Here is a 144,179-nt window from a genome sequence, read left to right as displayed (position 1 = left end):
AAAATCAGCCATTTTGGACTCTCCAGAGTAATTATGTTAACTTTGAAATATAGTGTACACATATGTTACCGCCAGGACCGAAAGGGTTAAAAACAACTGTGGATCTTTTGAATCTTTTGACAAATTTGAATCAACTGATGATAAATGCAACGAAAACAAAGATACTGAATTTTCATTACTCATATAAACCTTGAATAGTACCTTCTATTGTGATAAATTCAACTTTTGTAGACTATTCAAAATCCACTACATTTTTAGGTGTTACAATAAGCAATAGACTTACATGAGATGCGCAAATTACTGATCTAAATAACGAATTAAGCCTTATTTGTTTTGTAATTTATAGCCTACGTAGTTGTGTCAAAATAAACCTTGCTGTTGATGTACTATGGTAAGTTTCAATCTTTGTTAAGTTATGGAACAATTTTCTGGGGAGCTTCCTATTTCAGTGTTACTATTTTATGTCTACAGAAAAAGGCAATAAGATCCATTTTTAATCTATCACCAAGAGCATCATGCAAAAAGATCTAGGGTCTTTTAGTCAAATAAAATTTTAACTATGCCTTGCCTGTACACATAGGCGCAAATCTGTCTTCAACATTGGGGGGGACGGGTAAGACGTTTCCATATTATATATATATATATATATATATATATATATATATATATATATATATATATACAGTAGAGCGTCGATTATCCGGACGTCGGTCAACCGAACGACCGCTTAACCGAACTGTGTACTCGCTCGCACCTATTTCAACAATCAGCACACTTCTGTCGGTTTGGCACTGGCTGGCGAAGTAGCGGCAGTATCAAAGCTGTTCACAGCAACAGCTGCGCCAGCTTAGAGTTGAGGCGTGCCGCTCCGCGCAGTTTGAAGGATTGCGCGCCCCCAAGAAGAGCTTCTCACGGTGCATGCAAACAGTACAGTACTTCTTTTTGGCAAATAAACATGTACAGTTCGATTATCCGAACAAACCAGTTTTCCGAACACCCATATATATATATATATATAAGCGATGTTTAAAATATTTATGAAGTTGAAAAACAATGCTGTGAAGGATCAGGGGAGCAGAATTGTCTTCAGTGACGTATTTAGGAGGCTATCGGGCTCATTCTCCCCTCGAAATAATTTGTTAGTTTTACGCATTCCACGTACAACAATAATCCTTCTTACCATTTCTAAGAATGTCATTGACTTTCCATTTTCTTATGCTTTTTGTTCAGAAATAATACTGTATTTATCAAATTTCATTCCATGTAAGAACTGCGTCCTTAATGGTTCTTTCTGTCATCCTTTCTATTTTTCTGTTTCTTTTTCTTGACGTTACTACTTTCATTTTGCCTATCATAATTTATCGACCGTTGTCAGTTGTGATTCAAGTTGGCCGTCATCAGAAACACCAAAACTAAGAGGAGTTGATAAGCGAAACTAGTGTTCCACACCAACATGCTCGGATATCAACATGACAGGACTTTAGTTATTATAACAAAGGAACAATTATATCGTTTAGTTATTTTTAAAAGAAGGAAATGTTAGAATTAAAGAAAATCAAAACGGGGGAATAATTAGCCCGGGAAATTAGGACGGCCAAGAGGATGCTTTCTTTTTCTTGTATGAATAGAATAAAGGGTTAGATTCACTTCTAAATTTTTGCATCATATCATATAGGATTTATCGATCTGTAATTCTTGCCATTATAACTTCAATTTATGCATAATTAAAATATATTTAATTCTCAAACTCAGGTGGGCAATTGCCCACTTCCTTCCTTGTGTTGGGTATAGCCCTCGAAAGAAAATCCTAAATACGCCATTGGTTGTTTTCAACATTGGAAGGTGGGCAGATTTGAGGTTTATTCTAGATAAGGGAGATGAAACTCATATTACGGTAGATGAATCTGATCAACTATTGTAGAGTATATTATATATTAGGTGATGTAGATGAAGTAGTAGTACATATCAGTATTACAAATCACTGCCGTGAAAGCATTCTGAAATCTGAATACATGCATATTTATAATTGGTATGTTTCTAATTAGGCATCCACAAAGATCCACGTTAAAATTGTTTTATAGTAATATAATAATATAAATGACGACTTCCCCAAAACTATGAAGAAAGAATATCAATTATGTATGACGCAACAATACTCTTTGAGCAAAATGATTATAATCTCAATAACATTACAGGAATCGTTTCAGAAATCTGACGCATGTCATACTCTTTACTTAGCAGATGTAATCTTAAGATTATAGAGAAAAATATTCCAGCAATTGAATTCTTTTCTTTGCTTACGAAACATCCTCTCTCAAAAGAAAAATTGGGACACGTGGAAATACCCCCCTTAAGGAACAAACCATGGTTCGAACTAGCAGAGAAGAGAAAACAGGCAAAATTACGTTGGCTACAAAACCCGAATGAAATAACTACACAAAATTTCGTAGACATCAGGCGAGGAACTTCCAAAACTTTTAGAACAAAGAAACGTGATATTTTGAAAGCTAAAATTTAGGAACTTGAAGATAATAGTAAAAATAAAAACATTCGGGACATGTATAAAGGGATCAACGAATTTAAAAAAGGCTATTAACCTCGTTCTTATATATGAAAGAAAGCTGATGGAACAGTTCTCACTGATACAGATAGCATTTTAAATCGATGGAAAGATTTCTTTGACGATTTGCTGAACACGCAGCCAAAAATTAATGTGCGTGGAGAAAGGAACATACACACCGCAGAACCATATGTTCCAGAACCCAATCGAATAGAAGTAAAAATCGCTATAAAGAAATTAAAGAAACACAAATCTCCGGGTGTAAACGAAATTCCGGCTGAGTTAATTTTAGCTGGAGGCGAAAAATTGTGGAACAAGGTACACAAACTCATTCTCCTTATCTACAACAAGGAAGAATTGCCACAAGAGTGGAAAGAATCAATCATTGTTCGAATCCACAAGAAAGGCAACAAAACCGACTTATCGAGGCATCTCTCTTCTGTCAACATCCTATAAAATCCTTTCAAACATTCTATTAGCAAGATTGACCCCATACGCAGATGAAATTTTTGGAGATTATTAGTGTGGGTTTAGACGAAATCGATCAACTATCGACCAAATATTTACCATTCGCCAAATACTCGAAAACAAGCGGGAATACAGTAGTCCGGTACATCAACTATTTATTGATTTTAGAAAGGCTTATAACTCGGTTAGGAGAGAAACATTGTATAACGTTCTTTCAGCATTTGGAATACCGAAAAAGCTAACTAGATCAATTAAGGCATGTTTAAATGAATCTCAAAGTAAAGTCCGGGTAGGAAAATTTTTGGCCACGAGCTTTCACGTTAAGAATGGCCTGAAACAAGAAGATGCGTTGTCGCCATTATTATTCAACTTTGTCCTGGAATACGCTATAAGGAAAATCAAAGATAGCAACCAGGGCCTAGAGCTGAACGGTGTTCACCAGGTTATGCGTACGCTGATTATGTAAATTTAGTAGGGGATGATAGGAGAAAAATAGAAAGAAATGCAGAGGTCTTATTAGATGCGCTTGCATGGACATGGGTTTAGAAGTAAATGCAGAGAAAACTAAATACATGGAAGTGCGTCGGGACCACAATACGGCAAATTATGTATGTGTTAAAATATTAAATAATACTTTTGATAAAGTGGATACTTTCAAATATTAGGATCAATATTAACAGACGAAAATCATATTCACGAAGAAATTAAATGTCGACTAAAAACAGGGAATTCGTGTTATTATTCAGTTCAAAACCTCTTGTTGTCGCGAATTCTGTCGAGGGATTTGAAGCTTAAAATGTATAAAACGATAATCATACCTGTTGTTCTGTATGGTTTCGAAACATGGTCGCTTACTGAGTGCAGAGCATAGACTGAAAGTATTTGAGAACAAGATCCCGAGAGAAATATTTGGACCAAGAGGAACGGGAATGGGGAATGGTGGAAACTTCATAACGACGAACTACGTAAATTATACGGCTTACCAAACCTGTAAGACCAATCGGAAAACGACTATTAAGAAGACCTAGGCGCAGATGGGAAGACAATATTAAGATGGATCTCGCAGAGATAGGAATACAAAGTAGAAACTGGATCCAGTTGGTTAAGAATAGAAGTCAGTGGAGAGCTTTTGTGAACGCGGCATTGAACCTCCGGGTTCCATAGGCTATAGAGTTAGTTAGCTTACGAAGCATGAGTAGATGCCTAGGCTGATACTACAAATAGATTAAATGCGCATTTACTGAAAAGATGGGTTCTATTGACATTGGATAGTCTATATACTCTTCGTGTGCTAGGGCCTAGGGGAAAGGATGAGATAAGATTTCATATCAGGTTACGTCACGCACAGTCGCATGCCTTCATTTTCATTAAAAATGGAAAAGCCAAGAGAAACAAATTTCATCTCACATTCCTTTGTGGCAGTCGGACACAACTCATCACAGTTATCTGCAAAAAGCACTTTTCAAATCGGATTATTGGAAGAGCCTCCAGTTCCAATGTTGGGGGGGACATGTCTCCCCATTTCCCCGGAATTTGTGCCCGTACCTACAGCTGAGACAACTTTCCAGCATGAGGAGAGGGACATATCCTCCTCTGGCATTTATTGCAATTTGTCCCCAAATAGTTGAAGTGGAATTAATACATATTGATGAGACTACTAAACTCACTACAGCACGAAGTTCAGTTTGAAATACTACAGAATACGATTCTTTAAAAAAAAATAATGGAAAAGCCAAGAGAAATCAATTTCATCTTACATTCCTTTGGGGCAGTCGGACACAAATCATGACACTTATCCGAAAAAGCACTTATTAAATCAGATTATTGGGGGGGACAGTCCCCCCCAGGTCCAAGATTGGGGGGACATGTCCCCCTCGTCCCCCCCGGGATTTGCGCCAGTGCCTGTACATATACAATAGTGCCATATATATATTATATGTAAAGAGAAATGAATATAGTTTTCTTCATGTCAACGATGTACATTCATACAACACACGACAAAAGAACAACATAATTACATCATATCAAAACTATACATGCACAAAAGAAGTGTCCTTCTTATGTCCATTAAGTAGTATAATAAGCTTCCAACTTATTTGAAGGATATCAAAACCATACCGAAATTCAAAAATAAACTGTTCAATTTTTTTATGTAACAAAATGTATTATGACATTAATGAATGTGTGGGTAATACTTTCTAAAAATAACGTAATATCAATTATATTGAAATATCTTAATATTACTTGACAAGTCCTGTGTACTGGTCTCTGAATGATAATGTACGAAATGGATGAATACAGAATAAATGAATGTCAGGGCTCATAGTGGTCTGGTCTCTTGTAAATAGCTGAAAAGTTACCAAAAGCACACGAAAAAGTAACCAAAAAGTGACTAAAAGCACACGAAAAAGTGACCAAAATCCCATCATGCTTTTTTTTTTTTTTGTCAATTTCATCATCATCCCTCTCTTTGTTTGTTGTTTTGTTTCATCTTTTCTTCTTTGCTGCTTTTTGAGCTTCCTCCTTCCTTAGGTTTTCTAAGTATGCTTTGTAGTTACAATAAGCAGACTTAGCAGATGTAAGAAGCGTCTGAGTAGTGGAACCAGTCCTGGCCTATTTCTGAATATCTTCATCCCGGATATTATATTTAACTTAGCATTGAGAGTTCTCAAAGTCATGAAAGGGACGTTAAACTCAGAATTAACTCTCAAAGCCATGAAATATTCAAATTCATCACCTACTCTTAAGAACATCATACAAGAAGCATAACACAAGACGAATATGATGAACCACAAAAAAACACACACACAACGTTGAGTGGAGCGTTAACTATTACGAGAGAAAACTAAAAGACTGTTATGATAGAAGAAAGAATAGACACAGAAGAGTTCTCAACCCCACCTTGAGAGCTTAACTATCCACCAACCATCCACTGTGCTTTAGAAAGAATAAAAGCTGAAATGAGAACAAAGCTGACTGTTTCACATGTGGCAGCAAGTACTGAAGCTTTCAGAAGAGTAATGAGTAACAAGTTTCCGCCTTTTTCCATTTACTTTTATAATATTTTTCTTAGAAAATTACATTAATCACGCGACAAACACACTTTACCTTCCAAAATGTAACTTTTAGTTAAAAAAAAAAAAGTGACTCGCTATAAGCCCTGGAATGTACAGTACATAGATAATATTTTTTCCCGAAAACTAGAAATTGTCCAATTATTACTATCATGAACGACATACTTTTCAGATGTTCTTTTTTTCCTATTTTCTCGAAAATTATGCATGAGAATTTATACTGTTAAGCATTTATTTTGTTTAATTCAACGTGGCCTATTGACTGGTATGTATTATATTAGGAGAATATTTTAATTAAACAGAAATTAAGAATTAATGATAGGAATAGTTTTCCATACTAGGTACTTTGTCATCTTGCTAGCGTCATAATGAAAAGCTTAGAAAGGGTAGCTTTCTTGACCAGTCTCACCTCAATGAGTGATACGGCCTTCGTAAAGCACCAATTTTTTGCAAGTCTTCTCGGTGAAGGTATTGACATCCGACGTCTCGAATGCAGACATCGCATTCATCTTGAGAGATTGTAATAAGTCTTCCCAGGCTATCAGCTAGGTGAAGGTATTGACATCCGACGTTTCGAATGCAGACATCGCATTCATCTTCAGAGATTGTAATAAGTCTTCCCAGGCTATCAGCCAGGTGAAGGTATTGACATCCGACGTTTCGAATGCAGACATCGCATTCATCTTCAGGGATTGTAATAAGTCTTCCCAGGCTATCAGCCAGGTGAAGGTATTGACATCCGACGTTTCGAATGCAGACATCGCATTCATCTTCAGAGATTGTAATAAGTCTTCCCAGGCTATCAGCCAGGTGAAGGTATTGACATCCGACGTTTCGAATGCAGACATCGCATTCATCTTCAGGGATTGTAATGAAGGGACCGGAGATGTGAGCCTGCATATATGGTGACTATTAATAGATCCATAGAACAACGATGCAAAGAACACAACAGCTACATAAGACTTCAGCAGCCCGAGAAGTCAGGACTAGCACAGAATAGCCTAAAGCTTGGACACAGAACTGACTTTACAAATACCACCATAGTAGCAAAGTGCAGTAATTTTTGAGACAATAATAAAGGAAGTCATAAGTATCTTACGGGAAAGGAACAGTCTCAATAGAAATAATGGGTTTCAAATTAGTCCTATATGGTCAGCTCTTTTCAGAACAAAAACAGATATTCTACAAAGCCATTACTCGCAGCCACAATAACAGCTAATCATAAGTCAGCATCCCTCAGCCAATCAGAAGCCAGCATTTCCCTCAGCCAATCACAAATCCTCATTCATAGTTCTGCTCCTACATAGTCGTCATATACAGTATATTCATGTTCACATCTCTGGTCTCTTCATTATAATATCTGAAGATGAATGCGATGTTTGCATTTGAAACGTTGGATGTCAATACCTTCACCTGGCTGATAGCCCGAGAACACTTACTAAAATCACGTCGCCAGAAAAAATTAAATTTTCACCAATTCTTAGATTTAAAAAAAAAAAAAAAAAAACACCAAAACTACGAGTGTGTATGAAAACTGATTTGTTATGTTAGCATTACTTCGCTGCGGAAAGCCAGCAAAAGAGATTGCTGCGACATTGAAACCTATTAGTATTAATGAATACTTTCTGTTTGAATCAATAGCAAGGTTCTAACCAAACTGTAAAACTGTTGATCGTATTAGATCGGGCCGTCCACGATGTACATGAAGAACACAAGTTGTGAATACTTTTCGTGCTACAATTCAATGCAATCCTTTGTAGAAGCGAAGAATTTTGTTTCGTGAAGTAAACATTGCTTCCCGGACTATAACACATATTTTGATTTACTGTGTAGTATATAGTATATATTAGAGTAGTAGATGTATAAAAATACACACATTATTCATTACCGGATAAATTAAAGGAAATATGCCGCCGAGTGGTTGGCACGCAATGTCACACAGTTCATCGCAGCTAATGACTGACCTAATGGAAGCCCAGATCTCAATCTGCTCAACTGTTCTCTGTGGCAAAAGCTTGAGGCGATAGGATATCGTAAAAGTTACCGCAACAAGAAAGTCATCATGTTACCTGTCAGTCAAATCTCATTGGACACGGTTTATGCAGCTATTGATGACTGGCCTCAACGTCTTCCTCGCTGTGTTGCCATTAGCATTTTTCTATACTTTTAGATTATATGCATATTACTGGGTTACCGTAGTTGTATTTCATAGTTTTACTCAAATACGAATAACCAGTTAACAAGAGATCTCTTTCCAACTTTAAACCTTTGCACTACAAGCGCAAAATGACTTTATACAGCGATCTGATATTCATGTGAGTGATTAGACCTAGCGAACAAAGCCAAACCGTTCAATAAAATCTTAACACACGTAATGAGTGGAATAAATGTTTCCACTCATCATTTAAATAATTTGATTAAAAATGCGTAAATTTCTGTCTGTATGTAAATATCAGTAGTATATGTTGACTAAAGATCTTGTTTCTATTTCATTTCTGGAAAATTATGATTTTTTAACAATAATTTAATATGGCAATTTAATTTCCTTCCATTTCTTCTTCTTCTATGAAACTTTTGTTATTCTAAATTTATTTGAAATTAACTGAAAATTGAAGACTTCCCCATGTTTATGTCTTTTAGGCTAATCGAGACAGATGATTAAATGAAAGTGAATGCTCAGGAATAATTCGCGAAATGAGAATGTACGAGGAAACGCTAGAACCTCGAGAAGACCTACAGACATTGATGTTAGCTACCACAAGCTTATTAAAGATGTCCAAAATTTTCCGAAATTTGAAATTCCGGAATTAGAATTTTTTTCCAAAATCGGAATTTCTTTAAATTCCGGATTTTTTCCGAAACTAGGAAATTTTACGATTTTACTTACCGGGTTCCGGAAAGTAAAAATTCCGGAATTGGCCATCCCTAAAGCTCGTGTAGCTTCTAATCATGGACCATTCGCACCAGCAGTAAGTGCTCCATTATTAAGCCACCGTGCCCCTTATTTATTTATTTATGAGTCCTAATGCGATATATTTTTTTTCTTTTTTGATAAAAACATTTTCATTATTTTTGCATACTACCAAATTATTTCGTACGTTGGGCCGCAGTGACTCAGTGGTAGAGCATTCACTTCTGATGCTTGGGGTTCTTGGTTCGATCCCAACTCGCGCCAAGTGAGCTTTGTGGTGGACAAACACCGCATCGGCTTCCTCGGGGTTCTCCCGTTTCCTACCACTTCTTTCATTGCACCATTTTCATTCAATTCTCATCATCACTGTCTCCTTTAGCCTGGCCGATATAACCGTGGCACGTAAAACAAAGATTTCAATTTATATCTCGTACGTTTTTAAGTTACCTGGTCACCTCGTACGCTTTTAAGTTAACTGGTCATGAATTATTTTTTTTAAAATGTACTGTTGTCTAAAACTGTATAAATTACTTCATATAAAAATCTAGCTGTAGCACTTAGCTGCGTCACAGACACATAGCTAAAACATTTTAAAGTTGACAGTAAATTACCTAAATATAATTACTGGTTACATTTCTTAAAATAAGGATTTCGAAATATGTGACTAGCCTTAAAAAAAAAAAAAAAAAAAAAAAAACTATTTTTATATTGATTTTCTTAATTTTCATGAAGCAATTTATTCAGGGTTTCCGAATCAACTTGAGCGACACCCAACAATTTAAGTACAATAAACAAACGGACTTCGAATCACCTGACTTCCGATTTAACTGAAAGAATTAGACTAATGTAGTAAATGTAATTGGAGAGAAAACTGTTGGGGTAAAAATTTCGACCAGAATTTTTGAAAGTCGAGGCGACATATACGACTGTAATATGGCAGTGGTTCGTACACAGAACAACAGTTTGGGCAAATGACATCACTCTTTGTAATTCAGAATGTTTTACATTACACTCATCAGAAGACTAAAAGCGTATTATCAAGGTGTTTAAGAAGCAATAAAGAGAGAGGACAGGGTCAGAAGTTGAGAACAGATCATCACGCCAAAACAATCTTCATATGTTTTTAAGTTTAAGGTCTGAAGGTCAAAAGAAGGATACGTTTCCATCAAACTCATATCCAACAATTTACGAAGACGAATTTCAATATTCCTCCTAAAGTGCTTGTTATATTACTTCCTATCACCTTGACCTAGATCACACTAAGTTTACTCAAGAGTAGAAAGTAGTATTAGATCTAATTCGTATTTACCGACTACATCCCTAGTCAGATATACAGGGTGAATCTGAAAAATATGCACAAACTCCGGAAAGTAATTCGTGACATTAAAAGAAGACAAAAAAGTCCTTTTAGCATATTATCGAATTCCGCATCGTGTGCGAGTGACAGGGATGCCAACTTTGAATCGAAACTTGAGTCCTGACAATTGGAACAGAATAGGAATATGTGTACACGACTTTCATGTCACTCGTACACGACGCGGAATTCGTCAACATGCAAGCGGACTTTTTGTCTTCTTTTGATGTTATGAATCGGCTTCGAGAAGTACGTGCACATCTTTCTGTTCCGTTGCAATTGTCATGATTCGATTTTTGATTGCAAGTTGACACTCCTGTCACTCTTACACGACGAGGAATTCGACAACATGCAAGAGGACCTTTTGTCTATTTTGATGGCACGAATCACCTCCAGGAGTTTGTGCACATCTTTCAGGTTCACCCTGTATAGTAATTTCCGTAATTAGTGTGATCTTGAAGGCAGATTTAGGTATATCTAACTTTAAGTATTACCACCTAAGATAATACTCCTATATTCATCTAGAAAGCTGTCCTAGTACTGAGATGGTTAAAAAAAAAAATTGTATTTGTGAAATAAAATAGGACATCCTCAATCAATACACTTGATAGTAGTTCTACGATTAAAAGTATTTGAATAAATAAAATGAAAACAAGCCAAGAACTTTAATCAACATATATTACAGGTATTAGTCTTATGAGTTTATAGCTTTCCCCTATCACAACAAATCTGAAACTCAGCAAATTCTAATCCATTCCTAGTTATTGGCTCGGAAGAAAGTGGGTAGAATAAGAGTTACAGAAAATTCAATAAATTTGACTTGCGTACAGGATATAAAAAATAAATAAATAAATAAATAAATAAATAAATAAAAAGTGTAATTAACCTCTATAACTACAGATATATGCACTAATCTGAGGCAGTAGAGAAATGAAGTTCCAGAGCAAATGAAATAGCGACACAAATTATATAAGGGATAGATTCAATAGGTTTACACTAGCTTTACAAGTTGATGAAATGTGTCTTGAGTGTGAGAAAGATGTCAGAAGATTACAGATGTAAATCTTCAAGAAAGGGAAGGAAAGAAGAAATATTACAGTGGAACAGCGTTAACGAGCCTTTGTTAAGAATGTTACAACAGCGAATCCAGGACAAAATCGAATGTAACATATGCGAACAAATTTCAGGAAAAGAAGATCACGAACAGATTACAAATATAAAACTAGGAAAGCAAGAGATATGTTTACGGTAAAAGTTTCTAGATCTACAGAAAAAACATATAACAACATATTTAGCCAGTACATACGAAAAGAACTACAGCAGACCAGAATTAGAAAAAAAACAAACAACTCTATAAAAACTTCCAGTCCACCAATGGAAAAAACTAATAGTTCGTGCAGAGTTGTAGTCTGAAACATGGCAAGATGCAATTTTGCATCATATAAAGTAAGGTGCGGTATCTTTTGTAATTATGGGAGACCTAGTTTCAGAAGTAGAACAAATACTTTATTACTATTACTAGTTGTTCCTCCCAAGCCTTCGGCTCCCTGTACATTATAAGTTAAAATAGTGCTTAATTGAAAGTTCAAATTGTTTACATATAACTCCCTTTTAGTGTGCCCACCAATTAACTTGCGGTTCAACCAATATTACTGCTCAAATCTAGATATAGTTAAAGCTCTTGACTTATTTTGAAATAATGTAGTTAAGATGTAATCAAATCGTCATACTAGTTTTAAATCTGCAAACTGCCTGCACGCTAGAGATATTTATTGGCGTCGTGGCGGCAGCGCAGGTAGTGACACATTAGAGCGAACGTTAACTATTACGGTAGAACATAGCGTTACACACAGACAGACGTTCCCCCTTTATAAGGATTCTTATTATTATTATTATTCACAGACGTAATTATCTGGAAAGAATCCAGTGAACAGTATAAAGACATCTGTGACAACTATTACAAAGATAACTGCAAATAATTACAAATAAAATCTCTAATGAAATGGAAACCTTTCAGTTTATCGTCCCACGATTATGTCCTTTAGGCTAAGGGAGGGAAAGCAAGTGAATAATGGAATTAGTGGAATGAGAATATGGGAGTATCCCGACGGACACGATATTGTCCACCACAAACTTACTTGGGTAAGGAATCGAATCAGAGACACCACGCACCACAGGTAAGCGCTTTACCATTTGAGCCACCGGTGCCCTCCCTCAAGAAAGAAAAAAGGGAAAAATATACAAGGACAAAATAAATTTCGAAAGAAATATAGTAAAAACTTTAAAAGTACCTGGATTCAGAAAGGAAGAAATTACTAGAAACATATCGTAAAAAATCTGATAACGGATTGGAATACGATCTCATACGAAAGTTTAAACTGCTGCTATACAACATGTACATCAATATTTAGAGTAACTTAGACCAGAAAACATGGAAAGTGCCGAAATAAGAATAAAAAAAATGCAACATACTAAGATTACATTAAGGAACATGCTCGGGAAAAGAAGAAGAAAAGATTGAATAATTTCTCAGAATATGATTAACCAACAATATCCGAGAAAGAGTAAAAAACTTTAGGCTATGTTCTCCGTTGTTACTCGTGTATTCACAAACAAAATAAAGGAAAAGTTTCTAGACGAAAAGAAAATGACAGAAAAATTGTTGTAAGGAATAACAAAGTATAGATGCAATAAATAAAGAACGGAAAAGGGGATTTTTTGGTTTGATTTAGTTTAACGTCCCACGATTCTGTCTGCTAGGCTAAAGGAGACGTGCACTTACTGATTATAGCGGAATCCGAACCACTTTGGTCATTCAACTCGGGACTCGCGAACCGAAGTTAAGCGTGCTAGCCACTAGACCAAGCGGAGCTTCGGAAATAAGATGGGAAAAGGTCCAAAATTAAGACTAGTGAAAGTTATCTCTAGGCTTCGCACACCATAATCCAACAGAATGCTGGAATCAGGAACTTGTAATTATGATAATAAATGTTCAAATATCAAACTTGTGGTTAGCTCATGGGCATGATAAACAAGGAAACCTGGGTCTGGCATATGTAATTCAACCGTCAAATATTTCCATTCAATATACAGACACTATGTTGTCCAAGTATAACATGTAAGATGTAGTACAATCCATGTGGAGCTCCTCCGTTGCTAAGCGGTTAGCGTACGCGCCTTTTCGTGGGAGACCCAGGTTCGATTCCCGGCGGAGCTCATGTGGTTCGGAATCCACGTTAATCAGTAGATCCCATCTTATATAGGCTCGCTGCTGAAAGGGATGTTACACTCAACAATCCATGTAGTTCAATTGACCTCAGCATTAATAATCTGTGAGGACTGGGAAGCATAGTGGTTAATCAGCGGCAGGGTAAAACTAAAAACTGAAAACCGGAGTTTCCATCTCCGGCTCAGCTACATATTTTCACTCATTTCGCATTTCATTATATCGCTTACCTTCAAAGACGTTATCTCCTTCTGCCAACTTTTTTCCGCTATCTTAGGAACAACATGTTGAAATAACATGGTTACTTTCTCTGCATTTTCTTTAAAAGTCTTCAGAACATCTTGAACATTCACATGGACACCACCCTCCCGCCAACAATCATAGTCAGTAGCCATAGCGATAGCAGCGTAACAAAGGCCAGCTTCTTTAGCGAGAACCACCTATAAAATAAAAGTATTCTCATATTAAACTTTAATCATACATAAACACAAAACAATATAGCCATGCAAGCTGATTCATTCCTGCTCGCTAAGTTCATGAATTAAAAGTACGACTACTTTAAACTGTCAAGATTTGTGACAAAAATATACACGAAGCATTTTTATAAAATAAGGTTACAACTCCTATAGGCAGACAAGTAATATTCTTGTGCGTAAGTTGGCTATTACTGGCTTTCACTGTCAGTCTTCCGCTTTCCCTCTTGCGGCTGTTCATCGTTGCTACGTGAAGTCTCGTGCGAGTAATAAGTGTTTTCAATAGCTGCGCAGATTCAGAATCCCGCCAAATGTGAAATGCAGTCAGTCATACGTTTTCTCCAAGCACAAGGTAAGAGCCCACCGAATAACCATACAGTACTTGTCTTTGTTCACCTGAAGAAATATCTTGTTGGACATTCCCATGAAGCTGAAGAGATCAAAAAAGAAGTTTAAATGTGATTCCAACAGCAGGTACTAGAAGTTTAACTGCGGGATATGGAAGCTAGTACTCCGACTTAACAGGTGCTTGGACAATAGTGGCAATTACATCAAAAAATAACCCATGTATTACTAAATACGTTGTAGAGAATATTTTGTTAAATATACATTTTTTGAATGAATACGACCTTTCTTTGAAACCTAATTTTCTGGACTCGCCTCGTATATATACAGGGTGGTAGGTAACTTCACCGACAAACTTTGGGAGGCGATTCCTTATACGAAATGAAAGAAGAAAGTTCCAATAAACATGGACCGAAAAATGTCTTCTTTCAGAGTTATGATCCACTGAAAATTCGAAAAATCATTTTTCAAAACTTACTAACAGTGTAATCATTTTTCAGGAATTACACAGGAACTAGTACATTCTCTATCTAAATATCCATGTTTTACCATCCTCTGTTATCGGTGGAAGGAACTGTAAGAAGGAAGTTGAAGTATAGGAATACTCCTTTAAGTACTAGTGGTGCGTTTGTTTCGCTGGTACTGGTGAATTCTGAAACATCGATATTTAGATAGAACGTATACCAGTTCCTGTGTAATTCCTTAAACCGCTTGGGATAGGTCCTATAGTTTGTAAGTTAGGAAGTTTTGAAAAATGATTTTTCGAATTTTCAATGGATCATAACTCTGAAAGGAGGCATTTTTTGGCCCATGTTTATTAGAACTTTTTTCTTTCATTTCGTATAAGGAATCGCCTCCAAAAGTTTATCGGTGGAGTTATCTACCACCCTGTATATATATATATAATCACTCTTCATGTACAAGAACTACAGTACTTTAAACCAATGCACAGTGAGACCGTATATAGATCACGTGGAATATGGATTTCAGAAATCATCAACATTTCGTGACACATTATTATTTTTCTTGAGAAAGGGGGAATATCAACATTTCGTCGCACATTATTAGTCTCTCTAGCAATGAAAGAATGCGTAGGTTTTTCGGGAGTTCCTTGCACACATTCACTCAGTTCTGTGCTTGAGCCGGCTTCAATTCAGCAGTTCCGGATTCTTTTGTCAAGTCGTGCATATGACAAGCCATTAGACTGAGATACCGAACTTGCCTCACAGCCTGTGACGTCGGATTTGCTTATATGAACTGGCGGACGATCTCGGAATCATTGTTTTCGTAACCCATGCAAAATTTGGTGAATCATCTGACTGCTGCGCTATGATCAGCTGCTCCTTTACCTTTCGCACAAACGTTTGCTTCCGAGATTCGATATGGCCCAGTTCGAATTCGTAAAACAAAAGTTCTCGAATACACTTTATTGCACCTTTATTTTTGTGGATGACAAAATCATACCCGAAATGTAACACTGCACAACCTTTCAGGGCAAAATAGCGAGCATCTTCGACGGCTTGAGGTGTATTAGTCAAGTCTGAACATACCGCAAATGTACATATACCAACACTACAATACTAATGACTCATCTTGTACAAATGTTTTACGTTTCAAGTTCCTGAATAACAGAGTATCTACTGAAGAATTCTTGCTAATATAAGCTAACTAAAACACGTTAATAAACTCAGAATGAAATAAAATAAACTTAGTTAACTTTGTACCTTCAACAGTCTCCATGTGGCGAAACGATTGAATCAAAAGATCTGGATAAAACGAAAGGGGAAAAATTTAATGAGCTATGTAGTTTCTGCAAAGCTGAACATTCCTTCCCATTAGAAGACAGAAGCAGACAAATTCAAATCAGTCAGAACTGCTGCGGTGACTCAGTGTTGATGCTCACCTCTGGTGTGTGAGGTTCATGGTTCAATCCCAGCTCATGCCAAGTGGGCCTTGTAGTGAACACAAACAGTGTGAGTTTCCACGAGGTTCTCCCGTTTACTCCTACTTCCTTAATTCCACAATTGCGATCATTATCATAATTACGTCTCCCTTAGCCTTGGAACAAAACCTGGGATTTTAGACTCTACAAGAAAAAAATTAAAAAATAAACTGTTACCGAAGTTAATTTGGTTGTTTGTTCAGATCGAACTGAAACAAAATTATATCTTCAAAATATTATTAGTTCTTACGTGATTTTATTCTACTTATCTCCTCTGTTTGTGCTGAGTTTGGCAATAAAGTTTTCACTCACTTCTACAGACTAGATATTCTTTCAGTTTCTTCCTTTCTGAAGTCCATCTATTCCTTAATTCTCGTATCTAAAAGAGAACACAACTTAAGTACGCTCATACTGGTTAAGAATTATTTTATTACCTCAGGACAGGTAGTCATATTGATTACATCAGCGCCCCATAAACGGAACATCTTGCTTTCAGCTTTCGACGAAAAGCGTGGTCCCTCAATTGTAACACAAGTTCCTCTAGGATGATATTTAAAACCTAAGTCTTTCAGGCCATCAATGAGAACCTGTCGAGTAGCTTCACAAAACGCTGGTTCCATTGGAAGATGGCATACACCTTGGTAATTAGAATTACTCCCATCATAAAAAGTCTGCAACCTCTTTGTCGTTCTGCAAGAAAAAAAATTGATGATAATACATCCATCTGTCAAGCAGTAATTATATCCTTATACACTCTCCACTTAATACGTGTTGTCGAAAGGATCGATTTGCATATAACTTTCAGTACTGTACGAAGAATTGCGTTTTCTCAAGACTAATAAAAGATAACCGTGCTCAAACATGTCTGATCTGATAAACACGTTCTTTTGCTAGTGACTGTACAGTCAAATTGAATAAAACCTGAGCAATTAGGGTAGAACATTATCAGTTCTAAATTGAATCACTTTTTTGTGAGTTGCAAAGTGTATATATATATATTTTAACTAAACTCAATTATTAATAATAATAATATTAATAATAATAATATAAAAACGGAGGATTTTTCTTAGATATTACGAGATTTTCACTATGGGATTTTACTGAAGGAAAATAATCTATGCTATTATATAAAAGTGTGTCATAAATCAACGCCCTGCCCATACCGCTACAGCGTGAAATTTAAGCAGAAAAGTCCTTTTCATCACAACAACAAGAGATAAGAAGGAAATTTTTGAATACGTATCCTAAAGTGGATAGAAAGGCAGGTTCACTTCTTTTTTTAATTTTTATTTTATTTTTTATCAAAAGTAGATTATCTCACGAATCCGTCGAGTTAGGAAATGGAAATGAAACTTGGCAGGAACTCTACATTAACAGTAAATGAACACGTGTTTCAACATTTTGGATTATCAAGATTTAAAAAAAAAAAAAAAAAAAAGTTTTTCTGTATGTGTGTTTAAACCAGTTACTTTTCAAAGATGAAGTTAAATTGATATTTTGATTACAATCACTCGCTCACATACAATATTTTAATTTCTGCATTCCTATTTACAACTATGGATAATATATATATTTTGAAATAATTTATCGATTAACAGATTTGTCAGTACTTTTCAATATATAGCCTATTTGTTATGAAATTTCAAATTAAACATGTATTATTGAAGAGAGCGTAGCAAAGGTTCCACAATTTCAATTGATCGGCATTTGAGAGTCTGACCATGTGCACGTAAGTTTGTTCGACGATAACTCAAAAAAATTTTAATGATATTTGTTATTTCTTTCTTTAACTTGGTGATATAAAACATGTTTGTGATTGCAATCCATCTAAAATAAGGGGGGTAAAAGGTACTCCATGTTGTAAGTTTCAACTTATCCATGCAAGATAATTTCTCAACACAAATCATGTAAAAATCATTCAATTATGACGAAACAGTTATTTAGGGTATTTTATCGTCCCCACAACTTGGGTTAAAATTGCCAAGAATGAAAGGATAAATTTAACCTTCCTTCCCCCCCCCCCCTCAAACTAACATAGAAATTACCAAGGAGACGATTGATAAAATTGTATTTGGGTTGCGTTATCTGGCCAATTTTAAGCTTCATGGTATTCACAACACAGTACAGCATCTCTGGCCAAAAGATTAACGTATCTAAAGGAAAAAATAGCTAAAGTGTATAAAGTGGAGGAGTGTTTTCCTTCTACCTCACAATCAGAAGATGAAACACTCGAAGTTGATTTGATGCAGAAGGCTCGAGATTTTGACGACTTATGAAGCTGATAAAACAAAAGATTTAAACTGAACCAAGAAGGGAAAAAGTTTAACCATTAACCTCGTTCCTTTAAGATGATCCAAACCAAACGTACGGAAGATATTCCAGGTGTCAGACTATACTGACAGACACTCAAGAAAAGAAAACTTACATAGAAAAAAGGAATACTTTCTCTTCCAAATGTAAAAGAAAAAAGAAAGACACTATCAGATGAAATTGTAAATACGGTTACTGAGTTTTATAATGATTATCAGTTTGTTGGAAAAATGAAATGAAATCTTTAAGTTTTACGTCCCACGATTATGCCGGTTAGGCTAAAGGAGACGGTGATGATGAGAAATGAATGAAATGATGGAATGAAGAAAGTGGGAGGAAACGGGAGAACCCCGAGAAACCCCACGAGCACGGTGTTTGTCCGCCACAAAGTCCACACGGCGCAAGCTAGGATCGTACCAGCGACCCCAAGCACCGGAGGTGAACGCTCTACCACTGAGCCACCGCGCCCCCCAACAGTTTGTTAGAATATTGCCAAGTACCAAGGCCAAAATTAGTATTTCTACAAACAAGTGCGAACAAAAACTATTAATACTTTGCTATCTGCGAGAATTTTTACTCTTCTCATAAATCAAGGTATCCATCTATAAAATTTGTTTTCTTTAACATTCTACACCTTAAGACCAAAACAATGTGTGCTAGCAGGATTACCAGAGAGCATTCAGTATATGTATGTACAATACACCAAAATGTTCAGCTTTTGTTGTCCATCATACAGCTAGACGAGAACTACACACACCGAATTGAAATGATTGTTTGCAACATGAATAACAGAATGTGTATGTTAAGATTGTGAGAAATGTCCTAGTTTCACGGTGCTGAAACAGTTTCTACTTAGTAAATTTGAAGAATATGATCCTTAAGACATAGCTGAATTTAAACAGTGGGTATCAACTGATAGAACTGTTTTAGGAACCCAAACTTTTATAATTTCAGATTTTATTGACATTCTGCTTAATAAAATTGAAGAGCTTGTAGCTCATGCATTTCAAGTAAAATCCCAATCTGCATACGTAAAATCTGCATCTGCATATATATTTTGTATGGTACTTTTAATTGTTATATATATTGTTATATGTTTTTTTTTTATGACATCGTTCCCCCCCCCCCCCCCAAAGTTACAGAGAAATCGGCGCCCTTGCTGCTTGGAGTTGGTCAGTCAAAATAATAAAGACACATTTTCACTCTCTGTGTATTACTGAATTTGCGGATTTGGAGGGTAAAAATAGATTTTAATCGGTTGTTTCCTCCTTTTATTAGTTCAATGACAACACGACCATCAGCACTGTTCTGAACATGGGCACTGGATTGTCCAAGCACAACAGCTAGGTTGTGGAACAAGCCACACCGAAGAGTGAGAAAGTGTTTGGATGTTCTGGGAAGCGGAATAAGTAGCGTAGTGGTTAACACATCGGCACGGTAAGACGAAGATCCGGGTTCGGGTCCCGATCCAGTCACGGACTCCTTGTACTTATTTCCAATTCTTTATTCAGAAAATGCACAATCTGAGGATTAGTTTCTAACAGATGTATAAAGTTCTAATTAAAAGTGAATTTGTGTTCCAGTGTTTTCAAAAATTTTCTCTCCTAAAGGAGGAAACGGGAAGGGAGGAGCATTCTATAATATTAAAATTTCGGAGTACTCAGAATTCGCTTAGTTGGAAGTGTGACTTAAACTTTCTTTAAAAATGTGTGAACATCTGAACACCTGTTTTTCGAAATTACCTTTGATAAAGGGAAAAGTAATGCATTTTCTATTATATCCAAGTCATCGATTTTATATTCATTAACCCTTATTCTTTCCGAGCGAAGAACTTATGCTAATATAATAATAAACAAAATAATGTGTTATTTGATAAAAATACAAAAAAATTATCGTACTCTGAAACTTACCTATCTATGAATGAATCCAACACAACTAGGTCTCCTGGGTGAATCTCTTCTCTTAACGACCCTGTTGCAGTCGATACTATTAAATGGGTGCATCCAGCTTCTTTCAATGCATATATGTTTGCTCTATAGTTTACGTTACTAGGCATAAGAGAATGTTTTCTTCCATGTCTAGACAAGAAAAACAATATAAAATTAAAATAAATGTTACTGGTTTTATTGGGAAAATATTGTCCAACAAACATGTTTACTAAAAACCAGACTCGAGGAATATTAATGTGTAAGGGAAAATAAAACTGTATTATCACTTCCTCATTTTTCTTTTAGGTTACGTAAGTTCTATATGTACATAACGAAGTATATTAATTTGACTTGTGCGTGCAATCTTGCACCTTGAACTTTTCTTGGCAGTGGTCCGAATTTAAACTTATAGTCTACTTCAAACTTGTTCACAATGTCGAAGGCGCGATCTTTTTCAACTATTACAATTAACCAAGATCAGGGTTTGAAAAAACCCGGGCTTTTTTGAAAAAGCCCAACCCACCCGGGCCCATATGAGTTTTTTCGGGTTTAATTGTTTTTTTTCGGGTATTTTCGGGTTTAATTGTTTTTTTTTCGGGTTTAATCGGGTTTTTTCGAAATATTTCAATGTCTTTGGGGTAAAAGTGTTAAAATGTGATTTATATTTCAAGATTGTCATTGTCACAAATTGCAACAATTTTCTACTTACTTTTGTTTTGAAAAAATGGCCACCATTTTGAAATTTTAAGTTGGTATGCCGCCAAAGGCTATACAGGAGATTTAGTGTGTCTCGTGCTTGTATTCTGAAAATTTTAACTTAAAAGGCCGAAAGTTGTACCTTGTAGTATGTGTGGTAGAGGCAGACAAACGAGTTGAGTTGATTTTGTGTTTAACGTTCCTTTCAGCAGCGAGGCTATATGAGACGGGACCTACTGATTAACGTGGAATCCGAACCACATGAGCTCCCTCCGGAAGCAAACCCGGGTCCCACGCCGAAGACGCGTACACTAACCGCATAGCCATGAAGGAGCTCGGCAGACAAACGAACAAATGTAGATCAAGTCATACAGAAGCTTGACTGACGTTCGCCAAATATGAATACCAAAAGGGGTCTATTAATTTAAAACAAAGATACAATTCATGTTGTATGAAATAAATAATTGTTTTAAAATGTCTTATATGAAATTAACATTCCAGCGTAAATAAACCTGCCATATTTTCTCCATGAGAATACGGGACACCTCAGATCCCCCCTTCCTCAAGTTTCCAACACAATGCAATGAACTGTAGTCTGGTTATGAACAAAAGTATAATAGGCCGCGGTGGCTCAGTGGTAGAGCGTTCACCTCTGGTGCATGGGGTTTCTAGTTCGATCCCAGCTCGCGCCAAGTGAGCTTTGTGGTGGACAAACACCTTGTTCGTGGGTTTTCTCGGGATTCTCGCTTCCTTCCACTTTCTTCATTCCGTCATTTCATTCATTTCTCATCATCACCGTCACCTTGAGCATAGTAGGCATAACCGTGAGACTAAAACTAAAAGATTTCATTTCATTTTTTTTTTTTCAATAATATAATAGGCGAAAATTCACTAAGCAGCAGCTGCTTTTCTCTGTTCGTACCCTGCAATTAATTGTATAGACTGAAGATGCCTAAAAACTTACGATGTGCTATAAAATGCTTTACAGGAAAACAATATGCAGATTATTTAAATCAGTGGTACAATCTACTTTCAATATTTTTCACGCGTTGAGAAATATTTATTTACATGGCTGTATCTGCCAAAATTACGTTCGACAGTTTAATCTGTTGAAAAACTTATTTTTCTCCTTGTGTCGTGTGTAATTGTCAGGACCAGATTTACATTTTTCTAAGACGTGGACCAAAACACAATTCTGTGCCCCTAGCCTCTGAAAAAGATTATAATTCTTGTTAACTTATCTAATGTGTTGCTGAAGAAAAGGTTAGTCATCTTTCCTGTGTTTGTAAATATAGAAACACTCAAAGCCATCTTTTTTATGTTCCGAAGAGTATCCGAGTTTCCATCAAGTGCAATGGAAAAAGTAGCATTGCAAATTTCGCTCGCTATCAAGTCGAACAGGGTGGTGTAATAACTTCCTCGAAACTGTTACATGCAACAGCGTACTGTTCATTCACTAATTACAGGATTCCCAGCCAATGTCAGATTTTTTTGTTTTTCACTTTTCGAACAACCTGATATTGATAGCAGAAATGGAACGGAGTTAAAATACGGGACATTTCACTGTCCCGACTAAATTTACGGGGACGCGGGCACATTCCCTTTTTTTACGGGACGTATGGCAGGCTTAAGCGTAAAATAAATAGTTTTATTGTTGAAGTATTAATTTCCGATCCTTCTGCGTTTAATTCGGGAATTTCCCGAGCACTTCTTTTACGACGTGTACATCAAAACTTCCACTAGTACGGAAATTTGAACTCAGCACTTGAAAAAGTAAGCGTTACATAGTCTTCGGAACAGCGAGCATTAAGTTTCTTAAATTTGACAAGAATTTTTACGCTATTGCTGGTGTTGATTCTACAGAGTGCTTATTTGAAGAGTAGTAACTGATGACTAAACTAAACTACTGTTGTTGGAAAATCAAATTTTAGTTGAAGAACCTTGTATTTTACATCAAAGGTAAGAAATTATACTAATAGTTTTACTAATGTACTATTAGTACCGGCACCTATGACCTTAAACTCGTCAAGCGTATGAGTGATAATGTCCCTCGGTGTCGCCAAGTCGACGAGCATACTATTCACGGAAAATATTTTTTAAAGTACAAAATTGCTTATTTTACTTCAAACAGGCTATAAGCATAATCCATACATTAATTTGTTCTATAACTATCTCAAGCTAAGTTTTTTTTTTTTTTTTTTTTTTTTTTTTTTTTTTTTTTTTTAAATTCATTTAGTGCATTCAGAACTTTATGTTGAATGTTGTTGTATACCTTAACGTGAATGCCTCTAATTCGCCCAAGGAAAGTCTCAAATCTGATAAAAATCACTTACAATGTGATCACCTTAGTTGTATCAATAATATACTAACAAATAGGTCAAAAACCCAGATGGGTTTTAAAGTGGGTTTTTGCAGGTGGGTTTAACCCGAAAAAAAACACCGAGTTTTTTCGGGCTGGGTCCACTTGGGCAAACCCTGACCAAGATAGACACAATTTCTTTTTCTTATCAACATACCTGTGTTCGATTTGTTAATTTACCAGTGGGAGATAGGTGGATCACAATGTGCAGTGCATTTGCATATAAATTAGGGGCAATGGGGCTTCAAAGTTGTGAGAGTACATACAGAGTAACTTGAATTTCCTAAATTGCCTTTATTCCTTCTCAACAACCTTTCTACTCTAGTGATAGTGTAGGGTTCCAGTGTTCTCCTGAGATCAAATTTTCCAGTTCTATTCCTTTATTAGCTATTTGGAAGAAAGAAAGAAAAAAAAAAAAAAGACTACTGTAGATGACAACACAGACTTGTATTCATTCTTGCTTTTGGTTGGGGAGGCTGTAGGATCCAAAATTTCAAACATATGTTGACCGCAAGAGCAATAAACATTTCTTCCTTGTGTAATGTGATGCACGGGGAAAGTGGAAAAATTCTGGTCCACTTGCGCTTTTGCTAATACCTCAATTGTTTCTTTTCTTGTCGGCGGAAGAAGAAACGCATTATTGATATATTTATGTCCGGTGCTCCGAGTTTCAATTGTAAGCTTAAACATCAAATCTTCCCCTTCATCTTTGCTGACAAACAGGAAGGGGACCTTGCAAATATGTAGATTTTTAGTTACAAGGGAGGGTCACGAAGTGGCTCCGCTGAAATCCGAACAAGACAATTGTGTTTGCATTTGATATATTATAACTAGACAAATCCCGAAGTTATACGTGCCACCGTACGGAATGTCGTGAATTACAACATATTTTGTAACGTAAAAGCTACAAAGCTGGCAGAATACTTTGAACCGGGTCATTTGTTCGGAAACGGTTGGGTAAATGGAAAGCTCGGCGAACACGTATCCCATCATTTTCAATGACACACTTTTGGGATAAAAAAAAGAAAGAAAAAAAAGGTTTGCCACAGAGTCCCCGACGGGGTCCAACTCAAAATTTTTAAATGGCAAGTGGGGTTAGGTAGCACATCGTTTGAAAATTGTAAAATGAAAGAAAATGGAGCAAGTCTCGACATTTTACGATAACCCTGTGCAAACTGACGGCGGGTCAAAATGTAAACAAAAACTAAATTGAAAAGCCCATAGTCACCCCTATAAATCGGAAACGGTGAGACAAATGTGAAAACAGGAAAGGATGTGTGGCATTATTCTCAAAGTACAACGCTTTAAGTTAAAACATCTTGTCCCAGGGCTCCCACAGGGTCCCAGGTGGGGTCCAACTAAAAAGTTTGAAATGGCACGAGGGGTTAAGTAGCACATCGTTTGAACTGTTGTTAAATGAAAAAAAGACGGAGCAAGTCTCGACTTTCTACGACAATCCTGTACAAAATGGTAGCGGGTTAAAATGTAAACAAAAGCTTAATTGAAAATCTATGGCCACCAGGGTTTGCCCAAGTGGGCCCAGCCCGAAAAAACCCGGTGGGTTTTTTCGGATTGGACCCACCTGAAAAAACCCACCTGGGTTTTTGAGCTTTTTGTTAATATATTATTGCTACAACTAAGTTGATCACATTGAAAGTGATTTTTATCAAATTTTGGACTTTCCTCGGGCGAATTAAATGCTTTCACGTTAAGATATACAACAACATTCTACATAAGACCTTTATAAAGTTCTGAATGCACTGAATAAATGAAAAAAACTTTGCTTAGCTTGAGATAATTACATAACAAATTAATGTATTGATTATGATTATAGCCCATTTGAAAACAATGCAATTTTATATTTTAGAAAATACTTTCCGTAAATAGTTTGCTCACCGACTCGGCTATGCCGAGGGACGTTATCCCTCATAGGGGAGACCGGGGAACATTGTCACAATTTTCACGTTTTATTTTGTTGTGATGCTCGTGTAAGGCCGAAAATTATAATTTTTAGTATACACATACTTTGTTATCTTGTGCATAGCATATATTTCTCTGTCCAATGTAACTCGCTCTGAACTGGACTTATGTACTATGCTTTATGATCAATACAGTTGTGACAATGTATCCCATATGCGGGGTAAGTTGTCACAATATATGGGGCAAATTGTCACATGTTATTCTTGTGTCACTTTCCAGAAATTGGTAGATATTATTAATGCAACTATTACTAATGCAAGAAGACTGTAAATGTTACCAGCATTAAATATTTAGCGTCTGAAAGAGAATCAAAACATAATTATATGAAAGGAGAAACTATATTAGTTAAATATGAAAGAAAGTAGGGGGACCTGTAGCTTATATTTTCTCAACCTAAAAGATTTATTGTTACATCAAGCTTTGTAGGAAAACCAAAACTGCCATAAAAACAGAACTAACTCATAGCTAAGGAATCAAAACTACAAACTAAAAGGTCATAACAAAATGACGAAATTATCAAATCATAGCCTACATCTCCAATAGGCCAGTGCAAAATTAGCCAATTGCATTTAAGTTGTTTCTGATGGTAGTTTATGAACTGCAAAGAATTCCTCTGATAGGACTACTGTATAGCTAGGAGAGGAGTAAATATTATTACGAGTTTAGTTGCGTTTTATTAGTACGCACCGCAAACTAGTTTGAAAATGTTTATCCTTTTGCTTCTACAAAGTACCATACCTGGAGATCATCGTCAGAGTCACAGTTAATACACACGTAAAACAAGTTCTGCTTCCCTCAGTTTTCGTAGGCCGATTCCGTACATCGAGTGCACTGAACCCACTTCTTGCTACATGCACTCACACTGTATGGATCGCCATAAACTAAACAAACATATCGTCGTCCTCTGAAGAAGAATCGTAATCTTCTTTGGACCTTCGTTGACATTGTTTGTAGGTGCAAAACTATTTGCTTGGGGAATTCTTATAGCAAGATCACCATGTCTTTTCAGAAATACCGGATACCAGTCTGGGCCAGCAATGGCCTTTTCATTCCACGACTCTGGGCATTTCAATCCTAGCGCTTTTGCATAGTTGTAAGCCAAATCGCGAACCTCTTTTGTAGCGAGTCCAAATTATATGTGCGAAGCTTGTTTTGGTATGATACTAGTAATTCTTCCTAGTATTACGAAGAGTAACCTAATATAAATGAGCATTGACTGAACAGTAGTTCGTCATCTGTAACACGTGCACAAAATCTTGCCAATGTTCTGTAGTGGACATGAAATTCTTTAGCAGCTTTAGGCCTACGTATTGATATGAGGTTGTTTCTTTTCATAGCTCTTGCTGCAACCAGTAGATCTTCCATTGGTGGTGCTTTCCTCTCTGTCTTTCTTTTGTATATTCTCACTGTTTGCGAAACCGAGATAATCCTATCGTTTGTATTATACAGAACACACAGTGGGGCACATTGCCACTGTGACAACATGCCCCACGCGTCGCCATTACTATTTTTACAAAATATCTATACCAAACGACAAGATTAGATGCATTCAAGGTAGCACATTATGAAGCTCTATTTGTAACCTACATAACACACACAAAAATATTTGTTTCTACCGCTTTCACGAACACACAAAACAGCAATTTCAGAACTCGGAAAATTTACATTCCGGCACTGAAAACAAAGTTCAACTGACGCAGCACAGTTGTTGCCGCGTATCTCCAATCGAATACAGTTAGTAGTGGCATCTAGTAAGTAAACAAGAAAGCAGCACCGGCGCGCTAATGTTTTCGCTTTTTTCAGAATTGCTACTGTGACAACATGCCCCTTGTGACAATGTGCCCCGGTCTCCCCTACGTTTGACGAGTTTAAAGCCTTATGTGCCGGTATTACCAGTAAATATGTAGTGCATTAGTAAAACTATTAGTATTATTTCTTTGACGGTAGCACAAGTATTCTTCAGTAAAATTTAGTTTTCCAACAATAACAGTTTAGTTCAGTTATTTGTTGGTACCCTTCAAATAAGCGTTCTTTAGAATCAACACCAACAATAGCGTAAAAATTCTTGTCAAATTTAAGAACCTTAATGCTCAGAGTTCCGAAAGATACGTAACACTTACTACTTCAAGTGCTGAATTCAAACTTCCGTACTAGTGGAAGTTTCGATATACAGTAAAGAAAGCTGCATTTTCGAGGGGAAAAAAAAAAAGTCGCGAAAGAAATGTTCGGGAAATTCCCGCAAATGAACGCACAAATCATCGGAACTGAATACTTCAACAATAAAACTATTTCATTTTACGCTGGAAGATAAAATATGAATTATATCTTTGTTAATTGTTTTAAATTAATTTTCTGGAAAGAAACGTCTTGCAACAAATGCTCGGGAATTTCACCTAATTGAACGCACAAAATATCGAAAGTGACCTTCAAATAAAACCATTTATTTTACGCTGTTAAATTAATATATTTGGTGTTCATATTTTGGCAAACGTCAGTGAGGCTTCTGGGATGATTCGATTGTCTGCCTGTACCACACATACTACAAGGTACCACCTTCGATGTTTTAAGTTTAAATTTTCAGGGTACAAGCACGAGACACACTAAATTTCCTGTACAGATTTTGGCGGCATACCAACGTACAATTTCAAAATGGTGGCTTTAAAAAAATATAGTGGGTATCCACGCTACAAAGTGCAATTTTCGGTCTTACAAGTTGAAATTTTTAGAATATAAGCACGAGACACTTTAAATTAGCTGTATATATTTTGGCGTCGATCTAACGTAAAATTTCAAAATGGCGGCCATTTTTTCAAAACAGCAGTGAATAGAAAATTGTTGCAAATTGTGACAATGATAATCTTGAAATATAAATCACATTTTAACACTTTTACCCCAAGGACATTGAAATATTTCGAAAAAACCCAATTAAACCCGAAAAAACCCACATGGGCCCAGGTGGGTTGGGCTTTTTCAAAAAAAAAAAACGGGTTTTTTCAAACCCTGATGGCCACTTTGAATCCAAGATGGCCGCTTAAAACCTATGTCATTCATATCAGTACAAATCTAAGTTTCTATTTTTCTCTATTATGTAATTAGAAACAACAGGAAGACTAAAGAACAATTAGATATCGATTCACTTTAACTATTATTTCATTCCGTAAAAACACATATATGTTCTGTTCCTAATGCACGTTCGTCACGGTTCTCTCGATATCATTTACATGAATATAATGAATATGCGATGAACACACAACTCTGACTTCCTATTCATACTGCTAAATGAAGGTTGAATACCTTTGAGTATTTTTCTAATTTTGTCATACGTAGTTCATACATAAAGGACTTGCTACATCAGTCAGGGGCTCTATTGTAACGCATGGTTACATTTGTATGCCATTCGTAGGTTTGCCAATATTTTAAGCAATACCAAATATACAATACCGATGGCTCATTCCAATCGAGCTGAGCCGAGCAGGAACTCGAGCTAAACCGCTGGCTCAGGGCTCGAGCCGAGCCCTTTGACATCACTAGCTAAGAGGACTTTTCCCAACAGTACTCTTTACCAGACTGTAAGTAATATGTGTAGGACATTTGGTTAAAATTGCTTCAAGTGCTCCAGACTCATGTTGGTGAAAAAAAATGAATCTTTGAGTTTTACGTCCCACGGTTATGCCGATTAGGCTAAAGGAAACAGTGTTGATGATTAATGAATGAAATGGTGGAATTAAGTAAGTGGGAGGAAACGGGAGAGCCCCGAGGAAACCCACGCAAACGGTGTTTGTCCACCACAAAGTTCACTTGGCGGGGGCTGGGATCGAACCCGGGACTCCTAACACCAGAGGTGAACGCTCTACCACTGAGTCACTGCACCCCCATCATCATGTTGGTAAAACACACACACATGCATACATTATATATATATATACAGATAAGAAACGACTCGATTCACGGTTCAGTAACCACCAAGCCGAACTGAGAAGTGAACAGAATCAACAGCTCACCACACTGTGCGGCTCGAGCTAATGGCTCATCTGAGCCGAGCCAGTGGCTCATCGCAACCAAGCCGACTCGAGCCAATGGCTTACTTGAGCTGAGCCAAACCGAGCCGGTTGATACCACTAATCCAATACATTTCTTACGTAACTTACCTTGCTAATAGTACGCAATCAACCCCCTTAATTTGGCCTTCAATTAATGCATCTGATGGTTTCCCAAACGGTGTGTCAACAAATTTTTCCTGTCTATTTTCTAAAAGATTTGGATCGTCCAATCCTGAGCCACCAATAATACCAATCTGAAAGGAAAAAAATACTTCACGAAATAAAAACCTGCCAACATAAAATAAGCTCAATTTTCACTCGTAGTAAAATTTAAAACTAATCTTTATATTACTTACTTTACCAGCAACTAGAGTTTTTAATAGAAAATTAAATGTTTATTGATTCTTCTTGTCTTGATTTCCTGTACACGGCTTTGAGTCAAAGATATAAGCAAAATTTTAAAATACACTATTTGTTACGTTTCTGAACCACAACAGTGTCTTCCTCTGGATCTTTTCCCTATTACTTGCTAAATCAGAATAAATTAACAGTGAGAAACTCATGCAAAACTTATTGATAATGCGACTGATAATGAATCAAAGTAAAAAAATAAATAAATAAAAGAAATATTTTCGAAATTCCGGGAATTACTGTATCGGAAAATAATAGTTTATTACTAATATTTCCGTACAAATAAGTCGTATAACGATATTAGCCAACGGAAGCCAGCACAATTAAGTCTTTCTGTGCATTTAGATGTACCTTCTATTAAGTGATAAGTTTCTAATATACGGATGGAACTGTAATTCTTACAAAGCCGTGATTCAATTATTGTGGAAAACAGTGTAAAACATCTGAAATTGTTCAACAATAACAAGAAGTGTTGGGCAAGATTACATAATCTACAGTATGGTTTATCGATTTAAAGCTAATAGATATTCCGAAGATAGCCCTATAGTGAGACGCCCAAACTCAGCGATGTAAACGAAGTTCACGTTACTGCTATTAAGGAATATCTGCACGATGGTTTGTGAGGTTAGTAAACGGGGATTGGTACACGATAGTTACATCAAACCAGGGTGGATTGATTTAAATCACTTGATTTTTTTTAAATAAAAATCGTTGATTTTAATCAAATTCCGAAATAAAATAATTTAAAGTGAAAATAAGTAAAATCCCGTTTCTGTTCTGTTATTTCGGTTACGGAAGTTAATAATCATAATACAATGAGACTCAAATGTACAGTATATACAGCATAGTATGAAAACAAGTGTCATGCACAGGATGATTAGGGAAAATTCCGTTTTGAACGGGTAACGGAGCAATACTGCTTTCTTCTCTTCGTAACAATGGGTTTGGGTTTTAAAATCTTTAACTGTTCCAACGGGGAAATCACCACCGACATTTAAGACGAAAATTCTTTCGCGTGCGCGTCTGCTTGTTTGTTCCCAGATAATAGGGCGTATTTAGAGGGGTCTTATCCCCTCTTCGATTTTTTAAAGATTTATAACTTTAGGCGAAATTTATGTATTTCGTGCCTCAAGCTAGTTCTATTTTATTAAAAACATGCCCCTACCAAATATCAGTAACTTTTGTGAAAAAAGTGACATTTTGATAAACGTTGCTATACTTTTTCCTTAATGCTTAACCTTATAAATTATATTACCTATTTTCATTCTATTAAAAATAGAATCTTCATTATTCGATTAAAAAAGTATCAATATACTTTTTTACTTGTTTTTTTTCCAAGACTGAAGACATTGTAGAACATGTTACATATACTTTCACGCCTTTCTGCGTCGAGACATAGTGTGTGATGACATCATAAATTTAAAAAGATATTTTTTGTTATGCCTATTATTCTTATTTTTTGGCAGGCTTACATTTTGCATTCAAAAGACTGAAATTTTGCACACTCGTTCAGTGCACTCCTTAGTATTTTTCAGATGTTTTCAGATCTCTGCGTGAAAACGGGGGTCCAGAGGGAAAAATGTAAAAATAAATAAATAAATAAATAAATAAAAATAACAAAATAGCTTTTTTCGCGATTCAGATAGAGACATATGAATGGTACCGTTTGAAAGGCTGTTCTATTCTGAAGAGAATGACGTACGAACAATGATCCTAGGATGAATAGGGATGTTTCAGGAAACTGTTACGTGATTTCCTCTTTTATACGGGAATCTGGGGTATTTGGGGGATATTATTTTTCGCGGGCTTACTTTTGCACCTAGAATATTGAAATTTTGCACATTTTTTCAATGTACCCCTTAGTATTTTTCAGTGTTTCAGATCTCTACCTTAAAACAGGGGGTTGGTCCAGAGAGGTAAAAACTAAAAAAGATATTTTTAACAGAAAATCCCTTTTTCGTGATTTTTCCACCCCAGATACACGATGGAGACATTTGAATGGTACAATTGGAAATCTTTTTTTTTTTTTTATTCTGAAGAGAATAATGTACAAATCACGACCCTAGCATAGATAGAGATGTCTGAGGAAATTTTTATATTACATGCGGGTTATCTGGGGCATTGTGGGGATGGTCTTAGCTCATTGTTAAATATTTTCCCCGCCCTCAGTATTCAAGATAGCTTGAAATTTTATACACACATTTAGTACAACCCTTAGTATTTCCTAGTTGATTTTGAGATATGTACGTTAACACAAGGGAGTCCAGAGGGAATCAAAATTTGAAAAAAAAAATCAGAAAAATCCCATTCTATCTCAAAATTTCCCGCTTCAGGGACATGATAGGGAAAAGTGAATGTTATCGATTCAAAGGCTGTTCTATTCTGAAGGGAATGAGGTATGAACCATGATCCTAGATAAATAGGGATAATGATGTAGCTGCTTGACTGAAAGTCCATAATTTTCCTTTTAAAAAAAGCCAAACTTTAAAAGGGTTAAGAAGCATTGTTTGGGATTAACAGAGGTTAACAACTGGGGATAATTCAAAATTCAACCCTAATACTTTCATTTAAATGGCATAATTAGCATTTAATACTAATTCCTAATGCTTTTTCTTCAGTTCGCGACTTGTAATTTACGAGGAGAAAAATTTGATTTAAATCAAAAAAATCGATTTAAATCAAAAAAATCAACAAAAATGATTTTTTTTAAAAAAAAATCATGATTTTTTTCCACCCTGCATCAAACCTTGCACGATCATGTGGAAGTCAGCAAGATTTGACTTCGCAGGGTACTCCGTTTCTTGGGACCGGAAAACTAAAAATATCTAACATTTGTCAGTTACAATGAATGCCAAGGTAAATCCCAAATATTATAAGACTATTGTCCTAATACCAAATTACTGTCATAACAATCCTCGTCTGTATCGGAGAGAGACAATACAGTAAAGCTGTATCAAGGCCAGACATTCTATCATATGTCTCATTCGACAATGCTGTTCGCTCAAGAAATTGTTCTCCATTTGAACTCGAAACCGAGACTAATTGGCCACAAATGCGATACGTCTGCCAACTCACTCACGAAGGACTCCTGATAAAAAATATGTTGTACTGATCTTTACATACTTGTGAATATAATTGTCAAAAGTCATTCCAGAAGGACAAAAAGGTGAACAGTTGCATAAGTGAAACCATTATACAGAATTACACATGGACAATTTTAAAATACTGCAGAGTACAGAAGAACTAATTTAAGTTAGTTAGTTCACTACGATTTTTGTTAGTCCACGTTAAAGAAATACAATGACTTAATTTGCATATCAGTAAGAGAAGTGAATAAAGATACGAATTATTTGAGTCCACTTTGGATCTGACCCATTTACACATAAATAGATACCAAAGACACTTTTGATTTCAATAAATGCCTCTCGTGGGGTTTTTATGACCCCCCAAAAAGTACGGCATTTCTATGTATTTTATCAATAGTAAACGTTATTAAAACAAAACAATATTTAGAATTTTTCTTTGATTGGAATTGCATAACAATAATAAGAAACTATATTATAAGTCAAAAAAAAAAATTCATAAACTTATAAAAAAAAGTTGCTTTTGTAATATATCCTTGAGTAATGAATGGGGAATTTAGGTGTGAATATAATACGAATAATATACGGGAGTGAAACGTGATGACCCACAAATGTCTGTTCATCAAGATTTTACGAACATTTTTCGTTTTTTGGTTTAAACCAGTTAAAAAAAAAAAAAAAAAAACAGCTGATTTAAACCAAGGTTTAAACCACCTTGGTTTAAACCAGCCAACCCTGTATGTGATTAAATTTGGGAAAGTGTCCATCGTCTATAATAGCTTATTAGTGTTACGAAGTTAAACAACGTGTAATTATGCTGTCGAACATTGGGCTAGAGCATATCTATACAGTCGTTAAGACCATTATTCGATAGCAGCATTAAACTGTTACCATTATTATAGGGAAGGCCGGAGTAATAAGAGACAAACGGATTAATAAGAGAAAAAAATATTATAGCACTTCTCTTGGTTTCTTGAGGAACTAGAAAAAAATGTATGTGATTGAACTAAAAAAAATGAGCTGACGTATTAACATATTTTTCCAGTTGCTTTTCCATGTCAGTATATATGAAAAATTTTGTTAAAGACAGTGTCTCGTATTACCCCTAAGGGGTAATAAGAGACAGAGCTCTCACTGTTCAAGCAAATAGAATAGAAAATGAGTAAGAGTTTTAAGAAACATCTTCAGACAATTCTGAACAATTTACTTTTTCAGATCTGAAATATGTACATATGTTCCCGAAATATCAAGATTTAAGAAATGAAATTCAATATCTCGTTCGGAAAATTTAGTTGCCTGAGTATTAAATATCAAAAACCATTAAAACAAAGTATAGTTCAGTTTTACGTAATCTAGATACATCATGGCCAAGCTTCACACAACTAAATAAAAAAGAATGCTGACAAGAAATTTTCTGGAGAATGTCGAAAATGAATTTAAAAAGTGCCTAAATTCGCAATAAACAAAAAACACCGCATTTTAAAAATAGTTTCAGCTAACTTAAATGGATTAAAAAAAGCTAACTAACTAAGTCTATGGCCTATGGAACCCGGAGGTTCAATGCCGTTTTCACAAAAGCTCTCCACTGACTTCTATCCTTAGCTAACTGCATCCAGTTTCTACTTTCTATTCCAATCTCTGCGAGATCCATCTTAATATTGTCCTCCCATCTGCGCCTAGGTCTTCCTAATGGTCGTTTTCCGATTGGTCTTCCAGTCAAGAATTTGAAAGCGTTTCTACTTTCTTCCATTCTAGCTACATGACCCGCCCACCTAAGCCTCCTAGACTTGACGATCCTAACAATGTTGGGTGAACCATATAAATTATGTAGTTCGTCGTTATGAAGTTTCCGCCATTCCCCATTCCCGTTCCTCTTGGGTCCGAATATTCGTCTCAGGATCTTGTTCTCAAATACTTTCAGTCTATGTTCTTTCCTCAGAGTAAATGACCATGTTTCGCAGCCATACAGAAAAACAGAAGGATTAAAAAAGCTATTAAATTATAATCATACAAGACGAGAACACTGAAAAATGTTGTAAACCTATTGTTGATCAAATCTTATGTAAAATGCAGCCCATGTAGAAAACTACATTTTCGTAATATATGTAAGATGAATATTAAAAATTTTACTATGTACAGTCGAACGAACATATGAAAAATGTGCAAAAGAATTTGGAAATGTTATGCTAGCTATGTAAACTCCAAGTTAGCATTTATAAACCTCATAAATGTAATTTAAACTTTAGTGTAACATAATTATAGCAGGTAGGTCTTAATAATTAACTTAGGCTGGACCACTTAAATAAACATGAAAAATGTATAGGCCAGAAAGAACTGTTGGCATATAGGCATGAGTTTAACAATTGTTAAGAATAGTCCTACAAACACCTAGGCCTACGAAAAGAAGATGAGTCATATTTAATCTTTCTGTTTTGGTTTCAAAAGTCCTTTTTTCACTTTACCATAAACATAACGAATTTTTTGGAGCTATCCTCTGGAAATCTGGAATGGCCCATTTCCATTTCCATCCAGTTGGATAGGTCCATAAAACACAAATTTGGATGTCACTGTTTGAATGTCATCATATGCACGCCAATTGAAACCACTTAGTCCTTTTTTCAAAAATTTAACCTTGCACGGGTCCCTCATCTGGGAAAGCAATAGCCCTCCCAATATACCAGTCAATATCATAGTACAGGGCGTAATACATTTCTAAGCAAGATTCTGCTCTGGTTGGATCAATTTCCCCTGGCAAACTTTCAACAGTTGATTATGAAATTAGTTGATCCAAACCGTATTCTCCACTGTCACTATATATGCACGGATCCTTGACTGGATTGCCAAAGTAGAAATGTTCCTACTTACTTTCTATACACAAAAAACTAGCACGTTATACTCGTCACATGCGATAAATAAACAAAAAGTTGAACTGGGGTAATAAGAGACATGGCCTCCATTGACCTGAAATGCATTGTTTCAGAATTTTTCAAAACTTCACATCAATCTTCATAATCTTAGTCACAAAGTTACATACCAGTCATTTCCACATTTGTAACTCACTTTTCACAATAAAATTTTATTTTAAAACAGTCACGAAGTTTCGTGGTAAGTTCAAAGTGAAGGTATTTTTACATCGCATAACAATATAAAAGTTCATATTAGTTCATAAGTACAAGTGGGGTAGGAAAGTAAAGGTATTGACGGTTTCATTATTATGTTTTTAAAAAAATAATTTTGACTTGATATTTAGAGTATTCTTTGGCCGTATCTCTTATAACCCCTGTCTCATTACCCCGATTTTCCGTAAGATAATTTTGGCATTAGAACACAAAGTAATACACAACAATTCACTAATTCCATCGCATCCCAACTACATCCAGGGCCCCTTGCTCTGTAACTACATAATAATAATAATAATAATAATCGGCTTTACTCGAGCAGACCGTTCTACCAAATTTGACACATTTTACATTTTTAGGTTAGGTTAGAGCTTCATGGCATAAAAACTACAGTGCATAAAACACGAATGCTATCTAGCCGAGTCAAGGCAGGAGGGCCTGAGCTGTAGTGAGGGCGTCCGTCCGTAGGGAGCAGGCGCGTCAGCAATGAGGAGTATACGCATAAATGTGGATAGTGGAAGAGCACACTTACACATACAAACTTTCACTATCATTCATTTCAATATTTTGTGCACTGACAGAATTACTTATACTCACACTCTCATTCCTTCACAAAAAATGTTTCACATCGTATTTTACCTATATATTTTCTATTTGGATAACCTCTGCTCGAGGAACCTAAATATTCTAGTTTTTATGCCATATGCTCGCACGCTGTATTTACATTTAGCCCTCCTAAAGTGAATTTGCATCCATCAACGCAACTCCTCCCTTAAGGGTCTTCACTGCAGCGAAATTAAACTACCGCTAATTTTAGAGTTTTTCTGTAATATCTTCAAAACAAATAAAAATATTCGAAAAGCGAAAACGTAGTGAACTAGACAATACGATTTTGCATGTGATACCTTTACCACAATTCACCTATCTGATTTTGGTATGCCGCTATTTTCAGAATCCGCAAAACATCCTAAATCTATCTACAGTTGCAAATCGAAAGCAGATAGATGAGTTGTGATAACGGTATCATATGCAAAATCGTATTGTCTAGTTCACTACGTTTCTGCTTTTCGAATATTTTTATCTGTTATGAAGATATTACAGAAAAACTCAAAAATTAGCGGTAGTTTAATTTCGCTGTAGTGAAGACCCTTAACAAACACTTTCTAAGGCAGTAAGGGTGTATTTCCTGCTAAGAGAAGTTCATGTTTAAGGAATATAAGTATGGCCCCATAACATAGGGAAGTACGGTATCTTTTTAATTTGAGAATTACAATATTTTACGGTCCTGGTCAAGTTTGGACACACATTTTGCAAAATTTACAGGTAAAAGTCAATACTCCTTATGAAAAGATGTGTTTATAAGGAATAAAGTTATGCAGGTGGCACAACCAAATACTAAGCAGCCTAATATAGCTGTATTTTATTTACAGGGGTATGGTTGCTAGTACAAAATCATTACAAGTGCTTTACAATGGCTAAAATAGGTGAGCGCATATGAAAGAGGACAGTAATAGAACTAATTCCACCGGCAGTGTATTTCTGAACAGTGTACAGAAGTTGTATTTTACGTTTACAAGTGGAGCGCTACTAGTATGAAACCATGACAAGTGCTACTGAAACTCATATCATTCCCAAAATCCACTCATTTTCACTACCCTCGATTACGCGTATACCCACCTTCGCTAATGCGCCTCCCTTCGATTTAACGCTCTGGTCCGGTTAGATAGCATTCGTGCTTTTCAGTGGCTACCTAGCACAAGTTGTTTTGTTTTCTGCAGTGTCTTTTATGCATACATCCGGACGCCATATTTATACGCAAATAGTAAAAGAATTGTAATTTTTCAACATCTGCTTATGACGACCCACTTGAGTTTTAACTACCCCATGTAAGATATTTTCATGTCGCTCAGCACAAACCATTTAGGGAACAATAAGCAGGAAATTAAGAAAGATTTTTTTAACATTTCGAGTGGAGCGCCTAAAGTAAACCTGCACGAATTACTTTCTGTTGAGTGAAATAATTATAATTTTTCAACAATTATTTTCAGTTGTGCGCCTAAAGTTTACCTGCACCCATTTTTTTTCATTATCTTGTACTTCATTGCAATACTAAGCAGTGTTGTTACTTACTTTTACTGATTTACTCATTTCCGTAATATTCTTCTGTCGCTTTACTCTGCCACTTAACCTCAACAAGTATATTAAGCAAAGATTACAGGATCAAATAGTAAACTAGATAAGTTTACTATCCGGCTTAATTGCGTCCCGCCCCCTCTTCTAAATGCACGTGTTTCACACATGTCTACAGGGTTGGCAATTGCTGAACGCTGGAAAACGGTACGAGCACTACAAAATTTGCCACTTGCCAAATATTGAAGAAACGTCACATCAATGTGTGACGAAGATTACGTCAAGCGTAATCCTTTGTCTGTGGTACAGACCACTTCCCTTAGCGCTCTAATTCCATAAACTAAATCATGTTATCCTGTAGTTATTATTGAAGCATTTATTAGTGAAATACGGACAATATTATAATTCGTTTTCTGGCATTTTCATCCGAAGAAAACTTATCTGTTTGTGAACTTTTATCATGAGAAATGACATGTTTTTTATTTTATTTTTTTTTGTTTGTTTTTTTTAAACCCTTAAGTACGGTACTATCAGTGGCGTATTTAGGGGGGTGGCTTCCGGGCTTAAGCCCCCCCGAAATCTTACTTAATATAGTAAAATAAATGAAATATCTTGCAGAATTTTCACATTTCCAGGCAAAGCCCCCCCCCCGAAAGTTAGCAAAGTCCCTGCCGAAACAAAATCGTAAATACGCCACTGGGTACTATAGACGAAAATAATCACTTTGGAACGGTCTGTCAGACCGCATTGTTGTTTCACATTTTCTGAAAAGTAGTTTTATTGCATTAAAAAAAAAAATGCTATGCTACATATTATTTATAGAAAAATAAAACATAGTAATTTCAAAATATAAAAAAATGCTTTATATTTTTAAAACAATGAGAAAGAGAACAGTTCAAATTTGCAACAATGCTTCCACTGTCATTCTAAAATGGTAATTGTTGAAATATTCCATTTTTCTGTTTCTATATAGTTAAAATAACATTAATTTAAAATACATTGTTCTAGGTGTACATTGTTATAGATGCACTGAGAATTAAAAATACAGTAAAAACGGAGGAAAAAAAACATGAAATTTTAGTTTTTCTAAACTTACAAACAAGTACTGTTATAGTTGTACTGTTGTTACACTTTTTGTAGTGAAAAGGTCAGGGGCGGATCCAGGACGGACTTCTGGGGGGGGGTTGAAATAACGCTACTTAGAGCTATTTTTAAGAGGTCCAAACTCTGGGATGGGTTTTATTTACATATATAAAATAAGAAAGGTTCCTCTTCTGGGGATCAATCGCCCCACTGAATCCGCCACTGGAAAATGTAATGAATAATACTAATTTTTAGTTCTTATATAATGTCGAAAGTAAAGAAAATGCGTTTTTTAGGTAAAGAAAGTAACGCACTAACTTTTCTGACTTCATGCACTTTCTTCATGTAGGCACTTAAATATACTGTTCTTTTGCCAACGTTTTCATGAAATCAAGTCTTGTCATCACTGGGGACTTAGCGTATGCTTGATGCAAGACATACGCATTGACACCACACGCAACATCCCCACCATAAAGAAAATTGTCAATGGCCATCGACGACTTGATGTGTAATCTGTACATTTTTTTGTCTAGAGTATCCACTCCGCCTTTACTCATGTTATAAAATATGATTATTTCAGGTTATCCAGTCTCTGGGTCATTATTTGATGTGTGGTGCCAGATGTGCCACACGGTAAGAGACAAAACTACTAATTGGTAGATAACGAAAGACAGCTGAACAGCAAATTACTCACATAACTACTATAGTACGTCTGTGAGACCGCTCGACCCCTCCAGTGCCGCGCACAGGGGATCAACAATAACACGAACTTCACCATATGTAACCATTTGCTAGACAGGGAGGTAGACGAAAAGATCCACTTATAGTAGTAAGGCTGTGGAAAATATAATGATACGAAAAGTCGCAGCGGTCTGAGAAACGGTCCATAGTACTTACGGGTTAATGAATGCTTTTGATATTGTCCCTATGGATTCCTGGGCCAGGAACTTAGTCCAGGAACTTTAGTCAAAAAATGGGTGTTTCTTCGGAAAAATTAGAAGCCAAGGTTTTTCTTCACAAAAACTTTCATTAGGTCATTCTAAATGACATATCAAAAGTCCCCGACTTTCTGCTGTACGCTTCCCCTTTTTTCGGGGGTTGGAAGTGGGGGAGGAAAACGCAATTTAAAATACAATCAAATTCAGCTTATTTGCATGTTAACCTAAATATTGCGAATAAATAAACAAAATTTACCGGGAACGCTTAGCACATTCGCTCGTAAATGTTTCACAGCAAGTCCCAAAGGATATTGGGTCGGGTTTCGGAAATATAACGTCATCAAAATGGCCGACACCAAAATTTGTAGTGTTTTGTGGGAATGGTTATAACTTGCCGCAAAATAGTGGTAAAACCGTCGTTTTTGTTTCACAAATGTACGTAATGAAACGTGTTGTCTGCATCGGTAATTTCTTTCGAGATACAATAAAAAAACTAGTTTTTGAGTACTTGCTTTTAAGTGTAAATGCAAATAACTCAGTAATCATAAAATATTTCAAAATATATCTTCAAATAAAGGTTGTAGAGCATTATACAGCCTACTAGGAAAACTATTAGATCCGCAGAAAGAAATGAGAGTTGTGAAAAACCAGCCGAAATCATACGTCAAGATATACGTTCTGCATCATGTGATATAGATGCTTATCCTCTCAGTACTGAATTGTTCTCTAATGTCAACGCCAGTGCGCCTGAGTCATGAATCACTCTGATAGAGGAAATCATCTTAACAAACAGAATGGGTTCTACAGAGCTTTTGAAAAGAAAGTCAACTGCCATATGTCATAGCATTATGTCCGCGGTTCGTCCTCGGTCCTTTATATCCACCTGTACTCCTTGGAGTATCCGTTCATTTACATAAATACTTTGGCTCCAGACGTCTAATAGAGATTTTATCATCCTTAGGATTCTCTTCTTCTTATAAAGAAACAGTCCTGTCTGAATCTTCCAATGTGATACATCATCAGCCTTCAATCTTTTACCCTGAAGAAGGCTGTTTCATTCAGTATGTTGGTGACAACGCAGATCATAATGTTGCAACAATTGATGGCATGGATACATTTCATTCAATGGAATCATCCGAAATGTTTCTCCCCATGATAAGGTTAATGATTCTCTAGATAACGTACCAAGATTGAGAGAGATCCCAAGTGCCTCAGAAATAACTAAAACACAAATACCAATCAAGGTTTACGAAAACCGGGGTGTTCGAGGACTTTAAAACATTATTGTGGAACAGCTTGATTGCAGCCCAACACTTATTTCTAGTCTTCGAAATGCTGAAGTATTGTGGTTTTATGCTAAATATAAGGAAGTACTGCACATTCCTGGATGGAGTGGAAACATGGAGTTGTTCACACAACAGGAAGACCACTACAAATTAGGTGTAATGTTTTTCCCATTTGTAAACAGTCCTGCAAGCGACTACAACACAATATACAGCACTTTACAATATGTTCCCGAAGATAGTCTCAAGTATGGGCACAATACTTGTGCAATAATCTTTGACCAGCCCCTTTATATTAAAGCAAGGGAAGTCGTTGTTTCATCCGGTGAAAATTCTGGGATATCCAAAATAGTGGTCAGATTAGGAGGTTTTCATATGTGCAGGTCCTTTCTTGGATCAATTGGTTTCGTCATGGCTGGCAGTGGACTCAAAGAAGTGTTGAGTACTATTTACGCTTCTCATTCTGTTGACAAAATGTTGATGGGTCATGTTTACTCTCGACCTGTCAAAGGTCATACAATTCTGCTAATAATTCTCTCTAAAATAATTTTCAATGAACTGTCGTTGTCCAGTGAAGAACAACAATTTATGGAAGTCAACCTACAAGACCTATATGAAACAACACCTTCATTTTCAACAGTAGAAGAGCTACGATTCCTCAGTGATATTAAAAGTAAGTATCAAGATAAGTGTTCCCAACTAAAAGAGAGAGGTCCAACTGCACAATTATGGGTCCAGTATTTAGATATGGTGTTAATCTGTAACGCCCCATTGTAAATGATTCTACAATTGTATTATTAGTACAAGTTATTACTTACCTCTTGTAATCCTTTTGTATTTGGCAACCCTGCCGAAGCATCATGTTCGCGGGTTCGCGCAAGGGATTCTGGGTACTGGAAGTCGAACACGAAGGCATCATGGCATGATTAATTTGGTGCGCGTTGATAAACTATGTCTAATCTCTAATCTACAGCCGCCATCGTTAAGGTTGACAGGCTGTGTGCTTCACTTTATGCTTCAAGGAACACTTTCACAGGTTTTGGCAAGTGTGCCACTATTTAGCATAATATGAAATTCCGAATGTAGTTGTGATACACTTATTAGCCCAGGCTGCCACGTGAACCATCTTTGTGAAGGTGTATTGTTTTAAGTTGGCTCTGTTCAGTTACTTCTGCATACTCAAATATCTAGTGAATAACATTCTCAGAGCGAACTGCTCATCATGTTTTCCAGTGAGCCATATTTTTACTTGCAGTCAGAAATGATATATCTAATGTTCACTTAAATTTTTAGCAGCGGGCCCCCCCCCCAACTCATTCGCAATGTCCGTGAAGCGTATCAGAAGTAAGTACTTTCATCATCTGTCCTATTCAGAGATATCCGTGCCTTTATGTAATATGGAAGCATCAGGAGTTTATGGTAAATTTGCCAGTGAAAATATGACATTCCGGAAGTGGAATCCAGAACATTGTCATCATTGTGATTTATTCAAGTGGCAAGTACGGATACAGGTTTATCACTTGTTCCTGCTAATTTTGCTTGTGCTGTTTAGCCATTTAATCGTACGTAACCTGGTGACTTATGTGATCCAGTTCTCCCGAGTGACTATTTAAGAAGTCAAGAATTCAGCATTCTCCCAAGAAGTTGGAATGGAACTTTGTACATAGGCTTACAATTTGAAGTGTCTATCCATAAGAGTTAATATCTACACGTTTAAGCTTCATCAATACACTATTTGTGTCTCTTACGAAGCGTTCAATTAATATGTCCTCAGTACGATGTTATGATAGCGCTACTTATTGGTCAAAATCTCCGTTGATATTCATAATATATACTTTATCTTTATTGTCTGTTAAACTGTCCAGGGAACGTCATGGATTTTTAGCATCAGGATCGGTGTGTTTACTTTTGGCGACGGTGCCCCCCAGCTTTCACCTGCCCAGATCGAGTTGTGTGCAAGATGAAGAATTCTCCTCATGTTCTATCTTCTAGACGTTATAGCTTAAGGGAAGTTCTCCACAACAGTGATCAGTTATTCTGTCTCAGTTTCTGTGCATCGTATGCGTTTTGAATAGCAGTTAGTGTGTATTTCTTGGTGTCCAGTTGGAAATGTGTTCCGTTAATAATGCAAGTGCATTTATGAAAGGTATAGCAGTCTCTGCTTGTTTACACCTGTCAGAAGGGTAAGTACCCTGTGTTGTGTGTGTGCCCGCCTTCGTAGCAGGCTGACCATAATTCTGCTTTGTACAGAATTATCTTTTCTGCTGCTGATTAATTGGAATCATATTGCATAGCGCCCGTATGTGGATTCGCTGATGCCCGTCTTAAGAATGTAATTTCGACGATTGTCTGTTTGCATTTATCAATGCTGAAGTAAGCCATAGGAACACCACTACCTATATGAGTGTTTAGTTAACTGCTGTTTATTGACTTTATCACTGTCGGAAGCAGGTGTGTGCTTTCAGTATTTAGGAGACCCCTGGCCATCTAGCACAAGTTGACTCAATATGTTGTCCTTTTGTTTTTTTTTTTCACTTAAAGCTAATGTGGCTTTTACTTTTGTCAGTTTATATGAATCACGTTACCGTCGTTTCCTTTCAAGTTCGGTCCAAATACGCCACTACTTGACGATTACATGGGTTTTATTAGTCTGAGCATTACGTTTGTATAATCATGATGCTCACTTGTACCTAACATCCTGATTAGCACTGGCGTTCAGTAATACATTGTCTGTTTTACTTATAATGTCTAATATTTACGCTTGTCTAATTTGTCCACCCTTTATTAACATTCATGTCCGTATTCATTTGGGACGAGTCACTTGTCTTATGTTTACATACTATGTAGCGAGAACCTATCTAGCATGATGTTTCTTTGGGGTTCCCTACTGCTATGGTGGTTACTAGTAAGTGCATCATAGTATACTTCTGAGTATTACATAATTAGTGTAAACCCGACTAGTCGTGGTAAGTTAATCTACGTTTGCTCGAGCCATTTATCCTATTATTTGTTAGTGTCATATTACTTTTATGCAAGTTTATAAAACTATCCATATATATATATTTAGGTACATGTATCAATGTTTTGTTTCATATGAGTGTTGAATCCCATACCATTATTTTCAATTACAGTATAGCAATATGATGGGTGTGAGTTTATTCAATTAAGTAACTGACAAGTGAGCAAGTCGCTAAGTATAATATTGTAGGGTTATCTCAGAAAGTATTCACAATGGTAACTTCAGTATGATTTTGGTGTAATAATTGGTGAGATCCCGTATTCTAAATCTGTGAATGTTTTTAAGTCAAATAAAATGTTGCAACACCCTACCATAAGTGTTATGTTTTGCGAAATTAACTCTGCAGCCTCGTATTTCAGGTTTGGCATTTTCATAAGCTTCAAATAGGTAAGGAAATCACAGCACAAGGGAAGGGCTGTGCTCTGTGCATTCGTAGAGTGTACAGGGGGCAGTCTCGCACATGTTGGATTCGTTTTACCGTTGTACTAAAAGTTTGTTTGTTTGTTTTTTTCTTTTCTCGTTCTTTTATTAACGCATTGATTTAGCGCAATTTTATACAGTGTTAGCATCTGTTGCTATTCTTCTCCTGTGTCATAGCTTTAGCACAGGTGGCGACCCTTTTCATATATCTATCAACTCAGTGCCCTGGCACTGAACATCAAACTTAGCCGTAGCCTGCCAGGGATTAGGGCCCTCTGGGGCGCTACAGCGGTTTGTTGTTTTTGGCGACCTGATCGCCAGGATATCGGCTGGTACCTTTTGATTTTTCTTGTGTTCTAGTGATTTCTATTTTTATTTCTCTATATAGGATTTTGTTGGTATTGTATTGCAATTCTTGTTTATCAGTATCTTGTACATTCTGTATATTCCTTAGCTTCCGAAGATGGATACCGTCATCTTTGAATTTTCCGAAAAAAAAAAAAGTCTTACTGTTTTGAGTTAACTTTCATCGTAGGTGAGGTCCAGCGCTCTTTATTGACATTGTCGAATTGGGTTGGGGACCCGCATCATATATCAGTGAAGTAAAAGTCAATTGAGTGTTTAACGTCGAATAAACTATTTTTTCAGTGTATTCTTTTAATTTTAGTGCATGTGTTAAACTGTTAGTGCCAGAATGAACAAGTCTAAGAGGAAAACTCGTCAGTGTGGCCATTCAGGCACTTTATTAGAGTGTACATCCTGTAATTCTTGGTACTGTAGACAGTGTGCAGGATTAAGTGAAGAAGCTTTTGCCGAAAAGGGCAAGCCCAATGTTTCGTGGGATTGTAATTCATGTTTGGTACAATCTCCTGATTTAGCAGATAATACTATTGAATTAGAAGATGTAAACACTGGATCTCTGGTAGAGAAGTGTCAAAGTGGAAGTAGTAGTGAAGTTGGTGTTGCTTCTAATTTTTCTGAACTCTTAGCGCAGCTCACTACCCAAATAAACTCTATAAAAGTGGTTGTGACAGAAGAAGCCGTGCAGCTGAAGTCAAAGGTGATTGAAGAAACCGCGCAGTTAAGGCTGGATGTAGCCAATGAAACTTCCCAATTAAAATCGACTGTGACTGAAGAAGTCTCTCAAGTCCAGTCCACTGTGATTAGTGTGGGAAAGGAAATGTCAGAGCTGAAAGACACCGTGGACCGTCATATTAAGGAGCAGGATGCTCGTATAGCAGCCTTGAGTAACCAATTGGAAAACAATACGGCGGAATTGAATCATCAGTTGGAAGTGGTAAATGAGAATTTAGCCTCTCAGGAAGAAACCCTGCTTAATTGTTTAAGAGACAACAGTATGTGTAAGCGTCAATTGGAAGCATTGTCTACCCAAGTGAAAGAAATTCACCAGACCAGCAACTCTTGTTTAGGACTACGGGACGAACTTGAAGCCTTGAAGGAGAAGGTTGACAGCCTTTTTGATCAAGATTATGATGAAGAAGTGGAAGAGCAAAGTAACCAGCTCAATTCTGATGTTGTTAACGTGGAGCGTAGACACTTCACAGACTTTGAAAGATTTCTAGGTCTTGTTAATCCTAGTACTTGTGAGAGCAGTAGTCAGTCTGATATTCCAGTGGTTGTTTCTAGTCCTTTGATTGGAACTACTTCCGTAACCACTACCTCTTGTCTTCGCCCTGCCAAAGTCAATCTGTCCCAGGTACAGCATTTCTTTAACAATGTTAGCTGTGTTTCCACTGCTTCTGCTCATGGTATGCCGCATAGTCATTGCACTCATTTCCAGCCTGGTCATGACAAAGGTTTGAACGGTCGGAAAGCTGATGGTCTTCCTAGTTATGAGCAAAATAATTTATTCAACCCTTTTCTTTCGCAGCATGCTAAAGATAGGAATGATTTGCCTTGTGTCTCATCGGTTAGTGTTGGTCGAGGTGACTCTGCCTACCCAAGAACTTCCACTTTGGAGCCAGATGTCCCCTCTTTCTTGTCCAACGGTTGTCCACTGTCTAGCATCAATGGTAATAATAATAATGGTCATGGTCTAAAATCGTTACGTTTGTCAGATTTAAGTCATTTCCCTGAGTTTACAGGTAATGTGTTGGAGATTTCCCCACTTGATTTCTTACAACAATTAGAACAGAATTTCAAGTTGTTGAATCTTGATCCTGAATATCAAGTGTTAGTTGCTATGAGAGCTATGAAAGATTCTGCTGCTTGTTGGATCTCGCAGGTCTCAGATCAAATTCATTCATATCATGACTTTAAACGTCTTTTCTTGTCGCAATATCTAAATCCAAAAGTTTGTAGGGCGCAGTGGAGATATTTGCTGTCCACCAAGTTTAACCCCAGCATTCACGGAAAAGCTTCTGAGTTTGTGTGGAAACTTTCTAAAGGTTTAAGAATGCTTAAGAATAATATGTCACAAATAGAATTAGTGGATTATTTAATTGACACACTACCTCCAGAGTATCAATTTACTTTAAGTCAAGTAGAAATCACTTCGGTTTCTGAACTCGCTGAGCGCTTAATGAGGCTAGAGGTACCTGGTAAAACTAAGTTATTACACAGTCCTCTAGTGTCTTTAGAGTCATTTAATTTCAAACGTAAAGCAGGTAATGATAATGACACTCCTAGTAAGAGTAAGAAACGCAATGTGCATTTTGATGTTAATCTCGCCACTACTATGAGCAATGAAAACAATAATGAACAAGGTAGTTCTAGTGCTAGTACTAATTCTGAAAATAAAGTACCTACTAAAGAGAAATGGGCTCAAGTGGGATATGCTAACGTAAAAGATTACTTAGGCAATAATCCTCCTGGTAATAGCAATAACAATAATAATAACAATAATGTTAATTTCAGGCGTAACAACCGAAGAAGGTTTGGTTTTGGTAACCGTAATAATAACAATAGTAGTAATAATTTCACTAATAGACAAGGTAATAACGGTTTTCAAGCTAGGCAGAATAATCGTAATGTTAGAAGGGTTAACGTTAGAAATCGTAACATTAACAATGGTTTTGCTAGAAACACTAACAGTCAATCAGGAAATTCTTGTGAACAGGCTGAACCTATTTCATCTTGTTGTAATTGTAATCATTGTCCTAATTATAGGAACAATCATGAAAGTATGGGTGTAAATTCACAAACTGTCTCTGAGCCTTATGCTCAAGGTAATGCAACTTTAAATTAACAGGGCAGACTCCTGATCGGTCGCCTGGAGCCCGCCAAGATTGTAATAAGCGACCAGAAGCTATATTATCCAACCGAACTAACGGTACATGGTTCACTCAGTCTCCTCTTCAAGTTTATTTTATTTTAAATGAAAATTCTCATGACAGTGTTAATGAAAATAGTACTTTCGTAAAGTCACCTTATCTGTCAGGCCAGATAGCAGGTTTATCCCTATCCTGTATAATTGATAGTGGGTGCGAAGCTAACCTTTTGAGTTACGATAATTGGAAAAGGATTGTAGAAGTGTTACCCACCGCCAAGCTCGTGCCAGCCAAGCATGTAACTCTGCAAGCCTTTGTAGGTGATAACAAACACCGAGTTAGAGGCCAAAAGACTTTATATCTAGAATTCTCTGGTCATGTTCTCGAAGTTTCTTTCTTCATTGTGGAAGGTATGAAGTCAGACGTTCTCCTAGGAACTCCTTTCCTGAATAAATACAGTTGTGTTGTGGACTTTTCTAACCGCATCCTTACATTCAAAGATCTCGATGGCAAGCCAGCTAAATTGAACCTGAACTCCTTATGGATAAGTTCAATGGAACCAGAACCTTTAATACAAGAAGTGAACCAAGAAGATGATTATTTGGTGCCCGTGAGCGAAATTCAAGATACTATTTTGTCCAGAGCTGATTTAACGGAAGATGTTAAGTCAAGATTAGTAGATTTATTAATTCGGTACCGAGAATTATTCTCTGAGAGACCTAGGCCAGTAAAGATAAAGCCGCTGAAGATCGAACTTACAGATAATGAGCCAGTGGTGTGCAAGCCATACCCGATAGCCTACTCAATGCGAGAACCATTTAGAAAACTCTTGCAAAAATGGTTAGAATGGGGAGTCATTGAAGAGAGATTGTCACCGTATTTAAACCCGGTGCACTGCGTCTACAAGGCAGACAAGCAGTCTATTAGACCCACATTGGATTTAAGGCACCTGAATAGAAAGGTAATATCTGCTAACGTGCGAGTGGAGCCCATACAAGATATATTAGCTCGTCTCAAAGGCTCTATGGTGTTTTCTTCATTTGATTGTAAAGATGGATATTATTGTCTACCCTTAGAAGAAGAATCTTATGAGAAGACAGCTTTCTTATTTGAAGGAAGACAATATTGTTTTCGTTACCTAGTGATGGGACTGAAATCTGCTACAAGTTTGTTTCAGTTCGTTATGAACAGTATCTTCGACCTGTCCACAAAACATTTTATCTCTTGTTATTTAGACGACCTTCTTTGTTTTTCACCCTCGATAGAACAGCATTTTAAGCATTTAGAATTTATCCTGTATACGCTAAACAAGTTAAATTTCTCTTTAAATTTTCGTAAATGTAGATTTCTGTTTCCCGAACTGTTATTCCTAGGACATATCATATCTGGCCGAGAAGTTAAGGTTAACTCCAAGCTGAATGAAACTATTAGAAATTTTCCTGTACCAAGAACCCGTAAGCAGTTGCGTCAGTTTTTGGGCATAGCCAATTGGCGTCGCAAATTCATTAACAATTACGCCGAATTAACTGAAGACTTAGTGCATCTTCTACGCAAGGAAGTGAAATTTCAGTTCGGCCCAAGACAGCTGAAAGCTTTTGAACTATTAAAGCAAGAGTTAATTTCTCCTCCTGCCTTAGCATTGCCTGACATGAGTCAAACTTTTCACATCTTCTCTGATTCCTCTGCTATAGCTATTGGAGGATATATTGGTCAGTACGAAGGTGACGAATTTAGAGTTATCTCTTATGCCAGTAGACGTATTAAACCCACTGAAATGTCATTGTCTATTTTCCAGACAGAATTATTAGCAGCAGTATTTTTGTGTGAGAGATTCGCAGACTATATTCTTGGTAGAGAAACGGTTGTCCATACAGACAACAAGGCCATAACGCATCTTAAAACTATACGTAATTTAGATGCCAGAACCACTAGGTTATTACTAAAACTTCAGGATTATAACTTGCAGTTTGAACACCTGTCTTCTGGTGAGAATTATATTGCTGATGTCATTTCGCGTAATCCTTCTGATGAGGATGAGTCTGGTAGTGCTATGTACATGGTGAATGTTGTGTTTAGAAATTTAACTCAATCTTCTTTCTTACAGCTAATGTCTAAAGAACAACAAAATGATGTGTTTGTTAGTAAATGTTTAACTAAATTGGAGGAAGGTAATTCAAATTATTGTAAACATTTAAATTTAGTGTATGTTAAGCAATCTAATGTTTGGAAATTGATTATTCCTAAAAGTCTAGTTCATGTAGTAATAGACGAAATTCATAAGGAAGCCCATTTTGGTTCCAGGAAATGTTACTTGCATTGTAGAAAACTTTTCTATTGGCCGAATATGAAGCGTGACATTGCTAAATTTATAAATGATTGTGAAATTTGTGCAACAACTAAACCATGTTCACAGGCCAAGATACATCAAATTTGTCATGTGGAGGCAGACCGCCCACATTGTAAATTAAGTGTAGATCTTATAGGGCGTTTACCAAAGAGTAACTCTTATTCTTACATATTATCTGTCTTAGATGTCTATAGTAAATTTCTTGTGTTGTATCCAGTAAGGAATGCTAATGCCAAAGAGATTATTTCTATTTCTACCAAAAGGTATTTTTACCATTATCCTATTCCCCAGGAACTCATTACGGACAGGGGAGCACAGTTTGTTTGTTGCCTGTGGCGTCGTTTCTGTCGCAGAAATGGCATTCAACATTTGTTGTTGAGCCCGTATAATCCAAAATCTAATCCTGTAGAAAGATATCATTCAGAAGTTTCTCGTTTGTTAAGAGTATTTATTAACAAAGACCATACTCAATGGAGTCAAAAATTATCAGAGATTCAGTCATTGTTAAATAATTCTATATCTCTTACTACTGGTTACGCTCCTTCAGAGCTTTTTCTTAATTTCTCAGCTCTAGATAATTTCAAGAAAGAATTAGATTGGCCTTCAGAGTTTGGTGAAGTAGACTATAAGTTTAGACATCAGTCAGTATTGTTAAATACAAAGAAAAGTCTCAAGAAAAATGATTCTAAAGTGAAAACTAAAGGTGTCGAAATTAAAATTGGTGATCTTGTTTTCGTAAAAAATCAGAAGCATAGCTCTATGATGGATAAGACCATTAGCAAGTTTTTCTTAAAGTATTTGGGTCCATTTTTGGTCATAGGTGTAGAAAATAACGCAGTAAGTTTGGTTAATTTAAACAATGAATGGATTGGTACTTATAATTTAGATAATGTTAAGTTGTTTAACTGTTCTCTGGAGAAGCGCCAGGAATTGTTGGTGAATACGTACTTATAAAAAAAAAAAACTATTTGGTCAAAGTTTTTTTTTTTCTTCAACCAGGGCGAGGTTGTAACGCCCCATTGTAAATGATTCTACAATTGTATTATTAGTACAAGTTATTACTTACCTCTTGTAATCCTTTTGTATTTGGCAACCCTGCCGAAGCATCATGTTCGCGGGTTCGCGCAAGGGATTCTGGGTACTGGAAGTCGAACACGAAGGCATCATGGCATGATTAATTTGGTGCGCGTTGATAAACTATGTCTAATCTCTAATCTACAGCCGCCATCGTTAAGGTTGACAGGCTGTGTGCTTCACTTTATGCTTCAAGGAACACTTTCACAGGTTTTGGCAAGTGTGCCACTATTTAGCATAATATGAAATTCCGAATGTAGTTGTGATACACTTATTAGCCCAGGCTGCCACGTGAACCATCTTTGTGAAGGTGTATTGTTTTAAGTTGGCTCTGTTCAGTTACTTCTGCATACTCAAATATCTAGTGAATAACATTCTCAGAGCGAACTGCTCATCATGTTTTCCAGTGAGCCATATTTTTACTTGCAGTCAGAAATGATATATCTAATGTTCACTTAAATTTTTAGCAGCGGGGCCCCCCCAACTCATTCGCAATGTCCGTGAAGCGTATCAGAAGTAAGTACTTTCATCATCTGTCCTATTCAGAGATATCCGTGCCTTTATGTAATATGGAAGCATCAGGAGTTTATGGTAAATTTGCCAGTGAAAATATGACATTCCGGAAGTGGAATCCAGAACATTGTCATCATTGTGATTTATTCAAGTGGCAAGTACGGATACAGGTTTATCACTTGTTCCTGCTAATTTTGCTTGTGCTGTTTAGCCATTTAATCGTACGTAACCTGGTGACTTATGTGATCCAGTTCTCCCGAGTGACTATTTAAGAAGTCAAGAATTCAGCATTCTCCCAAGAAGTTGGAATGGAACTTTGTACATAGGCTTACAATTTGAAGTGTCTATCCATAAGAGTTAATATCTACACGTTTAAGCTTCATCAATACACTATTTGTGTCTCTTACGAAGCGTTCAATTAATATGTCCTCAGTACGATGTTATGATAGCGCTACTTATTGGTCAAAATCTCCGTTGATATTCATAATATATACTTTATCTTTATTGTCTGTTAAACTGTCCAGGGAACGTCATGGATTTTTAGCATCAGGATTGGTGTGTTTACTTTTGGCGACGGTGCCCCCCAGCTTTCACCTGCCCAGATCGAGTTGTGTGCAAGATGAAGAATTCTCCTCATGTTCTATCTTCTAGACGTTATAGCTTAAGGGAAGTTCTCCACAACAGTGATCAGTTATTCTGTCTCAGTTTCTGTGCATCGTATGCGTTTTGAATAGCAGTTAGTGTGTATTTCTTGGTGTCCAGTTGGAAATGTGTTCCGTTAATAATGCAAGTGCATTTATGAAAGGTATAGCAGTCTCTGCTTGTTTACACCTGTCAGAAGGGTAAGTACCCTGTGTTGTGTGTGTGCCCGCCTTCGTAGCAGGCTGACCATAATTCTGCTTTGTACAGAATTATCTTTTCTGCTGCTGATTAATTGGAATCATATTGCATAGCGCCCGTATGTGGATTCGCTGATGCCCGTCTTAAGAATGTAATTTCGACGATTGTCTGTTTGCATTTATCAATGCTGAAGTAAGCCATAGGAACACCACTACCTATGAGTGTTTAGTTAACTGCTGTTTATTGACTTTATCACTGTCGGAAGCAGGTGTGTGCTTTCAGTATTTAGGAGACCCCTGGCCATCTAGCACAAGTTGACTCAATATGTTGTCCTTTGTTTTTTTTTTCACTTAAAGCTAATGTGGCTTTTACTTTTGTCAGTTTATATGAATCACGTTACCGTCGTTTCCTTTCAAGTTCGGTCCAAATACGCCACTACTTGACGATTACATGGGTTTTATTAGTCTGAGCATTACGTTTGTATAATCATGATGCTCACTTGTACCTAACATCCTGATTAGCACTGGCGTTCAGTAATACATTGTCTGTTTTACTTATAATGTCTAATATTTACGCTTGTCTAATTTGTCCACCCTTTATTAACATTCATGTCCGTATTCATTTGGGACGAGTCACTTGTCTTATGTTTACATACTATGTAGCGAGAACCTATCTAGCATGATGTTTCTTTGGGGTTCCCTACTGCTATGGTGGTTACTAGTAAGTGCATCATAGTATACTTCTGAGTATTACATAATTAGTGTAAACCCGACTAGTCGTGGTAAGTTAATCTACGTTTGCTCGAGCCATTTATCCTATTATTTGTTAGTGTCATATTACTTTTATGCAAGTTTATAAAACTATCCATATATATATATTTAGGTACATGTATCAATGTTTTGTTTCATATGAGTGTTGAATCCCATACCATTATTTTCAATTACAGTATAGCAATATGATGGGTGTGAGTTTATTCAATTAAGTAACTGACAAGTGAGCAAGTCGCTAAGTATAATATTGTAGGGTTATCTCAGAAAGTATTCACAATGGTAACTTCAGTATGATTTTGGTGTAATAATTGGTGAGATCCCGTATTCTAAATCTGTGAATGTTTTTAAGTCAAATAAAATGTTGCAACACCCTACCATAAGTGTTATGTTTTGCGAAATTAACTCTGCAGCCTTGTATTTCAGGTTTGGCATTTTCATAAGCTTCAAATAGGTAAGGAAATCACAGCACAAGGGAAGGGCTGTGCTCTGTGCATTCGTAGAGTGTACAGGGGGCAGTCTCGCACATGTTGGATTCGTTTTACCGTTGTACTAAAAGTTTGTTTGTTTGTTTTTTTTTTCTTTTCTCGTTCTTTTATTAACGCATTGATTTAGCGCAATTTTATACAGTGTTAGCATCTGTTGCTATTCTTCTCCTGTGTCATAGCTTTAGCACAGGTGGCGACCCTTTTCATATATCTATCAACTCAGTGCCCTGGCACTGAACATCAAACTTAGCCGTAGCCTGCCAGGGATTAGGGCCCTCTGGGGCGCTACAAATCCTCAAAGAGTTTATTAGGAGAGAGGATGGGTGATTCGAAGGCATATTTGTGTGCAGTGAAGAGGATTATTCCGTATTTCCACGCCGCAGGACATTTTTTTGTACGCTAAAAGTGCCAACTTGTTTGTACAAGACATGGTAAAGTTGGAGAACATAATGGATGGAGACACGTATAGAAAATTTACTGCAGACGTTTTCACTGTTAAGCAATCACACAAATTTTTTAGTGGAACTCCAACAGATATCGTAATTGAACAGTCACTCATGATGTCTTCAAAGATGCTAGGAGGCTTTGAGCATGGAAGAAGTACAAAAGAGAGTGTTTTAACTAAGTTTGTTGTTAGTTTGTTAAGTGCGAGCAACATTTCTGAAGGACTAGAAAACTTTTGTGGGATTTCGTTTGCAAGTGAAGAACATCATGTAGATGCACGAGAGTCTCGAATCAAACGGGACCAAGAAGATGTTAGGAAAGTATCAGAGTGGTTCAGTGCCCACGACCCTTTCCCAAATGTACAAGTGATCATGTCTATAGCAACAGGGGTTACAGGTAATGTGGAGAAGATAAACTGCTACGATGCACTGAACATTGGAGCAACCATGATGGAAAGAAAAGTTGGTGACAATTTTCGTGACATAAAATATTCTCGTACTGATAGGGTTCTTTCTCTTCAAACAGTGAACAGTCACCTTACGGTACATGATGTTACTGTGCCTGTCGATCCACTGCTGTTGTTTCAACGATTCAGCGTAATCAAAAGATCAGATGATGACCTTCGAGCATGTTTAAATTTCGAACTGGCTCCTTACCCAATGGCTGTTTTTGATGCAACTGGAATGAGAGAAACGAAGAAATCATCCTTATTCAACATCTTCAACCCGATCGATGTTCATCCTGATCTCGGAAAGGCAAACTACGTCGTTGATGGAGGGTTCCTTCTTCACCGAGTGGTGTGGCGTCAAAACGATTCTTTCATGGATATGTGTGATAAATATGTGGCAAATGTGGAAAAACACTTCGGTCAAAACACTGTCATCGTATTTGATGGATATGGCAATTCTCAGAAAAAATGTAAAAGGCATGGAGCAACTTCGATGGTGCTGGAAAGCAGCATCAACAACAATTATATTTGATGGATACATGGTTGCGACTACGAGCCAAGAAAACTCTCGCCAATGCAAACAACAAAAGTAGGTTGATTGGTTTGCCCACTGATAAATTCAAGGCTGCCAATATTGATGTCAAACAATCAGAGAGTAATGCTGATGTTCTCATATTAAAAGTTAATTCTATATTAAAAGTTAATTCACGATATTAAAAGTTAATTCACGATATTAAAAGTTAATTCTAATTATACAGTTATTGTTGTTGAGAATATTGATTTGTTAGTAATCATGACAGCTCGAACTTCGCCGAATTCAGAAATTTTTTTCTTGAAGCCATGAAAAGAAAACACATAGCGGAAGATTTACTCATCAAGGAGTTTAGAAGGTGTGTGCAAAAATCACATTTTACTTCTACATGCTTTTTCAGGCTGTGATGGAATATCTGCCATTTTTCAGAAGGGGAAATCGGCTTGTTTGAAATTATTACAAAGTCGTCAAGATTTAAAACATGTCGTAGAAATTTTTAATCGAAGTAATGTTTCTCATGCAGAAATAACTGAAAATGGCATACAGTTGTTTTGGATTTATACGGTGCATCTGCAAATGACATTTCACTAAATGATTACCGTTATCATTATATCACCAAATCAGTGAAGAGAAATAAGTCTGTCGATTTAAAAGATCTACCACCGACTTCAGCTGTAGCACAACAACATTTGTTTCGGGTTTATTACCACGTACAAACATGGCTCGGAAACCAACTAAATCCTGAGGAGTGGGGTTGGGTTATGAAAGACAATTTGTTAGTACCAGAGTGGATTGATTTAAATCAGTCTGATTTAAATCACGATTTTAATCAAGATTTAAATCACTTGATTTTTTAAATAAAAATCGTTGATTTAAATCAAATTCCGAAATTAATTTAAAGTGAAAGTAAGTAATATCCTGTATCTCTTCTGTTATTTCGATTATGGAAGATAATAATCATAACAATGAGACTCTAATGTATGTAAACACAATATGAAAACGAGTATTATGTAGGGAACGATCAGGGAAAATCCCGTTTGAACGGGTTACGTGTGAACCCTGCTTTCTTCTCTTTGTAACACAGGGTTTTAAAATTTCTATTCCAACGGGGAAATCACCATGGACATTTAAGATGAAAACTCTTTTATGTCCACGTCTGTTTGTTTCCAGATAATAGGGGTTCGATCCCCTCTCCGAAAAAAAAATAGATTTTAAAATTTTGGACGAAATTTATGTACTAAATACATAGAAGTTCCTCGGGATCTAATAACGACAAATTTTGGATGCGTTAAAATATCGAATAATACTTTTGATAAAGTGGATACTTGACCCTATTGCAGAACATGCCGCGATCTGCGATGTGATCGCAGGAAAAATTGTCAGAGGAAATAAAATAGCCAACAGAAAAGTATAAAAACGTGCCTGCTATGTATAGGTCTTAAATGCACGGACAGCTCGCATTTGAACTGTTTTTGACGTCACATAAAGCATATTTTTAACAATCACAAGTGTTTCTTCTGCTTGAACTGATCATCTTGATTTTTTTTTTTTATTTTGGAATTCCTGCAGAAAATTTTTGACTTACAAAAGCTCATCGCATAAAGACAAAGAAAGTTCTGCCATCGGCTAATATATGGATCAGAAAACGATATTCACGAAGAAATTAAATATCGACTAAAAGCAGGGAATTCGTGTTATTATTCAGTTCAAAATCTCTTATCGTCGCGAATTGTGTCGAGGAATTTGAAGCTTTAAAACATATAAAACGATAATTATGCCTGTTGTGCTGTATGGTTGTGAAACATGGTCGCTTACGCTGAGGGAAGAACGCAGACTGAAAGTATTTGAGAATAAAATCCTGAAACGAATATTCGGAACCAAAAGGAACGGAAATGAGGAATGGCGAAATTTCATGATGAGGAACTGCATAATTTATACTGTTCACCAAACATTGTTAATGTGATCAAATCTTGGAGGCTTAGGTGGGCAGGACATATAGCCAAGATGGAAGAAAGTATGAACGCTTTCAAAGTTTTAACTGGAAGTCCAATCGGAAAACGACCATTAGGAAGACCTAGGCGCAGATGGGAGGACAATATTAAGATGGATCTCGCAGAAATAAGAATACAAAATAGAAACTGGATTCAGTTGACTAAGGATAGAAGTCAGGAGAGCTTTTGTGAACATGGCATTGAACCTCCGGGTTCCATAGGTCATAGAGTGAGTTAGTTAATTTCAGGCGAAATTTATGTACTTTATATATATTTCGTGCCGCTAGCTAGTTCCAATTGTTTAAAAATATGCCCCTGCCAAATATCAGTAACTTTCGTGAAAAGAAAAGTGTCATGTTGATATACATTGCTGTACTTTTTCCTTAATGCTTAAGAAACATTGTTTGGGATTGAAATAGGTTAACGATTGGGAATTAATTCAAAATTAAAACCCAACACTTTCACTTAAATGGCATAATTAACATTTAATACTAATTCCTAATGTTTTTTCTTCAGTTCGCGACTTATATTATAAAAAGAAAAAGATTTGATTTAAATCAAAAAAATCGATTTAAATCAAAAATATCAACAAAAATGATTTTTTTTAAAAAAATCATGATTTTTTTCCACCCTGGTTAGTACCAATTCGATCAAGGCAGACACCTGCTCCACCGTCCCTTTTAAAAATGATTTTCTGTTCATGTTCTAAAGAATGCGGCAATGTGTGGATGTCGAAAGCTGGGTCTGTTCTGCTCTCTTGCTTGTGCAAATTGTCAGGGACAATCCTGCTTGAATGTCACTACAACGGAAGGAATCTCTGAACGTGAAATATTCGTGGATGCCGAAGAAATAGAAGTGACAAACGAGGTGGACCTGCTATAATTTAAATTCTTATTTATCAACAGCAAAGGAACTGAACAAGTAAACCATTTCAGGTAAGTTGAATAGTTTACATTTCTTATTCATTATTGCTCTGAATTTTACATTTCTCATCTACAAACGATAAGAATCTATCGCCGAACCTTGTAAATCCTCATTTTTATATCTCTATCTGGGGTGTGTGTGACTTACAGATTCTAATGCGACATTGAATCTTATATCCATTTTTTTTTCAAAATTAAAAAAGAATAGGATTATATTGTCTTTATAAGACTCGATCTATTAAAGAAAACAACATACCTTCCTTACATTTCAAAACACACACACACAAAAATGCAGCTACAGGTACCGTTGGAAAGTTTTTTATAATGCTCTACAACCATTGTTTGAAGATATATTTTGAAATATATTATGATTACTGAGTTATTTGCATTTACACTTAAAACCAGATACTCAAAAACTAGTTTATTTGTTATTGTATCTCGAAAGAAATTAACGATACAGACAGCACGTTTCATTCCATATATTTGGTAAATAATTATCTTGAATCTGAAACAAAAACGACGGTTTTACCACTATTTTGCGGCAAGTTATAACCATTCCTACAAAACACTACAAATTTTGGTGTCGGCCATTTTGATGACGTCATATTTCCGAAATCCGACCCGATATTCTTTGGGATTTCCAGTGAAACATTTACGAGCGACTGTGCTAAGCGTTTCCGGTAAATTTTGTTTATTTATTCGCAATATTTAGGTTAACATGCAAATAAGCTGAATTTGATTGTATTTTAAATTGCGTTTTCCTCCCCCATTTCCACCCCCTGAAAAAAGGGGAAGCGTACAGCAGAAAGTCGGGGACTTTTGATATGTCATTTAGAATGACCTAATGAACGTTTTTGTGAAGAAAAACCTTGGCTTCTAATTTTTCCGAAGAAAAATGCTAAAGTTCCTGGACTAACTAGACAACAGGAAAAACGGTTGGGTTGCCTACCTTGGTCAATATGGCTCACTTTACATATACATATGGTGGCCAGAAAAGCTTATTAGTTTCGCCGGAAAAGAATTGACAAATTGCACAATATTCTTAAATCACCTATTTTTATTCTTTTGAAAGATATAATTAAGTTTACATTTATTCACACCTGTAATGTTTGGGCGGACACTACCTACTTCACTGCATACCTTCTATAAGGTCTTTATTCTTGCAGTTTTTAAAAATAATATAAATCGTGCTTCACGTTATACAAAAAAAAAAAAAATCATATTTTTCATATGACTCTATTAATATCATTAATGCTTCTCTTGTCCAGATAGTATTGTTTTGAAATTACAGCGAGAAATAAAGTTGAATGTCGTCAGGCGCTACTCTTTTCTAATTGGTAGTTTTATGGAAGTCCAGAAGAAAATAGAAACTGCTTCTATTTCTTCCAAATCAGGATCCAAATAAAGACAGCAGAAAATTTCAACCTGAACTAAGGGCAAGTTACTTCTCACACGATCGTTAAGTAAGGTCGTGAGTTTTAGATCGTGAATCGCAGGCTTACTTCAGTCCCGTCTCAGCCTCTCAGATAAAAGCGAATTTTGCAGGGAATTTTAGCAAGTGATTTCTCGAAATAACAAGGGAAGTGGGAAATATAAAAATGGCACCCTGAAAATACATGTGACTTTTTGCAGAATATGAAAAAGGACATCGACTTGAAAGCTCTTGCACGTTAAATTTGAAACCGGTAACACACACACACACACACATACATATATAATACTAAACTCAGTTCACTCTGCTTTGCATTCCGTAGGTTGCAAGGTAGTTTGTGCAAGGAAGCTGTCATGTCCTTATACTATAGCAAAGTTTTTTCAATAATAAACTATGGTGTTATATTTTGGGGGAATTCGAGAATAAGTGCTAGTACATTCCGAATACAGAAAAAAATTATTAGAATAATGTTAAGTATGCCTGAACGATCCTCATGTAAAAATATTTTTAAAAAATATAAATTATTGACATTACCTAGTTTATATATATATCGCACAATTATGTATGTAATCGAGCACAAGGATTTATTTACTTTAGCTAATACGATTCACTCATACAATACTAGGCAGAATTGTAATATGTATATTATCCAACAGAATTATGCAAATTTTAGCAAAACTGTATATATGAATTGTATAAAATTATATAACAAATTACCAGCAAAGTATAAGAACATTAACGAAAAACGGATATTCAGAAATACTCTGTTAGAATTATTGTTAGAAAAAAGCTATTACTCTGTGGAAACTTATCTTACTGATAATATATAGAGAATGTAAATCATATCTGACAACTGTAATGCTTAATTGAGGATTGTCCTCATTTGTAAGCTATGAACAGGCAAATAAATATGAATATGAATATGAATATGAATATGAATATGAATATGAATATACATATATATATATACAAATGGTGATCAGAAAAATGGAAACACCTGTAGTTGGCAACACGTCAGATGTATGGGTTGGCAGTGGTGTCGTGGCGCCCGCAGCACCGGACCGCTGGTGGTGGTGTATTAGGTCGGTCTCCATACTACGTCAGCAGTGTCCAGTGGCTGCAGCAGACGGAGGTAGTGTAAAATGGGAGACCTCTCAGATTTTCAAAGAGGGCAAATTGTTGGTGCGCGGTTATGTGGAGTGAGTGTGACGACAGTGGCTACTGTGTTATGTGTGTCGCGTGGGAAAGTGTCGAAGGTGATGACGGCCTACACAACACACGGGAAAACCACATCGGGGAAGCGGAACAGTGGGCGGAAGAAAATCATGAATGACAGGTCACGCCGGGTATTAAAGCGCATTGTCACGCAGAACCGTCGTGCCACTGCGGAGCAAGTGATGGAGGAACTCAATCAGCACCTCCCCCACCCTGTTTCGACAATCACAGTCCGCCGCGAATTACATGACATGAACTTACGGGGTTGTGTTGCACGGGCCAAACCGCTCATCAGGGACCATAATGTTTTCGCACGCCGCAAATGGTGCCGCGACCATGCAACTTGGACCGTTGAGGACTGGAAACGTGTGATATGGTCGAATGAGTCATCCTTCACCCTATTCCCAACCACGGGCCGTGTTTATGTGTGGAGAACGCCCAAAGAAGCTTATGATCTGCAGTGTCTCCGCCCAACTGTGAAATATGGCGGCGGCTCGGTGATGCTGTGGGCCGCCATATCATGGTTTTCATTGGGTCCTGTGGTCACACTTAGCGAACGAATCACTGCCAACGATTATGTCGCAATTTTAGGAGACCACTTGCATCCTATGGTCCGGATGTTGTTCCCGGACAATGACGCCATCTTCCAGGATGATAATGCACCCATTCACACAGCTGGCGTTGTTGCAGCGTGGTTTGAGGAACATCGGGATGAAGTTCAACACCTCCCCTGGCCCGCCTAATCCCCAGATCTCAACATAATTGACCATCTGTGGTCCGTCTTGGAAACACAACTCCGGCGACGATTTCCACCTCCATCCTCTCTCACAGAACTGGCCGATGTCCTGCACGAGGAATGGTGTAAGATTCCACTTGCTACCATTCACGACCTCTATGCCTCCATCCCACGTCGCATCAAGGCTGTTCTGAAGGCGAAAGATGGCCCGACACCATATTAATCTCGTAAGTTGCAATTTCGTTCAGATGTTTCCATTTTTCTGATCACCATCTGTATATACGGCTATACCTTTATCTTCAAAAATTTTGGAGGGATTCTACACGAGTGTGAACTTAGCAGGACCACTTTTGAAAATTATAAATGTTTGCACACCATACGTTTGTACTGCTTTTGTACCGGTTTGTACCGTAAAAATTTTCGTTTGTACCGGTCCCAAATTCGAAAAAATCGAAAAATAAAGTGGTCCTGCTAAGTTCACGTGAACATAGCAGCACCAGAATACAAATTTCTGCAATTCTTAAGATTTCTCTGTTTGAATCGTTTGTTCTACGTTTGTACCGGATTGTACCGTAAAAATTTTCGTTTGTACCGGTCTCAAATTCGAAAAAATCGAAAAACAAAGTGGTCCTGCTAAGTTCACGTGAACATAGCAGGACCATTGATAAATTTCTGCAAATTTGATGATTTTTCTGTACGATTCGTTTGTACTGCGTTTGTACCGGATTGTACCGTAAAAATTTTCGTTTGTGCCGGTCCCAAATTCGAAAAAATCGAAAAACAAAGTGGTCCTGCTAAGTTCACGTGAACATAGCAGCACCAGAATACAAATTTCTGCAATTCTTAAGATTTCTCTGTTTGAATCGTTTGTTCTACGTTTGTACCGGATTGTACCGTAAAAATTTTCGTTTGTACCGGTCCCAAATTCGAAAAAATCAAAAAATAAAGTGGTCCTGCTAAGTAAACGTGAACTTAGCAGGACCACTGATAAATTTCTGCAAATTTGATGCTTTTTCTGTACGATTCGTTTGTACTGCGTTTGTACCGGATTGTACCGTAAAAATTTTCGTTTGTACCGGTCTCAAATTCGATAAAATCGAAAAACAAAGTGGTCCTGCTAAGTTCACGTGAACATAGCAGCACCAGAATACAAATTTCTGCAATTCTTAAGATTTCTCTGTTTGAATCGTTTGTTCTACGTTTGTACCGGATTGTACCGTAAAAATTTTCGTTTGTACCGGTCCCAAATTCGAAAAAATCAAAAAATAAAGTGGTCCTGCTAAGTTCACGTGAACTTAGCAGGACCAATGATAAATTTCTGCAAATTTGATGCTTTTTCTGTACGATTCGTTTGTACTGCGTTTGTACCGGATTGTACCGTAAAAATTTTCGTTTGTACCGGTCTCAAATTCGAAAAAATCGAAAAACAAAGTGGTCCTGCTAAGTTCACGTGAACATAGCAGGACCACTGATAAATTTCTGCAAATTTGATGATTTTTCTGTACGATTCGTTTGTACTGCGTTTGTACCGGATTGTACCGTAAAAATTTTCGTTTGTGCCGGTCCCAAATTCGAAAAAATCGAAAAACAAAGTGGTCCTGCTAAGTTCACGTGAACATAGCAGCACCAGAATACAAATTTCTGCAATTCTTAAGATTTCTCTGTTTGAATCGTTTGTTCTACGTTTGTACCGGATTGTACCGTAAAAATTTTCGTTTGTACCGGTCCCAAATTCGAAAAAATCGAAAAATAAAGTGGTGAACTTAGCAGGACCACTGATAAATTTCTACAATTTTGATGATTTTTCTATACGATTCGTTTGTACTGCGTTTGTACCGGATTGTACCGTAAAAATTTTCGTTTGTACTGGTCTCAAATTCGAAGAAATCGAAAAATAAAGTGATCCTGCTAAGTTCACGTGAGGTTGGGGATTAAATTGAGCATTAACTGAGACAGAAACACGGTCAGTGATACTTCTACAGCCCAAAGTGAACAAAACACTGGTCTTGTAAGATCTTGAGGTTAAAATCTACTAAAACAAGAATTGAGCTAGTATCAAACGTTTTAGTTTCAGTAAAACTATTGTTCATTGTGAATAGGATACTAAACAAACAAAATTTTTATTGTATATTATAAATTTGTGATTCCAAATATAAAAATAAGAAAGTAGAATATTTTTTTTTTGAATTAAACTGGCAGGTAATTGCAAGTAGCCGAGAACGTAATGGGTCGCCCAATTTGAAATTTTGGTAGGAACTTTTGGATCAAAAATTGCCCAATCCGCTTCTTGTAGCCCAATCTGCCTACACTGCTGAGAAGGCGCACGAATCACTGAAACCACCTTTCCAAAAAAAGCAACTGATTGGACCACGAAGATCAAGAAGCAAGAGGCGATTCGCGTATTAGAAACATTCAGTTAGAAAAATTTAAGGTTTAGGTTGGAGGGACCAGTATAAAGAAAAAAAGCTCCAATCTATACTTAATATTGTTACTGACTGTACAGGATTTATATGCTACAAATATTGTCAATCCCAAACTACCGTGTCTTCCTCAATACCCGTACTTCTAAAGAAACCTGACTGCCAAAGACCATAACCCTAGAAGAATCACGTCTCCTTAGAAACTACGACTCCTGAAAATACACGAATCACGAAGAAACACGATTCATAAAGAACAGTCGATCATTCCTAGTCAGAGACGACAAACTCACTCATCCAAAAAAAGTAGTCAAAAGATTCGGCTCAATCGCGAGCGACACATTATTAATTAATCTTTAAATTCGTACCATAGTTTGACACCTAGCGTTTTAGCAACAGGTAATGCAATAGAATATAATGAAAATTGTTTCAAAAACTATTACACGAATTTCTCATTTTGTCTTAGCAGAACACTTTCCTTTCCGAGTTTTTGAATTTCACGCCGATACAAACGAAACTTTTTACGGTACAATCCGGTACAAACGCACTACAAACGATTTATTAACAAAAAATCCTCAGATTTCTAGAAATTTGTATTCTTGTCCTGGTACGTTCACGTGAACGTAGCAGGACCATATTGTTTTTCGATTTTTTCGAATTTCAGACAGGAACAAATGAAAATTTTTAAGGTACAATCCGATACAAACTCAGTACCAACGATTTGTTAAGGAAAATCTTCAAATTCGTATAAATTTATCAGTGTTCACGTGAATTTAGAAGGACCATTAATTTTTCGATTTTGTCGAATTTGAGACCGGTACAAACGAAAAGTTTTATGCTACAATCCGGTACAAACGCAGTACAAACGAATCGTACAGAAAAATCATCAAATTTGTAAAAAATTATCAGTGGTCCTGCTAAGTTCACGTGAACTTAGCAGGACCACTTTATTCTTCGATTTTTTCGAATTTGGGACCGGTAAAAACGAAAATTTTTATGGTACAATCCGGTACAAACGTAGAACAAACGATTCAAACAGAGAAATCTTAAGATTTGCAGAAGTTTGTATTCTGGTCCTGCTATGTTCACGTGAACTTAGCAGGACCACTTTATTTTTCGATTTTTTCGAATTTGAGACCGGTACAAACGAATTTTTTTACGGTACAATCCGGTACAAAAGCAGTACAAACGAATCGTACAGAAAAATCATCAAATTTGTAGAAATTTATCAGTGGTCCTGCTAAGTTCACGTGAACTTAGCAAGACCACATTATTTTTCGATTTTTTCGAATTTAAGACCGGTACAAACGAAAATTTTTACGGTACAATCCGGTACAAACGTAGAACAAACGATTCAAAGAGAGAAATCTTAAGATTTGCAGAAGTTTGTATTCTGGTCCTGCTATGTTCACGTGAACTTAGCAGGACCACTTTATTTTTCGATTTTTTCGAATTTGAGACCGGTACAAAGGAAATTTTTTACGGTATAATACGGTAAAAACGCAGTACAAACGAATCGTACAGAAAAATCATCAAATTTGTAGAAATTTATCAGTGGTCCTGCTAAGTTCACGTGAACTAAGCAGGACGACTTTATTTTTCGATTTTTTCGAATTTGAGACCGGTACAAACGAAAGTTTTTACGGTACAATCCGGTACAAACGCAGTACAAACGAATCGTGCAGAAAAATCAACAAATTTGTAGAAATTTATCAGTGGTCCTGCTAAGTTCACGTGAACCTAGCAGGACCACTGTTTTTGAATTTTTTCGAATTTGGGACCGGTACAAACGAAAATTTTTACGGTACAATCCGGTACAAACGTAGAACAAACGATTCAAACAGAGAAATCTTAAGAATTGCAGAAATTTGTATTCTGGTCCTGCTAAGTTTACGTGAACTTAGCAGGACCACTTTATTTTTCGATTTTTTTCGAATTTGAGGCCAGTACAAACGAAAATGTTTACGGTACAATCCGGTACAAACGCAGTACAAACGAATCGTACAGAAAAAGCATTAAATTTGTAGAAATTTATCAGTGGTCCTGCTAAGTTCACGTGAACTTAGCAGGACCACTTTATTTTTCGATTTTTCGAATTTGGGACCGGTACAAACGAAAGTTTTTACGGTACAATCCGGTACAAACGTAGAACAAACGATTCAAACAGAGAAATCTTAAGATTTGCAGAAATTTGTATTCTGGTCCTGCTAAGTTCACGTGAACTTAGCAGGACCACTTTATTTTTCGATTTTTCGAATTTGGGACCGGTACAAACGAAAATTTTTATGCTACAATCCGGTACAAACGCAGTACAAACGAATCGTGCAGAAAAATCAACAAATTTGTAGAAATTTATAAGTGGTCCTGCTAAGTTAACGTGAACCTAGCAGGACCACATTATTTATCGATTCTTTGGAATTAGGGACCGGTACAAACGAAAGTTTTTACGGTACAAACGTAGAACAGACGATTCCAACAGAGAAATCTTAAGATTTGCAGAAGTTTGTATTCTGGTCCTGCTATGTTCGCGTGAACTTAGCAGGACCACTTTTTTTTCGATTTTTTCGAATTTGAGACCGGTACAAAGGAAATTTTTTACGGTACAATCCGGTACAAACGCAGTACAAACGAATCGTACAGAAAAATCATCAAATTTGTAGAAATTTATCAGTGGTCCTGCTAAGTTCACGTGAACTTAGCAAGACCACTTTATTTTTCGATTTTTTCGAATTTGAGACCGGTACAAACGATTCAAACAGATAAATCTTAAGAATTGCAGAAATTTGTATTCTGGTCCTGCTATGTTCACGTGAACTTAGCAGGACCACTTTATTTTTCGATTTTTCGAATTTGGGACCGGTACAAACGAAAATTTTTACGGTACTATCCGGTACAAACGTAGAACAAACGATTCAAACAGAGGAATCTTAAGAATTGCAGAAATTTGTATTCTGGTCCTGCAATGTTCACGTGAACTTAGCAGGACCACTTTATTTTTCGATTTTTTCGAATTTGAGACCGGTACAAACGATTCAAACAGATAAATCTTAAGAATTGCAGAAATTTGTATTCTGGTCCTGCTATGTTCACGTGAACTTAGCAGGACCACTTTATTTTTCGATTTTTTCGAATTTGGGACCGGTACAAACGAAAATTTTTACGGTACTATCCGGTACAAACGTAGAACAAACGATTCAAACAGAGGAATCTTAAGAATTGCAGAAATTTGTATTCTGGTCCTGCAATGTTCACGTGAACTTAGCAGGACCACTTTATTTTTCGATTTTTTCGAATTTGAGACCGGTACAAACGAAAATGTTTACGGTACAATCCGGTACAAACGCAGTACAAACGAATCGTACAGAAAAATCATCAAATTTGTAGAAATTTATCAGTGGTCCTGCTAAGTTCACGTGATCTTAGCAGGACCACTTTATTTTTCGATTTTTTCGAATTTGGGACCGGTACAAACGAAAATTTTTACGGTACAATCCGGTACAAACGTAGAACAAACGATTCAAACAGAGAAATCTTAAGAATTGTAGAAATTTATCAGTGGTCCTGCTAAGTTCACGTGAACTTAGCAGGACCACTTTATTTTTCGATTTTTTCGAATTTGAGGCCGGTACAAACGAAAATTTTTACGGTACAATCCGGTACAAACGCAGTACAAACGAATCGTACAGAAAAAGCATCAAATTTGTAGAAATTTATCAGTGGTCCTGCTAAGTTCACGTGAACTTAGCAGGACCACTTTATTTTTCGATTTTTTCGAATTTGAGACCGGTACAAACGAAAATTTTTACGGTACAAACCGGTACAAACGCAGTACAAACGTATGGTGTGCAAACATTTATAATTTTCAAAAGTGGTCCTGCTAAGTTCACACTCGTGGATTCTACAGCTTTGAGGGAAGGGGGAATTTTCCCCTTCTAAGATGCCTGGATAAAACATGGCTACTACTACTAGTAGTACTACTACTTATACTATTTAACGTATATTATTTAACGTATGAAACTATAAAACGACCGAATGGGAATAGAATATCGCAAAAAAGTAGGTGACAAAACTGCCTCCCCCAAAGCTAAAAATAGCCGAAATCACTTCAAAGAATAACCTACCCCTTGTAGATTTTTCAAGACTTATGCCATATTATCAGGTTATTTATGAAATATGAATACAACTGCCTGACTCATTTATGAGAAAATTGTTTGTTAAAACACTGCTAAGAGTAAACGACGCCTTTTGGATTTTCCCCAGAGAATGACCACAATATAGAGTTGTTATTAAAATGTTGATGTAAATCACGAAGCTCCACAGCAAGCTGGATGGTTGTGGTTAGAAATATTTTAGAGCTCCACTGCAACCTAAGAAAGAGGTTAAGTTCCCACAATGCTCCAGGGCAAGCAGAGTAGGCAGAAGGCATAGGCTGAGCTATGGAGAGCATAGGGCGGCATTGCCCCAACTTTTTGACAAAAAATAAAAATGCCACCTATAAGATCCTTCGATTCTCATTTGCATTTATCGCGCCCCCCATCAGACAAAAGGTCTGCCCTCCTAGGAAACAATGCCTAACTCCGTCCATGGCAGGAGGCTCAGAGTTCCACTGCAAGCTAAGAGGCTTGAGTTCTCTCAGAGCTCCACTACAAGCTAAGAGAGCAAAGGTGACCAGCCGAAATTGATGCCGGTTGTGGTCGATGCTCTCAATTTTATACCCCTTCCTGGGTAGCGGTGGCCATCAAATGACCCAGTAATGACAATGATTCCTGTCATCTACACCATATAGTAACTTGTAATAGAAACGCCCGTGACGTTGTTTGCAAATAAAAGCACATGTTGAAATTTATAAATATAACCACGTGGAGGATATTACAATATGCAAATACAACACTAACTTTACCACAGTCTGTGAAGTAAATCCATGCCTTATCAAGGGTAACTACAAATTTCCACCGACCACCCGCAAGATGGCGTTCATGCAGCCTAATGCAGTTTATTTTTCGCTCAGCCACATGACATGGTTTCAGGATGAGCAAACTGCTCTTGCGAACGTCCGTAAAGCGTAAATCCTTGTGAAAGGCGCAGTTGATTTTCCCTTGTGCATGCACCATTTACTGGTCATCGCACGCTGCATTCTATGTGCGGAGGTCACCCTACGCCGAGCGACACACAATAGCGGTGGGTTCTTCTGCATGGGAGGCTTGTTTCTAGCTGCTTACGTCTGTTTGATGGATCCAGGACTGTGTCGCCTATTTCCGTATAATACGATCCACAGTGACACCACCTACGCGAAAATTACGTATTTTACACATTTCTACGATACGAAACGCCGTGAACTTAGCGTCAGAAAGGGCCACAATGAATCCCTCCCATAATATGTTCAGTTTCGGCAGCATCAGACTAAGCTCGACCATACGGCTCTACTGTATAACTAATGAGATAATGTTGCTTGTCTTATGGCAATCTCTTGACGAAGGTTACGCATGCGCGGTACAGTTGCACATCAACTTCGGCTCAATATAAATGAATCAAATTCTGTATTACACTCAGTAGCGTACCTAGCACTTACAACGTCTAGGGTAACCGCGGAAAAGGTGCACCTCCTTTCTACACCAAGAGTACATGGAAGTTATACGAGTAGTGACATAATAGCCATTTTTGAAAACTGTTTCGGACATCTTGATTGGATCGTTATTTGTTTCAGCGTTCTTCATTAGTCATTCCATTCTCAATTGGAGATGTTAGGTTGTCACTACTTGAACAATTGATGGGTTTGTTATAGTAAGGGGTTAGCTCCATTTTTAGTTTTTGTCTTGCGAAATTAAAAGAAAAAAATTAAAAATTCAATTTTTCCATCAGCTCCAAACTAGTTTTCAGACACTTAGTTTACTATTTCGAGAACCAGTAGGAGCTAACTCCTTTTCGCACCAACCGATTGAGTTTGTTTTCTGAATGGAAGAATGAATATATGCTCCAAAATACCAAACTTTAAACTCCTTATAGGAACAACTCTCTCAATTCTAATTTGCTTTGCGTACCACTATTCGCACTCCTACACCATATTATTTTACTTGTATCCTTTCTGGGTGAGGTGACTCAGTGGTACCGGTTGTCGTTGAACTTTGGTGCGTGAGGTTCCAGGTTCGATCCCAGCTCGCGCCAAGTGGGCTTTATGATGGACAAATGTCATGTGTGTAGGTTTTCCCTTTTCTCCTACTTTCATTTATTTCCATCATCACCGTCTCTTTTAGCCTATGCAACATAATCGTGGGACGTAAAACAAACATTTCTAATTCTATCCTTTCCTTGATTCTTTGTGTATAGATATTCAAAGGATGACGAATTTTTAACTTCATCTCACTTCTGAGTCAATATTTCTCTGTACACAAATTACAATGTTATTTTTCTTGTTTTAACTCGTTAGAAGTTAGTTTTCCAGTTTCTTCCCTCACAACATTTAGCACAACAAGATCATGCACTCTATTTTAACTGAAGTACGATCTTAAGTTCAAAAGAATTAGTCAGTTTTAATTTGCTAGATGATCTTTCACAACTGATACAGTAGCACCAGCATTATTTTTATGATTGTAGAACTCATCCTTACATTCATACTACACGATTAACTCGAGAAACTAATCAAAGTTTGAAAGTTTTGCAGCACGTGTTTGAAAGCAACACTCTGCAGTCCAATCTTTCATGTAATTGCTGGGCATTATGTTGTTGCATGTTTCGTTCAGGCTGTTGTAACGGTTTTCCAAGCAGAGGAACACAATGTGTTGCTACAAGAAATCCGAACTTTGAATCTTGCAACGAAGTTAACCTTTTATAAATATTGTAAAACTTCTTTGTAGGTAGAGCTAAGTTTAATAAAATCACAGTCCGGAATCGACTCCTACTACCAGTTTATTTATAAAATAACCTATAACAACAGTATTTGCAGAAAATACTATACAAGACTTTCTCTTAATTTGTAAGGTAGAAATTAGGTTGTCCTTGGCCATGCGGTCACGGACAGGATCTCTAGAGCCCCGAAGCAAGCTAAGCTGGGTAGAGTAGGAAACCCCAATGCTCCAAAGCAAGCAGTGAGGGGAATAAGTCACAGAGCCCCGATGTAGGCTAAGGCAGGAGGAAAGGAATAGTGAACAGTTCCGAAGCAGACTAGAAGCTTTGGGGGTAGGTTATTCCTAGGCCTCCAAGGCAAGCAAAAGGAGGAAGACCAGAAAACTGGTATCAGTCCGCTGGTTGCTGTCTAATATATAGGTGTCCAGAGCGGCGGTGGAGCTGCTGCTGTCCTATCATGTGATTTGTAGGAGCTGCTGATGGCCCATCATCTGCTACTCGTAGTAATCCCACGTGGTGTGTAGGAGTCCAACATAAATCCATGTGGTGATGTTTACAAACAAACATATAGCATTGTTTGTATACAGAAGTACGTGGTACATTACAATATTTTCATGAACGATTCCGTCATTAACTTTTTTCGTATCTTGTTTAGCGGTGAACCCTTTATCTCTCGACATTCCACTGAATATGATTTTCTTCTTTCTTCGTCTCTCAGCCTCAATATTTCATTTTTGAGGTCAAATTCTTCACCCAGGAACTAACAAAGTTCTTCTATCGACGTGAAATTGGTCTCAGATCTTTTAAATCCAGGTTGGCATCATGAATGTTCCATGCAGATGCAAAAGGTTCATTATTTTGAAAGTACTTCGCACATCCTTATCAACGATTCTAGCACTAATGCCCTTGTGATCTCACCGAATTACAGAATTGTTAATGCCATGGTATTCAATTACATTTGATGCCATAGCTCCGTGTCAGTCACTGTTCTTGATCTCACCACTTCCACGAAAGGCTGGCTGTTTCCTGCCCTGTAGAGTTCTATGTCAGACCACAATCGATTGACTTGACTTTCTCTTGTGACGCATTTCAAGTTGATCTATCTTCGTAATTTAAAGTGGCACGCAGAAACGTATCTGACTCTCAAACAGGTATGTCGAGCTTCTTGAAACTACTCGCTAATGATTCGAAATAACTTGCAGGAATATTCAGATTCTTTTCTTTCCAATTTGGATTTCTTCTATCAATGATGATACAAAGTTCACACTGAAATTCTTACGATTTCCCTGAATTTCCATGGCTAAGTACATTTTCCTTGACCCGTGACATTGCGAACACTATCATTTATAGTCAAGTTTAGAAAGCAATTTTTTAATCGGCCTCAGCCATTTCCTTAGCTGTCCAACAGTATTTTTACTTTACAAGTTTGTTTTCTTACTGGAAATATTTACTGAGTCAAACTTGCTGTATTTCGATACAATAAAACACGGGTAGCAAGCAATAATTAGAAGCGAAACATACCTTTCTCGGCATTCTCAATGCACTTATAACCAAGTAAACATACATCATAATTTGGCCTCTCTCTCTCTCTCTGAATATTTACGAACAACAAACTTTACTTTTTTACTTCTTTTTGAATTTACCTTGATTCAATGAAGTTTTCTTAATAAATTCTGAGGGCAGCTAAAAAGAAATCCCAGACACTCCTGTGCAGTACAGCTGACCTTCCTTGCACTCAATATATTTTGAAGCAGTTTTCAGACTCAATTTAATTTCTCTGGCTTTCCAGATCAGTGTGAACCCAAGTGTTGTTGGTATAATTTTTATTCTAATTTGAATTAATTATTTTTGTTATTGTATGTCAGCAGAAACAAGTATTTCGTTAGGGATTTAGATTTCTGGGCTTTCGACATCTATGGCTATGTAGCTTGTCACGTATGAGGGATGATGTTCCTCGGCGAGCACTCTATCCGGGAAAATGGAAGCAAGAAAGGAATGAAGAAGAAGGAAGCGGCCTGGGACCTATAAGGTACCATCCCGGCATTACATGGCTGAATGAGGAACACCCAGGGAAACCTCATTCAGAATGGCTGGCTTGAAAAAGCTTTTCACACTTTTTCGACCAAGTGCTCCCACCGGGAATCGAACCCGGGACCGCTCACACCAAAGCACAAGTATTTCGGAACTCAAAAACTGAATCAGGCAAAATTTTATGGATATATTTGCTTTTTCTGGACATTTTTAGTAATTGCTTACAAAAAAGAATTGCCACACGATTAAACCATAATATTGGACTTAACTTCAGAAAGTGTTGTCAAGAATAAGATAATTCACATGCCCTATAACATTTTAAATATACTATCTATAATACAACGGAATATACTTAAAAAAAATAAATCTTGGTAATCACATCTGGAAGTACATTATTCACAGTTTCCTCTTACATGGTTACAATTACATTTAGTGAAAATAGTTATCATCATCTCGATTCGTCTTTCAAGAAATGTTAATTGCGTATAAGGATACTTTGCTGTATCTTATTATTATTTTTCAAAAATATGTGTAGGAGTTTATCATATAGTACTATCTTTATTTATCTTCATTTTGACAATGTGATAACCAGATTAAGCATTAGTTGTTTTTTGGTGTTTAGTGTCCCGTTTAGTAGTATGACTATATGAGACGTGGGCCTATAGCTTAACGTGGGATCCGAATCATATGAACTCCCGCTGGGAATCAAATCCGGGTCTAGATTACGCATTTGTATGATACGGGTCAAGTTTCAAAAAGTTAAAGTGAATGCCAGGAGATATAAGACTTTTTTTTTTAAATCGCTGAAGAAGCTACGATAACCTATCGAAATTATTCAGTTATTTAATATTATGATGCTTTTTGAGGTAAGTCCAATTAATCTTATTAATTACTTTTCGTCTGCAAAAACATACAGCACACAATAAGTGTGTCGATGGATTAATCACAAAAAGCACGCAAAGTCATAGTGATTCTCACATGAAAGAAATATCGAGTAAGACTCAATACGAATCTAAGACATGAGCATTCTTAAAACCATTTTAGTCAGCTCTGTAATCAGATACCATATTAACGAAGTTCAATTATTATTATTATTATTATTATTATTATTATTATTATTATTATTATTATTATTATTATTATTATTGAGATTTTGAAATACAGAATTCATTCCTTATTTCGTCGTTTTTGCCCAACACGCTTCCAGCAAACCAAGAATTCTTCAACTTCCAGCAAGTCTCAAACACTAAACTTTTTCAGGATTTTCGGTAAGTATATGAACATGCTTCATTGTGTTAGTACAAAACAAACCAGCTCATTTCAAGTGGGAGAGTTTTTTAATTGTTAGGACAGAGTCGAACCTAAATGTAGATGTTATCTGAGTTGTTTACCTTTTTCGATGTTTGGGTTTTCTGTATAATAAAAAGTATGTTTCCATTCTAATATAAATTGAGGTGGTGTAATTTATTACAAAACTGTACAGGTTTATTAGGGGATAATATACTAAATGTAATTGTGTGAAGTAGTGACTGACATAGCATTTCCAGCGTAATAAATAAAACAGTAAATTATTGGAGAGACTTGTGGTTTGGTCTAACTAGATGACTAGAATTAGGTCTAACATCATTATTTATATATTTTATGATTAAACTCTTGCACATTTCTCAATTAATAATAAATTATAGTTAGATAAATGTGTCAACTAGTCGAGCAGAACGGTATGAAACTGGTGATCACAAGATCTGTCTGATTCGTCTACTTTAATTTCCACTGTTCATTTCGTTGGCTTTTACTACTCTCATTTGGATTAGAGGACAGAAACGTGCGACATAGAACTTATAAATTAATAAAATAAAAACTAATAATACATTAAATTTTAAAGCAAGTTCAAGTGTCTTACTTTAAAAAGATTCCAGTGATGAACGTATTCTAACTGAAGACAATGCAAAACCACGCTCACGAATTCTAACTACCATTTTACTTACAGATTCCTGTAATTCCTAAATTTTCTTTGAACTTTCGACTCTGCTCTGAAGTCTTGGTCACGGAGGTTAAAAACACGAAGAAAAAGAATAAAAATATCAAGGAATAAAAATGGAACGGACTTACCAAGGTAAGAGCTGTGTTGTACGAAAACAGGTTGTCAAATACGTCAGTAATCTTCAGATGATGATGATGCAAACTAACAATATGGCGGAGTAATTTGTGCGCCTTTCTCCATCATATTACTATTTTGAAAAAATACCCTTCCCTTAATATAATATTCAATGAAAAAGAAGCAATACTAGCTTGAATAACATTTTATTTACATATATCCACTAAAGAAATAAATCCGTAAAATAATGCTATACAATGGAATGTTATATACAGCCTTCTGATATAATTATAATTTTTATTACACAACAATCTGGAACCATTTGGTATCCTTGTGCAAACCAGAACGATAGTTCCCAACATAATTTACAAACAATTATACAATACTGTACACGAATTAAAACTTTAGAATAGTTTACTTACATTTTAAACAATTCTTACATTTTAAACAATTCAACAACTTTTTTTGCTTTCTTAACAACTTCTACTATACATTTATCTACAATGCACTACTCTTGTTTGAAAGAAATACCAATCCAAAGCTGCACACATTGGCTTATATATAAAAGTTACATTCTTTAAAACTACCAACGGTAGCAGTAAACTTCACAAACGGTCAAATCCAAATGGTGAAATTAGAAACACCGGTATGGACAATCAGTTTTTCAACAGTATACGTTTTAACAATAGAAATTCTTGACAAATGGAGCTAAATGAATACAAAAATGAGATGTACTCTTTTAAATTCACTTATCTTCAAAAAGGATACTTAATAATACTTTAAAAAAAGGAAAAAGAGACGCAGAAAAATATATATTTCATCATAAGTTTAAATGTATAACTTACACTTTAAAAACTAGTTAGTTTTACCCCTGATAATTGTTTAACGACTAATAAATAGTAACAACATATTATATTTTAATATTGAGGAAATAATACTATGACAGCAATCTCATCATTCCTTTCTCTTCTTTCCTTACTGGCACTCTACGAAGTTTGAAATATTTGTGTGTTTTGTTTCCCAATACAAGGAAGTGTTCATTGAACACAAAAAAATCCCACCTCAGCCTATTCTAAACGAATACTACGTAATTCTTTTTATTTTAAATATGATATCTTCAAGAACAAATTAAAGAACCATAACACTTCACGCTACATTACTTTTAAACAACTGCCTGAATTCGTGGTTAGTTCAACATATCAACATTGATTTTGTAATACACGTAAGGATAATAGTCAGCTTGTCCCATGCCTATTCCAGGAATATCGAGACTCTGTAACAATAACAAATAAATACATGAAAATCGATGTCACTTGTATATGCACGACTCTATGAAACATATGAACACAGAAAAACTTTTTTTCCATTGTCAAGCTTTGCTTTTAACAGACTTAAATCTGATTTAAACTACACCCTGAGAAAACAATATGTTTTTTGTAGAAATTAATTATATATATATATATATATATATATAGATAGATAGATATATAGATATAGATATAGGTAACAACTATTCACTTTGGCTTCATTAGACAGGTATAGTGTCTCATGAAGCCAAGTGGATATTTGGCGAAACTGTTACATAGGTTAAATCAGATTTAAAACATTTATGTGTCTAATCTCGACACATGAGCATAATGTACATAGTTATATCATAAATACTGTCACAAGTTTGAATGTGAATAACACAGAGTATTAACACCAAGGCTTAGATATGTTTTACATTGATATGTTGTACACCTGACGCACAAATCATTTTTCGAAATGTCCCCAGTTGGCCTTGACGCAGGCACGAAGTCTGTCCGGCCACTAGTCAATGGCATTACGCATCACGTTCATGGGAAAATTGTTCACTGCTTGGGTCAAAGGATTGTTTCAGACTGTCGACAAATGGATGCCGTTTATGGCAGACTTTTGCCTAAAGGACTGCCCGAAGTTTGTAGTTCAACGGGTTAAGGTCCGGGCTGCTAGAAGGCCAATCAGCGGTAGAAATAAAGTCGGGGATGTTCCGTGCCAGCCAGTCCTGGGTTGTTTTCGTTTTGTGGCCTAGAGCGGAATCCTGCTGGAAGGTCCACCTTTCTCCAGGGAACAAGGTAGCAGATGTTTTAACACTTTGTTCGCAAAAATGCAGCTGGATTGTGCCTGAGTACCTCACTCCCCACCAAAGCATCACTGAGACAGGATGATGTGCCTTCTTAACCCTTGGAGCTGCCTCAGCAGCTGCAGTAGATGACGTGGCATACACAGGATAATTTTGGGCGTTGTAGGCCTGCTCAATTGTGAACACCTTTTCGTCAGTGAACAGAATCTTTCTGTGCAGATTATTGGCGTAACGCCGAAACAGTCTCTGATTTAAGGACGCTCTGTGACATTCATGTGTGGGTCAGAAAGTGAACAGTTCGTCTCGTATACGCCCGTAGATGTAGGTTACTCTTGATCCCACGAGACATGGAATTGCTGCTGATGTTCATCTCAGCAACCATCACCCTTTGTGTTCGAACAGGATTTCTTCGAATTCTTGCTGCGACTGCTTTCTGGACCTGCGGGGTTCGTATCGTTCGTGGTCTGCCACTCCTTGCGCGGTCAGCTGCCCTTCCAGTCTCGGTGTATCGCCGTATGGCGCGATACACGAATCTCTTGCTGATTTGTAGGGGTTTCAGGAGGTTACATTACTAACCTGCTGTCTTCCCGACCTTGTGTAGTGCAATTACTGCTACACGATTTTCGTAATCGCCCCACTCCATCAGAATTCAGTACAATATCAACGCATGTCATGAACAGTCAAACACACTATACATGCATCTTCCGCTTTATACACAGATGGCAGGACTGTGCCGCTCCGGATGCCTACAGCGCCACTCTAAACTTTGTGACAGTATTTATGATATAACTAGGTAGAGCTGGCAACCACACATAATCACATATTCAACATAATTTTAGGTTCAGGTATGTATTAAGTTTCCTAGCATGTTTATATATATCAATTATACAAAATAAATTTTTCTTTTGAACATTTGGTTATAACAGAAGTTAATTTACATCAGTTGAGAATGCTCCAAGAGCACTGTCAGAACGAAATTGAAAAGAATTAATTTTTCTTATTAACTTTTACAGGCTTTATACCAATTGTTCTATGTATTTTATTGTTATATTCATTAAGTAATTCTTGTAATATATCTATCCATTTATAATTTCCTTAAGTACTAATTCTTTTCCGCATGTTTTAAGAGTTCCGTTAAAACGTTCTACGATACGTTATTTTACGAAGACACATGCTCAAAACTGACAGCTCAAAATTGAAAAATTCACAAAATATAATTTCTCTATGACTTGCGGTTCCCGAGATATGGCTCCTTAAATCTCCCGAAATCGGAACTTTTTTGGCCAATATCTAAACAATATGGCTTATATCTAAACAAAACTCAAATCTAGTAACTCATTAATGACCATGCTTCCTATTTATTCTATGTATTTTCTTCATTGCCTCAGACGGTACGATTTCCTCTCCCAGAAATTTTTTGAAGACCAGAAATCAACATGTGTAACACATCAGGTTTTCCTCGAATATAAAAATACCTTCCCCCAAGTTTTTTTTTTTTTCTTTCTTCTTAAAGAGAAACCTTAGAAGTAGTTGACCTATTCTAAACTATGTACCAGTGAAGATCTCTCTAAAATATATTCAATGGTTCTAGATTAACTGCAATATTATTTGCTACTGACATGTTTTCTTTTTCCAAACCTTAACAATTGCTCATAACATGGCAACCCTGAATCTATTTCTGAGTACAACATGTTCATCACACGAAGTCTTGTGCCCGAATGCAGGCTTCCCCCGTGCCAGTGAAATCAACAGCGTGGACACATGTGATACAACTACGTCACATTTTTTCTCGTGGCGCGCGGACAGTATTACATATCTTTGCAAAAGGACCGTAAGGTCTCAACATCTGGTTGTGAGATGAAGTTATTATTATATGGATGGATAGACCAATGGTATTACCAGAGTGAAAGTTCCTATTATTCGGTATGTCGCACTAGACACAACTAAAGTTTGAAAGCTGGTTTAGACTGGATTTCTAAGTTGAGGAGTTGGAAATGAAATGAAATGAAATCTTCAGGTTTTATGTCCCAGGATTATGCCGGTTAGGCTAAAAGAGACGGCGATAATGAGAAATGAATGAAATAGTGGAATAAAGAAAGTGGGAGGTAACGGGCGAACTCGAGAAAACCCATCAGCACGGTTTGAGTTGATTTTGGGTTTAACGTCCCGTTTAGCAACGAGGCTATATGAGACGGTGGAATCCGAACCACATGAGCTCCCGCCGGGAATCGAACCCGGGTCTCCCACGCCAAAGGCGCATACGCTAACCGCTTAGCCACGGAGAAGCTCAGCATTGTGTTTGTTCATCACAAAGTCCACATGGTACGAGCTGGGATCGAACCAGGGACCCCAAGCACCGGAGGTGAACGCTCCACCACTGAGCCACCGCGCCCCCAATTTGTGGAGTTGGGTAACTAACTATCTATATAACCTAAAATTAATGTAACAATGTGTGTTTGTTAACTATCTGAAACCAATACACCGATTTCATTGATTCTTGGTACATAAGTATCTCTTGGCCTAGCTTAGATTTTTAGCACATTTTCGGCGAGGAGGGTGAGCGAGCATGAACAGGTGAGGGAGGTGATGTAAAAATATGTTTGACGGCTAACTCACCCTAGATCATTGAACCGATCTTAATATTTTTGTACTTTAGTGGATTCTGGCCTAACTTAGGTTTTTAGTACATTTTCGACAAGGTGGGAAGTGGGGGAAAGGGATGAGGATTAGAATGTAAAAATAATCGAAAAATGACCAATATTAGTGTCAAACACATAATTTTCGGTGTCCCTGAGGTGAGTACAAGCTCCCAATGCAGTTTAAGTTCAAAATGATGTAGGTGACATAAAAATTATCGAAAACGACTGATATTAGTGTCCAACCCATAGTTGTTGGGGTCGCCAAGATAAATAGTGACACGCCCGATACTGATTAAGTCCAAATCCATTTCTTGTCTGTGCAGGAGTGTGTGTGTGGAAAGAGAAACGCATGTAAAAATAATCGAAAACTATAAATAATTGTATCTTATCCGTAGTTTCTGGAGGTCGGTGAGATGAATAGTAGTGTGTATCGAAGAAAGAAAGAGGAAAAAAAAAAAAAAAAACTTTTTTCGAAATGTTAAGGTGGATAGTGAGAAAAAGTGGCCATTTGTGATCAGAACGACGGCCGATTTTCTTTTTCAGATTTTTTGGAGGTCGTTTAGGTGGCGCGCATCGACCTTGAAGTTTTGATAGTGATTTAGGTATGCAGCACGCACAACAATTTCACAAATATGTCATTATTTGGCTATTTTATGTACTTTTTACTGTATTATGGTCGTTTATTGTCTTGTTTATGACAAATATGTTAAATTCGTGCCTCTGCGGTGGTTTCCCACGCTGTTTACTTATGTTTTTGGTCAAAAATTGTCAATTTTAGGCTAAAACGCATTTTCTCTATTGATGTTTTCCAACTGGTTTTGACTGAGTTTTATTCGAAAGTTTTCCGAAACAAAATACTAAATAAAAGATTTGTCTTTCTAATTGCTAACAGTTCTTCAATTACTATCCAGTACTTGGTTTATTTTCATAGCTTATTACGCTTTGAAAATAACCCAAAGCTCACTACTGATGAAAGTAAAACAGGACTAACCAAGGATTGGGCGCAGCTAGTTGCAATGATCATGTACTAATCTGAGTAGCTAAATTACTACAAGTAATTATCATGCACTGTTATTAATCACGCATTTATTCAGTTAGTAAACTTTGACATAATCTAAATACCCTTACAAATAATGCCGTACTCTTATCTTATAATCACAAGCAATCGTAACATGAATCTAACTTCTCATCGCAATTATCCAGTTTTCAACAACCACAGGTAAATACATTTCATTCTCTTCTACTACTCCACGTACATGGCGTTAAGACACTAGTCATTTGTTGCCAACTCTGATATTCCCCACTATTCAATACCCAACAACTACGAGGAGGTGGCTGGACTGCGTGCTCTACCCACTCTAAATTATGTTGGCAAACATTATTTTACTAAGGGGCAGGCCAAGATTTTGTTCTAGTTTTCTCCTTGGAGTTCATAGTTACTTTTTGTTCGCAATGTCAGCATATGACCTCTAGATTCCAATTTCGTTTTGATGTAGCCATCACATACACTGACACCAAAAAGGGAAAAAGCAGCCTCTGTAATGATTTTCACAAGTCGTTCCACTCTTTGAATGAAGCCCAATCATTCATGTCATTGTATTATTCTGCATTATAATTGATGGGAGGTAAAACAAACGTGCGAAGTTTTTGGATTTTTCTCAATTCTCTTGCTCTCTTAATTCCTCACCAACCAAGATTTCCTATGTATGAGTTTTGGGCGGTTATTAAAGCCATCAAGAGATTTTCAGTCTGGGCGAAGAATGTCTTTGTGAAATAACCCTACCAATCAGGTCTCTTAAGTGGTGTAGGAGAAATCGGGACTAGTGGACTATATTCCAGAAGCATCGTGCTCTGTCAGTTATCGATGGTTCCCCCAAACTACACCGGTACGTACATCTTCATTATGTTAGATTAAAAGAGCCTGCAATTGTTTAGAGAGCTGGGGTATGCTTACATACAGCCGCAGCACGCGCAGCATGCCGTCGTTAACCACCGAGATTGGACAGATGGTTCGGGCTCATTCCTCGCTAGGCTGCGCAAACAAACACCGGTCGAAACAACTTAAAAGATATCCAAGGAATATTACTGGTCCGTGCTTAAATCTGTTATAAGAAATCCAGTCGCGGTGGTTAACGACGGTATGCTGAGTGCTGCGGATGTATGTAAGTACTCCCCACCCCTCTGAACAACTGCAGCTTATTGTAACATACTTGATGAAGATGTCCGTACCGGTGTGGTTTGAAATCAAGAAAAAACATCGATAACTGACGGAGCACGACAGTTCTGGAATACGATCCACTTGTCCCGATTTCACCAACCCACTTGAGAGATCAGATTGATACGGTTATTTAACAAAACACATTCTTCGCCCATCCTGAAACTCTCTTGCTCGCTTTAATAACCGGCCAAAACTCAGAAATAAGAAATCCGGGTTTGCCAAGAATTAAAAAAGCAACAAGGTCTTCGCACTTTTGTTTTACTATCCATCAATTTTAAAGTAGAACAATACCATGACATAAATGATTGGGTTTCATGCTCCCTCCACGAACTTAATTCCATGGAAGTTCGTTGACCAACAATATCACAAATGAAGAAGTAGATAATAATAATAATAATTGTTATTAAAAAGAATAGCGGAAATTCAAGACTTTCCCCTACACTCAAGAAGTGGAACGACTTGTGAAAATCATTACAGAGGCTTTTTTTTTCTTTTTTTTTTTTCCGGCGTCAGCGCATCTGATGGCTATATCAAAGCGAAACTGGAGGTTCTATGCCGACATTGCAAACAAAAAGTGACTATAAAGTCCACGGAAGAAGCTAGAACAAAATCTTGGCCTGCTCCTTAGTAAAGGTGAACCTCGCAGTCCAGCCACCTCCTCGTAGTGAGCTCTGCGTTATTTTCAAAGCATAATCAGCTATAAAATAAGGGAAGTGCTGGACAGTAATTGAGAAACTGTTAGCAATTAGAAAGCCAAATCTTTTATTTAGTATTTTATATCGGAAAACTTCCGAATAAAACTCTCAGTCAAAACCAATAGAAAAATGCATTTTTAGCCTAAAATTGACATTTCTTTTTACCAAAAGCATAAGTAAACGGGGTGGGAAACCACCCTTGAGAAACAAAATTAACATATTTGTTATAAACAAAACAATAAACGGCCATAATACAGAAAAAAGTACATAAAATAGCCAAATAATGACATTTTGTGAAATTGTTGGGCGTGTTGCATACCCAAATCACTATCAAAACTTCAATGTCGATGCGCGCCACCTAAAGGACCTCTAAAATCTTTAAAAAAAAAAGTAAAGCATCTTTTTTATCACAAATGGCCACTTTTCCGCACTATCCACCTTAACATTTCGAAAAAAGTCTTACACCCTAATACACCCTAATGAACAGTGACACTGTCGATGCCACTGAAGTTCATTCCCTATCGGCATGGGGTGGAAAGGGAATAGCATGTAAAAATAATTGAAAACAACGATACTGAGGTTCAATCAATAGTTGCTGGGGTCGCTGAGATGAATAATGACACTCTCGATAACGTTTAAGTTAAAATTTAACCCGTATGCGTATCCTAACGAGGGTAGGGGGTTCAGGTATTTTCCGTAAGTCTATTTTGCTCGTGTTAAGAATGGGCATTTCAGCCAGTCCTGACATAACATTGAGACAATTCTCATTGGTTGGATATTGTTTGTAATTTGGAGAAATAAAGACATCGGCTGAACGAGTGGTTGAAGATTCTAGACTGGAAGACAGAAATACGATACGTTTACTACGGGTACTACTGTAATACGAGGTGCATCCAGAAAGTAAGTTTCCCACGCGTCCCATAGCTAGGAAACCGTATGTTGCGCGAAGCGACTGCGTGTACCTAAGACAGTAAGGTCCTAACATGGCGCATGCGCCAGTAGAACTTCCCTAATTCTCTCGTAGCGTCGTAGCAGTGATTGAAGATTGGCGTTCCTATTCCAGCTCCCGCCGCGTGTGAAGTGCGAGCAGTGATAAAGTTTTTGAATGCACAGGGCATAGCACCGATTGAAATCCATCGTCAGCTGTATCGTTGCAAAAATGTCAATGCTGACCCTGTGCGCCTTGCTTTGTGGAACTGCTTGCTCATGCCGTTAGGTCCATGGACCTGGCACAGCTAACGATGGATTTCGATTGGTACTATGCCCTGTGCATTCTAAAACTTTATCACTGCTCGCACTTCACACGCGGCGGGAGTTGGAATAGAATGTTCATCTTCAACCACTGCCACGACGCTACTGAGAGCACTAGCGAAGTTCTGCTAGTGCATGTGCCATGCTAGGACCTTACTCTCTCACGTACACGTAGTCGTTTTGCGCAACATACCGTTTCCTAGCTATGGGACGCGTGGGAAACTTACTTTCTGGATGCGCCTCGTATTTATATAATTTACTGATCGTTAAATACTTAACCAGAATAAATTTTAATTGGAAACTATTAATCTATTATTCAACTTCGACACTCTAACCTAGTCTAAAATCAAAACACCTGTACTTACATCCTGATGACCAGAGCCTTGGACAGCACTGCTGTCTAAGTGTCCGTACAGTTGATTCAAAACTTCTCTTAACCTCTTCATCGATTTCTTGCTGGGATGAAGCAACATTGCTTGAAAATTAACCGGTAAGCCATACCTGCAAACAGAATAAGCATTTATAGTTCAGAACCAAGCTAGCACAAAGTAAGAGTTAACTAAACTACAATTGACGTGAAACCTACGACCATTTTGCTTTCATAAACGAATTTGAGAACAAATAAAGTGATAAGGATGACAGCGAGTGAGAAAGAGCATGCTCTTTGAGTATTTTGATGGAATGAATATACCTTATTGAAAATGTCTGGCACACACACACACATTTTAATTCTTGGACTTTGGAAATTTATATATGGTCCACTTTTAATGCAATACATTACATGGTGTTAGAAATAACACAGCATTCCTATCAGTCTTTTCAATCATTATAGTTCTTAACTTCGAAATCACCCACGGTTAGGGATGCGCACGAGACAAGATTTGAGACTGTCTCGACTCGAAAATATGCTGTAAAAGTGATGTCTCGACTCGAATTTGGCCAGGAAAATTCTGTCTCGACTCGACTCGAACGCATCCCTACCCACTGTCTCGACTGCATCTGGAAGAACTATTACAAGAACATGAAGAGAATTGTTTCCAGTACTTATCTTCAAAAATATATTCTGTTGAAAAAAGGAAAATTAATATGTGGAAAGAAAATTACTTCTCATAGAAAGACATATATATACAGTTTTACATTTTATATATATATATATATATATATATATATATATATATATATATATATATATACACTGAGTCTCTCTTCTTATTTATAAATCTTTCAGTATTATGCAATATGTCCAGGAAATCTTTCCGCACTGCATTATAACAGCGACTACAATGTGACACGCACTCTCGCTTTTGAATTGAAATTTAAAGTTTTGCCTCATTCGTGTGTGTTAAACACTACCGTAACATAATGTATATATACACGAATTAAAAGTGATTGTCTCGTGTCTCGATATTTTTCTCAAAATAACAAGACCTACATCCACTACGGAGACTTTTTACACGTACTCTATAATACCAATGTTTCAGGAGCGCACAATGGTAATATATTAAAGCAGCTCTTTTCTTATAGTAGGCTAGTAGCAACTATTGAAGGAATTCTTTTCGACCGAGTTCTCTGCAAGTAATTACGTATTAAGTATAACGTGTACGAAAGTTCGAGCTTTAATTTCATTTGGGTACTTTCGCTTTCTTATGCACTTGACGTATTTCGCTTCTTTCTCCTCCTTGTTACTACTACTACTACTATAGTAGTAACAAGAAGAAGAAAGTAATATATATATATATATATATATATATATATATATATATATATATATATATATATATATATATATATATATCGGGAGTACTAAGGGGAAATAAAAATCCGCATGCAGGAAAAGGGAGTGGAGTCTCGAATTAAATGTAATCCTGGTTGCATATGTAGTGGGTTACATCTCGCGGCCGCGATAATTCGAATTTGAAGCAAAATAACTGGAAGTGTGACAATCGAGGTATTTCTGTATACTAATCATACATTTAATATGATCATTTCTTTCAGTATATATACCTATCATATTTTTCTGTGCATATTTTTATTGCACTAATTTGCATATGTTATAAGAATTCACCATTAGTGTTTGTTTCTCAAACAATATAAACTTAACTAGTACAAGTGATAAAGAAACTTTCAAGTTATTTATTTATTTTTTTTTTAACTAACTAACTAACTAACTATAAAAAGGACATTAGATATTATGGCAAACAGTGATTTTTGGTCTTTCCAACATTCGTTATTCTTCCAATAGCGGGTCAAGCATTTATTCAACAAGAATATAGAGAATGAAACAGTTACAAGCACTCATTTCCGTAAGATGGCCTACAAGAAGAATCAGAGATAATTTTGAAATGTCAGCAAGGAATAATATTCACTACAATTTTGAAAAACACTAAGTATTTTTGCATTTACAAGATGTGTTTCATGCATACTCTATTTCAAACCTACACTCAAATTCCTGGTAGGCTACTTACCTTAACACTGACTCAACAAATACTCTCAAGGCTTTTACGTGGATCCAGGCACAGAAACATTCACTGAAGTTTATTTTCAACCACCGAACTAATGGACCCTATGACAAAAAGAAACGCACATACAAATGTCTTGATTACATTAAATACTCAAGTTTTTCTTACTAATAATGAGTTGACAAAATAAATGAAACTTAACACTACGCGACACTTTAGAACTACGTGAAACTTGCTTTTCAAAGCGAAAAGTGATGGACGAAAAGTCAAGTATACACATACGAAATTATTTAAATTGTCAAATAAATTCTGTAGATTTCAATGTTAAGATATAATAATCTATATACAAAGAAAACCAAATACATATGACAGAAATATTAGATTAGTGCACAATAATTCAAAGCTTAATACAGAAACAAGCAAATTATTGTTCTATTATACAGTAATTGAATTACGATATTTATACACAAAGGGCAGTCAAAAAAGTTCCCGGACTTTATTACCACAATATAAGTACTTATTTACTTTATCCCCTTCACAAGAAGTATCTTCGGAACAGACACACACATACATATACACACACACACTTCTTTCAGCAATCCTGCGATTGCTGGAAACACCGGCGAAAGACCTCTTTTGGTATCGTCCGAAGTTCAGCCGTCGCATTCGTTTTAAGCTCTTCTTTGACGGATACCTTTGAAGCCCATTTCAGCTTTGGGAAGAGCCAAACATCCTTTCGTGATAAATTATTTTTAAGGCTATATCAGAGTCTCTGAAGGCGATTTTGCCCCCCAATTGCAAATGAACTTGATTGTTAAGCGTTGCTCGATCTGTGAAATTAATTCCTTCGTTCAGCTACACCGTATTCGTACACTGCTTCCTAAGACGTGTTGAAACTTGTTAGATTCATAGGTAGGCAATCTGACTACTGTGCAAGATTCAATTTGATTGCATCACTAACTCAAAACTACAATATTATTCTGGGAAATTTTTGATTGCCCCTCGTAATTAGTTGTACAGTACAAAATCACTTGCATATGTAACGGCTTTTTGTTGTTTTATTATTGGCATGTATCATCGTTAGCATTTGCATGAAAAAAATTAAATAAAATATTATAATTTCTACAATTAAGAGAAATTCTATGCATACTAGCGGAATGTGCTTTTACAGACTGATGTGTGAATACTAAAAACCTCTACACTCGTAAATTACTTACGAATTGCTTCTTCTTGTCGGTAACCAACTTTGTGAGTTCATTCTTCCCAGCTGCAAGTTCTTCTTCATTGTATGTGAAGTCCCTCACAACAAACCTGGGGAAATAAAACGAATTATTAACAAAAAAAAATCATTACCGCATAATGGGAGGGAGGAAGGGGTGCAAAGATCAAGTACTTCAATCGACAGAATGAATGAATGAATGATGGGGGTTAATGGGGACGTCAGCAACGAGGCTATATGTCCCCGTCACGATCAACAACGTTGCTCAGGACTGCAAGGTTAAAAATGAAGTACAGGCTAAAATGAAGACAGTGCAAAGGAACGAGAGTGCTGCTAAATGAATAATAAAAGGAAAAAAGCAAAAGTGGAAGATAAAAGAATAAATAAGATAAAAAAATAACAATAACAATATACAAAAATAAACTTAAAACACGTGACAAAATATAAAAATTTAGCAGCAATAAAACAATGCCAACAGACTAAAAACAGCTCAGAGAACGTGAGCAACGCCAATATCACGAACGAACGCAAGCACGCGGCCAACAAAAGCACTATCATCCCCCAAAGCACGGGTGAGAACAGAAGGCAGTCCGTAACGTTCTCTGAGATCTGAGTATTCAGGACATTCCACAAGAATGTGCTGAATACTCAGGGGGACTATACACTCTTCACAATATGGACGGTTCAGCCTCCGCAGCAAGTAACTGTGCGTCAGATGAGAGTGTCCGATACGCAAACGCGCCAGGAGCACTTCATCTTGACGACGATGGGACGAGGACGTACGCCACTAGCCTAGGAGTGGTTTGACTGCATGCAATTTATTCTCAATGGCCTGGTCCCAATCGGCTTGCCAGTGAGAGCGCATCAAGATGTAAAAATAGGAACGAAGATCGGAGCAAGGAAGGCTATGCTCCAGTGCAACCCCGGCCAAGGCGGCGTTCTTGGCAGCTGTGTCAGCAAGTTCGTTTCCCCGGATGCCGACATGACCCGGCACCCAGCAGACAACGATGACACAACCTTGTTGCTGCAATTGATGGCATCTCAGAAGAATGTCCTGCACGAGAGTGTTCATACTGAAGGCATTCTGTATACTCAGAACCACGCTCTGAGAATCGGTGCAAACAAGCACACGACGTACTGAAAGCGTGAGAGCATGGTCTAAGGCAAGCTTAAGTGCAGTCAATTCGGCAGTGAACACGGAACACAGGCGATGCAAATGAAATTCTGAGCTGCCCTCGTCGGTGACAAAGGCACAGCCTACAGAATCCCCATCCTTAGAACCGTCCGTAAAGAACACACTAAAATCGGGGTACTGAGCTAACAGTGCGGCAAACTCCTGCTGGTACACCTGGGAACTAGTCTGCTGTTTCGAACGCATAGACAAACGTAACTCAAGGCGAGGGAGACGAAGCACCCATGGGGGAATAGCAGAAAAGTGAACCAACGAAAGAGGGGGCCACACGATATCGTTGCCAAGGAAACTCTCACACGCACGGATGTTTCAATCGACAGAATAATGAAGAAAGAAAGAAAAAAAAATAACATGATTCAGAGTAAATCTTCATGCATAATTTTCTAGCCAGTCGACAAAATCAAAATTTTTGTTAATATAAAAAATTTGATGCTGAACAAGAACTATTGACTATTACACAGAAACTAAAACTAAAAATATACCATCATCGAGTTCGCACACACTATTCTTAATAATGTATAACAAAATTATCAGTAATCTTTCAACTTTAATTTTTAAAACTACCATCAATTAGCAAAGAGACGAAAGTAATATAATAATGAACACACAAATTAAAGCAGTATTTTTCTTCTTTTGCCGGTTCATACTTTTTCATTAAGTATTTTCAACAGATAACGCTGAAGCATTATAACATTACTGTGATAGTACTCCACCTGAACATGCAATGAAATGTTACTGGAAATTGCTAATGAGGCACTACGTGGTTTACTAGGAATATTCTGAATAGAGCTGCTACGAAAGAAAATTAACTGAAATCTAAGTTTTACGTCCCACGCTTACGCTGATTAGGCTAAAGGAAACGGTGATGATGAGAAATGAATGAAATGGTAAAATGAAAAATGTGGGAGGCAACGGTAGAACCCCGAGAGAACCCACGCACATATTGGTCCACCACAAAGCCCACTAGGCGTGAGCTAGAATCGAACCATGGACCCCATGCACCAGATTTGAACACACTAACATTCAGCCACCGCGGCCCGATGCTGCTACGAAAGAGTCTGTGTAGTTGTGTTACATATGAAGAACATGTGTAGAAATGTTGGGGGAATGGAATGTGAAGTTTAGTTGATGAAAAAGGCATTCAGGCATCCACTAGTTATTTGTAAAGATCATGCTTTGTAAGAATGTGCCTACATGACGTATATCCGTAATTTGTAGTAAAGAAAGAAAGTATTAAGTTGTATTGGCTTAGTTAGTAATACTGTAAACCTTCCATTATAACACATAGATACCGCACCAGTTAGCTATGTTTTACAGTTAACGAAGATTACGAAGATAACGAAGAATCTATCTATTAAAATGCTACAGTACCAATTAAGAGCGACCAAGCTCTAACCTATAACCTTAGCTTTCAAACCTTTGATTTACGGTTATTTGTGATTTCACGTTCATAACAAAGACAAATATTTTTAAAAGAGTGTACTTTAAATAAATTACTTAAAGAAATATTCTTCAGGAAGTTTATCCTTTTAAATTATTGTTCAAAGGCCTTTGCCTTTAATAAGCCTTCTCCAAAATAAATGCAAATGAATTGTGCTGCCATCTTTGGAGATCTTTTAAACTACGTTTATATGTTTGTGGGCAATCCTTTCGACAATGAGATCTCGGAAACTACAGGCTCTAGAAAGATGGCGTTTTCACTGATCGATTGCAAATTTCATGTAGATTGTCCAGTTCTAATTGAATATTTAAAAAACATGGCCACTATTTCTTTATTACATTTTTACGGGTACACTGGAAGCGTTGAAATTTAAAAAAAAAAACTAAAGCATCACATCCTAAGCATGATACATTCCAACACCACATTGTTGTATATAGGGGTTGTGTATGTCTCAGGCGTTTGTTTCATGGCCAAATAATAATGGAAAAGGAAGGATAACCATTTCTCCAGTCTAAGATGAACCTTTTTTTTGGGGAGTGTTTAGCCCAATGAACACCATATATAACTGATATTATAATTAATTGTGTATGTAATGTATTTGCTTATTACATACTGCATGCAAGAAGAAAGAAAACACTGGTCATACATGAATTAGAAACTCCAACCGGAAGCAGGCTCAAATCTTGCAAACGGTGCGAGATATTGAGAAAAATAATCGAAAAAAGTATCCCCTTTATGATACCCCTTGGCTTTTTTTTTTAATCAATACGTCTTTCACTTGTGTCTGTAAAGGGACATATACAGATGTTGTAAGGAATGATAAGGAGATTTATGCTCATATGCGAATGATGCGCTGTGTAGAGAGCGCAGGTTCAGCTAGTTTCTTATTTAAAACTATTAAACATATGTGTTTGCTCATTACATAGTGTTGTACACTATAGTGTATTTTAACAATAAATATGACATTTAAAAAAAGCAGTGAAAGAGTTGGATTAAGAAAGAAAAGAAAAAAATACAAATTACAAACCGGATCTTTTTCTTTCTCTTCTACCATTAAAATGATGACGTTGTGCATGCGATTTACGCTATACCACGTTAGTATGTCTTGCAAAATGGCAAAAATAGTGGTAAGAGTTGGAAATGGAATCTAAGTTTTACGTCCCACAGTTATGCCTGTTAGGCTAAAGGAGACGGTGATGATCAGAAATGAATGAAACGGTGGAGAGAAGAAAATGGGACGAAACGAGAGAACCCCGAGAAAACTCACTCACATGGTGTTTGTCCACCACAAAGCTCACTTGGTGAAAGCTGGGATCGAACCAAGTACCCCATGCACCAGAGGTGAACACACTACTACTGAGCCACCGCGGTCCCCTAGTAAGAGTTGGAACTATTCGAATTACGGTAGTTTGGTATCATAGTTTCATTTATTTGGGTCAAAATATGGTTATACTTAATACCAGGCGAGTTTATCAAAGTCTAAAGTAGAAAATATAATCGTAATAGTTACTTAATTAATGAGATAGCATTAGGAATTAATAAGTTATAGCCCAAAACGTGATTTAACTCTAAAAACATTTATTTTCACCTATCCATGATAATGTACACAGATGAGGCATACAAGCAGTCATGTATTTCTTTCGAAACGCAAGGAAAAAATTTAATGTAGCTATTACAAAAATAGTTAACACACTAGAAAACTATTCTACTTACTTTCTTTCTCGAGCATGATGTTTGAACTCTTCTGCAACCTTTTTGAACAGAGTAACGGTGAAAAGACCGAAGTCGTTATCTTGCGTTATCAATTGCGAAGAGCGGGGAACAACCATGTCTGTCAGTTTCTCGTACGTTGCATACCACTCGTGGAAGCTTGCTCTACAAAAAGATAACAGTCATCATTTCCCAGGTTTCAAAATTTGAAACAACCATTACGTAAATTATCCGTAAAAATATATCTATTACTATAAATGTACTGAAATATATATGCAGAAGGTTGGTCCACATTTATGGAAACGATTTTGTGTTCCCGACGCTAGGCGTAAAGCCGTATTTCCACCAGAGGTTGTGCTCGATATGACGACCATGACTATAAACTATAGCCCGACACCAAAGTTTCCATTGGAGTAGGCTTCTGTTCAGAGAAATCTGATCAAGTTTGGACCAACACTTTCTTGCAAACTTTCCACAAGCCAGTCAATGTGCGTGGACGACGTAAGGAAATCGCTCGCTTCAAACACTCGAAAGCACAAACGTCCATTAGTGCAGCGTCGGGAGACTTGACAGGGATGTCTGAATATGGGATAGCATGGATTCCAATTTCACGCACTTTGCGGGTCATGTATGCCACAGTTGTTCAAGCCGTGTGGCTAGATGCTTTGTCTTGAATGAAGACTTTCGACACCTCAGCACCATACAACGACGGAATATGCTGCCGGTATAATGGCTCCAGAACATGTTGTTGATAGTATGCTGTGTTAATTTTCACATTTCGTGCAACTCTATGCAGGAGAAGTTTCCCTTTATGGCAAAAACCTGCAACCACCGTGAAGTCACGGGGAAAAGCTCCGCGGCACGTGCGGACCCAATTGGCATGGTCCTTGGCATCCTTGGGATGATAGTAAATGGCTCGAACCCGCTTGGAGTTTGACAAATAGATCCAGACCTCGTCTAACGTGACCACATACTTCCATTTGTCACCCACTAAATACCGTTCATAGAGTCGTTTCCAATGGACCCTGCGTTCCTGGATGTGTTTGGCTGAGTGTGTGTGAACACGTGGATTATGCTTCACTTGCTGGCTGATTATCCTCTGCACAGTTCATTTGGATCTTCTAATACTCCTGGCAATGTCTCTTTGTGGTGGTGGATTCTCTGGGGTCGAACCACATCCATTGTACGTTTGGGACGGGGATGTTGTTTTCGTGCCACTATGCGCACACCCGCTTCCTCTGGCTATGCAGTTTTGTTGCGTTTGAGTACATTGGCAATACCTTTATTGGAAATGGTAAAACCCTTGGATGAACACTTTCACAATTGCAATGTAGCTCTATCCAATGTCGAAAAGAGCGGTGATATACCCCTCCCAGAATGGGGTCACTTTTGGAGGCATTTTACACTCGGAGCACTTCACTTCTGCCACCGAATTGTCCAGACAACTGGTTTCTGATTGCTCTGCTGTGCTTACTGTCTGTGCGATTTTAGCGCCCCTGGTGGACGTTCCACTTAGTTTTCATAAATGTGGACCGACTTTCTGTATACATATATATCGGGTGTTCTAAAAATGGCGCCAAAGGACAACACAGCTCTACTTTACAGATGAAAATAAAGCGAAAATGCTATATAGAGGTATACCCACCGAAGCTTCCTTCGGCCGCTAGGGGAATCAAATGTTTCACTATGTGGCAACGTTGTGGATTAACTTGGAACCATTAGCATTGCAATCGAACCCTGATTGCCAGGTTACCGTGCCGATGCGCTAACTAATACGCTACCCAACCCCGTTCCTCAACAGCTACACATTTTCTCAATCCTGAAGTCGGTGAACATTGTCAGTCAGTAAGACAATACCAACTGTTGTTTTTGAAAAATCCATTGTCTACATTACAGAACTCCTCTGACAGCTGAATTAAACTATATAATTGCGAAGGGAATGAAACTGATTTTATATCATACGAATTCCCCTATGGCTGGAGAATTGCATCTTCTCTTCGTAATGAGAACTGTAATATATTTAAATTGGGAAATTTCATCCGATATTATTAAGAACTCATGTAAAAGGAGGCGAATGTACTAGCATCGGTAAAGCATGCTCTTTGCTGAATGAGTCTCTACTAAGTACGACTAAATTACTAAATCATCCTAACTCCCTCATTCCAAGTCCTACGAGACATGAAGGAATAAGGATACACAAACAAACTTATTGGGGATATTACTATATATATATAAAGAATTATGAGTACTAATTTCCTCTGATGAACCATTTAGCGAAAGGGCTCTGAGTTTTATATACAGAGTGAGTCATAGGTCTCCATACAAGATAACTAGTGTTTATTTTTTATTTTCCCTGGGAATTGGATCGGTCGACGTGGTCCGGTGGAGTGACTACCAAGGTCACCAGAACTTACTCCCATGGATTTTTATTTAAGGGGCCACCTAAAATCGATTCTATACCATGAGAAAATTCGGGATTTGGATCATCTTAAAGAATCAGTGCAGCTTGCAAACAAGTAACAAGTGCAAGATTGACAAATGTTCGTCGGAATTGGTTGGAGCGCCTGTCATTTTGTCTCGATATGCAAGGGAAACATGTGGAACATATTTTATAACTGTAGTGTAGTATTATCATCATTTGTGTGGACACTTATGACTCACCCTATATATATATATATATATATATATATATATATATATATATATATATATAATTTTTGGTGTAAAGCTTGTGCTATGAATAATACATACGTGGTATCATTCAGTGCTGTTAGAAGTCGAATAATCACGCATTACTAAAACTTTCGATCAAGATATTCTCTGAATATTGACAGAACTAGGATCTTTCCATGTTTAAACAACTTCGTTCTACTTTCTGCTCTAGAATTATAAAATGAATAAAAATAAAACTCACTTGGGGACAACCACAACCATAGTTGTAAGGTACTCCGAGTCGAGAATGAAATGCTCCTTTTTAACCAAGTCTCCCAAGTTGCGAGTCAATAAGCTGCCGCTGCAACAAAAAAAAAAAAAACAAAATACATTGTTAGCACAAATTCATCAATAAAGAAGCTCAAGGTAAACAAACAAAGAGTCAGAATTATTTGTTTTCAAATCAACACCAATTGGGGCATGATGATGGAAGATAGAAAAATACATTCGGACTGACGGGACTCGAACCTCAATCTCTAGCCTGCCAGGAAAATGCTCTACTACTTTCCTCTTTTATTTCTCTCCTTTCTTTTCTTCCTTTCTCCCTGGATCAAAGTAACCACACAACTTCAGACAACTGTTTCGTAGAAAGAATCCATTTTTCGTTTCAATAAATATGCCTATCAGAAATGTCAAGTAATTAAGATTCTGCGATTTCAGAATTATCAAAACACCTTGGTATGTCCACACCACAGAACTACGGGAAGTCAAAAATATTTAGAAGATTCTTAACGTATAGGGAGGAATATGTTTCCTTCATTTTATATCAGAATTAAAAAAAAATCAACTGACTCTTGATCAGGGCAGCTTAGAGAAGGACGGGGTTTTATCACTAATAGCTTCATTCAAATTTCAAGTCTTACTCACATTAAGTTTACCGAGGATCTGTAACACTTTTAATCAGAGACGTCATACGTTAGCAAAGGTTGAATTTGGCTGAGACTTCCGCATCATCCATTCCACGCAATCGCACATAATGTTGGTTTATAACACGTGAATTTTTCAGGAATGTGAAAAAGTAAATAGTGTAGTATCTTTAATTTTGAACTAGTATATACTTTTGATTCGAATGTTTGCACAAGTATAGCTGGGCCAGCAAATTTAAACTGTCTACAAATTAAGATTTAGTATTTTTCATTACGACATGTGCGCCTATGCAACCAGTTAAACTACGATTTTATTTATTCAATTATTTTTAAAGTTTTTCTATCGTCAGCACTCCGTCTTTAAATTATAAAATGCAACATAGATGATTATGAAGAAAAGGAAAGAAAATGTCACACTAGTCGCCTGTCTACATAGAATGCAGCGATCTTTCAACCAATGTTACTTTCAGTAAATAAAACGTTAAAATTTAGAATAGATTATAGTTAAGAGGTGATCTGTCAATGTAATAATTGCCACACATATTACTGATTTGACAAAATACACGTATATATACTTGTTATTTTACTTTTATTTGTCGTAAATTTCTGTCGCCACTAATCATGGACACAAAATCGGCTTTTACAAAAACCGCCACTTATCTGAATATTCTCCTACATAGAACTAACCAGTATCTTATGTACATGTTTCACTTGTTTTATTCCACTATACGCACAGCGCAATTGATCGGATAAAAGTATTACCACTATATTAATTTGAATCTCTTCAACATCCTTTAAAAAAAATCAGTTTTACGTCCCACGCATATTCTGAGTAGGCTAAATGAGATGGTGATGATGAAAATTAATAAACGGTGGAATGAAGAAAATGGGAGGAAACGGGAGCATCACGAGAAAAACTACGAACACAAACATTCCTCGAAAAACGGAAATATATTTCCTTTATAACCATTATATTCCTCTATACCAGGAAAGTAATGTTTTGAAGAAAAAGTACAGAAGTTGAACATGGAAATTTCTCTCATCTCCCAATCCAAAATATCTTCTCCAATTTTCAAATATGATAGATTACGCTGACGACATCTATGGAACTTCCACACTCGGGCTAACATTTTTCTTCGATCAATTGTGTTAATATGGCGTAAAATAGAACAAGTAAAACAACTCACCGGAAAGCAATGTTTTCTCAATTATTTTTAATGGGCCACATAACACACCCGTTAGAGTGCTTATAATTATTATTTAGTTCCAGTGGATATTTTATGGAGGAGTACTGGAAGTAAGAATACCAATGATATTAAAAAGAAGATAATCAACGGAATGTAGTTCCACAATCAGCGTTAGTTTTCTGAAAAGCTACACGCTGAACGAGGCAATTTTTCTTCCTCGAAACGTTCACTTTCAGATAAATTTGGGTGCTTCTAAAGTAAGTATCTTTTAATGATTTCTGAACATGCATCGTATTAAATAAAATACTTCTAAAAAAAACTTGTCTATTTTGTTCCGTTACGTTTATGGAATCACTGCTCTTCCTCTAGCACTCACACTACTAGTGAAATAATTCTTTACATCACTAGATATTCCGATGACTTCGTTCCTACTTAGATGTTTGATGTTTTTCGTTTTCATCGTAGTTTCATTAACCGTGACCACGGTAAAGATGAAAATTAAATATTATAGGTCTTTCCTGACATTAGAACCAGCCGAAATAATAATAAAAAATTTCAGTGAAATTCCTAAAAATGTTTAGAATTCAATGGAACATATCACTTATTTATTACAACCACTTACGTTTGCCTCTTTTCTAGGTTTTGAAGGTTTCCTTTTAAATTATTGTATGCTGCTGATTTCGTTTTCAAATCCGCATCTATTTGGCCAATTTGCTTGCTAATTATATCGGCTATATTTCTAAGTGACTGTTTGATTGGATATTTTGCCAAGTCCCACTGGAACCGAGTGATGTACGTAGCTAAGTCACCTGAAACAGAGCAAACATCTGTAAGTATAATATTAATAACAACGAAATTCTAAAACAATCATGACATAAATGAGAAAATTAACTTTTGTAAGTATCTGATTGAAGTATCTTTTAAAATAATACCATGAATTTGCACTACTAGACATAATACAGAACTATCCTATTATCTATCATGCTTCTCCAAAAATAAAAGAGAAAATAAGCCCTACTATAATTCTTCAGTTTGCTTGTAATATGTCCTACAGTAAAAATATACCCAGTAGTTACAGGGTCCGAAACGGGTTACTTTACAATAACTTAGTTACGTTTTCAATGTGTGGTTACTAGAAGGTTGCATTTTAAAATAAATTAACACTATTATTCCGATACCCTCCCAACTAAACTGTGCGTTTTTCGGCACAAGCAGGGTTGACGTTAGCGACGGCTGAAATTTTTGAATTTTACGTCCCACGGTTATGCCGGTTAGGCTAAACGAGACGGTGATGATGAGTGATGAATGAAATGGTGGAACGAAGAAAGTGGGAGGAAACGGGAGAACCCCGAGAAAACCCACGCACACGATGTTTGTCCACCACAAAGTTCACTTGGCGGGGGCTGGGATCGAACCCGGGACCTCAAGCACCAGAGGTGAACCACTGAGCCACCGCGGCCCGGCTTTGGTTTGAGTCAACAGGCAGAATGTTGCCAAGTGTATCGCATTCCCGCTTATTGTACTACATTTTGAAGATTAAATCCGCATTCCGCGTCAAGATTCATGACGTTAAATTAAGCTAAGCTAAGCTAAATTAAACTAAATATATAAACCTTAATGCTCTTTTAGGAGAAAAAAATAAAATATTAGTGTCCAATCCAAAATTTCTGGGGTCACTAAGATGAATAGTGATACTCGCAGTACCGAAGTTAAAATTAATCCCCCATCGAAATGAAGATGAAGGTGAAAGAAGTGCTTAACTTCTCATGGGATTATATGAGAATCCTATTATTAAGCCAACGTGATTCACCTTCACTTCCCGTAAGATTAAATGATAATCCTATCATCAGGGAGCAGCTTTAGGATTTTAATTTTGGATAGGCCCGCTCCCTTGCTTATGGATACATATACACATTTGATTAATTACTGACAGTAGGAAATTACTTTTACACTAGTGGTTGAAGTTATTTGTTAATTATCTACCACTAATATAAATAGTGGAAAATATATTTTTACTCTTTATTGTATCTTTCAGCATTTATATATTTTTCAAAATTTTTGGGTAGGCCAGGCCTACCCGGCCTACCCACTAAAACCGCCACTGCCTATCACTAAGCCAACGTGTTCCTCAACTTCTAGTAACATTAAATGAGAGTCTTACAACTACATCACTGTGCTCCTTAGCTTCCCGTACGATTACTAAGATTTACAAAGGGGGGAAAAAAAGTTAACCATTTGGGGCAAATTAAATTACCTGTGAAACCATTCAATAACCAATCTCAGTTATCAAACGTATGTTTATAAACGTATGTATATATTTATAACGTATGTACAGCAGCGATCTGCAGACAAGAAACCTGAGTTCGTAGAATTTTAATGCACTTAAAAGAAATACGCAGACTTTTTTTTCCCATTGATTTAAACCTTAGAGTTTACTCACTATTATTGGCCAAAAGATTTTCTTGAAGTTTGTCCCGTTGATCTTCTAAAACTTCACCAAGATAATTTGCTACTTTCTTCGTAACTTGTTCAACAAAGTTGTCCAATTTACCAAGGTCATCTGATAAGCCTACAAGCTGATCTAATGTACCCACCTGAAAAGTAATAAACATTTAATACGTATAATAATCTCCCAATAAACACAAATATTACGAATGTCAAAAGCCGCAAGTATTTTTATATCAACCTGTTTTGCGTTTCTTTTACTTTCTATTCTCTTCTGACTTTACATGTTCGTAGAAAACGGTCGCCACCACGTTTACGACAAAACGTGGAAAATTTTGTTTTAGATCCAAGTTCTTCGACTTCGGAAGTAAGTAACCATAAAGATGTATTTTGTAACATTGCGCGATACGATAAAAATTTAAACTGTGACTCACTCTGCAAAAGTATATATATGAAGTAAGATTTTGATCTATAGAACTATAGTTAAAACTATAGTTTGCAAGAATCAATTTATAACCACAATGAAGAATATATATCATAATTTGAAAGTAACGTATTTGTAAAGAATCTGATTATGAGGTAGTATACATAACATTAAAGGAACATATATCACAGGTATACATAACTGAATTTATATAAAAGTATACATGGATATAGTCTTTTTCTATCATCCTTGAAGTGTCTGAAACTTGGTATTTATCTTCCTAAGAGAAAATGGCAATAACTGAAATTGAATGATTAAATAGTAAACCAAACAGTAACTTCGTAGTCCACCTTTTAATTGGTTTGTTCCTGCTATATATAGATCTATTAACAACATGCTTCATAAGCTAGCACACATCATTGATTAGGAATCATTCATTTTATACAATTACTAATTCAGGGCAACATATATACAGTCAACGTTTGAAGAATTGATTAGCATTATTAGGAATCGAAGCTTCATCAAAGGTAAGCACACATAATAAATAAATTCACAATACATAAAATACACCAATTTAGATCTTTGTATCGTACTCTTATATATCATTATTTTACCATCATTTTGATTTGAATTATGACCACTGACTATTTACACATATACATATTGATCATTCACATTTCATTATTGACTGTAACATATCTGACTCGATACTCGGCGAGAGAGATCCATTGACTAACTATAATCTACATGAAGTATAGACTACACTTAACGCTGGACTCAGAAATATTCTTGTAGACTAATTTATTTAAATATTTTATCATTGCTGTATTCTAAGAATGTCAAATTATACCAATCCAATTATCTGTTATTATCATGAGGGAAATTTAGAGAATATGACATTTATGAAACAAATTCAGGATTTGTTGTTATGGTGGCATAACAGTCCAGAAGAATAAGGGTCAAAGCCCCAGAAGAATATTTGTTTAGCTGGTCATTTTTATTATACATCTGCCACCGTATAAAATCTTATTAGTATGTATAAAGATTTATCAAATAGCCGTTTCGACTCCAATGTTACCAGTTTTATCGTGTCTCGTCTCTTGGTCCTGTTATTTAATTAATTCCTCTAAATTTCATCAAATCTATATCAGTAATTCAAATTATATTCTGTTTATATCTACCTTAACTCATTTGTTCTTTTTTTTTTTTAACAAATTACAATTCAATTTAAATTATAAATTTATCTTTCTTCTTCTTCTAATATACAGTATAATAAATTAAAATTTAGTTTAAAGATTAACTCTGGGTACAGACCGAAAAACATGTTAATCTATAACAAAACTTATAACAAATAAAATCTTCGTAATAAGCAAACAAGAACACAAACAAGAATAATTGTGGGGCATGACAAACCTATCAAACTGAATAATAAATGTAACACCGTAAAATATAAAAATCACCTGAAATATATATTGGGTACGTGCAAAAGTCTTAACATTTTTTAACAGGGCACCGTTTAACAGAGTACCGAAATAATAAATGACGATTGTAGTACATGAATCGGTAATCATGTAATCGTGTGAAGCGACACGCAGTATGTGGACGAGGTCTAAGGGGGACCGAATAGCATGTAAGTAAAATGGAGACTGGTAACAAACAAATACTGTCTACTTTTCGAGTTCGACAAAGACAATACTGCAGTCGTAGTCTGCCGCAATAATTGGTAAGTGTATGAGGCAATTGCAGTTGCTGTTAGTACATTTCGCTGGTTTGGAAAACTCATGGACGGAGACACAAGCTGTCAAGATCAATTACGCTCTGAACGTAAAGCAGTGCTTCCTTAAGAGAATCTTGACCGAACCATAAGGAAGAGTCTGACACCATCCTACAGGACATTTCAGGTTGAAGGCTGGGTGTCATCATCAAGTTCGATCGTTTTGTTTCGCATCAGCTGAATGCAAATCAAGGGCGAGTCGCTATATGTGTTTCCTTGTTTTTTAGGTACCAAAAGGATACATTTTTACAATGCAATTGTTACAGGCGATGAGAAGTGGGTTATGTACTGGAATATAAAGCGTCGCAGGAGTGGGTATCGCATTTCTGAACCGCCGCTATCGACGTCCAAGCCAAAACTTCATCCCAAAAATATTCTGTTAAGTGTATTATGGGATGTCAAATATAATTCACTGGGAGAAATGTGGGCTCACGCATTCACCACCCCCACTGAAATTGTAATCGTTCGGTAGTCATATCCTGTGTGACTGGACACCTGTCGTCATTTCTTTTTGGTGATGCAATTTTCACATTATCTTACTATCGTAAACAAATGCTTTACATTCATAAAACGCATGTTCCTTAGGGGTAGCAAATTTCGAAGACACGGTATGAATCCATGCTGCAAATAGTCTGGATATTATCTGAAACCCTGCCTACTAGACCATGATATCTCTACTATGAATCTTCTTTCTTTTCCTGTCTTAGTTATCGCAGGCCATCTAGAGCAGTGCTTTCCAATCCTTTTAAGGCGACACGCTACTACAGCACACATTTTTACAGGACACCAATTCAGTGATATTATTTGAAAAGTATAGATTCTATTGGAACAGAAAGATGGTTTATTTCAAATAAATAATTTTTAAGAAAGGATTGCACAATAACACAGTAAACATCTTTCTCACAGATACAAAACTTCACGTTACACATTCACAATAATATTGAAAAGCTGTATTTTCATGTGACAATTCAATGACCCACATTGACTTGGCGAGCGTTAGGCTCGCACATGCTGACGGCTCGCTAAGGTGTAAAAAAAAGAAAAAGTGAATTGAAGATGAAATGAAATCTTTCAGTTTAACGTCACACGTTTATGCCCATTAAGGGTCTTCACTACAGCGAAATTAAACTACCGTTAATTTTAGAGTTTTTCAGTAATATCTTCAAAACAAATAAAAATATTCGAAAAGCAGAAACGTAGTGAACTAGACAATACGATTTTGCATGTGATACCTTTACCATAATTCACCTATCTGCTTTTGGTATACCGCTATTTACAGAACCCGCAAAAAATACTAAATCCATCTACAGTTCCAAATCGAAAGCAGATAGATGAGTTGTGGTAACGGATCACATACAAAATCGTATTGCCTAGTTCCCTACGTTTCTGCTTTTCGAATATTTTTTATTTGTTTTGAAGATATTACAGAACAACTCTAAAATTAGCGGTAGTTTAATTTCGCTGTAGTGAAGACCCTTAAGCAAAAGGGAGATGAATGATTAAAGGAAATGAACCGCGATGGAAGAATTGGTGGATTTAGGCAGTGGGAGGAAACGGGAGTACCCTGAGAAAATTCACGAACACGATGTTGCATGAACTAATTGACAGTACCAATATACGGCATTAAAACGAAATATATCTAGTATCAAAATTTAATGTTATTAGCACAAAACTGTAACAATCAATACCTTAGTCACGCAGTTAAAATGGTGAACGAAAGAAGGAAATTTAGTATTATTTCATCTCAAGTTCCACATTCGGTTTATATTCTGAATGTATAACAAAAAACCTCACAACACCCTTCATTTATTTATACATACTTCTGGGCATCATCTGTAACTATGAGGGATGGCGTCTCTCGATAGGCAAACTATCCGGAGAAAGAAGGAAGAAAGAAACGGGGAACGAAGGAAGCGATCTAGGACTTGTGTGTTAGGTACGATCCCAGCATTTGCCTGATAAGAATAAGGAAAATCCAGGTAAAATCTCACTCAGGATGGCTAGTCTGAAAAAACTTACCTTTTCGACTGACTGTTCCCAGCGGAAATCAAACTCGAACCGCTTGCACCACAGGCGAGTGTTAGTGACTACGCTAGGTTAGGCCATGCGACACCCTTGGTACTACCAGGTTACATCCCAGGATGTCGAGAGACCCGAGTTGGAAAAACCTCTGGTCTAAAGTTTTGAATCATGTCACGCAGTATACCAGTTTTTTACTTTTATCTTGTTTGTCATTCTTTAGGACTGTTTTCTACATGTCAACTACATATTTGTTTAAGAGATGATTTGCAGATGGTCCATTCCTTTCAAAGATATTCTGCAAGTTATTCTCTGTGACAAAATACAGGGGATATTTTTCTTTGAAAACAGACTTGCTGGAACTGGGAAGGATCTAGTTTCACCTTTCTGGATTTAGCTCTTAAAAACTGTCTAGGTTTTTTGTGATTAGGAGGTGTCACATTTTGTCAATTATTACGCATGATTTATATGAATATATTTGCCTTCAAGGTAATTAATTCAGTCTCGATAGATATTAATAATAATAAACATTCAGCTGCAACATCCGAGTAAAGCCCAATCGCAAATAGTTTCAGTGATAAATTTATTATTAAAACAGTTTGCGATTGGTTTTTACTCATGCTTCAGAAGAGTGCTTTAAGTTAGTTTGTCTTTAAGTTTAATGCTCCTATTACTGGAGATCGAACTCAAATAAGGCGTACTATCTAAGCTATAGTGGAGTTCGGCTACTTAAAGCTCAATTTTGTAGTCTAAAACAATCAAAAGTACAATATCTTGCTAAATTAACCTATTTAAAAATCATATTCATATACCATAACGCAGAATTTTTCCTGGCATGGTTCTCATAGCTTGAACAATCAGTCATAAATCCTCCTCACTTTACTCCCTAAGACAGAAATCTCATACTCCCAACATAAAGCATTAAGTATTCGAAAGAACAAAAGATCACGTATTATGTTGCTTACTACAAGAACTACAATATTGCATCCTGAATCGCGAAACACGCTCCGTAAATAAAACACGATCCAGAACAATTCAACGTTTGATATGATGATATACTGATGAACTTGAGGGAGGTTGAAGGGAAGACTAAGAATTATGCACAGTCGTCAGTGCTACAGTACATGGGGCAGAGTCGAAACCATAATACACAACTGTCTAGTGGCGGGATGCTTGCTAAGCCATTGCGCACTCCTTAGCAGCGCTGCCGTCGTGACTATAACGTGATTATGATACTTAGAAAATGGCTACCTCAGGATGATTTGTGAAAGCTGGTGGTCTTATGACTAATCGCCCTGCAGTGTGATTTTTAGTTTGAAAAGATTGGCACAACATGTACGTTGGCTTACACCCAGATAAATGGACCACCTGCTGGTTACAAGGGAAAGAGGAAATTTTTGAAAATGGCTTTATGTCAGAAATATGGTAGTCAATACTAAAATCATACCAAGCCTATTTCTGGAGACAAATTAATGCCTGAAGAAGTGACATTCAAAGTTGTAAGAAAGACTCAAGGAGACTTAGATGATTCATTGCCATGTTTTAAGATGTAAAACAGAGAAAAAGAAGGAGAGAAATACAAAGTAACTACCTGTAATTCTTTTTAAGTAAATATAGGTGGGGTTTTCTTGATTGGTTACTTATTCAGTTATTATACAGCCCTTATGAGCTCCCTGTATATTTCTCCATACATAAAAAATAAAATTGTAAAACTTTTCTGGTTTTATGTGCTTAAAAAAATTACGTTAGAATTTTACTACGTAATTACTAAAATGCTTGCAGAATTTTTTTTGACTTTTCGTAAGTTGTCGCAGAAGGTTGAACAGTTTGGGGCTGATTACACTGTTATACACTCAGATTTAAAACTGTGACCGTTTATGAGTATATACACCATACATAGGTGTACCTATAACAGAAAAAGTTTCCGCAATAGAAAATACCTGGTTGCATCACTAAGAGATTATTTCCAAGAAACTCGTGAATTATGGGGCATAAAATCTTTCATTTAAAAATTGTCTGGTTATGATTGTTTCTCAAGATGTTATACACAAAAGGATGTAAAAAGTTATCATGATACAAAAGAAAGAGGGCTCTTTCCATCAACAAAACAGGTCGTTAAATTCTCTGAAACAGTCAGCAGCTGAAATTCACATCATTCGATTACCAGAAATATAAGGTGAGAAAGTTTAACTTCAGTTTTAAGTTCCACCAGATACAAATCACTGAAATAGCTCATTGTATCTATTGGAATTTAGAAAACAAATTCGAATCAGGATAAAATTTCTTTCTAGTTTAAGTAAAAAGGAATACAGGTCTGTAGTAACTTACCTTGAGATCTGGAATTTGGAATTTGTAGTTGACTGACAAATTATTTTGCCTACTGGTGACATTATTCAATGTTTCCCACGTTTGCTGGCATGTCTTCTCGCCAGGTGCCGAAATTAGCCAGTATTCAGCCATTTTTTCCTGCACTTACGACAATTCAAGGAGATCTGTAAGAAATAAATCATGATTAAATTTTTCTTATCCTTGAAAATACGGATGATTAGGTAGATTAAAGAAAAAAAGCTAAATTACGTCATAACCGAAAGTCAAATTACGACACAAACATTTCAGATGTAATCATATTGTTTCGTTGTAATTTTTAAGTACTAAAAGAATTAAACTCGTGATTATAGCTATTAACTTAAACTCACATAGTGCCTAAAGATATAGAAACCTACAGTATCGTCAGCAGTTTAAAAAAAAACACAAAACACACTGGTGTTTTTATCATATTTCATCGCTTTCTTTATACACTGTAAAACATTTCCGATATGGATAAGCTTACGTGCAACGAACTAAGTAATTTTATGGTCTATCCATGGAACCCGAAATGCCATGTTCACGAAAGCTCTTCATTGACTTCTGTTCTTAGCCACTGAATCCAGTTTCTATTTTGTATTCGTATTTCTGCGATATCTATCTTAATATTGTTATCCCATCTGCGTCTAGGTCTTCCTAACGATCTTTTTCCGATTGAGTTTCCAATTAAAACTTTGAAAGCGTCCCTACTTTCTTCCACTCTGGCTATATGACCTGCTCATCTCAGACTTCATGACCCTAACAATGTTACGTAAATCGTATAAATTATGCAGTTCTTCCTTATAAAGTTTCCGCCATTTTCCAGTTCCTACTCCTCTTGGGTCCGAATACTTGCCTCAAGATTCTTATTTTCAAATACTTTCAGTTTGTGTTCTTCCCTCAAATAAGAGACCCTGCTTCGCAACCAAAGTAAACAGGTATAATTATTGTTTTCTGTATTTTAAGCTTCAAATTCTTTGACAAAATTCATGAAGAGTGTGGATCGAATAATACGAATTCCCTGTTTACAGTCGACATTCAATTTCTTCGTGTATATAATTTTGGTCTGTTAATGCTGATCCTACATATTTGAAGGTAGCCACTTTGTCTTGATATTTTAACATATCCATAATTTATAGTATTGCCGTCTCAGCGAGTTCCCAAGGTTTTTTTTTTCTTTTTTTTCTGCAGTCACTTCTAGGCCAAAGTCCCTACCAGCATTTAATAAAAACTTCTGAATTACTTCCTATTGTCCTCAAATCATCCTCTATTAGATTTGTATCATCAGTATAAGCCGTAACCTGGTGATTACCATTCGGCTCTACAAGCTTATCTGTAACAATCCGAAATCAAAATACATAAGCCATACCACGATGGATAGCTTGTAACAAATATAATAGATTCAAATACATTGATGTTCGAGTCATTCTATATCAGTTTATCCAGGCCATTTAACCCACCATCTCAGATTTTCATGAAACTCCTGTCAATTGTTAGTAGTGCAAAGGTCATAACCTGGGTAAAGTTTTACCTTTGGGAAAATAACAAATGTACACAGCTTTCGAGATTCTGCTTTTGAGACTGTACTTTAAATTGAAAATACTGTAGGGCCTAGCTTAAGACCTAACAAATATAGCTGCGTGAAAATTTTCTCACAAAAGCACAAAGATTTGTAGATTTCAAGAAGAAAAAAAAAAAAAATCAAGTTTGCTAACTACTGTCTTTGTTTAAAAAAATTACGAATGTTGTAACTTACATATTTATGGAGCGAAAACAATGCATCGCTAAACAAGAATTATCACGAAAGGTACAGACGTTCTGGTGGTAAATTTTGTATTCAGCTGAACGTAAAGTTCTGCCCTAAAGAGTTATAAAAGGAAAACAGTGGGAATTTGGGTACATGTTGGTGTTATTAATAAATGGTATAAATTCATGAATTGTCAAATTACAAATTACAATATATCGCTTCAGCTGTGGTGTAGGGGTAAAGTATCCCAAAGATTGTGTCCAAACTAGGACAGAATGCCCCAAGTACACAAATGCAACATAACCGGACACTTAGTTTTTATAAATAAATAAATGCAAGAAATCTCTAAAGTCATCCAGTTGTTTTTCACTAATTAATATCGCTGCTAAAATAGATATGTGAGGTGCTCAATAAGGTCTAATGCACATGTAGGCAATGTAGTAAAAGTATTGCCACCTTAAGGGTATATCCGCATTAATTCAGACATCCTACAACACATACCATTTTAGGCGTTTGGGAAATTTGGGACTTGTTTGAAAGTTTGGTACTTTATTCATGTCCCCTAGTGAAATATTCTAAATTCTTCAGAAAGAATATGAAACATTTCAGAATATTTTACAAGGGCTTGGGATAGTTTTGAATGTTGCAGAATATGTAAATATGTATCCTTCCGAAACAATCTAGATTCTTAAGGAAGAATATGAAACATTGCAGAATATTTTACAATGCTTCAGAATAGTTTCGAGTTTGGCATAATATTGTAGAACTGTATTCTACCTTTTTTTATTATTTCTTTTCAGAACATTCTCAAATTATTTGGAATAATCCATAACCTACTTTTTGTCTTCCGTATATGTACTTTAACTTCGGAATGTCACAGATATGCTGACTATACAAGTTATGTTTTTCACTATACAACGGAAGCCATCAAATGTAATTGAAATAGCGATGTGTGTTTATGTACAATGTGATTCTAATTAAAGTCCCACTTTCAAAATGCTGTAGAAATAGAACCACTGGTCAGAATGACATCAAATTTGAACTGAACATACTTGAAGGGGGAAACTGTACGGAATACCAAAACAAAAGTTCCCAAGGACAAACTCCGAATCATTATGTGCTTTTTATGCGGTTTTGGTCTACAGACAATTAAAAAAGTATTTTTCTCTTGCAAAGTGGTACGATCTTGCCGTAGTGGATGGGCTTTCCACTAACGGTGCCACAACTGTTGAATGACTTGGAAGTAAATTTTTCCGTCACAAAACCGAAACAATCCTACACTTGAACAGTACGTTTGGTTTAACGTGCAACTCATGCCAAAGACGTCGTATTTCGATTCAAAATGTCACTTGTCACCGAATCCACTTTCGTTTACAGCGCTATCTCTTGATACTATTTGGATTTTTTTTTTTTTTATGCCATACCGTTTTCCCCTTCTTCAAGTACATTCCGTTCAAATTTGAAGTCATTCTGACCACTGGTTCTTTTCTTTTTCTTTTACATTATTTTGAAAGTGAGCCTTTAACTATAATCACCTTATACTACAACAGGGTCATTCCATGTGAAATCAGCCAAGCTAAAACCTTATGGTTTAAGATTTCGATGAAACTTGGTGTACATGTAGGTCCCTATGCACTAAATTTTAGCCCTGTACCCCTTGTAGTTTCAGAGTACAGGGTGGTAAAATATGGACAAATTTGATGTTTTTTTGTAGAACCTTGTTAGCTTCAATTCGTCATATCTCCCCTAAATATTGAGCTAGAGAGGCAAATAATATACCATTTTGAAGAGGAAAAAATAACTACAATATATGTCAGGAACATTTATTTGAAAAATTAATTATTTCCTAGAAAATTTGGATCAGTGATATCTCAGGAAGTGCCCATTTAATATCTTTGAAATTGGGTATCAAGGTGGCCCCATATGTCTGGCATAAGTGTGCCAAATGTCAACTTGGGCCAAGAATAAGATTGGAGTCTACAATGATTTTCGTGTGACCATGTCGGGAGAGAGACCTGGAGTGCTAATGTGGCAATTTGCAAGATTTATCAATGGTGTGATCTTTTCTCAATATTGAAATCAACGTGGTAGTAGTGGATATATAATAGTATTATGGATGGAATATCTTGGGACTCTCAACCGATTGAAAAAAAAAAAAATGCTTCTAGTTTTCAATCATCGGTTTTACTCTACAGCGATCAACGTTAAAAAACTGAAGTGGTTGATTCCTGCCATTGCCGGCTTGAATAAAAGGCTAACAAACAAGATGTTAGGCCTACCTATTCTTAAAACGCTAAATTAATTTTAAGAAAAGCTTCTCCCGCTCTCATTCTCATCGTTTTTGCTCTATGTAGTTCAATATTGAAACCGAAAATTGTAGTAGAATTATATCACTGCCGGTTTTAGTAGAGACTTAAGGTTGGAGATTGAAATGTACTCTTTGAGATGCTACTCGATTGAAGGAAACCACTCCTCGCTATCTATTACCGTCTTCGCTCTATAGTGATCAATGCAAAAACGGAAAATGCTTCCAGTGGATGGACCTACATTATCAACGAGCTCGCCTTCGAACTTTTCACCGTTTACATCCGGACCAAAATAAAGGGCGATTCACCAAGCAGTTCTTCATATTTTGTGTGTTTCGGACGCGGGACAGGACGTTTGGGCGCGAGGTACATAAAATCACAATTTACAACATATAAAGTAAGCTAAGCACTGAAAACTAAGCGTGAATCAAGATATATATATATATATACATTTCCTACACTTCTATCTTTATTATAGTATTATATTCAGACCTAAATTCCCCATTCATTAAACAAAGATATTAAACTACAAAAGCAGCCTTTTTTATATATAAGTTTATGAATGTTTCTTTTGTGATTTTTTGTAGTTCGTTATTATTGTTATGCAATTGCAACCGAAGAAAATTCTAAATATTGTTTCGTTTTAATAATGTTTACTATTGATAAAATAAATCGAAATGCGGTACTTTTTGGGAGGGGGTCATACAAACCCCACAAGAGGCATTTATTGAAATCAGAAATATCTTTGGTATCTATTTATGTATAAATTGGTCAGAGCCAAAGTGGACTCAAATAATTCGTATCTTTATTCACTTTTCTTACTGATATGCAAATTAAGTCGTCATGTTTCTTTAACTTGGACTAATAAAAGTCGTAGTAAACTAACTTGGACTAAATTGGTTCTTCTGTACTCTGCAGTAATTTGAAATTGTCCATATGTAATTCTGTATAATGGTTTCACTTCTGCATCTGTTTGTCTTTTTGTCCTTCTATGACTCTTGACAATCATATTAACAAGTATGTAAAGATCAGTACACCGTATTTCTATCAGGAGTCCTTAGTGAGTGAGTCGGTAGACGTATCGCATTTATGCCCCATTAGTCCCGATTTCGAGTTCAAATGGGGGACAATTTCTCTCGGATGTAAGCCGAAAATAAGTTTGGATTCCACTTTAAGCTTTTGAGATCCGCATAACCTGGTTGTTGCATAATAACACCACACACTCTTTGAGTAATAAATGGAAAATTTAGGTCTAAATATAGTACGTATAATATACGGGAGTGAAACGTGATAACCCACAAACGTGTGTTCATCAAGATTATACGAACACTTAACCTTTTACGAAATTTTTCGTTTTTTTGGTTTAAAACAGAAAAAAAAAGCTCGTTTAAACCAGCCAACTGTGATACAAAGTAATACAACTGTATTTTAGGTTTACAGGTGTTGGGTGGATTACTACTGTATAATCATTACAAGTGCTTTACGACTAATAAAACAATAAGTGCTATGAAATATGACTTCCTTGGATGCTATTTTCCACCGACGATAAATCTCTCCACAGCGTACAGAATCTGTATTATATATTGACAAGTGCAGCGTTACTAGTATGAAACCATGCAAAGTGCTACAGAAACTCATTCCATTGCCAACACCTACTTGTTTCCAATAACATCGCTTATGCGTATACCCACCATCGCAGATGTGCCCGCTCTCCTGACGCACAGCAGCACCTGGGTCACGAGCTTCGCTCCGTTCTGATTCAGTTAGGTAGCATTCGTAGTTTTTAGTGGCTAACTAGCACAGATTGGTTTGTGTTTTTGCACTGTAGTTTTTATGACACACATTCGGATGCCATGTGTAAATCGTAAAATTGTACATTTTAAAATATTTACTACTGGTGGTCCCCTTGAATTTTATCTATGCCAAGTGGGATATTTTCATATCGCCCAGCAGAAACCTTTTAGGGGACAATACGAAGGAAACTAGTGAAATAATTATAATTCTTTCTACAATCCTTTCTAGTGGTGCGCCAAAAGTAAACCAGTAGGGTACCTAACAATTGAGGCTGGAGATGATTAAAACAGCTCACGAAACTCACAGTGCCTTAAAACTTAACATTGATATTCACTTAGGATCTACTGTAGTTGAGTTAGTAATATCCTGTTCGCAGATTAAGAATACACATTATGAATACATATAGGGTTTCTAATGCCTTGAAAGTTGTAACACCCTTAAACTTTTAGAATCTGGACCTAACTAAACTCCTTTCATATTTTCCGCCTATACATTACCTATAAATTTTAATAGGAGAGGTTCCTGTATTCTTAATCTTCACTCTTTCATCATTGCAACCCTAGTGACAATTTTTTCCTTTCTCACTTTATCATCCCGCAATCTGCTACTAATCTGCAGAAATAATTTAACGACGGGGATTGAGTATAGCCCGCTCCCCCCAGTGATTTTTAACGAATCATAGTGATTCTAACGATTCATATTAGTTCATGATGAATCGGAACCGCATGTTATAAAGATTTAAGATTTAAATCTTGTGGTAAGGAAGGTTCACTATAAGTAGTAGTAGTAGTGATAGTAGCAATAGTAATAGTTGTTGTAGTAGTAGTAGTAGTGGAAGTTAAGAGCAATAGTAGTAGTACTAGTACTACTACTAGTAGTAGTAGTAGGAACGGGTTAGAAGCCCCGCAGGGGTTAGTTGGGTTCTGTTCTCGATATATAAGTAGTGGTAGTAGTTGTAGTAGAGCAGCAGTAGTGACTCTTCCAGTTCCGGTGACAAAGAACTGGGAGGAGCGGGCTATACACAAGCCAACGACGGGTTACGGCTGTTAGCTTTATTGCTATTTTACTATCCTTAGTTCTCGAGTTCCGCCAAGCTACATTTAAAAAAAAGAATAAGATATAAACCGCCTTTAGGCAAAATAATTTTCTATTTATATTACATTCTAAAACCTGAATGCCGAAATATTTTGATTTCAGTTCTTACGGAATTTTCCGGTTTACAACTTTGACTTAGTAGCAAAATCTTTGGACATACGAGAACAATATGTTAAATTGAAGTCATATGACACTCGCGTAGCATGTTTGTAGATTTAACTAGTCTATTATGTTATTTATCTACTCAAAATATATGAAACATATTGATAATTTCAGCTGCAAATTAATCGTAATTTAATATAAATCTATTGCACTCAATATTTTAAAAGTACTTTAGCAAAATAAGAAATTTAAAATCAAAGGAAAACACTGCATATAATTTTGCACTGTATAAACTTTATGTTCATTTAAAAGAAAATAAACAATTATGACAAAGAAACTATTTCAATAAATTTCTTACCGACTGATATTCTATGTCTTGAAAATTATAACTTACGGAACGAAAAAACAATTCTAGTTACACCCTCCGTACTTCTCTCCTTTCACCATAATTTTTCACGTGACTCGCTAACACTCTCTGGTGGCCATCTGCTGTAAACTAGAAACTAAGACGAGTTGCGAAGCGGATAGCGAAGCTAGATTCTTGAAGTATTTGAACGTGTTTTGACGCATGATTAGAGTCATACTAAAGGCCTCTCTATTGCACGAAACATATTGGACATTATCCAGGGTCTTTCTGATGCGTAAGTAGTGCCATACTAAAGAGTTTGACTATAGTATGTTTTTTGCAGATATTTAGTATGGCATTAATCATACTATAACATCAAAAGGGTCAAAACGATTCTGCATAAGGCCCAATTTAATCGAATTTGTTAGATTGTTACTAATCACACGTGCATTGTTACTGCATATGGCCCCTGGTTTTCTAACATACGTAACTTACTAAAATCCAGAATATTCTTTAGAATATACCCTACTTAATATGGGTATATAACTGGGAAATTAATATGGAAGAATAAAGAAAATTGAGAGTGGAATGGTATTGAACTCAGTGGTGTAGGCAGAAGACTGAACAGGTTCAAGCACCCTTTCCTTTATATACTGATACTGATATTGAAAATGGATTTTGCTTACATGCAGTATGTTCCATTGTGGAACCTGGTGTTATGTCTATTTTTGACAATTTAGCATAAAAAAGAAAATCAATAAAATAGTCATGTTCAAAAACATTGTTTTCAAAAGCTTTATCAGAATCCAACATAAATTTAAGGACCTTATGCAGAGTTAGTATGACGCGTGATTAGTGCCATACTAAAGTTCGACAAACATACGCGTACGTTTGCTGCAGTAGTTAGACTTTAGCATGATACTAATCATACGGCTCTTTGTGAGTTTTTTTTAAATCTTTCTACTTAGCAAACACACACAAAAAAAAATCATATCTGTGGGTGGTCATAGCGACCATTAAAAATGAGAGTGGATATTCAAGTTGGAGAAAAGTGTAAATAGGGTGTTTCTGAACATCAATGACAACCAAGACCGGATTAAGACCCTCAGAGGTCCTATGTCCTCACATAGGCAAGTAAACAGAAATTTATTTCAGGAGGGGTTCAAAGATTTTTGGAGGACCAAGATTAATATGATGATAAATTATCACTGGCGTCTCTGGCATGTAAAATTTGGGGGGACATTAAAGAAAGTGATTTAAATGGTACTACCAAGGCCAACCTGTTTTTTTTCTTCTTTTTAATCTTCGATTCCATTTGTTACCTTTCTGCTTACCTTCACTGACCCCCTAAGGTATATCAAGAACTCGATTACAATCGTTTCACAGGCTAAATATTATATTCCAGATAAATATAATTATTATTATTAATATGATATTCTGTCGTTAGTAAATAAATTAGAATAAAATATTGAATATTTCGTACTTCAAAATATGGGGGACGCGTCCCCCTCGTCCCCCCGCCAGAGACGCCCATCTAAATTATAATAAAATTTGTAAATTATTCCTAAAATTAGAATAAATTTAGAGAAGTATCGGGATTTAGGATGCTCCAAACAACCATAACCCACCCCTTGCGTACGTCCATGTCCTCCTATATTGTATGTAATTCAAAATGTAAACGATAACAAACCATAACATAAAATTTTTATTTAGACTCTATCGAAACTAAACAAAACTCACAGTACGATGAAAAATGATGTTGTATACTTCCAGTTTATTTATATCAGGTTGTCTAGAAAGCACTGAGCATTTGGATGTCAAAATTGAGCATACATTAATTCTGATTTATAAATAACATTATGAATACACATATGCATTATCTTGTTTGATGACCTTCTGCAAAATTCTTCGGCAACATCATAATCCCGTCTCTATAGCACTTGTGTAATTTCTGGTCAAAAAACTGCGACACGGATAAGCATCTTTTGAAACAAAGTAAACTAAATACCACTCAGGTAGTTCTGCAAGGTCCCAAATACTTGGTAATCTGATGGTGTCAGGTCCAGGTTGTACAGTGGATGCATTAAAACATCTTAGCCAAGTTCTCTCAAGTTCTGACGAGTCATTAAAGATGTATGTAGTCTGGCATTGTCAGCATGGTTTACGATACTCTTTCTGTATATCAATTCCGATTTTTCTTTTGCCTTGCTACGAGCATTGAATCGACAATACAAATCCATGTCTATTGTTCTGCTGGCGGCACCAGCTCGTGATGTACGATGCATTTTCAAGCCCATGAAACTTAGAGTACCTGGTTGTTAGTGTAGGCTTTGCCGCATCCAGTAGAGCTTCTCCTAGTTTCAACCACGACTTTTTCCGCACATTGTTGTGATGAGTTTTGCACTTTTCATCACTCGTGTTCAACCGCTTCAGAAATAGCTGGAGTTTATTGCGTATCACTAGAGATTCACAAACATAAATTCGACCAAGTAAACGTTTTTGAGTCAGATCGTGTGGCACCCAAACGTCGAAACTTCTTCTTGTAGCCAGATTTCTCCAAATGGTTTAACACTGTTTGGTTATGGACAGTGGCGTGTTTACGATTTTGTTTCGGAAGGGGAGGGGGGTTGGCTAACTTTATTCCTGAAAATGTAAAAATTCTATACAAGATATTTCATTTACTTTAAAATAGTAAATAAAATTTCGTGGAGGCTTAAGCCCGGAGCTTCCCTTAAATACGCCACTGATTATGAATATTTAATAATTGGCGATGTCGTAATTGCTTACATGCCGGTTTTGCTCGACTTTTGCCAGAATATCATCCACTTTTACTGTGATTGGTCGCTCACTGTGAGAAGCATCTTGGTAAGGTTCACCATAAAAAAAAATTCAGCTGAAAACAGGATAGGTTCCGGCTTTTTAAAAATTAAAATTATAAGAAATGACAAACAAGTCAGTGCGTAAATTAATCTCTGTTTACCTTAGGAATACCTAATACATTTATATTGTAATATAACATAATATACATACGCCGTAATATATAAACAGCATTTAATTTACAATATACTAGAACATGATGCTCACTCCATTCGCTCCTTTGCCTAGCTGGAATCCTTGATATTACATTGGGTGAGAAGTTGACTCTTGAACTGAAGAATGCCAGAAGGATTTCTGAGAAGAACCGATGAAACTTTTAGGCCTACCTTTGTTCTTATCAGCGCTCTGATGTCATAGTTCACCCTCCTCTCTCACACACACTCTTTATTATAGGCCGGGATCAAGTTATTCGATACTTATGAAAAAGAAAAGACACGTTGAAGTTTGTTCAACAAACAAGCAACTGCTAAAAGTTTTTATGCCTTTCGAGCAGTACTGCGAAATATAGCTAGATCATGTTTAATGTGGTGAATTTCAGTTCAGTTCTTGCCTCTTTGTTATTATTAATTTTAATACTTTTACATGTAAATTGTTTCCACTTGTTATTATCATTTATACATCAGCCTCTTTTCTAAGTGCGGCGCTGCTAGGGACGACGGAACCGAGGGGGCAAGGGGCAGCTGTCCCCCCTGAAATTTTTCATGGAGGGCAAGATACTCGTTTTGCCCCTCCACTTCCAGATTGTAAAAACATCACACGAGAGTGATTATATGAACTAAATTTTGTTTTTTATGACAATGTGAAAAAAATTATCTATTTCAGATTCATCTTTCTCCTTGAGATATGAGCCCGAGCGCTTTTTCTGACCCTATAATAGTGAGAAAAATTTAGGAAAAAGAATTGAAAATTTACTTTATTTCCATTGGTATACGTTCTCAAAACGCTGTAATCGAGATTTTGAAGTTCAAAAAAGATAATAGATTAAATGCGTAACAGGACATTTAAATATATTTTCTATGTATTTAAATTATTCTTACAAACAATATGCAGAATGCAGTAAGTTTTATAGTGAGGAAATATGTATCGCTTGTGAGTACTAACGAATGACAGTATTTAGGACGTTCTTGCTTGAAGAGGGGAGAGGGCGGGGACATGTTTACAAACGTCAGCAAGGACACTTCCGACAAAGATGTATGCGAAGGTGGGACCTGGGAGTCCGAACCTCCCCCGAAATTCCGACTGTTACGGCTCCGCATTCGGGAGGTTCGATCCCCGAGGCCGGCCATCGTGACTGAGGTTACTTCATGGTTTCCCTCAGGCAAATGCTGGGATGTCATGTTGTTTGGGGGCCGTGACTTCCTCTTCTAATTATATCTTCCTTTCCTTCCTCTGTTCCTATCCCGGTGCTCGCCAAGGGACGTCATCCGTCAGTCACGTGAAGGGCCGATATAGCCAAACTTGCTGAAAGGTCCCATCCCCAAAGTCGATGGTCTAATTACTAGTTGGCGAACCATAGCAACAATTTTTCAGCACAATTATTATTCACTGAGTTGAAATTTTGATTCACCTGATATTTGTGTTTGGGTTCTTTTATCGTTGCTTTACCAGTGGCACAACAGAAAGCAAAATGAACACTGATTAAATTCTCGGAAGGAGCACTCAGTTTACGCATTAACGATGGCCTGAACCACCTAACTACCCAAATCACAAAGCGTGGACTTGTAGGAGAGTAGGGATGCGCACGAGACGAGTCGAGACAGGATTTTCCTGACAAAATTTGAGTCGAGACATGGCTCTTCCAATAGTAAAATATACATTTTTCGAGTCGAGACATCACTTTTAGAGCACATTTTCGAGACGAAACAGCCACAAATCTTGTCTCTTGCGCATCCCTATAGGAGAGAGCGCTGAAACCTGTAAAACAGTCTAACATTAAAATAAAAGAGTTAATTTTGTGCTACTAAATCGTTTGCTTTTATGTAGGGATGCAAGGAAATGCATATACCCCTATGTTACGCATGTGTTTCTTACTTTATGTCTGACCGAAAAAGAACCCTTCTTGATACATGGTAAACATCATCAACAAAGAAAGTTTCGATAAATACAATTCTTCCTGGTGTTTATGAAAAGACTTAAACAACAACCAGTGCCAGTACCAGAAACTTCATAACAAAATACATGTCAGAATTCTCTGCAATGTGACTCACTTGCAATGTGAAGTACAGGATTCCACAAACACAGCAAATTGAGCCGTCAGGAAAATTACGACAAATTCTCCTTCCAACACTCCCACACAGGACTTGCCTAAAGATCTTGATGAAAGATTTTGTGTAATCGATCAAGGGAAGAATTTTGAAATTCCTGATTTAGAAAATAAAACTCAGCCGACTAACGATTTACATTTTTCACGAACTGCACGCCAATCTTGTCGCGCGGAATGGTTTTCTATATTCCTTAGTTACATTATGATACAGTCAAAGATTATGTTTTGTTTTGATTACATAAGGCATATCAATTTGACAGGTAAAATGCTGGTGCAAGGAGCGGAATTGACTTTTCTAGCCATAGGGTTCAAAAGAACTGGAGAAAGGTCACAGACAAATTCAGAGCACATTTGAAACGCGAACTACATTGTCCGAATAATGTCCGTGTGGGCATTTAAAAATATGTATATAAGTTAAAAATATGTATATAAAATGGTAAAAATTGTAGTTACAAACAACCATTTTTTGTAAGTAGTACAATGTTTACTATTTTATATGTTTTTAACTGTGATTTAAATTGTTGAAATTTTCTACACAATACCAAAATCCAGCACAAAACTAACACTGGATTAATTAAATTTTTGATGTAAGATGCTTCTCGTAGATAGGAAAGCTCACGATACTGTTTACAGCTGCATTATATTATTATTATTATTATTATTATTATTATTATTATTATTATTATTATTATTATTATTATTATTATTATTATTATTATTATTATACAACCAAATCGAATTATTGTTACATTACGAACATATATTCGTATTATCTTACCTATTTTACATTCCCGAGTTTATTTTCAAGACAGTAATTCAAAATCAGTTTGCTCCCCTCAGCTGAAAAATACTTTCGACGCCACTGAGCGCTGGATTCTTTCCAGGAGCAGAGAAGTTAGTTTTCACAATATTTTTCTTTCTACAGAATTCGGTTAATTTTATTCCTCTCCTATTCCGAAATTTCGAACTTGAAAAATATTAATAATAATGATAATCTGTGCGAAATAAAATGGTGACCAGACTGGCTACTGGATTCAGACCTGAAATCTCGTGATCTGGCATAAATGAGGCTTATTTTGATCTTACACTTCTTTTACCTCTTAATCTTTACATATTAAAGAGGGCTTGCATATTAGATTACTTTTATATTTCTCCATTTTGCACACATCCTTACCATCATAATCAGTTTGTTGTACCATCAAGTTTCTAATTGGTCTTCCAATTTTCCGATTAAGAACAATACTTATTTCGGCTGCACAATCTTATCAGTATTTACGTCCTTTGTGAACAATGAAGTTATACGGGACAAAAACATAGTTTAAAGTGGAATATGAACCAATGAAGTGTATTTAATGCTTCTCCAATGGTATCAGAAAGAGGAGGGATGTTATAAATGACATTCTCCTGATTTCCGCTAGAAAATTTCTTTCCATTTACAGATAATGTTATAAATTGGCGAGTTAGAATTTTGAACGCAAATATGGGAAGTGTACAATAGATTATACCGGCTATATCAGGTGTCTGGGGTCATAGCTCAACTAAGTTATAAGTAAAGGTACGAAAAAATAGGTGGTTGTCAATTTAAAATGGTGGAAATTTTCCATCTGTACCAAAAGACTAAACATTGACAACGGTACCCTATGTTAAAATGAAAAAAACAATGTTGTCAGTTCTAGGGATGGCCAGAGCCGGTTCCTGATGGAACCGGTTTTCGGGTCTGAACGGATCCGGTTCTAGAAGATTCGGTTTTTCGGATCAAGGTCTAGAACCGGTTCTTCGGATCCAGGTCTGGAACCGGTTCCTAAGATCCGGTTCTGGAACCGGGTTTTCGGATCCAGGTCCGGAACCGGTTTCAAAAACCGGATCTCCGAGAACCGGTTCCGCCGGAACCGGAACTTTGTGGCCATCCCTAGTCAGTTCAGCCGGTCGTTCCCTTGGGCCCTAATTAAACCCTCCATATAGCATTGTTCAGAAAACCAGTTGAAGTGTTCTAGGGTCTCTCACACAGCAATGTGTTCACTGTGCCTTTACATTCCGTTCGAACAGCGTGCTAAATTTGAAATGTTACTTTTTCATAACATAGGGCGCCTTATCAGTGTGTTGTGCCCAAATGGCTAATACGAATGGGAAAAGACCATCATTTTACATTGAAACCACCTATTTCCAACAGATTTCTTCATTTCCCACTTTTCTTTTCGTATCTTTATTCATAACCCCTAGTTGGCCTCGGATATTTGATACACCCAGTATATATAATTGTATTGCAACGGAGCAGCATAAGTGTCTAGTTTCGCCATCTTTCATCGGGCTATTTACAAAAATCTTCAGAAGTAAACGATGTGAATTTTGTGTCTTAAGATGAATTGACTTTGAGTTTAACGTCCCTTTCAGCAGCGAGGCTATATGAGACGGGACCTACTGATTAACGTGGAATCCGAACCACATGAGATCCCGCCGGGAATCGAACCTGGGTTTCCCACGCCAAAGCCACGTACGCTAACCGCTTAGCCACGGAGTTCATAGTGAAGTTTGTGTTTGAGTTGTATTTCGTACGAGGGTAGGTGGATAAATTCTCAGCCTACCCAGGTTCAAACAAAGCTAGATATAAAAGTTATATATTTTTATGAGGCTTATAATTTGTGAAGCTGCTGTGCAAAATTTGGTTTGACTAAACCAATTTCAATTTTTTTTTTTTTTTTTAAGTGAGGATGTCAGCCCACGTCCCAGAAATTAGTAAATTTGAACAACGTGCATTCATCAAGTATCTCTTCCTAAAGAGACTCTCGCCGAAGGAGATCCACAACGACCTTGTCACGACATTTGAGGACAAGGCACAATCGTATGCCACTGTGAAGAAATGGGCAGCAAACTTCAAACGTGCGCAGTTTGATCTGAACGATGATCCAAGGTGTGGCAGACCAATTTTAGTGACCTCTCCCGAGATGATTGACGCCTTTCACCGGATGATTCTCGACAATCGTCGAATCCCGCTCAAACAAATAGAGAACATATTGGGCATTAGTCATGAGCGGGTGTTGAAAGTTATCCATGAAGACTTGGGTATGAGGAAGATCGCGGCAAAATGGATTCCAAAACTTTTGAAAGCGCCCTCACACAAGGCACGTCTGAGGCGCCCTCATCAGACTTTTATATCTTTCCTAAATTGAAAGTGTTTTGAAGGGAATGCATTTTAATGGCGCTGATGACGTCATTTCTCAAACAGAGGCCTGGTTTGCAGAGCATTCATCCGACTTCTATTTGTCTGGCCTGGAAGCACTGCAGTAGCGACGTGAAAACTGCATTGCACGACAAGGGGAATATGTTTAATAAAAACACTAAGCTTCTCTTCCTATCTACTTGTTTTCTTGGTGAAGTTGAGAACTTATCAACCCACCTTCCTATAAGAGTCAACATTATCTGTGTCAACAAATCGTCTGTGTTCCAAATAAATTAGTCTGAAGATAGTTCGCAACCTTAAGTCATATTTTGAGTAGTTCTGGGCAAACTTTTCTTGAAATTTTCTTATGTTTGCGTGCCTTCTTAACCTGGCTTCTTCAAAAATGTACTTACTTACCTTTTCCGTATCTTCCCCTGGAACCTGAATTTATTTTCAGTTAAATAGTGAATAAAATAATGAAGTAGCAACACAATCTTGCCTCCACATAATTATTTCAAACTATGTCCATCCGATGGTAACATAATAAAAAAAATGACAGGTAGAGCTTAGCTCATGAATCTCTGCAGCGATTGACGCCAACGAAGAATTTTCTGTAAGACAAATATTATTGAAGTAACTTAAATATAACTTAGCTCACGAATCTCTTGCCGCCATTGACGCCAATGAAGAATTTCCTCCAAGACAGATACTATTGAAGTAAGTTAAGTATAGCTTAGCTCACGAATTTCTTGCCGCGATTGACACTAACGAAGAATTTCCTCCAAGACAGATACTATTGGAGTAACTTAAGTATAGCTTAGCGCACGAATCTCTTGCCGCCATTGACGCCAATGAAGAATTTCCTCCAAGACAGATACTATTGAAGTAACTTAAGTATAGCTTAGCTTACGAATCTCTTGCCGCGATTGACGCCAATGAAGAATTTGTTCGACGACAGATACTATTGAAGTAACTTAAGTATAGCTTAGCTCACAAATCTCTTGCCGCAATTGACGCCAACTACGAATTTCCTCCAAGACAGACACTATTGAAGTAACTTAACTATAATACTTATTGTAAGTATTATATAATAACTATAATACTTACGACACTATTGAGATTCTTTCTTGACATTATCACGGCAGAGATTCGTGTGCTAAGGTAGGTTCATCGTTAATGAAAAAAAGGTCTCTTGGCGTTTCGATCTATTAGTTTCTAAAATGCTGTCACTTGTTACTATCAATTGTAACCAATTTCTATTCATGCTTTTCCTGAGTTCGCGAGAAGCAGCACATTGACATGTGACATTTGATTTGAAAATAGTTAAAAGAGAAAGTTAACAGGATTTTCTGCTCAAATTCGCGTGTAGTTTGAGCTAAACTCGACTCATGCTGACCATTTTCAAAGTAATCCAGCTGAAGATAAAACATGAAAAACGAGCGCGCTTATTTAGAATTGCCTTCAGCTGAAGATAAAACATGAAAAACGAGCGCGCTTATTTAGAATTGCCTTCAGCTGAAGATAAAACATGAAAAACGAGCGCGCTTATTTAGAATTGCCTTCAAACTTTCCCAATTACGATGATAAATGTATGTAAGATGGCTAGTTCAAGGAAATACTCAAGATATCCATGCATTTTGATCTCTTCAAAATAATGAAACACCACAGGTGACCCTTAGTTATGAATTTACAATTACATTCATCCTGACAACGAATAAGTTATGGTATGAATCAAATTAAATCAAGCTTTCTTATTTACTTTGAGTTCTAAACATGCATCGTCATATGTTTTAAATTTTCATCAAGTTTCCCAAGCACAACTTCGAGTTCGAACACTCGGTGAAAATAAGTCATCCATAGCTTAAAAATAAATACGTCTGGATTGAACCATCAAATATCTTGCGGTGTAAAATGTTCCTCCAGCTTTCTGGAACCTGCTAAAAAGGCATAAAAACAGAAACTATTTTACGTATGGGTGTGTGTGCACAGCAATAATTCTATACTTTATTCTGATTGGAGATTGACAACTTATGTTCACAAAGAACAAAAGGGTTCGAAACAAATTACAATATCTGTTTTACTTGTTATAGCGCTGATCCATGATTAAACTTAGGAGCAGGGGCGTCATTTAGGGGGGGGCAGGAGGGGACAATTGCCCCCTCCAAGAGTTTGAAGAATATATATACTTTAATCGATTGTCTACTAATATACTAGTACAAAACGTGAAAGTGTTATGTCAGTGGTGCTCTTGCCCCCCTCAAGCGAAGTCTGAAATGACGCCCTTGCTTAGGAGTACAACTCATCTGTATCATAAGATTCGATCTAGAAGAGCAAATCTTTGCTTCAAATGAGTCCAGAAAACTACCTCCAAAAGTTCACTCAAAATTTCACTCAGGACTGTATTGGCATATACCTTCCTAATATTTTTATAGTCAAGTGCAGGGCCGTAACTTGTGAGGGGCAGGGGGAGCAACTCCTCCCTAGGAAAGCTAACCGCCGTTTGAGGGAGGCCCATTTTAAGACAAAATTTTCTTACTCCATATACAATACGAACATGAAATTATAAATGAACCATCAAACAGGTTCACTACATTACATAAACAAAACAGCACACAAAAGGTAAATAAAATAAAAATGAGTCGTTGGCCCATTTCAGTAAAAAAACAAAATATAAAAACGTCTACTATTAGGGGCCCTAGAAATAATATTTATTCGTATGGCTTTGAGATTTGCCAATATTATCTCCTTAATTAATTTGTCATGTATGGAACCGGCCCACATGTGTACTAACAGCTCCGCAGACCTTGCCGTGCGGGAGGGCCCACAGGCTCTGGGTGGCCCATAAAGAATAACAGAAAGATGGAAAGAGGGGGCCTAAGAATTAGAAAAAAATACTTTTTCTAAGGGGCAAAGTACGCGTATTAATGCTTTCCCCCCAGAAAAAAATCTAAGTTATGGCGCTGGTCAAGCGCATACTTACTTTTAAGAAAGAACGAGCGTATATCAGGGTGGGTATGCGCTTCATTTTTGAAAACGGTCAAGCGTATACCTACCAAAAATTTTAGCATTAAATCACTGATCTCACTTCATCTGTGAATAGCGTGTTAACTGTAAGAAAGGAAGAACGATTCACAAACCTAATAACTGGAAAATTAACCATCTTGACAGAATGACATGTTGTTACTTTCTTTTTAACTATACATAAACAGTGTTTCTTCCAGACTTTTTTGGGAGGGCACTGTCCCCCGGAACTCCGAGAGTGCCCCTTCCTCCGTAAGTGACCAAAATAATACGTCTATATAATAATATATAGGGTGTTAATGAACTATAACGACAAACTTTAAGAGGTGATTCTTCACATCAAAATAAGAGAAAAAGTTCATATTTACCTATGGTGAAAAGTGCATAGTTTCAGAGCTCGGGCTGTCCAAAATCGCGAAAAAGCCAAATTTCAAGAGGCCATACTTCGAATTCGAGTGACTGTGGATGGTGTTCCTTCTCAGCGTAAAGGAAGTCACGCATACGCGATCCAAAAACGCATACTTCATTAATGTTCAATGTGTAGATTATTCCCTGCAGGGTGAAATTCTCAGACATGCCATCAACCGAATTTTAAGATATGCTCTGACTTTTATGATCGGTCCAAAGTAAGCAAACGATAGGCCTTGATTGCAGTGAACATGGAATCCTTTGGCGCGATGTCGGAAGTGTTAAGGATCGTCAGCAGCACGGTCTCTCTTAATCGGAAAAACACATGGTGTGATGTTTTCTTTCACGCTTATACGTGGAGAAAACGTGAAATATGAAATACATATCACACGTTATTCCGAACACAAAGGAACATGGAGCTGCCGGTTCCTAACACTTCCGCCTTCTCTCCGAAGCATTGGATGTCCATTGTTGTCAAGGTTTACCTCCTGCCTACTTTGGACCCTTCTTGAAATCAGAGTATATCTGAAAACTCTATTGAAAACATATCTGAGAATTATACCCTGTACGGAATACCCTCTACACCTATTGACAATTGATGAAATATGCACTTTTGGATTGTGTATGAGTGGCTTCCTTTACGCTGATAAGAACCACCATCCAGTTTCTGGAATTCGAAATAGGGACTATTGAAATTTAGATTTTCGCGATTTTGGACAGCCCTAGCTCTGAAACTATGCACTTTTCACCATAGGTCCATATGAACTTTTTCTCTTATTTTGATGTGAAGAATCACCTCTTACAGTTTGTCGGTATAGTTCATTAACACCCTATAGGGTGTCCTAGGAGAAAGGGACAATGTTTTGGGAAATGGTAGTATGAGTGATTCTAAGCAAATAAGTTCATATGAACATAGGTCCTAATCTCAACGGTTTGAGAGCTAAAGGTTGTGAACCACTTTTGACTTGCGTATTGTTCACCCTGCAACTATTTTACAGAGGTAAGACATTGCGGATATGAAAGGTGATGGAATGACTTTTTTAACGATATGCAGCATGTGGCAGTGTTGTTTTCGGAAGGGAAGCTATTGAGGGAAATTTGGGAAAGTTTATTTAAAGAAATTGGATGGCAACACTGATTTCAAAATATCCTCGGGTTCGATTCCCGGCGGGAGCTCAAGGGGTTCGGGGTCCAGGTTAATCAGTGTAGGTCCACGTCTCATATAGCCTCGCTGCTGAGCGGGACGTTAAACTCAAAATCAACTCTATTTAACTCTAAAATATCCCTCAATAACTTCTCTTCCAAAGGTACCACTGCCACATATTGCATATCATTGGAAAGGTCATTTCATCACCTTTCAAATCCGCTATGTACCATCTCTGTAGAATAACTACAGGGTGAGCAATAAGCAATATAAAGTAAAAAATAGTTCACAACTTGTAGCTCTCAAACCGTTGAGATTAGGACCTATGTTCATATGAACTTTTTTGCTTAGAATCACCCATACTACCATTTCCCAAAATATTGCGCCTTCCTCCTGGGACAACCACACTACAATAATACTGTGAAAACATTTTTTCTGAAAGAAACATTGTACATAAATGTCTACAAAACTATTACTGTAAATATCGTTTTTGTCAAAACTTAGATAAGTTCATAAATTACTTCACAGCAGTAAGTGGCATAGAGTCTTAGCTTAACAATGTTATTTGCGAGAGATATATGTAGTTAATTATCGAACTTCTCTTACGTCATCAGCCAATTTTAAATTCATTTTCCTCGGAAATAAAATTTATCCTTATACAGTTACGGTTTCCATATATTGGTTAAGTGTTAGCGCACGGTAGTGAAGAAGACATCAATGTTGAAATTGTATAACAATAAACCGGATACAAAAAGTAACAAATTATATTAATTTATTCCTTAGGCATCCTATAGCACCACGTTTCGAGAATCAAACAAATATGACTGAAAACTGAGTTGAAAGTACTGAACATTCACAATCGGTATTTGAACATTTATTTTGTAAGATAGGTGCCATAATAACATAAATCCAACTTAATAAATAGCCCTTCATGTTTTACCTTTAGCTTAGGAAGTGTGAGACCTGTATTTCCAGTCGCTATGGTGATCTGGCGCCTGTGGTTTTTGGAACCCTGTTCACAATTATAAACTACATCAAATAACAAAAGTTCACTTTATTATGTCTCATTTATCCTGTGGAAATTTTCAGGAACTTTTGAATCCCGTTCGTCAGCTTCTGATTCATTTTGCAACAGCGGATCTTACAAATTTGGCGGGAATTTGCATGTCACGAACTTTGTAAACAAGTCGTTTACTTTACTACACACGCAAGTTAGTGACTTCGATCTTTCCGGGCAATTTCTTAATTTATGAGTATTTGCTTAAAACTGGAATTGATGCATTTACATATAAATTGTTTGCATCATTTTTTTTTTACAATTTAATTTAAAATGCATCAACTTCTGTCTATAAGTAAATCCTTATTAAAGATTGAAGATAGTACTAGACTTGTAACTGGAAGAAATATTTATTACTATTAGTATATAATTTTAACTAGGAAAGCCAGAGACAGTTTAAACCATATAATAATAATCTTTTCAGCTACTACATCAGTTCTGATTTTTAATCTACAAACATATAACCTATAGCGTCCATTAGCAAATACTACATTATTTTTATTATAAATGTGTCAATATCTAACGTTGTACATAAATGACAACAGAAATATAAAAAGTATAGGCCTAGCAGTCAATGTACGATATTGTACTTTAAAAATGATACACTCTTATTGTTCTTTAGTGTAAAATTTAAAAAAAAAAAACAGAAGAGAAAAAATAGTACAAAATAAGATTATTGTAATTTAGGCGGCATATCATTCAGCAAACTAATTACATATAAGAACTCCAGTTTTAAACGCATATAGAAAAGCTATATAACGTAATTATTTTCAATCTAATGAGATCCTTAATAACCACAAAAATGAACATATAGACTATAAATCACAAAATCGATTGGAAACCGATTGTTATAAACAATATCTAAGACAAAAATAATTTGTTTTATTTATCACAGTTTATTTCTTTCTCCAATCTGTTATTTAAAAAATCAACTCACTTGAGTTCTTTACAAGCTCCTTTCCTCAGGTAAGTCAGAACCAACATTTGTATTGCCGCACCGACCATCGACGGACTTAGTTCTACCGGAAAGGATGAGAATACATTTCCCCTTTCTCTCGCACCCCTAATCCACTCGAAACAGTATCACCACCTTTTCCGGTACAACTAGCCATTTCTCATACAGATGGTCGCAGCTAAAGAAAATATTAATTTTCAATATACAGTACGTTCAGTGCAAACAAAACTGTACATCACAAGATGGACAAGGCAAGATTCCACCTACAATTTTCCGTCTGTGCGCATTGAAAAGTTCTAGAAATCTTGTTTGAACAGATCTATATTCTTCATTGTTATCCACTTCCTCATTACTGAGCAGCTCAAATCCTAGCAAGTTTTCAAGCTCTCCTGCAAATACTGGACGTGAAATACGAAGAACTTCCAAAGACAAAATACTACCAAGTTTTGTGACTTCGTTTATTACCGCTTGCGACGTATAGTCCAAAAACATTAAATCCAAAAATCGTAATTTTTGATATAACGTAAGGGAGGAAACCAACTGACGTATTTGAGAAAGTTCGTCAATACTCACTTTCACTAAATGCAGTACTTCTAGTTGATTTGTCATCGTACTAAGTAACAAAACTAGTTCGTTGAAACTGTTTCCCAAATCATTCAAGCTCAAATCAAGCTCTAACAACGTAGAAGTGTGAGTTGAAGAGCTCAAATACAGAATATCTTGACTTGTTAAGAAACATTCCCTAACATTGAGTACTTCCAACCCTTGACGAATATGAACTAACAATAATTCCAGCATGTCGGGCAGAATTGCAGTAGACATGTCCAATCTTTTCAAACACGGACATTGCTGTAATGCATGGCCAAGAGCGGATACATCTGTGTGGTCTATCAACATGTACTTGCCACTCAAAGCTAATGTTTCAAGCGCTTTAAAATCTTGTAGTCTCAAGGCAACACCTGTAATATAATTTGAAGATATGTTATAGCATTTTATATACAAAGCTTTGATAATTCTACCATCAAGTAGATCCAGAACCTGGTATACTTCGTCTTGTCCAACAGAATTAATGACTACTCTAGTAAACTGAAGGTCTACATGAAAATTATACCTCTTCTTTGCATGTAACAAATCCAAAATTATCTGTACAGTTTCGTCATTAATCACACAATTCAAGACAACGGTGTATTTTGCTCGATATTTTTCATCAGGCACTCCGTGTAATTGATTTCCTGTTCGTGTGTGATACGTAACAAAACGTAAAAAATTCACCAGAACTACATAATTCACTGGGAACCCAGCAATATCAATAAGCAAAGAAGTACCTGACTCAGTCTCTATTTTTCTTCTCAGTGTGGACAAAACACTTCCACAACATTTCATCATGCTTTTGATGGTGTCCTTGTACTTATAAGAAGTTGAGTTCACGGAATATCGTGATGCGTCGATTAACATCTCCCAGCAAACAGCACTTCCAAAATCTGGCAGTAGGTCACTGAGTACTATTTTATCAAAGTTGATCCGAGAAATTAACTCACTCATTGCCGCGTGTTTTCCTTTCATGAACGAAAGTTGTAAGAGGTACTTTTTTAAAGGCAATGGCAGTTTATGTACATTTTCCTTCACAACATCAAAATTATTGATAACGACACTGGCAGAGAGGGATAAAAGTGACTGTTGTTCTTGTTTATGTTTACCATAGTCCCAGGTATATACAACTAGATTACGTTTAAAATACAAAAGAGTACTAAACTTTTCACCACGAAGAGACATTTTGAGTGTTTTGTTTTTAATCCAGTATGCACTGTGATGTTTCCGTGCTATATTATATTGAATTAAGTTTACCAATACATAACAAACTTCATAATTTAGATACAGCACAAAATTATCATTTTTAATAACTTTCTTCTTTCAGTTCACCATCTAAAAACAACTCCCCCATCTGATACTGCTACTGCACCTTTCTTCTTCTTCTTCTAAGCAAATGATACATTTAGGAAAAATTACCACTGTCTTGAAACTGATCTATTGGCAGTTTACTGAGGTAACAACAATGAAGAAAGACCAGAATTGGGTACGAGATAAACTCTGGGAAAATTAATAGAAACGCATCATACAAGAGATGAAAACAATGCACTGCAGAGGAACATGTGATTTGTAGAAAGATAAAGAATTCCAGAAAAGAAATTGGACAGTGAAAAGAGTGACATCCAATTTGAAAGTTTCAGGTCCGTAAGTTGCATACAGTAGAGAGAAGAACTGGGGGCGATACAGGAAGTAAAGAGGACAAGCAAAAACCAAGTTATTACCTATACCGAGTTCAGCTTCATAATCACAACGAGGGGCGTTGGTGGAGACGATAAAGACGAATAAGAATGGGTGCGACATAAAGGCGAATTTGGAGCAATAAACGGATTTGAAATGTAGAGAGGGAAGAGGAAAGAAACCAAGGAGGGAAAGTAAGAAGTTAAGAGTGGTGGCAGTACCAAGTAGCGGTATAACTTTGAGAGTTGTATGTTCCCAACGCTATAAATGACGAGAGAACGAACAGGAGCGGTAAGCAGAAGAAGAAAGTTTGAGGGAAACCGGGTGATCAAAAATAACTGTCAACAGGTGCAGCTCAGTCGGCGCCTCATTACCAACGACACCCACGTGGAGAGTCCTAGTACGAAAAAGGAGGGTCAAAGGATGCAAAGACTATAATAGAGAAAGGGGAGGGAGGAAGTATACGGGCGATGATGAGATGAATTATGAAGGGAAGACAAAAATTGGAGTTTGAAAAGGAAAAGTGTGGATGTACTTGGTAAGTGAGAAAGACAAAGGTATCACTAAGAAATTGAACATCAAATAGAAGTGGACAACTCGTGCTTCCACAAAAAGTACTTGTGGCGGCGGTAAGTTATACGACAAAGGGTGCACTACTGAAGAAATTGAATGGTAGCAATACGTTTTGCGGACTTCGTGCAAAGAAAGAAAAGGCCGTAGATAATCATGGGTATGTAAACTTCACGGAACAAGGTAAGAAGATGACGAATATCAACACTCCAACGAGTGCTACTGAGAAGATGGAGATAGAAGTTAATTTTTGTTTGAACAAAGCGAGAGTGAGACGCCAAATATAGAGAGAAATCCAAGGACATGCCTAGATATTTAACAGATGAGATTTGAGGAATGAAGGTACCACGGATAACCAAACGTAGGGGCGGAGAAGAATGTTTCCGAATAAATTCCAGAAGATGAGTTTTGGTCCAGTTAACTGAAAAAATATACTTATCACGCGAAAGTGCAAAGGAGTATACATGACAAGGCGGAAGAGGCAGGAGTATACACGACAATATCATCGGCAAAACATAAAGCAGAAACGGTAGTACGAAGATGAAGGCTTTGGCGAGCGAGATATATATTAAATAAAATGGGAGCTAAAACGGAACCTTGAGAAGTCAGCCGGGGAGAAGTATACTGATGACCTATGCGAATGTAGACGGTAAGATTAATGAGTAAATTATATATGATACGAATAAATTTGGGAGGAAGACCAAGTTGCCAGAATTCGTCTAAAAGGTAATAGAAAGAAACAGTATCATGGGCTAGTTCAAGATTCAAAAAACACTCCATACAAAGATTTACATTGATAAAAGTACAACCAAATACCAGACACCAGAATACTAAGACAATCGTAAGAACTCTCCCTCATACGAAAACTAAATTGATGTTGAGACAGAATATTATGATGTTCCACATACCATTATAAATGATTTTTGGGATGAAGATCAATTTTTTTTTAAAAGCAGCAAGAGCAATAGGGTGGTAATGACGTGCTACCTCGGGGTGTTTTAGTACGAATCAAATATTTTGGAATCAGATGTCCCAGCTGATCCTGTTGAAGATGACATCGTCCAACAACCCGTCGTACCCATGGAACCTTTTGACCCACTTGCTGACCTCGTAGTGGACCTCGACCTCCAACCGGAGGATATCCAGTGGCCTCCGGCGGACTTTCGTCTCCTGTTCCTTTACCTAGCGGAACAACGTGGACTCGACATCCGCCTCGACCTTGGTATCCTGGAACCCGTCGCAGCTCTTCCGCCAGATTGGGACTTCTGGCGTGCAATCTTACATAACCTCAGTGAAGTGCCTCAAGAAGATGACCAGCAACAAAACCAACCTGATGATCAAGACAGTGTTAGTGATTCTTCTTCTACCACCAAAGAACAACCACCCGAATCAAAAAGTAGTGAATTTTCAAACGCGAGTGATAGTGCCTTCTAGTGTTACCTTTCCCATACCGCGTAATTATTGTTGTGCAAAGGAAGTGCATCACACTCCTCCTACTAGTGTTCAGTGCGTCTTACGCCGCACCCCCTGTGTTTCGCTCCTGTAGTAAGAGCCTTGTGTGAATCAAATATTTTGGAACCTGTGCCAAAACATCTCGTGAAAAACAGCTTTCGCATCATCTGTGTCCCTAAGGGGGAAAATAATGTGAGAGTTATATACGACTGTTCGCAATGGACATCAGCCTACAAGAATTCCAGTCATGTAACTCTCCCTTCCATCGAAAGTGTCTCTAACCTCGTATCTCGTGACGATTACTTGGTGAAATTGGACTTATCTCAAGGTTTTTACCATATCAAGCTCCATCCAGCTACTAGGCAGTATTTTGGAGTGCGCCTTGCTGGCACCTATTACCGATTCACAAGACTTCCCATGGGGTGGTCTTTGAGCCCCCTGTTTATGCAGGTGGCCACTCAGACTGAGCTTCGCAACCATCTCCCAGACGGCATTAAGTTTCTCGTATACTACGACGATATTCTATTGATGGGATCATATTCGCAACTCGTCCACGCAGTAGAAGTGTTGCAACAGTTACCGTGGTGTATCAATTATGAGAAATCTGTGCTTCAACCAGTTCGTGCTCTTATTTTTCTTGGAATCAATGTGAATCTCGATACCAACACTTTATCTGTGCAGCCTAAATATTTGACTATTGTAAAAACTGTACCATGGCCCATCATTCAAGCATCTCGCCATGCTCGCCAGGTGTTAGCGGGCTATGTAACCTGGATCGCCCCAGTTACCTCATTGTCCAATCCAGTGGCCCATGCAATTTTGCATCACGGTGCCTCTCAGTTTGTACGTCGAACAATAACGAATGTGTCACCTAGACCTCGAGCCATATGGTGTAATAGTGAACCCAAATGTGATTTATATGTCGATGTTACTCCAAACTCCATTGCCATTGTGGATAGTGATTCTACTCCGTTGTTCGCCATCACGATATCACAGCAGTACCCCATCTTTGTGATGGAATTTTTAGCTGTCGCTATCGCCATTTTGCTTTATGGGGACTTGCAGCCTCATATTTGGTGTGATAACTTAGCAGTGGTCTACTGCTTTCGCAGACGTATTTGTCGCGTTCCTTATCTATATGTAATTTCCAATATTGTTTTCAATGACTTTATGTACACTATAGATCATGTATGTACTAATGAAAATAAAGCTGACAGCTTGTCGCGGGCTGGCGCCCGATTCTTCTCATGCCCTCGGCCAATCAGCGAGCAGCATCCACAACTTAAAAGTGGATGACGGAGGCCAGCTCCGCCATGTTGAGTCGAGAGCCTGAGGAGAAAGGACGCCTACCGCGCGGACCAGGGGGTGCTACATTTGAAAAAAGGGACTTTTGGACGGGAAATTTCCAATTTTACCTTGAATTTCCTTCTTCTTATACATCATGTACACATGCGCGTAGTACCATTTGCAAGCTTGGTTTATTCTGAAGTGAAGTTTATTCTGAAGTTATATGAACCAAGATAATCGGATGAACACAACTGAAGCAATAGCTACTTAAGTGAAAGACCAAATAGAAAATTCAAGAATCTAAGTGTCAACACTACATAACACACATTTCTATCGATTACACTTAAACTCCAACCAACTCATCATTTTAATTTTTATTTTCGTATTCAGCATCCTCATTTGCATAAGGAAATGTACTTTTCTTTTCCGAAGTATTAAAATGGTTAAAAATTGTTGTCCAGTGAAATTATTTGTTGGCTATCCAATAATTACAACAAACATTAGTCTTTTCGGGTTCGATTCCAGTGAGAGGACATTAAAATTCAAACGCGTTACGTCACGTTTCATATAATCTAAGTACAGCAATGGGATATTGAACTCCAACAACTAACATCAGTAAACATTCATTTTGAAACATAATTGCGAATTTATAAAAGTAACACACACTCAGGGGCGGATCCAGGACGGACTTCTGGGTGGGCGGTGGGTTGTAATACTGCTACTTAGAGCTACTTTTAAGAGCGTCAAAAATAAACTATATATTTTATTTATATATAAAATAAAAAAAGTTTTCTCTTCTGGGGGGGGCGATCGCCCCCCCCCCGGATCCGCCCCTGCACACACTAAAACTAAAATACCCCTTTTCCGCTTTCTTTCATAAATAATTCTTCTTCTTCTTTTTTGTAATACTGTGGGATGATGATTGAAGAATTCATCTAAAATAAAATGATAGTTCGGTGACTTATCCATTGGCGGATTTGTCCATTGGCAGATTTGGTAATTGGTGGATTTGTCAATTGGCAGATTTGTCCATTTTCACGATTGGCGCATTTGGTCATTTTCGCGTTTGGCGCATTTGGTAATTGGCAGATATGGTAATTGGCAGATTTGGTAATTGGCAGATTTGGCAATTGGCTGATTTGTCCATTTTAGCAATTGGCGTATTTGGTCATTTTCGCGTTTGGCAGATTTGGTAATTGGCAGATTTGTCCATTTGCGGATTTGTCCATTTTCACGATCGGCGCATTTGGTCATTGGCAGATTTGTCCTAGGCCCGGAAGAACAACATATTATTTCCAAATGGGAGGAATATGTTCAGTGACCCAGAAAATGATGTAGAGGTGTAGAAGATCCGATACAAGGGAAGAAGATAAGTGTTGGAGGTGGCAATAGTGGACGCCGTCCTTAGCGGGAGATGTAGATTTTGGCTTACAAGGAAACCGATTCAATTGTGACACGAAATTATGAATGAGTTTATGCACAATCGAAATGTTTTTGTGAACAATAAATTCCATTAGAAGGAAAAAGATCTCAATCTTTCCGAACATATAGTGGAGTAAGTGGAAAGCTCATGCTCTGATATTTTGTGAATTTTCGACTATGTTGCGAGTGAATATATTTGAAAATTGCATTTAAACGTTAAGAAGGACGCACCAGACAGAATAAAAGTAGTATTGAATGTTGAGGCGAGTGGCTTAGCTTTTACCCAGGGTCGGGAAAGAAGGGGCTATGAGGAATAACAAAAGCTCTTGACACGAAGAACAAAATTGTATAATATTAGTTGGTAATATATAATGTCTCTAGTTCATTGAAAATGAGAAAAGGTGGTATGAAAATATATTAATTAAATTGCCAAACGAACAGAGACGTTATTATGTGAACAAAATTACAAGGTCATATTCTGTGTAAAAGCACTATAGAAAAACAAATCAAATAATATGAAACATAAGCACATATTGTTTATTGTTGCAAACGACCATCATTTTTACATTTTCCATCCTATTTTACCTGATGATGCTTTTATTCGATTCAGCGTACCAAGAAACCTATACATAGACACATTACACGCCTATTTCAGACAACAATGGAACGCCATTATTTCCGTGTTCCCCTCCAAAATATTCTTCCCCTAGAATTTTCATGGACTCTTCGGTTTAGTAACCCTCATGCCTAAGGCAACCTATTACTAAAGTTTCGTACTTGAAAGAATTCTTCATTTTTGAAAGGCTCTTTTACTTGTACTATCGCTACATATTCAAAAATTCACAAAATATCGAAGCACCAGCCCTCTTTTTATTCCTCTGTATCTCTGAAACAGTTGCGATCGAGGGTTTCTCCCTCTAATAGGTTTAATTGTTCACAAAAACACTTGGTTTGCACATTAACTCGTCCACAATTTCGTGTCACACTTGAATCAGTGTCTTCGTTAGAGAGGGCTATGGTTAATTCACGAAGATAAAATTGAGTCCAGTGGAGAGTAGGAGCTTGAAAGAAAGGGGAAAAACAAATGGGAAGTAACATAGTCATAGCCGGGACTAATTAAATACGTAAGTGGAAAACACATGGAGAAGAAATATGTATCCCAGAAGTAAGGGAACGAATCGGGCAATTAAAGGAGCGGTAAAAGAACCAAAATTTGGAAGGTTTAGTACCGGAAGAGAGGGTAGAACAGAAGCATCCTCAGGCTAAACGACGAGAGCGACGAATATGGTGTTTCACAAGGACTTGTGCACGTTATAAAGAAGGAAGTTAGATGTAGAGAGAGTCGAATATAAGTTTGCTAGGCATGATAGCGTTGATTTATCCATTTTGACACTCAGAAGTCCACCACGGAGAAACAGGACGGTGAGTGGAAGGGAAAACAGAAGTTTGTAAACGGGATTGATGGGTGCTGAGTGTAATTTTAGGGCAAATGGATCGCTTGGTCGTGAGAGGAGTTGGATAGGGGTGCAGATAGTAAGTGTTTGAGGATAGAGTATAGTGATACCAATCTAAAAAGGTGGATAGATGAGAACAGGAGGCCATAGAGTGAGGTAATGAAACCGAAGACAGGATCGGAGAGGGACGGTGAGAGGAGGAGACGTGGTTAAGAAAGGGAAAATGATCATTGCGAAAAGCATCAGGATATACTTCCCAACGGAGAAGGCGACTTAGAGAAGGACGGCAAAGAGAGATCCTGCGGGACTAGGAAAACGAGTGGAAGTACCATCATAAAAAAGGCAACGAGATGAATTAAAATAAGCACAATAGAATTCTGAAGGAACCGTATTGGAGAGAGCAGCTCCCGAGAGGGGATGATTATAATTAAGGTCTCCCCAAGAAACTATGGAGAGGATAAGGTTTGAAAAAGAGTGATCCAGTCAGAAGCAGATGGAGATGAGGAAGTACATACATGTTAATGAAAGTAATAGATCCAACACGAATAGCCTGACAATGAGGAAATGGGGAGGGAAGAGGATATACATAAGGGATTTACGGACTCGTAGCCATCAGCACGGAGTTCGTGAAGTCAATTATATGTATAAAGGAGACGGGGTGAAGGAGTTTTAAGGCAAGTTTCCCAATATATATACCAATGTGAAAGTAGGTACAAAGTTTTTGAAGAGCATAAAGTTTGTGGGTACAACTGCGCAAATTCTATTGGAGTACGGAAAAAATGGGAAAAGAATTGTACAATGGAAAGGAAGATAATGATTTCAGTACATGTAAAAAGTAAACTGTGTAGGACTTGTTTTCAGAACTTGAAGAATCATCTTAAGGTTAGCGGAGAAATTTCAATGAATCCCAGACAGTTTTGCAGTAGTAGAAGAAGAGAACGAAGATACGCAAAAAGGTGAGTGTAAAGAAGAATCCGATTTATGGGAAGAAGTGTGTGGGCGACGAAGGCCGAGAAAGAGATTGAAAGTGATCCTTAGAAAGAGGGGAAAGGACACAGAAGAATGTTTTTGCGAGCTGTGTCAGAAGAAGTAGAGCCGACAGAAAAGCTGTAGGAGGAAGTTATTAGTATCCGCAAAGAACAACGAGCGGCGGGTAGTAGGAGAAGAGGAAGGATGCAAAGGGGATTGAGGCAGAGAAAGAGGATAGGATGTAATAATACACAGACGGCGTTTGGCTTCTTGAAAGGATCATTTTCGACTGCTATGATCTGATTTGAGTTTGGAAGGACCGTTCAGGACGGTCCGTTGTACGGGACGTTGCTACACGTGATCGCCGGAACAGTGAAGACAACGGGATTAACTTAAAGGAAGAGGAAAGATGGCCTAAGCCGCAAGTGCCACAGTAGAGGCGCCCTTTACAATTTTGAGAACAATGGTCATAATGAAAACATTTATAACTTAGTTTTAGTTGGGCTGTATAGGTTACCACCGGAGGATGCATAAAAACGGTACAATACTCTGGCAGAATATTGGTATTAAGAGTTAGAATAACAGTGCCAGAATGTGTTTTTTGGGGGAGGAAGAGGATATAGAGGAGGTTCGGGAGGAAGTGGGGGTGAAGAAACCCTCTCACCCGCTGCGGTGGGAGATTAGGAACCAGAAGTAGGTGAAGAAGTAGTGCGGAAAATATGTCGAAGGCCAGCTATACACTACGAGATAAATCCTAGGAAATATCTTAGGATTTATCTTCGGGAAAATGTTATATCTCGTAGGAAATTCTATCCTTCTATGCTATACACGTGAAGAGTTTTCCTGTCTGACCGAATGACGTTTTCCAATATTATGAAATGGGTCTATTTATTAAAAGTACAAAATTGATGAATTCCTATACTAACTACATTGTACATCCTTCTGATATTAATAGTGGTGGGCGCAAAAACCAGCACCTTGAATGGCCAGCAAGGTCCCCGGAATTAACTCCGTTGGATTTCAATCTTTAAAGCTATTTTCTTCCAGTATAAAATTAATGACATTGGCTACCGGTACCTGAAAAAAAGAATCATTACGGCATGTAAAGAAATATCACTAACTATGCTTCGCAAACTGCACAAATACTGGTCGCACGGTTAAGGATGTGCATAGAACAGAACGGTGGGCATGCTGAATATGTCATGTGATTGTAATTGTCTTATGTATGTTAACTCTCTCTCTTCCTAGTTATTAAAGAACACGTAATGTGAGATGTTACAAACCTTTTTTTTTTTTTTTTTTTACTTTATCCTTCAATTCGAAGCTACTAATATACATCCCTTTGCCACTAATATCCTTCGCACAACACATTTCACACATAGCATATCCTAAATCTATGCACAAGTTCAAAACAGTTGCAGGGCTTGGAAAAACAACCTTATCGTTGGGTTTCTCTTCGAACTAAGATGTTGTTTAATATGTCACACGACCATGTTGACATTTAAAATAAAGAAGTTGATTCCAAGATGGCAGTCACTAACATGGCGGACGACAACCTTAAACACGTCATATTTCCCCTCTCCCACCAACATTGATCCCAATTGAGTTTGGATCGTCTGGATTTAGAGTTTCTCAAATATTTAGCCCGGTCCAGATTTTGTATTTCACTTAACAAAATATTATCTTTCAATTACTTCGGACATTTTCCAATATGGCGAACGAAGAAATTGTGGGATTTTATTTAGTATGTGATTTAAATAATCTTTACCAACAGCTATGTCAAATTTTAATTAATTAATAATTAGTTCTTAAATTCAATAAAATTTTAAATGTTTGATGGTAGTTTTCGGAATTTTAGGATTAAATGTTTCTAAAAGTATGCTTTTCATGACAAATGTTTTTTTTTCTAAAAAAAAAAAAAAATGTATTATCCGATTCTATAAAATGACACTAAATTTACCTCTTTATGTTCAACAATAGCGAAGATATTGCTATTTTTATTTGGGTATTGTTTATTTGATACTTCCAGTGGCCATTTTCCAATATGGCGGCGAAGTCACTTCGGGTTTCAGGGAACTTTAAATATGTGGTTTAAAATATCATTAACAACATTTGTACCAATTTTCAGCTTGTTACTAATTTGTTTCCTACTTTTTGGTAATTTGTCTGCACTATTTCACTTTTTCAGAATATTCTTTTTTGAGAATATGGTTCAACCTAAAATGACCAAAAAAGACCTCGAGCACACGATTTGGGAAACACGCTATAAACCAATATTATGAGAAGAATCCAATAATGTTTCCTTAAAGATAATATTCTATTAGCAAACCATATTATTGTATCCCAGCTTTCGTTATCTTTCACACGTTAGCGTAAAAGACATTCATTTACTTACGTTGTGGGTCCAGGTAAACGGCAACGTTCGTTGCATTTTCATTTAACATTGGGCGCATAAAGATTGTATAGACCAAACGGCTCGTCCGATTAAAAAAAAAAAAAAATCCTTCACTTTAGATTGAAAACATCATATTTGGAGACGGTTACCCGTCTTACATTTTGTTGTAACTCTGATAATAACAGAGTTACTCTATTTCAGGCGATTTCTGAGACACCCTGTACATATTATACTTATTAAAGACAAGTATTGGCCTTGTATCTGGAAGAAAAAAATATTACTATTATTATACTATTAACAAGGAACTGATTGTCTGTATGGTATGATTACTTTTTCCCTTTATATCTCATACGGATGATGTCTGTTACTTATAAAGCTCAATGACAATAAAACATTGTTATTTTTTTTAAATGCATTTTTAATTTAGTATTATTGTTACGTTTATATTGTGAATGTATAATATTTGTACTATTAATTGTAATAATGTATATCTTGACGAAACCGTGAACACAGAGTTCTTTAAGGAGGTAAATGAAATAAATAAATATGCGGGTTTACTCGAACAGACGGTTCAGGGTTCCAACAAGAACATGAAGACCGATTTCCCTGACACAAATTCTTCTTTTCATTGACATAAATTCTTGAATATAAATTTGAAGATATGGGTAAGTTCTATCATACATTTTTTTAACGGCCTCCTTCTCTCCATAGCCGTCTGACACACTCCTTTAATTACCACTTACATATATATATATATATATATATTTTTAATGTTCAATATGATTACACAAAATGTTTCATGTAAGTATATAATATGTGTATGATACAGTACTTACCTTGGTATTGCAAATTAGACATTTCTATTTGCTTGAAAAAATAAATAAAAACCAATATAAGATACATTCAAGAATATATTGCCAACTTTACCTGACATCTAATACTATCAGACCTAAGAATGAAATGAAATCTTTAAGTTTGACGTTCCATGGTTATGCTGTATAGGCTAAAGGAGACGACGATGAGAAATGAATGAAATGAAGGTCGGGAGGAAACGGGAAAACCCGATTTAACCCACGCACACAGTTTGTCCATCACAAAGTTCACCTTATACGTGCTGGGATCGAAGGAACGACATCATGCACCAGAAGTGAACGCTCTACCATTAGACTACCGTGGCACACTATCAGTCCTAATATTGCCAACTCTGATACATGTTAATTCATGCATTTACATTTTTAAACAAAATTTTATTTTGCTTTCAGTTCTTGAATTTGTTCTACGACAGTGTCTTGTTCTTATTTGTAACATATTTCATTTGTTTCTTCTTTGCTTCCAATTTCCTAACTTCAGTACTTAGTTTTCCTTTTACACCTTTGATTTTACTTTTCTCTGCAGTTTTGATTCGTTTCTGTTTATGGTATTAATCAAAGCGTCTTCGAGCTGAACGAACTGAAACATTCTTCGATTAACAAGAACATTTCTAAACCTCCAAAGTACATAATTGCATCATACACACGCCTCTCCCCTACCACAGAATCTTCAATTTGGTTTTCTACCAGTGGCGTAGCAATAGGGTAGGCATTGCCTACGGGCGCAGGCCGTTTCTGTATATTAGGGAGCGCCTCAGGTTTTTAATAAAAAAGCAAATTATACAAACGAAGCCCCAAATTTTCATTTCTGAACATGGCAAGAATAAATATTCCTGCTCACTTCACTCACAGTTTATTATATTTGCATATCAAATTATTGGCATTACTGCAAATTCGTCGAGGTTATAGCACTGTACAGTTACGAAATTAATCTTCCTGTATTAATACGATATCAGGCCTATATTGCATGTACTGAGCTACTTTCAATAAAATTTCCCTGCGCAAAAGGCTTCAACAATAATGACAAATTCTATGATCTATAAGATCTGGATGAAAACGAGTTAAAAGGCGTTGCCATGAGGCACAGCATAACTGCTACGTACTGCGGGTACACACAACCAAGTACAAGAACCAAGGGTCGGGCAAATCGGGCAACTGTTCGGGGAACCCAAACGAGCACCCCAAAATGAATTTTCGAACATATTTTCCAGTATCACTGTAATAAAATGTAAAATATAGGCTAGGACTAGGTGCAGATGTGTGCCATAAAGACACTGACCAGATGAAAATTTTGGGTCATGGACATCTCTGCTCTGATAAAAGAATTTGCAGAAGGAAAAGTGAGAAGGAAACACTTCCGATTTTGTATAAAATTTGTCGATTAAAAAAAATGAAAATAGAGAAAATGCTTATAAGCAGTTTCATAGTTATTTTTTTTTTATATATAATTATGTAAAATCGTAACATGCTATATAGATAAATTCATTTGAAAACCTCTTCTTCTTCTTTTTTTTAGTACTGGTTGATACATTAAGAGCCGTAGAAAGAGTTTTCGGCGCCCGGGGCGATCTAGAATTCTACACTCACGTTTGAGTTGCTAGCAAGAAAATTTATAAAATCTGTTTCTTTGCAAACCGACAATATTGATTTAATAAGGCGCCAATACTTTTCGGGACGACGAATCGCTACTCACTTCCAACACTTATCTTCTTGCTCGTTCGGCGCCCTCTTGCTATCAGCTCCCAGGGCAACGGCCACGCTCCTGCCCCTTCGTACCTACGTCTCTTTATACATTACTGTTCATTTAAACTACCACTGCAAAAAGTCCGAATTTTACATGAGTATATTTCTAATGAACTGGACACACTGTCCAGTTTACTTTTAAAAAACTTACCACAACGATAAAAACAGTCAATACCCTCCCACTTATAATTTTCGGTTTATGGCTCTTTCTGCCCGTACACTTAAGTTATAGATAGTCATGCATTGAGCCTATTCGATGCGTGAGGGGCGGCACTAGGGATTTTGCCAAGGCCATTCTTACGCCACTGTTTTCTACAATATGTCTTTTATTGACTGAGAACCCGCCCTCCAATGAGGCATTGCCGTAGGATGAAATTAAACATTTTCAAAACATTCCACAAATCAGAATATTCCTGTTTTCTGGCCATTACCTTTGCAAAGAAGTCATCTAAACTGGTGTTGCCCATCTTCTCTTTGTAAAGGACATAAATTAACCCTTTGCTTTCTGAGCTACAGAATCAGATATTCTGTTATGCCCATGCAGAGTTTGTAGGATGCGTTTCATCCTAATCTGAGCGAGTTGTGGATTCTTCTTCTGTAACCAGGGTCCAGAACTGACATAGCCCGTAGCAGTTTGTACTTCAGAGGGCTCTTTTCCACAATCCTCTTGATTGTGTGCAACAAAATGTTTCGACAGTCAACCCTTATGCTATCTTATCTGATGCTTTCAGTTCTTTCAGTAGTTTTTCTGTCTTGAAACCAATGTCAACGAAGATGACAAGTCATACTTCGATTTCTGCTTTTACATCATCAATTACACTGGTCGGCAAAATGAAACTTTTTTCGCTCCCACGAACGAAAATAGGTGATTCCTATAGGTTTCGAGCTCCTGAGTTCGAATCCGTAACCCATTTTTCTCCAGAACGTACCATTTTCAGGGAGGAGGGGGGTATTTCAATATCCGCCCAAAGATGCTATTCTCCACCCATAATAATTTGCACGTTAAATTTAAATACCAAGAATATGTCAGGGAAAGTTGATTGTTTATTTAAGAATGGTGGCCTCTAACAATGAAACTAACTGCAATATATGAAATCGACATGTACCATTCCCTAGATATTTCAATTTTAAATAGATGTGCCACGTTTGGTTAGTTTATGGTAGGAAGTATAGCAGATCAAGTTGATTGGTAATTTAACAATGGTGATCTCCAACAATGAAACTAACAACAGTATCTGAAATCCATTATGTATCATTCGGTAGGTATCTCA

General features: G+C 36.8%; 3 protein-coding genes across 4 annotated transcripts in view; 1 reads left to right on the top strand and 2 right to left on the bottom strand.

Moving 5' to 3' along the window:
- Mtap (Methylthioadenosine phosphorylase) overlaps window positions 1-38,659 on the bottom strand; it is a 42,011-nt gene extending 3,352 nt beyond the window's left edge. The window contains exons 1-5 of the mRNA XM_081742399.1: window positions 38,410-38,659; window positions 29,775-29,920; window positions 20,574-20,741; window positions 16,788-17,043; window positions 13,824-14,033 (exon numbers count right to left, since the gene is read on the bottom strand). Coding sequence (XP_081598525.1) covers window positions 13,824-14,033; window positions 16,788-17,043; window positions 20,574-20,741; window positions 29,775-29,920; window positions 38,410-38,427 — 798 coding nt within the window. The 5' untranslated portion in view covers window positions 38,428-38,659. The remainder of the gene's footprint in view (window positions 1-13,823; window positions 14,034-16,787; window positions 17,044-20,573; window positions 20,742-29,774; window positions 29,921-38,409) is intronic.
- Window positions 38,660-75,704: 37,045 nt separating this feature from the next.
- On the bottom strand, window positions 75,705-113,791 carry Vha44 (V-type proton ATPase subunit Vha44). 2 transcript variants are annotated; one of them, XM_081742398.1, is made up of 10 exons: window positions 113,649-113,791; window positions 106,196-106,359; window positions 99,646-99,799; window positions 97,828-98,014; window positions 95,355-95,453; window positions 92,444-92,605; window positions 88,096-88,189; window positions 86,885-86,982; window positions 84,785-84,920; window positions 75,705-76,788 (listed from the first exon to the last, which is right to left on the bottom strand). In XM_081742398.1, the coding sequence occupies exons 2-10, from the start codon at window positions 106,325-106,327 to the stop codon at window positions 76,702-76,704; spliced, it is 1,149 nt and encodes a 382-aa protein (XP_081598524.1). In that variant the 5' UTR covers window positions 106,328-106,359; window positions 113,649-113,791; the 3' UTR covers window positions 75,705-76,701. The 2 variants fall into 2 exon arrangements, with proteins under 2 accessions (XP_081598524.1, XP_081598523.1); XM_081742397.1 differs by having other exon boundaries at window positions 113,613-113,769.
- A 7,657-nt stretch (window positions 113,792-121,448) lies between these two features.
- On the top strand, window positions 121,449-121,907 carry LOC145672475 (protein GVQW3-like). Its single transcript, XM_081741637.1, has one exon. The coding sequence runs from the start codon at window positions 121,449-121,451 to the stop codon at window positions 121,905-121,907; it is 459 nt and encodes a 152-aa protein (XP_081597763.1).
- The last annotated feature ends 22,272 nt before the right edge of the window (window positions 121,908-144,179 follow it).

This window comes from Thermobia domestica, chromosome 16 (genome assembly GCF_964235325.1).
Source record: "Thermobia domestica chromosome 16, izTheDome1.hap1.1, whole genome shotgun sequence".
Lineage (NCBI taxonomy): Eukaryota > Metazoa > Arthropoda > Insecta > Zygentoma > Lepismatidae > Thermobia > Thermobia domestica.
This window is presented reverse-complemented; position numbering and strand designations above follow the sequence as displayed.

What these genes read in the sequence shown, in the direction of transcription:
- Vha44 (XM_081742398.1), bottom strand. Translation starts at nt 106,327, where the DNA reads ATGGCTGAATACTGGCTAATTTCGGCACCTGGCGAGAAGACATGCCAG. An exon ending in TCCAAATTCCAGATCTCAAG is followed by an intron (nt 99,800 to 106,195) that starts GTAAGTTACTAC and finishes ATTACTTTTCAG; the next exon opens with GTGGGTACATTAGATCAGCT. An exon ending in CCGACAAGAAGAAGCAATTC is followed by an intron (nt 86,983 to 88,095) that starts GTAAGTAATTTA and finishes TTTTTGTCATAG; the next exon opens with GGTCCATTAGTTCGGTGGTT.
- LOC145672475 (XM_081741637.1), top strand. Translation starts at nt 121,449, where the DNA reads ATGTCAGCCCACGTCCCAGAAATTAGTAAATTTGAACAACGTGCATTC.